This window comes from Taudactylus pleione, unplaced genomic scaffold, assembly GCF_031769625.1.
Source record: "Taudactylus pleione unplaced genomic scaffold, aTauple2 ptg000018l, whole genome shotgun sequence".
Taxonomy (NCBI): domain Eukaryota; kingdom Metazoa; phylum Chordata; class Amphibia; order Anura; family Myobatrachidae; genus Taudactylus; species Taudactylus pleione.
Genome location: NW_028284420.1, coordinates 18,998,594 through 19,142,772, shown reverse-complemented (window position 1 = coordinate 19,142,772; position 144,179 = coordinate 18,998,594). Strand labels below are relative to the sequence as shown.

General features: G+C 44.4%; 1 protein-coding gene across 4 annotated transcripts; it reads right to left on the bottom strand.

Annotated features, from left to right (window-relative positions):
- Positions 1-72,793: 72,793 nt before the first annotated feature.
- Positions 72,794-136,187, bottom strand: SLC17A9 (solute carrier family 17 member 9). Of its 4 annotated transcripts, none has more exons than XM_088442823.1 (14): positions 136,062-136,187; positions 113,244-113,641; positions 99,021-99,218; positions 98,222-98,361; positions 96,428-96,527; positions 95,193-95,323; positions 87,207-87,303; positions 81,502-81,598; positions 79,090-79,177; positions 78,577-78,611; positions 78,366-78,481; positions 75,503-75,558; positions 74,354-74,383; positions 72,794-73,388 (listed from the first exon to the last, which is right to left on the bottom strand). In XM_088442823.1, the coding sequence occupies exons 2-14, from the start codon at positions 113,384-113,386 to the stop codon at positions 73,231-73,233; spliced, it is 1,389 nt and encodes a 462-aa protein (XP_088298949.1). In that variant the 5' UTR covers positions 113,387-113,641; positions 136,062-136,187; the 3' UTR covers positions 72,794-73,230. The 4 variants fall into 4 exon arrangements, 3 of the variants coding, with proteins under 3 accessions (XP_088298949.1, XP_088298950.1, XP_088298948.1); XM_088442824.1 differs by lacking the exon at positions 136,062-136,187 and adding an exon at positions 113,816-113,837; XM_088442822.1 differs by lacking the exon at positions 136,062-136,187 and having other exon boundaries at positions 113,244-113,799.
- Positions 136,188-144,179: the final 7,992 nt, after the last annotated feature.

Below are 144,179 nucleotides of genomic sequence, written 5' to 3'. Positions count from 1 at the left end.
TGAATGTCATCTTAAAACAAACTTTGCAGATCACTGCAGCCCCCCTACCACCAAAGATGCCTTTTATCTTCTACAAATGTGGTGTTTCCTTTTAAGGAAACAGTCTATTAGTGAGCAGACACTATATACAGTATTTAGTGGGTTAAACTCAACATATTAACTGGACTGAAGCACAGTATGCTTCTCGATTGTATTACGGACATTAATTCTCTGATTAACTGCAAGTTTTTCTGCAACCTGTTCATCCAGGGCTGTAACTAGGAGTGTGTGTGTGGTGCCATTGTTTGCACAGAGGGAATGGCTCTATGAGCAGCACCATTGCTGCCCTATGGCCCTTGCTTCTGGCTAGCAGGGTGCCTGTAATTGCACCCTGCAGCCAAGATCTTTGCTGCAGTGCCGCCCAAGCATCCTTTGGACGCTCCTGACATGCACACTGCAGTCTGTACAGCCTCCCAGTGTGTCCTCAGGATGCTCTGGACAATCCTGTACTTCCCGGCACTGGCGGCCCCACCCCCTCGGTGTGACGTCATGAAGTCATCAGGTGGTGTGAACAGCAGTGGCGTAACTAAGGGAGGTCGAGCAGGGCGTGTGGGTTTTTTTACTTTTTTTTAAACTTTTTTTACGTGTGTGTTTGCACTGCTGGAGGAGGGGGGGACTACTGCTGGGGGCACTGCATCGGGGGGACCACTACTGGGGGCACTGCATCGGGAGGGACCACTACTGGGAGGGGAATACTACTGGGGGCACTGCATTTGGGGGACCACTACTGGGGGAGGACTATTACTGGGGGCACTGCATCGGGGGAACACTAGTGGGGCCAATACTGAGGGGGGCTACTACTGGGGGCACTGAATCAGGGGACCACTACTGGGGCACTGCATAGGGGAGGACTACTACTGGGGCACTATATAAAGGGCACTACATAGGGGGGCACTGCATAGGGGGGCTACTACTGGGGGGCACTATTTAAGGGGTACTGCATAGAGGGGCTACTACAGGGGGTACTATATAAGGGGCACTGCATAGGGGGGACCACTATTGGGGGCACTGCATAGGGGGGACCACTATTGGGGGCACTGCATAGGGGGGACTACTACTGGGGGCACTATATAAGGGGATTACTACTGGGGGCACTGCACAGGGGGATCACTACTAGGGGCACTGTATAAGGGGCACTGCATAGGAGGGATCACTACTGGGGCCTGCATAAGGGCGACCACTACTGGGGGCACTGTATAAGGGGCACTACTAGGAGCCTGCATAAGGGGAACCACTCTTGGGGTACTGCATAGTGTGGACAACTACTGGGGGCACTGAATAGAGAGAACCAGTACAGGGGGCACTGTATAAGGGGCACTGCATAGGGGGGGTCACTACTGGGGGCCTGCATAAGGGGGACCACTACTGGGGGCACTGTATAAAAGGCACTACTGGGGGCCTGCATAAGGAGGACCACTCCTGGCAGCTCTGCATAGGGGGATCACTATTGGGGGCCTGCATAAGGGGGGACACTACTGGGGGTACTGTATAAGGGGCACTACTGGGGGCCTGCATAAGAGGGACCACTACTGGGGGCACTGCCTAAGGGGGACTGCATTAAGGTGCATTTGGAATGGAAAGGACAGTTCCCAGAGTGAAGTGACGAGAAAGGGGTGTGTCATGTTGACATGCCCCTTTTTCAGTGACCACTCCCCTTGTGACCACGCCCATTTTTTGGTGCACACATAGGGAGGGGGGGGGGCTCCATTTTTAAATTTGTCCTGGGCTCCAAATACCCTAGTTACACCACTGGTGACCAGCACAGGGCACAGTGACGCCTAGTTACGGCACTGAGTTCATCTACAAGCAGTCAAAGGATTCTGATGGGAAGATTTAAAATTTTCCTTTCAGCAAAACTTTCATATACTATATATATAAATATATTTTACATATACGGTTGATGCTAGAACCAAGTGCTAAAGGACCCCTGATGTCACAACCATGTGACTGGCGACGGCAGGGGTAGGGGCAAGGTCGATGGGCTAGCAGTTTTACTATCCATGGGGACAACTATTGGGAATAGTAACCATGCCCAAAGCAGGGTACATATTGGGTCCCATGATCTGAACTTGAGTCGACTTTGCCGTCGCAGATCACATGCCTACTTGAATTTAGACATAACCTATAACCTATGCCTGGCATTATATGTATGGAGGTGTATGCTGGGCACTGCATGGGTATATGGGGGCGGTGTATGCTGGGCACTCTGTGGGTATGGGGAGGTGTATGCTGGGCACTGCATGTGGGTATGGAGGGTGTATAATGGGCACTGTATGGCTATGTCAGGGTGTATACTGGGCACTGTGTGTGTGTGGGTGTATGCTGAGCACTGTAAGGGTATGTAGGGGGGGTGTATGTTGGCCACCATATGGGCATGGGGGTTGTGCCTATGCTGAGCAGTTTATGAGTATGGGGGTTGTGTATATGCTGTGGACTGTGGGCCTGATTCAGAGGCGCCCTGAATCAGGGCGGGGTTTTTTTTTTTTCAGCCTCCAGGCTGCTTGCTAAGCTGTGGGTGACCACCCACGTCTTTTGCGGGCAGCCTGGCGATGGTTGTGATTATCGCGACCATCGGGCTTGTGAAGAGACCCTGTGGTAGGGTCTCTGCTCTCGCAAACCCGAGAGGACTTCCTGCTCTAATAGAGCAGGAAGTCCACTACTGACATCACGACTGATGTCAGTAGGGCCGCCCACAAACGCCAGGCGTTCCTAAGGGAACGTCTGTTTGTGCAGCCACCCCCCCTTACCCGCCTACAAAATGGGGTGAGCTGTCAATCAACATCAACAGCCACCCCGTCTTGTAGTGAGGCCTGTTGACAAGGAGCTGCCGCCGCAGTATGGGTCTCGTGCATGCGCACGCCGGAGGCGGTGCATGCACAGTCGGGGACCATCGACCCGCTTGGCCCTGTGTGGGTATGAGGATGTGCATGCAAGGGGAAGAGGCATATATGTTTACCCTCCCGTATCCTGAGGAAGACTCCTGGTTCAGTGCAGGACACACCCGAGTGGCAATAAATGCGCCCATAGGTGGAGTTAGACACTATCTTTGGGCAGAGCATGACACGCCCTCTCATGGCGGCAGTGCATCTCTGAAACTAGTTTTCAAAAGTAGGCAAGTATGATTTATCCATGAGACAGGGCTGTATCTATAATGAGTACAGGAGAGCAATGCACATATGCCCCTGAATCTTACAATGCTCACCCTGCTCCAATAGACAATACCGCTGATGCTGTAGAAATCACCAGGAAAATGGTGCCAGTGCCATTTTCCCAGAGATATGTGCTGCGCAGTAGACATTTGCTGGCACAAGAGGGGGGAAGGGGAGCAGGGAGACTGCACACATGCTCCCTCCCTCCTCTCTTACGGTGAGATCATGTGTTACTGACCAAGCAGTGATACTGTGTGAGGGAAGAGGAAAATGTGCAGGCTTTTTCTCAACATTGTCAAAATGTCACGTGGTTCTGGCACATTTTGTGGACATAGAAACAGGAGAATGCATTAAGAGTCATTGTTCCAATGCTACACTGATACACAACTTGTGGTTCTGTGGAAAAAATCTCCCACTTTTGGAATAACTTCCTTAGTTATATTAAATAATGCTACCTTTAAACTCCACCTCCACTAAGATGTATAAGCCATGTTTTTAGCGGATTTTAGCAATTGACTGCCCTCTTAACAAACTTCTATTTATCCCCTTTTTAACGGTGAATGGGCTCTATTTACTACAATCCGCATATTGAATGCGGATTGTAGTGTGATATTACCGAGTGAATTCGCATTGCGAATGCAGGCAATATCACAGGGATTTACTATAAATCCCTTGCAGGGACAGAGCTTGCGATAAATCTCTGTCCCTGCGGATCCCATCCGCACTCTAGTCGCGGTATTTTCGGAAAAAATACCGCGACTAAGAGCCCGCGCATGCGCCGACCCACCGTCGCTGCTACCCCCCACCGATGCTAAGCCCCTCCCCCCGGTGCTAAGCCCCGCCCACCGCGATCGCAGACCCCCGCGACCCCCCCTCCCTTCATTACACTTACCTGCATCCTCCTGGCCTCCGGTGATCTTCTCCGGGCTTCCCGTTCAGGTGATCTCCCATACTGCACTGGGGCCTGATCACCTGATGACCGGGCCCCAGTGTACTATGGGAGACCAACTGACTGGAGAGGAGCCATCACCGGAGGCCCGATCACCGGTCCCTGGATTCAGGTAAGTAAAAAAAAAAAATGTTGAATTTTTTTTTTTTGCAGTAATCAGCTTGCGGTCTGCTTAGACCACATAGCTGATTACTGGTACCGGCTCCCGCCTCTGCTCTCCCCGTTAGAGCAGAGTGGGAGCCCGGTAACCGGGGGAGACCCTGGATAACGCCACCTCCAGGTGGCGTTATTGTCACAGGGCTTCCCCCGGTATTTTTTTACAATTTATTTTTAGTAACTGTGGTCGGATCACATTTCCCATTACTATTATGGGAAATGCGATCTGCTTTACTAAAAATAAGTGATACTGGGGGTTGGAGTAGAATTTTACTAATTCTACTCCAATTGCCCTGTAATAACTACAGGTGAAACTAAAATAATGTGAAAAGGGTGTGAAAACACCCTTTTTCACTTTATTTTAGTAAAAATAATGTTAATAAATAGAGCCCTTAGTAATGGTAGTAAAGTAAGGTAAGCTTCCATTGTGAATAATAAGAGCCTCTCCTTCGCTTGCACTAGTGAAGCAGATGCTTCTGGACTTATTGTGCCATGGACCTGATTAAGAGATGTATGCTAATGCCAGCACTGCTGCACTTTATACACAGCCACAGTGCGGAAATATGCTAATATCGCAACTGCCACGATTTGTAGTAAGGTGCTCATCGGCGACTTTCAAATCCAAGACGCAGCATCGGTCGCAGATCAGTCAATTATCAGAGTTCTGAGTACTCCCCTAAAACGGTCACGTCACGCCTGCGTTTTTATTGCCACTCCCCTGTTACCTCCCCAAACGCTCCCTGACTGTCAGTCACACTGAGGCCAAATCTTTACTGCAGCCAAATCTTTGCTACGACCACCAACAGTAATGAAACTGGATACATGCCCAGTGGGACTCATAGGCAAGCATAGATCACTGATAATTGCATAATTTCATAAACATCGGCTTTGCGTCCATCTCGGACTCAGGCACCCTTAAACAAAGAATAGCTGCACTCGACATTGAGGCTGGTGTTAAAAGGTTTTACAAAAAATGGGGAACTTATTTGGATATTCTTAAAGTATTTGAGCACACAGAATGGTTATGGTTTGCCAGATTACTTGTTAATCTTGTGTTATCTACTGTTTGTGGTGTTCTTTGTGTTTGTCGAATACTTTCGTGGAAGCTCGATACTTTATTCTAGAAGGACTAACCCCCATCTCTATATCTTTCTTATTTTAAAGTGTACCCCTTCTAGTACCTTTACAGTTATTGTTAATGCTGATTGATATTGTGCCTTTATTTTATCGTTTATTTACTTTTATGTTCTATATTTTATACTTTGGTTGATACATTCTTCAGTATAATATTTGTACTTATAGATATGTTTTTGCATACTTAGACGTACCATATGTCTGTAATGTTTGATTGTGTACTCCCTGTTTAAGTAAAATCTTTTGCACATAATATAAATTATTTACCTTTTTGCTCTCAGATATATCATTGTATTGCTTTTGCTATCTTTTGATACAATAAAACGATGGGGTTGGCTTTAGATTTAGGATTGTGCATTGTGTCATACTTGCCGACTCTATATTTCTACACTCCAGGACAAGCCCGGAGAGAAGATGCAAATGAGCACTCTTGTACCAGTGCTAGGATCTTCACATCATTAGACCTCGCCCCCAAAATGCTGTGAATTGCGGATCCACGTGGAAGGGACAGGGCTAAAATTATGCGATTTTTCCAGAATTGTGTCATGTTGGCCCACCACCTCCCTACGAGCCGGCTATTCCCGGTAATATCCTCCCATCCTGCCTACTTCACTAGCTGGCTCGTAAGGAGGTCGCGAGGCCAATATGACACAAGTAGTAGGAGTTCCACAGTAGTAGGAGTCTACAGACCTTCCGTGAGAGTAGGTATGTATGTATTGTGTATGTGTGGTACCACGGGTGTTGTAGTTGGCACTGATAAATTAGGTGTAGATGGTACCTTACAGCTGAGATGGCAGCTCCAGTGGATCTTACTTCTCCTTTGGCAATGACTAAACAAGCTTTATTAATCTCAGGCTGTAGCAGAGAGGCTAGCCCCATACACACAGTAAAATGAAATAACGTGACAACCTTGGTAAATATAATAATCAAGTATGTTTATTAAAGAGGGGTAGGAGGATGTAGATCCACGGTAGGTAACCATATGAAAATAATCCAGTTTATATCTCAAATATCTTCAGCACTGAACAGCAACATCACAAAGTGCTCTTTAACGTAGCTTGGTATTCACAGAAAATGGCTGCCGCTGTTTACACTGACAAACTCAGGCACTCTGGGGTCTATGTACTAACCCTGGATGGAGATAAAGTACCAACCAATTAGCTCCTGTCATTTTTCAAACACAGCCTGTAAATTGACAGTTCAGAGCTGACTGGTTGGTACTTTATTTCCATCCACTTTATCTGTCTCCAAGGCTTAGTACATATACCCCTGTTTCTCTAGGAGCTCAAACAAGTTGAATATCACTCTGTTTACTCAAACACAGGGGTCTATGTACTAAACCTTTGAGAGAGATAACGTAGATGGAGATAAAGTACCAACCAATCAACTTCTGTCATTTTTCAAGCAGAGCTTGTAATGTGACAGGAGCTGGTTGGTTGGTACTTTATCTCCATCCACTTTATATCTCTCCAAGGGGTCTATTTACTAAGCCTTGGATGGATAAAGTCGACGGAGATAAGGTGCCAGCCAACCAGCTTCTGTCATTTTTTAAACACAGCCTCTGACATGGCAGTTAAGAGCTGATTGGCTGGTACCTTATCTCCATTCACTTTATCTCCATCCAATGCTTAGTAAATAGACCCCAAGGCTTAGTACATAGACCCTTCAGTCTCTTGCACAAGTCTCAGCTGGTGCTTCTACATTGATCACTCAGTGCACCATCAGAGGGTATTCAGTGGCTTCTGTCACCACTTCAGCGATAATGCTTTGCCCAGTTTTTTGTCTCTCACAGCAGACCTGCGACAGCTCATCCTGCTCTGAACTCCACTCCTCTGCATCTCCCAGTCTCAACTGTGCAACTGTGCAACCACAAACACACAGTCCTGTTGCTGGCTTGTCTCTGTTTTGGCGTGTAATGTGTCCACCTATTGGCAACTTCCTATATTGCAACGTCCATTTACTCCTGTCAGAGCCATAGGTATCACATATGTAACCCTCATTGCATTAGAGTTTAAAAGAAAACCTGTTAAAGTGAGAGGGTTAGTGCAGAACAAACTAGCTCTGTGGTGCCTTTAAGTAGGGTTGTTATAGTAACCGGTCAGTGTACTGTGGACAAGCAGTGAAAAGCTTGATAGGAAGTCATGACCGCTTCTGCTGTTTGCGATGAGACTTCAATGGAGAACCTGTGGTGCACGCGAGAACTGGTTCTGACTGTGAATGCCTTCAGTGGCCGAAAGTTTCAGTGCGGCTTGAGCTAATGATGGGACAGGGGAGGCAGAGTATAAAACAGAGCTGAGAATTTTAGAGACGCACCAGGAGCTGTGAGAAGACCCTGAGGTAGTCCCCAGAGAGTAAAGGTGCACTGTGAGCATCCTCTGGCCTGAGGGGTCTGTCAAACTGCCACAGAGGTGAGAAAGGAGGGCCTCCTAATTTGGAGGAGGACAAAAATGCAGATCTCTTGACAGGACTGCTGATGAGACTGACAGGCTGTGTGACTATAGCAGAAACTCCTGTGGACCAGTGGCGGAAATTCCGGAGACAATGGAGTCATTTGCCGCCGGGCTCCAGCCCTGAAAGGGGCACCTGGCTCCATTGTCACCCGGCCGTTCCGGGCACTGCTGAGGAGGAGCTGCATGGAGAAGGAGCGCTGCTGATCGGCACTCCTTCTCTCCACTCTCCCCCACCCCTCTCCCCCGGCGCCAGCGGCAGCCGGAGGACAGAGCTCACTCCTGAGCTCTGGCTTCCGCAGTGCACTATGGGAGTGACGTCAATCCCATAGTTCCGAGGAGCGGGTGCCGGGAACGGCTGGAAGCAGGCACTGGATCGGGGTTTAAGGTAAGTGTTGTGTTGTTGTGGTGTGTGTGTGCGCACACGGGGGGGCTTACTACAGGGGCCTTACTACTGGGGGCATCATATGGGGGCACTATAGGGGCCTTACTACTGGGGGCACTATTGGGAGCACTACAACTGGGGGCACTATAGGGACCCTTACTACTGGGGGCACTACTCATGGGGCACTGCAGGGAGCATTACTACTGGGGGCACTACAAGGGCATTACAACTGGGGGCACTACAGGGGTCCTTACTACTGGGGGCACTACTACTGGGGGCATTTCTTTTAGGGGCATTATTACCAGGGGCTTTATTACAAGGGGAATTATTAATACTGGGGGCACTGCATAGGGGGACCACTACTGGGGGCACTGTATATGGGGCACTGCATAGGGGGACCACTACTGTGGGCACTGTATAAGGGGCACTACTGGAGGAACTGCATTTGGGGACCACTACTGGAGATACTGCATAGGGGGACCACTACTGCAGGCACTGCATAGGGGGACCATTACTGGGGGGCAGTACATAGACGGGCACTGCATAGGGGGACCTATACTGAGGGTACTGCCTAGGGGGACCACTACGGGGGGCACTGTATAAAAGGAACTGCATAGGGAGGCGGCGGCAGCTGGGACTGGCACAGGTGCTGGGGGGGTACTAAATTTTAATTTGCAGAGAGGGGGAGGGCACCAACATTTATCTTGCCTCCGGGCACCTGGGATGAAGTTACACCACTGCTGTGGACCGTAAAGAAAAACTTAGCCCAAACCATACAGCAGTATAAGAGACTGCACATACAAACTGCTGGTACAATTTGCCTATACTGCAAGATATCTAACCTTCAGGCAGCCTAATGCTGCCCATCCATTATACGATGCGGGGACGACGGCACGATTACGACGCCATCGTCTCCCGTGGGGTGAACTGCATACACTGAACGTTCAGATGTTCAGTGTATGCAGATCAGTCATCCCCGTACATGGCAACCTGACGGTGGTCATCAGGTTGACCGCCATGTTCGGGCGATGTTTGATGTTAAAAATGACCAGCGGGCGCGCGCATCGCTGGTCGTTTTTAAGCTTTTACTGCCCTATTTGCGGGCGATTACCATGCGATGGAGCGATAACGACCGTCGTTATCGCTCCATCGCTAGGTTTAATCGCCTAGTGGATGGGCAGCTTAAAGTGGCCTATCCATTAGCAGATAAATTTGAACGATGAACGATTTATCGTTCAGTCTTTCAATTTATCTGCTAATGGATAGGCTCTGTACGATAAAAATGCGCACTCCCGCGGCCGACAAATTTGGTCTTTTGTCTCTCCAACATGTTGGTCAATTATCATTTATCGCTGACAGATGTTAGAAATATCTGTTGCGGTAAACGCCGAACGCCGAACAATTTTTTAATGAAAATTAATAGAAACATAAAAAAAAATCCACTCCCAGAATGATGTCATGCAATATCGTTCATCGTTCGCAAAAATCTGTCATGTACATGACAGATATCTGTCACGGCAGCCCCAGGAATTTTCAAAAGATAAATCTTTTGTCTTTCAGAAAGATCTGCTAATGGATAGGCCCCATTAACAGTGCAGATAATAAAGAGACTTCAACTTTTGCTCAGATTACACCTGAGGGACACCAGATTAAGTAGCACACTGCTAATACATATCAAATTTATTAACACTACAGTGTACATTGCCTGCCAACTCAACTCCCAGGATACAACTTTAACATCTCTGTGAGATTAGCTGACAGGGACAGTCATAGATAGGACACTGATTCACCAGCAGATTGATGATATAAAGGAGCTAATGGGGCCCAAACATTAGCAATCATAAAAAAACAATTCTGCATTTTCCCACTGATTTCACGATTCCCCAATCCACCAATATGTGCCCATGCATTACAGATTGTTTTTTAGTGATTTGCAGATCATTTTCAGAAAATAACAGATCTGCCAATTGTGAAAGGCTCGTCAGTTTACTAGTAACCATCAGCAAATTGGCTTATCGCCTCCATTCCATACTGTAACGATTCCTGGAGGGAATCGACGTCTATGACCGTAGAGCAGATTAGGTAAGGTGATAGGTTGGGGGTACCCCTTGCAGACTGGAGATGATAACAAACTGAAAGTAATGAAAAAGTCCAGCTACAGCCTTGAGGGCTGGAATACTTGGCTAGTGGCGGCAGTTTTGCCTTGAGGGCTGTTGCAGCCTTGAGTACTGGCAAGCCTGGGTGAGGAGCAGCCTATGTGGCTTTGGCCATGTAGCAGCCTTGAGGGCTGGCAAGCCTTGGCGAGAGGCAGCCTCTGGGCTGAATTGGATGAGCTTTGGCCGTGTAGCAGCCTTGAGGACTGGTAGGCCTTGGTGAGATGCAGCCTCTTGGCTGGATTGGATACGGCTTTGGGCGTGTAGCAGCCTTGAAGGCTGGTAGGCCTTGGCTGGTAGACACTGGCGTTGGTGCACTAAATTGCGCACTTAGAATGCTGAGGTGCGGCCTATTTCGCCAGGTTTACACAGGTGTTGGTGCACAGGATTGCGCACTTAGGACACTGAGGGGCGACCTATGTCACTGGGTTGACAAAGACGGTGCACAGAATTGCGCACTTAGGACGCTGAGGTGCGACCTATGTCGCCGGGTTGACACAGGTGTTGGTGCACTGGATTGCACACTTAGGACGCTGAGGTGTGGCCTATGTCGCCAGGTTGACACAGGTGTTGGTGCACCGGATTGTGCACATAAGACTGTGAGTGCACTCTGTGCTGCCGAGATGACACAAACGGCTGGGAGCAGGAATGCACACCATGCCGCCTAGATGACATAAGCAGCAAACAGCAGATGCTATGCGGACAATGCCGCCTGGATGGCACAAACGGCAGACAATAAATAAAGTAAACAGGAGAACTGGTGCTCGACTGCAACAAACAGGAGACTGGCCACAACCGGAAACACTTGAAAACGCTATCACCGGCATGGAGTGAAGGGCTGGCTGCAATTTAACAGATACAGGGTCCAATCAGCAAGCCCTGCAATCCTCCCTAATGACAGACTAGCGTGCACCTGGCCTGTGCACACAGACAAGACAATTAACTAGTGTGCAGCTGATACTGCACACAGACAGACAGTAATTACTGAACACATGAGATCAGCACACAGACAGTAATTAATGCAGTGAATTAATGCAGGGTCCCATTAGCAACTAAGACTGGGAACTGCAACCAAGATGATCTGCTAACCGCAGATCCTAACACATACACTAGCAATCTACAGCCCCGATTGGGTTGTGAAATCAGACCAATCATCAGACATGTTGGACAACCTGATTTATTGATTCCGATCACTTTTTGGTTGGAGTCGGCAATCGTTACACAATCACCTGCAATATGGGGAATTCCCCTAATTGATTGCTGATGTATGGGCCCCTTAGTGAAGTGGGGCTATAAATGTACTGCAGCTAGGATATTTTTTATGAAAAAATCTATGCATATTAGCCCGAGTCACATTTTTTCCCCTTCTCAAAGATGTATTTCTCACAACTTTAAATGCAGCTGATTATATTTACTAAAGTGGGCATTTACTATTTACAGTATAAGCTGATAGTGGTGCATTACATGACATATCTTATGATTTAGGATAAGAAATAGTATAGAATGAATTTTTCCTGATCTATGAGGCTTCCAATGTTTTATAGCTGTGATTGACAGAGTAAACAGATATATTATTGTTCCATTTTATATTGGTTGTGTTAATAAACAGGGGCAAGGGAGTAGGGCTTATCATAGCCAACATATAAATAGTAAGCAACTAAAATATTGGCAAGCTACTAATTAGAAGTGTAGAAACAGCATACTTACCTGCTTTTATTATCTGCTCCCTGGGAGATGTGTGGAGAGCAGACATAGCTGGCCACTTTGGCTGGTGGAGCGGGCCCCCACCCCTGTCTCTGCAAACTGCTGCGAATCGCAGGAGCGCGAGGTGGGGACGAAGCTAAATGATGCAGTTTAGCGTCATTTAGCCCCATCCCCTCTATACGGACCCACGATTCACGGAAAATATGCAGCGAATCCCGGGAGTTATCGCCCCATCCTGCCCACTTTACTAGGAAGTGGACGGGATGCGGGAGACCAGGACACTCTTCCGGGGGTGCGGGGGGGCTCCCCGAAAAAACGGGAGCCTCCCGCAACGTCCGGGAGAGTGGGTAAGTATGGGGAACAGGGCTGTAGGGAGCAGTGTGCAAGCAGTACCGTCACCCAGGGTGCAGGGCCATGGACACGGCACCATCGCTGCTCCACTGCCTACGCACATGAATAGCAGCGTGCCTGGAATGGCACACTGCAGCTAGTAGTGCTGATCAGAGCATCCAAGCGACACCCCGGGCATGCACACTGTAGTGTGTAGAGATGCTTGGAGAGTCTGGACAGCTGTACATACTTCTCCTGCTGGCAGCCCCACCCCCTCCAGTGATGTCATGAGTTCTGGGTGAGAACGGCACAAAGCACTGGAAAGCACTGCTCCAGCACTGTGTGGGAAGATTAATAACTTCAGTAGGTGAATTATACTTTAACATATGTTAAAAAGGGTACTGGTGACTAAATATTATAGAAACAGAAAACAATACAAGTGCCTTTGTTTTAATATAAGTGTGAGATTTTAAATATACACATATACCAAATAAGTATTTATTGGGAAAATTCATCCCATCTTCTGGGTCCTTGTGATGTTTGAAAATTGCATGCAGATAACACTATTCGTAATTAGTTCCTGGTATTAAAAAGCAAGAAATAGATTTATTATTTCCCCAAATTGTCATGTCAAATTATTGTGAAGGGAAGTAGGATTAAACTATATTGACAAGGTACTGTAACCAGGGTTTTCCTTGAAATGACCCCGGGTGAACATTTCTCACCTTCAATCAACATCTCCAAGGGTGGAGGCACCAGCAGAATACAATCTACCTACCAGTGTAATAGGTCATCTAAACTCCATTATAAGGTGAGCAATTGTTATATGTATATAACATTGATGTACGTGGGGACCTGTAAACCAGCGCATATGTGACAGTTGCATCTATATTTACTCTCTGCTATGTTGGCCTTATGTCAAATGCATTGAGAAGTATGGTACATGGGGCCTGATTCAGAGCCGCTCGCAAGCGGTTTGATGTTTGGCCACTGCATATGTGCCACGTCCGGCGTGCGCATACGCAAGCCCCGGCGAGCGACTGAACTTCAGTCGCTGCGGGGCTCGCTACAAGACGGGGCGGCCGTCGATGGTGAGTGACAGCTCACCCCGTTTTGTAGGCAGGTAGGGGGGTTGGCTGCACAAACGCAGGCGTTCCCTTAGGAACCGCTGGCATTTGTGGGAGGACCTACTGACATCACTAGTGACTCGGGCTTGCGGCAGCCGAGACCCTACCCCAGGGTCTTGTCGCAAGCCCGAAGGTCACGATAATCGCGATGGTCTCCAGCTCGCTCGGACACCCACAGCTTTGCGAGCGGCCTTGAGACAAAAAAAAAACGCCCACAGACCCTGCGAGCTGCCTGCGTCAGCGAGCGGGTCTGAATCAGGCCCATGGACCCAAATGCATGAACAAAGTTGGTGTCTTGTGTTTCTTCCTATGCAGTTTATTTATTGGTAGTCACATAACAACAATCTATTAGGGGTTACACATATGTAGATAATGCTACCAGAGTAAATTAGATCACTGCAGCATTAGCCCATTGGCCTTCACCCCACCATTTTCCAAAAACCACACCAGTAAAGAACATGGAAAATATACTATAATAATCTCCATAGGGATGTAGTTTATGTATGAAGCCACCCTGTGCCATGCTGGAGTTTTCACTGGAAGAGACTCAATCTAACAAGGCAAACCACAGCAACCAGCATGCAAAGGACTGAAACAAGGATGTCTGAAAAAGGGGAAAGAGACAAAAAATAACACCAAGGGAAGGGGGTGGGAGCCTGGGTCAGTCACTGGAGACAGTAGGAGGAAATAGAGGAATCCCCCCAAGGAGGTCTCCAGAGAAGAGGGGAGAAAAGAGTCCCATTAGCAGAGACTCCAGTCCACACACAAGGACAGATTGGAGTAGTTTGTCCAGAGATGAGATCAACCTGTCACTCGCATACTGTAGACAATAGATTTACTAATAGCCTCGTATTAAAACAGTCCAAAATCTAATGGCAAAACGATGTCAAACCCACCAAAACAATAGACCTGCTTACATTTCCGAAATTGTGCGGACATTCAAGATTCTTCAATCTATGGTGTCACATGTGTACCGGGAATACCTCATGGAAGGCATTACCACCCACCTTGGATAGCGCAGTGGCAGGGCCATAGCTAGGGTAGTGCGGCCGGTGCCATCGCACAGGGCACCACAGGTCAGGGAGCGCTGTTTGGGCCTGTCAAATTTCTATTTATTATAATTCTCACTTGTAGCTTCCTCTTATTTCATCCCCAGCATCTCCTGGCCTCCCCTATTCCCTTCCTTGCCTTTCCCATGAGGCAATTCCCCTTTTTTGGTGCATTATGTCCCTTTGAAAAATGAGGAGGCGCCAATGCTCTTTCTGGCACAGGGCACCAAAAAGTCTAGTTACGGCTCTGCGCAGTGGTGTCGGTATCCTTACCTTGTCGGGATGTCTGCGTCAGGATTTTCACTGCTGGGATCCTGCGTGCCGGCATCCCGTAGCCAACCCATTGTGTAACTGTATGATTTTTCGGATTTTTCAATTCTAGGTAAGTCCTGCAAGTTATATACTGTAGTGCAAATTTGGTTCATTTTTGGGGCGTGGGTTCCCCTGGATTGCTTTGGTTGATCTGTTTCAGGGCACCGCATTATAACACATTTTTCTTTTATAACACATTTTAACCCTTCACTGTGTGTTTAATATACATGTACTTCACTTTTTTATTTTCATTCTTTATATGCAGCTGTGGCTGATCTTAATTATTTCTTTTACACTGCACTTTTCTTACTATGGCGGTGCCCTGGGGAAGCTTAGCTGGGCCAGTTTGGGGGGTCCTGCGCTCTGGATTTGAACCCTAGTATGTTAGGGACCTACCCTAAAGAGGATACCTGGATATGGTGGGTAGGCCCGTAACCTTGGCCATGATTATGCTAAAAACCTCTATTGATTGCAAAATTGTATTGCATTTATATATTATTAATAATTTGGAGTTGTGCACCTGAGATTTGTCTGTTTCTGTGCCTGCAATTAGTCTCATCAGGTAGCAACTCCCATTATATATATTCAGGTTGTGCAGTCCAGGAATCTTTCCCATTTTCTGAAATGTTCCTGAGTTAGGGCCTGATTCAGAGTTGGGAATAGAGAGAGAGATCTCTCTCATCTGATCATCTTGGTGAATCCATGCTGCACTGCAGGTGGGGAAGATTTAAAATGTGCACAGAGATTTAGATTGGGAGGGAGGTGTCCAAACTGACATCTAAATTGTAGAGTAATAATAAAGCTGTGCAGTATTTGTGGGCTACATGTAAAAGCAGCCAGTATTTGACCTACATGCAAAAAAATATATATATATGTATTTACACCCCTTGCATTGCAAAATGGATTGTCCAGGTACACAGTTAAGTGCTATCTCTCTCTCTATTCCCAACTCTGAATCAGGCCCTTAGTTTATAAGTCTGCCATTCAGGCTCAGGGCCGCAATCAGATGGGGGGACTGGGCCCAGACAGAGAGGAGCGCCCGCCCGCAATCCTGCAGCCGGCTCCTACCACCAGCGCTGTGCTGCAAACAAAGCCTGCAATAAAAACATTTTTCTTTGCAGACATGGAGCATGACGTCATGCCGCGCAGCTGAGAAAGAAGCCGCAGCGTGTGAGGAGCAACAACAATTAGCAGGTAAGTGTCGTGCTGTCTGTCTGTCGTGTTGACTGGAGATGGACTGGAGACAAGAGTCAGACAGCAGGGCTGGGCTGGAGAGACAGAAGGGGGATAGAGGTGTCAAACATTTTCCCAACAAATTTTTGTGTAGGGGGCTTTGTGGGGGAGGGTGGGGGCATGCCTACTTTGTCAGTCTCTGAAGGTGCTTTTGTTCCACCATGTTTTTGTTTGTTTAACTAATAACTATTTGAGTTGATGGAGATCATCCGCTTAGTCCCTTTGTTGGGGATCCTTATGAACAAAGACCTTGTTAAAAATTGTCATTACTAATAATTACCCATACTTGCCTACTTTTGAAAAAGCATTTCAGGGAGATTGTGAAAGCAGCACCTATGAGTGCAGGAGTAAAAGTGGGTGTGGACGGCTAATCTGAGGGGCGTGTCATAAAATTGATTTACATGCACATGTAAATGAGCCCCAAAGCAGTTAGTAAGATCTACTTGTTGATGAAAACAAACTGATACTTCTCAGAAAATGTATGTAGCCATAGGAATCATTGTGCCTTATAACCAATGCAGGGAAATTATACTAATGATCTCATTTGAATGTATATATCTCTTTTTGTTCTTTTATATCACAGTGTCATAATGGGGGGAAGGTGAAATGAGGGAGATTGGTAGACTCTTCAGGGAGACAGGGAGATTGCTGCTATTTCAGGGAGTCTCTCTGACATGGAGGGAGAGTTGGCAAGTATGTTACCCAGGGCCGTGCTTGTTGGATGGGCCCAGTGGGGGACAACTACTAACATTGTTCCCCTTTGCAGATCTGCTGAGGGGTACAAATATCCCCTTGTGCAGCTTGTGGTATCCCGAGTGTCTGCCAATGCCACTATCGATTCCTACCTACCTATACACTCTAAAATAATTGTCGCTGTTTAGCGTTATGAGTCGCACAAGAAATAATTGCTTTCAGACTTTGATTGTAGTTCCAAAGCACAAAAAGTTATTATTCAACATAAAAACAGATAGTTACACGCTGTGATCTAATACAATTAGCGCAAATAAATCATACAGACCCAAGGTATAGTCGTTACATACGCATGCGCTCTGGACCCAGATCCCGGCATCAAAGTAGAAACCTCCGTCAACAGCAAAGCAAGAAGACTAGCATCTAGTTTCAAAGACCCTTACCCTTACAGAGGTAAGCAATACAATAGAACAGCTTGGCATGATTCCATTGGTTCTTCTTCCTGGTTCTTCTGTTACAGTATAGTTCATAGGTCAGTTCGTATGGACACAATCCAGCCTACAACAGCCCTTTGTGTCCTTTTTCCCGCTGCATAAAAAATCTAAGCTGGCTACATTACAAAGTACATTTTAATGTTTAACTCTCTATGGTCCATAGTTTGCAGACACATGTTGCGATGTACTCACCGATGATACCGGAAATCTGCAAAGACACAGTGGATCAGAACAACACCAAACACGGTCTGCTTACCATGTACTAAACCTTAGATATCAAATAACATTTAATTCACAACATTAATAATACTGAATAAACATTGAATATTCCACTTTAATGCTAAGGAACCTTTTCATGTAAGTGTGCACTGTGTAAGTATTGGGGTAGTAAGAAAAGACGCTAGTTAGCATTGTGCGACTACGTGTTTGTGGAGTACACCATGGTACGCGTTTTGCAGGGTTGATAATTTTATATGTTTTAGTGACGGCCTGTATTTATTTTAATGGGGACTTTTAACATCTTTCTATTGCGTGGGAATCGCACGACGCTAAATAATAGCATCATCGTATTATAATGGGCGAGATTCACTAAAATGGTGCTGGGATGCCAGTCGCAAAATGGCGTCTCATTGCCATTTGATAGCAAACAACATGCTATCATACTATGATTTTAAAATTAATTTAGGCTTACATTACGACATATTATTTAATGTTAATTTATGGGATGGCACAGGGTGGTTCTTAATCCAGCAATAATGTGTCTCTGGGAGGGACATAAAACTACCCTTATACGCACACCACGGATCTTGGGAGATCATGGGAAAGATGTGGGGATGCACCAATCCTATAAAGGAAGTCTTGAAGGGGAATAGGGACTTACATTATTTAAGATTTTTTTTTTAAAAATAACATTTTAATAACACATTTCATGCATGTCTAAATCTTATACATCATATGATCTCCTCTACTTCAGCCACTGAAGCATTATGGTTCTTTTGAAATTCCCATTTTAACTGCAGAATTTCATCCATCTTCCGGTCTATTACCTCCTTGGGATCGCTGGTATCGTTTGTAATGTAAGTGCAACATTTTACACCAAATTGGGTGGCCAAAGTTACGCAATACCCTCCAGTGACAGCTGTTAGATAATTTAACACTAGTCTATGTTGCACGAGTTCTTTCTTGTAAGCTTGCAACTCCTTACCTGTGTACCTGAATGTGTCATCATACATCTCGGTGATATTTTCTATTAATTTAGCAAGATCTTGAATATATCTAAAATTTTGTGTACTCCGAGCGATCCTGGTGGGATCCAATGCTACCGAAACTTGAAAGCCAGTTGTCTCACTAATTAACTGTGTGGCTTTATGTACATCACCAGGTATCATATTTCTTTTGTCTCTGTGTTCATACTGTGTGTAAAGATATGGTGATGGTGTGTTTTTATGAATACCAAGCATTTCACCATGTGTAAGAGAGAGCCACTTATATGCTTTCCTTCCACATATAAAATATACATCATCGGGGAGAACATAAGGAATAGAATGCATCATGATCATCCAACACATTTCTCTCACAAATTATCCTATCTCAGGTTCTCCCATCTGGCTAATACATGTTTCTGGTTGTATAACCCTAGCACAGTACCCTTCTAGTATTCTGCCAACCATTTCTTTGGTGTTACTTAGTGTATATTTATACCGGAAGTGTCTTCCACCCGACCTAATTGTGTGTAACAGTTCATAATTCATAGGCTCATGGTCAGCTCTTTGTGAGAAGGTCATCATCTGGTTATTCCCAGTCACCTCCCAACTTCCTGGTTCATTGGAGTTGGTTATGTTCAAACATAAAGGTGTTTTATCTACCTGGTCCTGGTGGAGTTTAAAATGGGGTGGTTTGGTGTTAAGAAATTTTCCATCCAGTGTCTTCCCTTTTTGTAATTCTAAAATCTCAGAGACATTTAATGGAAATGGCACTAATCCTACATTATGCTGTCCTTGGGGCACGTGAGAGCACACCCAACAGTCGGTTTGGTTTAAAATTTTGCCCACCACAGTATGATAATCCTCTAAAGGATACCCACCCCAATACTGGTTATACTAATTTTGGCACCGTTGGATGCAATTCTCATCAATTACGGACGCACAGAACTCACACATACAATAATCCTCAGACGATAGATCTTCACACTGTCTCCAAGTATCCAGAATAGCAGATCTCTTAACAATTACTGTACTGGGTTTGGTCAGATACTGCCCTTGTGACTGTATTGCTCCTTCTCCCGACTCCACTCCATTGATATCACCATCAGCTCACCTCTCCGTCCTCTGTCCTCCATCACAGAAACCAGAGATCCCGAAACAACCCAAGATAATGAGGACTCTGGGAGAAAACACAAAGATAACCACAGCAGACCAATCCATCGCTGAAAACAAGGATCTACAAATTTCTTTAGCTCAGGTATCTCACTGTAACCTTTAACCTTCCCAGAACAGACTTGCAATTGACAGGTCTACGTTATCTGCCTCGATTCCACCTTGTCTCTCCACTGGTTGGTTGACCTTCTTACAGTGAGTGGAATGGACCCAGGTATTTCTCTCCGCCACCTTCAATGAAGTTGTACTCCTCAGCAACACCTGATATGGACCTTCCCACCGATCTGTCAAACAACCTGAACGCAAGAAATTTCTGATCATAACAAATTCTCTAGGTTCAACATCATGACAGTTCGTTTCAGGCATATCATGTGACAACAATTTCAGTTTCTGCTGTTGCTGTTTTAACTGTTTACTCATTGTTATAAGATACCTTACAGTTACCTCGTTGTTACTTTTCAAATCTGCCTGCGGTCTTATAATCAAATGAGGTTGTCTACCAAACAGTATTTCAAAGGGGGACAGATTGAGAGGGGGTCTAGGAGTTGTCCTGATACTATGAAGGACAAGTGGTAGTGCTTTTGGCCAACCCAGTCCAGTGTCCGACATGATTTTACTTAATTTGTTTTTAATAGTCCCGTTCATCCTCTCCACCTTGGCACTGGCTTGCAGTCGGTAGGGGGTATGAAGTCGACTATTAATACCCATCAAATAACACATATTTTGGAAAACATCACCTGTGAAATGAGTATCCCTATCACTCTCAATAATTTTAGGGATACCGTATCTGCATACAAACTCCTCAACAATTTTCTTGGCAGTAAACGCAGCAGTATTAGTGGCAGCTGGGTATGCCTCAACCCAATTAGAAAACACATCAGTACACACTAATACATACTTGAGATTCCTGCAGGGTCGTAATTGGATTAAATCAATTTGTATTACCTGAAAAGGTCCGTCAGTTGGAGGAATGTGGGATGGCTCAGTAGGGATCGTTTTCCCAATGTTTTTCCTCAAGCAGGTCAGAGAGGACATTGCCCTCTTTTCCGCGTGAGAAGAAAAACCTGGTGGACACCAGTATGCTCTCACCAATTTGCACATACCTTGCTTTCCCAAGTGAGTCAGACCATGTGCTGCCTCAGCCAGGTTTGGGTAGTATGCCTTGGGAGCCACTAGCTTACCTTGTCCATCTCCCCAGAGTCCAGAGGACTCTTGCCCACATCCCTTGGACTTCCAGACTGCCTTTTCCTGAATGGAACACAAATTTTGCATCTCAATTAATTTCAGCATATCAATTGTTTGAAGTCATCATTTGTTCAGTTGGTATATTCATTTTTAACCCTGCTGCCCATTTTGCAGCTTCGTCTGCCCTGTTGTTGCCCAGTGACACCGGATCATCCTCACATGTATGGGCTTTACACTTAATTACCGCCACTGCCTTAGGCAATTGGATTGCTGTCAGTAGTCCTTTTATATGTCTGAAATGTGCAATTGGTGTGCCTGCTGCTGTCATAAATTTTCTCAGACGCCATAGAGCGCCAAAATTATGTACCACACCGAAGGCGTACCAAGAGTCAGTGTAGATATTAGCAGATTTACCTTTTCCTAACTCACACGCTCTCCTTAATGCCACCAGTTCCGCCACTTGGGCCGAGTGTGGTGGGCATAAAGGTTCAGCTTCTATAATGTCCTTGTCATTTACCACAGCATAACCTGTACATAACTCTCCAATGTCAGTCTGTCTATGACAACTCCCATCCGTGTAAAATGTCACATCTACATTTTCTAAAGGTGTATCCCGTATGTCAGGTCTTGCAGTAAAGGTTTGATTCAGATATTCCATACAATCATATGCATCAATATGCCTGCAGAACTCACCTTTCACCAGCGACTCACCTCTCTCCACCCTTTGTGCATCATGTTGCACATATGGTAAATACGTAGCTGGGTTTAACGTACTGCACCTTTTGATGGTGATGTTTGCAGGTGCTATCAGGGCCAGTTCCCATTTTGTGAATCTAGCTGAGGAGACATGTTTGGTTTGGGCAGAGTTTAGCAAAGCAGATACAGCATGGGGAGTATAGACAATCATATCATGGCCTAGTACCACATCCTCACTCTTACTGACCAATAGAGCAGTTGCTGCTACACCACTTCTTAAACACATTGGGAGTGATCTTGCCACAGTGTCCAATTGTGCACTGTAGTATGCTACGGGCCTACTGGCATCACCATGTTTTTGTGTGAGGACACCTGCTGCACAACCATCAGCTTCCATACAATACAAATCAAAAGGTTTTTCAGAATCAGATATTGCCAATACAGGTGCTCTTGTCAGACTATCCTTAAGATTAAGGAAAATCTGCTATGATTCCTCTGTGTGTATGACATGATCGGGCTTTGAGGAAGAGACTAAGTCTTGTAATGGCAAGGCCAAATAGAAAAACTTGGGATCCACATTTTGCAGTATCCACACATTCCCAAGAAGGCACGAATTTGCTGTTGATTCTGCGGCAGTGGCATGGTCTGTATGGCTTGGATTCTGTCATTTGTCAGATGTCGTAACCCTTGGGTTAGGCAATGTCCCAAGTATTTAACCCTGGACTGGCATGGCTGTAGTTTGTCCTTAGCAACCTTGTGTCCTGTTTGCGAGAGATAAAACAATAAAAGTTTAGTATCATTTAAACATGACATAAACGAATCAGAACATAACAATAAATTGTCCACATATTGTATTAAAACAGATTCATTGGCAGGTTGAAAAGATTGTAAACAGTCGTGTAAGGCCTGGGAGAAGATACTGGGGCTGTCTATGAAACCCTGGGGCAATCGTGTCCATGTGTATTGTACATCCCTGTATATAAAAGCGAATAGGTTAAAGAAATTCTGGAATAAGATGATTACATATATTAACAAATTATTTGGCTTAAAACTTACCCCAGACCCAATAGCATTCTTGTTTGCTAACTTTACCTCCTGGACCTCTGGATCGCCTATTATACATCTAATCCCATTTCTCACTATTGTAGTAACGGTGGCAAAAAAAGTGATTTTACGACATTGGACTTTTAGATCCAAACCTTCTGTCTCTGAGGTGAAACAAGCCCTGTTCCAATTAATGTATTTTGATCGGTACTCCTCTATCCCAGAAGTAGAAACTGGGATTCGCCATTTCTATCGCATTTGGGGAGTCTTTATAGATACACTAGAGCCAGAGCTAAAGACTAATGTGTTTAAAATTTTTGAAAATATACAGAATGGTTCCTTCTCTGACAATTGGACCTAAATACTCAGTCAATTTCAAACCAAGATACCCAGGAAATTTGATCGATTTGTTCTGACATTCTCTTTTTTCTTTTCCTCTATGATCAGTATTTTCCTTCTTTGTTTTTGATTTTGTTTTCCTTAACCTCCCCTTCTTTCCCTTGTCGAATGTCTCCCCTAAATAGTGTACTTATGGTATATTTGTTCATTTTCTACTTATTAGAATGTATATGTAATCTAAAAAGATGATCATTGTAATTAGTACTGACTAAAGAACAAATGCAGAAGTTTTTCTAACATGTATATTTGGTATACTTTGTATATGTTATTTCAATTTGAAAATAACCAATAAACATATGTTTAAAAAAAAAAAAAAAAAAGCGAATAGGTACTGACAGTCAGGATGAAAAGGTACAGAGAAGAAAGCAGAACAGAGGTCAATGACAGTGAAATTGGTTGCCTTTGGTGGGATCTGCATAAGAATGACAGCTGGATTCGGCACTACGGGAAATTGGCTTTCTACTACCTCATTAACCCCTCTAAGGTCTTGTACCAGCCTATAACCCCTCCCACCACTCTTCTTCACAGGAAAGATGGGACTGGCTACACTTGCTGTACGAACTAAAATTCCCTGCTGTAATAACCGCTCAATTATAGGATAAACCCCTAACTCTACCTCCTGTTTTAATGGGTATTGGGGAATTTTTGGAGCTTGCCTAACGCTTTTTTAGATTTACCGTTACGGGAGCTACATTTGCCATTAATCCAGTGTCCTGTCCATTCATGGTCCAAAGTGAATCTGGAATTTGGGATAACATTTGATCTACCTGAGATGGGTTTTTACCTGAACCGGTAGAGTGATACATTATCCTTTGGAAGTGCGCAACTTTCTCTGGGATATCTAGAAATATACCATTAGGGCTACAATATACGACACATCCCATCTTACATAACAAATCCCTTCCCAGTAGGTTAGTAGGAGCCGCTGCTGCCAGGAGAAAAGAATACCTGGTATGCAATTGCCTGACAGTAACCTCTGTGGATTTAGTTACAGGATAATGTTGCACTTTACCCGTTACACCCATTGCTGGTACTGTCTCGCTGGTCACCTGTAAATTAGCGGAAGATTTGATCACTGATCTGGTCGCCCCTGTGTCTACAAGAAAAGGATGTTTATTACCAGCTACATCGACCATTCTTCCCTAGTACTTCCCGTTAACCTGACTATTTGTAGACTACAGGTATGAGCTGACCCCTAGCGTTGACTTTCACTCTCCAACACAGCATTTAAGGTCACGATTGGGGCTGGTGACTGTTGCAAATTTCCTGTACCCTTATGAGTATATCCAGGTGCTTCCTGGTTAGGGGTCCTACCTTCTTCACCTTAAAGTTCCTACTTACATGTCCCACTTGGTTGCAGTTAAAGCACCTTTGTGAGTGGGGTGGGTGAAAGGGTTGCTGTGTGGGTTGAGTGGTAGAGTAAGATTGTGGGTGTGGATAAGGATTTTGAGGATAATATGGTGGCTGTGGATAGTATGGGTCTTGTGGCCGTGTGTGATAAGTGGGGTAGGGCTGTTTTTGTGGTGGTGCAGGATTGGTGAGGACGTGTAGCTGTGCAGGTGCATGTGTGTCTGGTGGCTGTGATGTTACAGTCATTCCTTCTAGAGCTTGAATACTAACAGCCATTAGCTTCTCGCTCTGGGTCTCTCTCTTTTTGAGGATGTTTTTATAATGTTCAATAGCGGATTCCATGAGTGTGTTTACAGTAACTCCTCTCCAGCCAGGTAGTGAGGTCTGAACTCTGGTCTTAAGATTGTCTTTTAGACCATCCATAAGTACTGTAATGATCATTCCCCTGTGATGAGTGCTATCTTTAATATCCTCTATCCCAGTGTACTGGGTGATAGCCTGTAGAGCTTGGTTACAGTAATCCTCTTCAGATTCACTCTCTTTTTGTTTTATGGTGAAAATTTTACTCCAGTTAACTACTACTGGAAAATATACACCCAACTGAGTTATTATGCGGGTAATGTTACCTTGGTTACCCTCGTCTGTTAAGGGACCATCTCCATCCAATGCGCAATCCGTGATAAACTTTTTCACGTCGGTATTGTGTGAAAGACAAGCCCTTAACACCACTCACCAATCTTTATTGGTTGGCTCGTGAGCATTACCCAAATTTTTCAAAAATCTCTGGCATTTGGCTAATTCCTTTTTAGGTCAAGGAAATCATTCATTATGGAATTTAGCTCAACTCTTGTCCAAGGACAATGCATTGCTACCTCCCTTGTGGGCACTACACCGTTCGTATCCGCATTCCCATTTGGAACAGTTATTGTCCAGATGGGATGCAGACCGGCCGCACTGCTACTTTTGACCTTGTTACCTGGCTGGGGATTTAGTCTACTACTGCTACGTATGTGGTTAACAACTTCCTCTATGGGTGCAGTCGATGTTAACACTTCCTGTACTATCACTGATGAAGATGGGGCCACCACTTGTGCTTGTTGTGATGGAGCATCTAACAAGTGTACAGCATGGGAAATAGCAGACATAACAATAGGTTCATCATCCGCATCATAAACATTTTCTTTGTGATTACTCAAGAGAGGGTACAAGTTACTTGTTACATTTTTATGGGTTTTTACATCGACACGTGAACCACTGGCAATACCTTCTGCAATGCTACCTTGCCGTGCGTGCGCGCTATTCTGAAGCGCACACACCGCAGTTTAGCGCCGCGTGTGCACTCTCCTGTATTGTGCTCATGACGCTAGTTTGCGTCGCATGCACAACTTTAAGCCACGCATCACCCTCATGCTGCCACAACTTTAAACAATCGTTATATTTTACCTTTTTCATTCGAGAGTGCACCATACAGATGCTATCTCGGACATTGTTCGATACCTCCTTATCAAAGCTGCCAATTCTGAAAAGAGTCTAACACTCTTCATCATCATTTTAAACCATACATCACAGTACCCAGTTGCATAAGCACCGTACCTAGTATGCATAATATGCCGTGCCGACCCAAGCGGCGCTTCCAACAGCAGCACATTATCTAACATCTCTACCGTTTGCTTGGCTCCCATCCTGGGAGAATCCTAAGCTTTTCAATATAGATTTAGACTGGTGGAAGAACGTCAAGGCTACTTCCACTTACCTGTGGATGATATTAACAGGATGCGCCCAGACACCTATGGAAGAATAACCAGGCTGCTTCCACGCACCTAATCCCTTTTTGACTACCTTTCAGCTGCTAGCATGTAGGCATTCCAATAACACCTACCCTTTTCAGTGATTTCGTCCACCCTCTACTCAGTTCACAATCACAATTTGCCACAACTGTGCGGTTCAATTACAATGCTCAAATAACCCTAACTGATCACTGAATACTGCAATCACACTGAGAGCCGAAACCTACAACAAAGACAACAACTACACCTGCTTATGTGTATAGACTGCGGTATCTACTACCAAGCCACTAGGCCGACACCAGGCGCTTAGCACTTAATGGTCCTACGATACCCTTAACTAGGGAACATGTTACCCCTACCAACAAATGTTCATTGTTACACACCCTTTTCCTACGCAGAAAAATACACGTTTTCCCAGCTTATGGCAACACTGATCAAGATATTTTACAACAATGCTATCTATCAATATCACAATGCAATCTCAACGGCTTTGTTTGAAACACATGGCAGCAATGCAGGAAATACGTATACGCTATTGTGCGACTAGTCGCATACACAATAATGCGACTACTACACAAAAGTATTATTACCCTTACGCTATTGTGCGACTTCCCCTTTTTAACATAAAATTCTATCAACGAAGGAAAACAAACTTTTTCCTCCTTTGTCCCTGGATTCTAATCAGCGCTCCTTGAGCCACATAATAACGGGTAGCGGACTCTCAGCAACAAAGTGGTAGCAGATTTTCGAAGGCACAATGCGTTCTCCTGCTATGGCGCCTCCACCCTTTTGCTGAGAGATCGCTGACCGAGTGTTACCGTATGACTGGTAGCATGATTTCACACTGCGAGCCCCCAACTATCGATTCCTACCTATCGATTCCTACCTACCTATACACTCTAAAATAATTGTCGCTGTTTAGCGTTATGAGTCGCACAAGAAATAATTACTTTCAGACTTTAATTGTGGTTCCAAAGCACAAAAAGTTATTATTCAACATAAAAACAGATAGTTACATGCTGTGATCTAATACAATTAGCGCAAATAAATCATACAGACCCATGGTATAGTCGTTACATACGCCTGCACTCTGGACCCAGATCCCGGCATCAAAGTAGAAACCTCCGTCAACAGCATAGCAAGAAGACTAGCATCTATGCAAAAAGAGAGCCACATATATACCCTTACAGAGAGGCAATACAATAGAACAGTTTGGCATGATTCCATTGGTTCTTCTTCCTGGTTCTTCTGTTACAGGATAGTTCATAGGTCAGTTTGTATGGACACAATCCAGCCTACAACAGCACTTTGTGTCCTTTTTCCCGCTGCATAATAAATCTAAGCTGGCTACATTACAAAGTACATTTTAATGTTTAACTCTATGTGGTCCATAGTTTGCAGACACATGTTGCGATCTTCTCACCGATGATACCGGAAATCTGCAAAGACACAGTGGATCAGAACAACACCAAACACGGTCTGCTTACCATGTACTAAACCTTAGATATCAAATAACATTTATTTCACAACATTACTAATACTAAATAAACCTTGAATATTACACTTTAATGCTAAGGAACCTTTTCATGTAAGTGTGCAGTGTGTAAGTATTTGGGTAGTGAGAAAAGACGCTAGTTAGCATAGTGCGACTACGTGTTTGTGGAGTACACCATGGTATGTGTTTTGCAGGGTTGATCATTTTATATGTTTGAATGACGGTCTGTATTTATTTAATGGGGACTTTTAACATCTTTCTATTGCGTGGGAATCGCACAACGCTAAATAATAGCATCGCCGTATGTACTTATAATGGGCGAGATTCACTAAAATGGCGCTGGGCAGCCAGTTGCAAAATGGCGTCTCATTGCGATTCGCAAAATGGCGTTGTGCAGATTTAATTTTAAACCGATTCTGTCTCAGCCAATTATCTGGCTTCGACACCGCTTCACCAGGAAAACTATTGGTTTGCATACAAGTCTGATTGTTAGAGATCTGTGCAACGCAGGATCTGCAATGCGCATTTGTAAGTCTCTATCTGCAAGTATGAAAGGATCCCTCTTGGCAACCTGGGACTCCTTCTCATAGAGAGGAGCGGTAATCAGTGCCATCTGAACATGGTGAAGGTACCCGCTGTCAAGCTGCACTTGATGAATTTTGTCCTAATACAATAGTATGGGGATGCTGGGCCAGATCGGGGCTGAAAGGTAAGCAGGAGATATCTGTGGTATCTCCTGTGTAACCTTTATAATGAATTACCCCATTTTTAAATTGAAATTAGAATTTTAACCTACTGTTGTAGAAATTAAGGGATGATGAATAGACCCCTAAATCACTCATACCTAGAATGGCTCTGACCTCTCCCTACTGTTTCTGGAGCTCTTGAATGACCTCTTTCTATTTGAGCTCTGTCTAAAAGGAATGAGGAATTATTATGGCTGCTAGGCTTGTTTATTGTTTCTCTGATCACTTTATGGTGTAAACCCAAACAGACCCATATCATCTTTATTTTCCTCATTGTGACCTGGTGCTTAATATTGTAGAACCTTTCTTGGAGCTTTGAAAGGAAGCGGTCTGACAACCTTCCAGATTGGTTGACTAGAATAGCTTGTATCGCTTTGCTTCCTGGAGTGAAGATTTATTTTCCTGTCTCAAACTTGGTTGACTTATGTTTTACTGTAGACATTTTATTTCCAGCTGTTGCATTGGATATATTATTCAATTGTGTGCAAATTAGGATTTTTCCTACCAAAAAGGCAATTGGCAAAATTGTTGATTTGTTATCCCCTGCCATTATGGACATATCAGCTAATTGCAAAGCCTTTATTACTAATCTATTATATAAAAGTGAAAATTTGTCCTTCTATCTTTCTATACAAATCCACAGTTTAAAAGCCACGATCGTGAAATTTTACATACGAGTGCATTAAAACACGGCGGAGGCAACTAAAAAATATCGAAATTAATTACTGTTAATTTTTAATTAATGAAAAAACACAATTTTTGCATAGCATTCGCCCTCTACAGGTCAGGTACAGAATTACAAAAGGATTTAGCTTATCTACTATTTTTTCTTTTCTATTTTCTCTACTATATCAAAGCGAAAATTTGTCCTTCTGTACTTCTATACAAATCCACAGTTTACAAGCGAAGATCATAACATTTTACATACAAGCGTATTAAAACACGGCGGAGGCAACTAAAAAAAATGTAAATTTAAATTAATTACTGTTCATTTTTAATTAATGTAAAAGCGCAACTTTTGCAGGACGCTTATTGTGGGGCCTCACGGCATATGGGTAGGGCCTCGGAGCAAGCCTTTTGAGTTGTCATGTTTTGTCATGATTTTAATGTTTATTATCAAAGAGAGCTTTAGCAGGCTTTGCCAGCATTCTCAGCTCTCTGACTATACCAAATTACGCAACAACATTTACTTCTTTCTTCCAACTGTGTCAAAATGATGACTTTGCAAGGACCCTGCTGTACTGTGAGCTGCCAAAATATTACACATGGAATGCTTCTCCCAAAGTTTTTCTGCACAGAATACAGGGAGTCGCTGTAGATGGTCATCCTGGTATCAGAGCAACAGAAGCTCTTGGCTGTTTTTATACTGTACATCGTACAAATTTTGAATGCTTCTATCTCCGAAGTTTGCTTTATACCGTTACAGGTCCTACTTCCTTCGAAGACCTTAGGACTGTTGATGGGGAAGTTTGTCACAATTTTCGTGAGGCCTGCCTAAGGAGAGGTTGATTGGAGGATGATGAGTAAACAAACATTCTTAAAATCCCGGGCAATGCCGGATACTCCAGATAGTTCTTTTACAAAAGCATTAGCCAGTGTCACTGTATTAAGGGACGCAATTCTTCCTTTCTAGTACAGTCATATGGCATATCCAGCTACAGCAGTTGGCATGTAAGTAGGAGGTATCCCAAAGCTTCATTTGGTCTTCTTCCAAAATATATATTCTGGCCATACTTTCATTAAAGAATAATTTCTTCTCTGGCCGTGATCATTCCTTTTGATCATTTTTTGCGGACTTCTAAGATAAATATTTTTATGCTAATTACTAACAAGTATGTGTTATACAGTGTCGGACTGGGGCATTTAGGGCCCACCAGGGAAATGCAGAGACAGGGGCCCGCTGAAGGGGTGTGACCAACCACTGGGTAGGTATGGTCAATAACGGGAGGGGCGTGACCATTCCACAAAGGAAACATCATAATATTATACATTGTCAGACAGCACTATGCCCAATTTAGGCTAATAGATGTACAGGTTGACAGAGGGGCATATTGATCATAACTAAAATGGCCCGTTAATCATGCGGGCCATTCATCATCAGGGGTCTGATAGGACCACCCGATATTCAGCAAACTCCGAAAACGTAAAGTTTTCGGGGTTTGCTTGTGAGAACAAGCTTCATCTTTAGATCGATCCCTCCGCCACCTCCTCACTGACTCCCCAGCGGCTTTGCGAATGTGTCACCTCAGGTCACACATGCAGAGAAGACGGCCGCGGGGGGAAGGTAAGTAATGCTGTTACTTCTGCATTAGTGTTACTAATTGTGGGGACAGCTGTTTTTCGGAGCAGCTGTACCTGCACCTGAGCAATGATGAATTTCTCCGGTGTTAAGTATCCCCCATGGCAAGGTTGAATACGAGGTTGAATGCGAGGTTGAATACGATTATACATAGGCCCCAGGGGCACAGATGGAAAAGTGGGGCAAAAGCACAAATGACAGTGGGGCAAAGGGGCAGCTGTAGAAGCTGCAGAGGGACAACTGGGGGAAGATGCAGAAGGACAGCTGTGTAAGGTGCAGAGGAACAGCTGAGGAAAGTGGCAGAGAGACAGGTAGGGAAAGTGTCCGAGGGACAACTGTGGAAGGTAGCAGTGGGACAGTGGAGGAAGGGACAGCCATGGAAGGTGGCAGAATGACAGCCATGGAAGGTGACAGGACAGCCAAGAAAGGGGGCAGAGGGACAGCCGGGGAAGATGGACAGAAGGACAGCTGAAAAAGGTGGCAGAAGGACAGCTGGGGAAGGGGACAAAGGGAAAGCCAGGGAGAGGGGCAAAGGGACAGCCGGGGTAGACGGGTAGAGGGAGAGCTAGTGAAGGGGCAGAAGCACTGCTGGTAAGTGGGAGGATTAGAGCTAGGGGTGGAGTCATATGGGGGGGAAGGGAAGTACAGCTGGTCTGGGGGTCACTCAGAGATGAGGTCCCACCAGGGCTGGTGCAAGGTTTCCACGAGCCCTAGGTAAAGTTACAAAGTACAACCCCTGCCCCCCCATTATCCCCACATACATACCCTTACTGCAGTTTTTTAGCGCCTGCACGTCCCCTTACTGCGTCTCCACGCCCACCCAGCCCCTGTTTCAGCTCCCTAGTCATACAAAGTCCCAAGTCTGAAAAAAAGATGTGTACTCCATCTCCATAGGATGCCTATCGTCAGTTACATTAACATAAAGTAGCTGCTGTGACAAAATTCGCAGTCGCTACTGCAACAGCTTCCACATCTGAATCACCCCCTTAATGTCATAGAGATTTGGTCTATTTTAATAGAAATCAAGAGCGTGGTAAATTTAGAACTCTAAAATACATATTAGAAAAGAAAAAAGATATTGTACCTTTAATCAGTTATATACTGTACACTCCAGTGATTTTTATTTGTTAGTTTTAATATATATAATTTACACCACGGACATCTCCTCCACCATCCTCCTTCCCTCATACCCCGGCCATATTCTCTCCTCCACCATTCTCCTTCCCTCATACCCCGGGCATATCCTCTCCTCCACCATTCTCCTTCCCTCATACCCCGGCTATATCCTCTACTCCACCATCCTCCTTCCCTCACACCACGGCCATATCCTCTCCTCCACCATCCTCCTTCCCTCATACCCCGGCCACATCCTCTCCTCCACTATCCTCCTTCCCTCATACCCCGGCCACATCCTCTCCTCCACCATCCTCCTTCCCTCATACCCCGGCCATATCCTCTACTCCACCATCCTCCTTCACTCATACCCTGGCCATATCCTCTCCTCCTTCATACTCCTTTCATAGCCAAAGCCACATCCTCTACTTCACCATCCTCCTTCCCTCATACCCCGGCCATATCCTCTACTCCACCATCCTCCTTCCCTCATACCTCGGCCATATCCTCTCCTCCACCATTCTCCTTCCCTCATACCCCGGCCATATCCTCTCCTCCTTCATACTCCTTTCATAGCCCAGCCACATCCTCTCCTCCATCATCCTCCTTCCCTCACACCACGGCCATATCCTCTCCTCCACCATCCTCCTTCTCTCATACCACGGCCACATCCTCTCCTCCATCATTCTCCTTCCCTCACAGTGGTGGATCAGTCGGTGACAGAGAGTGCGTCTGCAGTCATTCTAACTCTGTGTGTATATATATATATATATATATATATATATATATATTGATGTGGCTGATTGGTATTGTCAGAGGCGTATGTTAATAAGAAGCGTCCAGAGGCAAAATAGTGACTGGTGCTACACACGTATTCATTGATTCATTCCCAACACCCCAGCAGCACTCAGACAGACACTCCCCTCATTCACCAATTACTCATCTCCTCTGACACCCCAGCAGCCCAGACACAACCCTCCTCATTCACTACCAGCACCCCTGCAGCACCTACACTACTAATGTATCTGCTACACCCAGACAAACCCTTATTCACTAACACAATAGCAACACTCAGACATCCCCATTAATTTACTATCAACACACCAGAAGCACTCAGACATCCCTCCCACATTACCAACACCCAGACACCCACCTTACACACTACCTGCGTCCATACACCCCCTCATACACTACCAACACCAAGACACTACCCTCCAATACTAGCAACACCCAGACACCCCCTCCTGCCAGCACCTAGACACCCCTCCATTACACTACCAACACCCAGAGAACTCTCTCTTACACTGCCAGCACCCAGACACCCCCTCATACACTACCTCCTGCATCCATACACCCCCTCCTACACTGCCAGCACCCAGACACCCCCTCATACACTACCTCCTGCATCCATACACCCCTCCTACACTGCCAGCACCCAGACACCCCCTCATACACTACCTCCTGCATCCATACACCCCTCCTACACTGCCAGCACCCAGACACCCCCTCATACACTACCAACACCCAGGCACCCACCACATAGAATACCTCCTGCATCCATACACCCCCCTCATACACTACCTCCTGCATCCATACACCCCCTCCTACACTACCTCCTGCATCCATATATACCCTCCTACACTGCCAACACCCAGACACCCCAATAAAAATACAACCTGTCCCCTTCACCCCCACTCACCGCCTGTTGCTGATCTGGTCTTCCGACTGCAATGTGCTGCTCATTGCTCTCCATCCAGTGCAGAGGAAGTTAGAAGCAGGTGACAGGTCCCGCCTTGGGTGTAACAGCCAGGTGGGCAGCCGATAGCGCAGGTAGGGACATGCACTTAAGCATGTCCACAGTCCCGCGGCCCGCCTCATCGTCCCCTGCTGCAGCCACGAGTCAGCCCAGCGCTCTTTCTGCAGGAGTCAGGCCCTGCTACTGATGATGATAATTGCAGGGGAGGTGCCATTGTTGAGGACGGGGGAGACCGATGCTGCTGTTGTGAAGGACGCGGGGGGGGGGGGCCACTGATGCAGACACTGATGATGCGGGGCCCACTGCTGAGGACGTGGGAGTGGGGTTGCGCGCTACTGCTGGCATTAAGGATGCGAGGGAGCCCGCTGGTGAGGACACCGGGGGGCGTGCTACTGCCGGCGCTAAGGACGCGGGGTGGCCCACTGATGCAAACAATGAGGATGCGTGGGGCCACTGCTGCCGTCGGCGCTGATGACGGAGTCCCGATGATGCCGCTGCTTTTGATGGGAATGGCTCACTGCTGCCAGAACTCAGGAGGGGGGGGTCGCTAATGCTGGTGAGGAGGTTTGGGGCTTCCTTGTCAATTTGTGCCCCATTCAATAGGCTGACCATAACCCCTGATTGTGGCCCTTCCCATAGAACCAGTACTGTCCCTGCATGGCCCCGCCCCCTGGTTAAAGTGGGCGGAGTTACAAAGCAGGAGGGCCCACCGGGGATTTACCCAATTCCCCGGGGGCCCAGACCGAGCCTGGTGTTATACTAATAAATAGTGAAATAGTTAATCTGGAAACTGTGCTTGCTGTGTCACATCAAGCACTTGCAGTGTGTGTCCAGCCAGGGCCGTCCCCATGTCTCCTAGTTAAAGTAATTTTTGTAGCTCCCACTCCCACACAGTAACAAAAATCACACATTGGCCCCCATAGGTAATACACCTACCTAACATCCCCACCCCTGCACTACAGCAACACAACCACCTCCAAACCAGCACTACAGCAACAACACTGCTTCTAACCCTGTATGTACTACAGCAATACCCCTACTTTTAACTGTCATAAACTGTAATAAGCACAGCTTAGTAGATAGGGGTCAGGTTATTTCTGTGAGCTTCAATCAGTCTCCTGTCAACAAGCCATCTGTGCAGACTAGGGACAGAATGCATCAAGCATTGCATTTTGTATGCGATGCATCCTGCCACTTTTCGCATGTATACCGGCATTAATTACGCCGATATGCATGTAAACTCGCAAATGACAGCTCACCTGATAAGAGATATCCTTTGTGATAGAAAAACTTCCGGGGTTATGACCCAGAAGTCCCTCTGCACATGCGTCAGATGACGTGCGCATCACATGGGGTGCTTGGTGGGACATGATTGGATCCCTCTTGCAGCACACTGCCAATAGAAGCCCATATTTCTATTGGGCAACGCCAACTAAAGATCGTACATATGGGGTATGCATATGTGGTAAAACCCACGAAAATTTAATTTTCGGGAGTTTTACTACAATTTCCCCTTTAGTACATCCTATCATCTGTGTCTTCCTGCTGTGACATTACCACCCCAGCTGATTAGCCTGGTGCTGGTTTATAGGAAAATAGGGGAAAACCCATATCGGTTTTTCCCCCAAGTTTCCATGATCAGATCAGGCTGAAAGGTCCATTGCTGGTTATGGATTTAGGGGGGGCCCGATCCATTTTCTTTTTAATAATTTTTATTAACTATTTAGGTGCTTTCAAGCCTAAGAAGCATGTACAGATCTTACTAAATGAGAGATTGGCCAGTGATTGATACAGTGGATTTTTAGTCAATATCAGTCGATTAAAAATTACTCATCTACCTTTACTAAATATACCCCCTAGTCTACACAGATGATTGGTTCACATCATTGCCTAACATCTCTACTGTTTGCGTGGCTCCCATTCTGAGACAACTCCTACACTTTTCAATAAAGATTTAAACCGGTGAAAGACAATCAAGACACTTTCACTTACCTGTGGACGATTTAAGTCGGCGGCACCCACACACCTGGATAAGATTTAGTAAGGCAACTTCCACACCTGGATAAGATTTGAAAAAGGCAACTTCCACACCCGGATAAGATTTAGTAAGGCAACTTCCACACCTATGAGAGTTTATATGTCGGCTACTCTCACACACCTCTCTACAACAAAGACAACATGTACACCTGCTACTGTGTATAGAACAGTAAAGCTGCTTACCGAGCGGCTAGACTAACCCTTGCACCTAGCCCTTAAGGATCATACGATACCCTTAACTTTGTTCAACAAATATTCACTGTTACACACTTTTTTCCTGCGCAGAAAAATACACGTTAACCCAGATAACGTGCAGAGAGGGCTGGCCAATTGGAGACGTGATCGGTCAGCCCTTTCTGTTACCCTCCATCCCACCTCCAGACCTGGTCGCGGCCTAGGTTGCGTCTGAGTAATGTACTGTATGTTTGGTTGGTTGGTATGACAGTGTGAGTAGTAAGTGTAAAAGTCACAGTAATCAATTTGTATTCCCCATATCGTACTTTAATGAAGTACAAAGTGTCATATATATAAGACAGTCTGTGTCTGTACAATGTTATTAATAAATGTTCAACCAATGCTTGCACGCCCCCTTCTTCTCCTGTTTCGCCTAAGTGTAAGGAGTCATAACCTGAAATCTAGGTAGAAAAGGAAGAGTAATAATGTTCAGTGTGCATGTGCAGCCATAGAAATTCCACCAGGGTTGTACTAGGGTGGTGCGACATGTGTCACGGTACAGGGCACGGGGTACTGTTTGGGCCTGTCAAATTTTGTTAATAATCATTCTCATTTGTAGCTTCCTCTTCTTTTATCCCCGGCATCTCCTGTCCTCCACTATCTACTACCCCTCCAACTGGCCACCTCCCTAAGTACCTTCAGTCACATCCTCTTTTATTTAACAAACACATTTCAAATTACTGTCATACCCGGGACTCAAACTTATCACCTCTCACTTGGCAGTCAAACACCTTACACATGGAGCTATCTGCCCACAATTTCTGATGGCAGCCCTGAACACAGCCACCAATTCCCGACCCAGGTGTTACCAGCACACCTCGAGTACCATTGCTGGCGAGTTCAGCTGCCGATGCAGGGTGCATACATGGATCTCCCTGCCTCTGATATTTGCTGCATATACTCTACAAGTAGCAATCTTTCTATACCTTCAGTAGGTGATCTACACTGCTGGCTCCAGGCTTGTGTATGGCTGCTCTGGTGGACAAATCCTGCTGCAGGCGCAGCCACACCAGTGGTCTCCTACATCTAGAGCTGGTGAATTATACTGCATAATTATTGTGTATCATCAATGCAGCTATTGGATTCACAATATATTTGGCAGTGACACCTGGATAACAGTGGTACAACGGGATGAGTACTCCTTCATCATCATACGGGACAAATCAGATTTGTCATGGCCCTTCCCCATGAGGCCACGCCCCTTTTTCGGGCACGTGTCTTATGTCCGTATTTTAAAAAATAGGGAGGGATGGGGGCAATGCTCTTTCTGGCACAGGGCACCAAAAAGTGTACTTACGGCTCTGCATTCCATGGATAGACATGGCCATGGTCACAATGTGGATTGTCCACTCCGCTTTTTCATTGGCGTTGGCATGCAGATGAGTCTGATTTTCCCAGTGTAAATGTTGGGATTCTTTATGGGTTGGTAATAGGTCAATGGATCCCAGGTACATTTTACCAATCAGTCCTGATCCCATGAATTTAAGCCATCCTACCTGCAATAATCCAACTGTACCCACCCCACCCTCAGAGCATCACATGCAAGGGGCAAATCTGCCAGTGGGTGCAAAACATTTGTCCTGGGGTTCTCTGAAGTCTTGGAACGGCACAGCTGCCATATACAAAGATGTGCTGGGGACAGCTGAAATAAAAAGATCTATTTATAAATAAATTTCTGTGCTCACAAATATAAGGGGAAAAATATCTACATTTCTAAAAAAGAAAAAAAGAAAAAAAAGACCATACTAAAAGGAAAAAGGGGCCTACTTATTAATCGAATTCCTCCAATTTAAATAACTAGCCTATTTAACAAATCCTGAGATATCTTCTGCATTAGGCAAACTAACACTGCAGTCTGTAATCCCCATTCAATGGCGGACATCGTTCTGGTCCAATTCATCAAGCTCTGTAGAGTTGAGCTTTTTGGAGCTTGGCCCTTTAGCTAATGCTGGGCACACACTGGCCGCCATACATATCGTCACATGTAAATGTCCGCCCAGTTGTGATGTCACATCGGGCCGACGATTGGTAAGTGTGTATATAGTTATATACTGTACTTACCAATTGGCAGATAGGACGGCGGATCGGTCAGACAGCCAATCCTTGTAGTCCTAGTGTGTACCCAACTTAATGCCATCTTCAAAATTATGAATTGTTATTTATCAGAGAAAAATCTCAATAAATTATAAATAGGTCCCAAAATCTTCCAACTATAAAAGTAAAAAACAAGAAACAGACCATCTTATGAAATAGAATTTCTGTAGTTAGTAGCTATATAAATATAATTATCAAAGTTTAACAAAACAGTGACATAACATTTGTCATAACATATTAGTAACTACTTAAATGCACAAAAAACTTCATATAATGAAGATGATGAGATCAAAGAAACGGGGTTTTCATTAATATATTATTAGTTATATGCATAACAATGTGAATATTAGATGACATTATCTAACAGAAAATATTTTTTCTTTGCTTGAATAATTGTATTTCAGTCTCAAGAGAGGGAATTGTTAAATATGACTTTATTTGATGTATAAATAAAGTGTCATACTAATAGCAGCTAAAGAGTAAGGGGTCTATCTATGAATACCAGAAAAGCCCTATTGACTAAATTGCTGTTTTTGATTTTGGCTATTGCTGATGATACACCTCTCCGACTAAAGCCCGTATTCAATTTGAGGTGAAAAGTCCAGACTTTTTGCCTGCTGGACTTTTCACCTCCTTCGCCTGTTTTCCAGGTGGAAAAGTATCGCGCGCATGCCCGATATTCCCCGTATTCAATTTGAAAGGATGCGAAAACGGGAACCGGCGAAACTTGAAGCGGCAAAAAAACCTGGGAATTTTCGTCCAGACATAGGGGATCATTATGGGGACCCCCGTTTTTGCCTGCTGAAGGGAAGTCGGGTTTTTCAAATAGCAGGGGCAGGTGCATAAATGCGGCTTTGAAGAAGGTGATGCAGAAGAGCATTTAGCATTTTTGGGGGGGGAAAGTAACTATGCCCATCAAATTTGGGGTACATTGAATGGGTGCAAGCATATTTTTAAGTCCCTAAAATGATTTTTCAAAATTCTTCAAAAAATGCACCTGCCGCTACTACCTGCAATGAAGAAAAGACCTGCCGCATACTTTGGAACCCCTCTGGATTGAATTTATCTATATTACAAGTGTTTTCCCTTTTTTGTTTTTTTTTAACCCCAAAATGTTAAATATTTTTTTGTGGTGTCCCTATTTTTTTAAAAAAAATAATAATTTTTACGCACATCATTTTTAGGGGGCATTCCCAGGGGTGCAGGCTATTTTTTTTCAAGCCTGCACCCCTAAACCCCAATTCTGCACTTTTTTTCGCCAGCTAAAGGCTGGAGAGAACTTACCCCCGTTTTTTTACATTGACTTTTCGCATCGGCGAAAAGTATTTGTAATTGAATACGAGGGTAATGACAATAGGCGAAAATGGATAATTTTTCGCCCCTCAAAATAAATATGGCCCTATACTGTTGCCTATCAAGAATAACAGTGGCAATAAAAGTACAACTGTTGCATTCCAATCACTATAGCCATCTTGAGCTGATTGTACAGTGGGTGGTAAATGAAAACATTTGTTACTAAAATAAAAAAAAATTCTTTTAAATACATTTTTTTTATATTTATCTGTTTTCTAATTTTTACTTTTTTAAAAATTGAGTTGAGATTCTACTGCAATCGCATAGGGGACATGGATTGGCCTATGAAGAGGTAAGTTTTGTCTTACTTGTAGCAAGTGGTACAACCCTACAAAGTTTTTTAGTTGAATTGGCCTGAAATATATATATATATATTTTTTTTTTCAGGAAATCTTCTTTTAAGTTTATAATAATAAATGGAGGGAGGCACCCTTAAGTGATAGTAGGCAGTACAATGGAGCCATAATATATATATATATTGTGACACAGTTAGGTTAGGGGGTCCCTCTCCTGGGCAGAGGACTCCTTCCTTACACAAACACACAGCAGCAGGGAAGCAGCACACCAGTCTGGATGCAAGTACAAGCTGGTCAGCGCCAGTCTTTGTTGTACAATGACAGAAATAATAAGAAAACATAAATATAAATCCTAGCCCTGTCGGGGCACTAACTTCACAGGTAGTTCCCTCACTACCAGAACCTGGCAGGGCCTAATGCCCTCGCCAGCAACAAAGCACAGCACAGTACTCACAAATAGGTTTTTCAAGTGTCTCTGAGCAAACTCCCTGTCTGCTCTCCCAGGTGAGACAATCAGCCCTCAACACACTAGGCTTATATTGGCCACTCTCAGGTGGAAAACTAACAAGCCTGTTACCAGGCTGCGAGAACCAAAACCTGGAGTGGCCGTGGGTGGAGCCCTCCCTCTCCTCTCACCCACAACCCCCAGGTCCCAAACCGGCTTTTCAAAAAGCCGAAACTCAAGCCTGCTACACTGCAGACTTTCTCCTGGGGGTTTAAAACACAAAAGACAGGAATCTGGGACAAATGTACCTGCCACAGACCACTTTACCAGTGATCCTATCACATATCCCCCCCCTTTGTTTCGACCTGTGGGGCGGAACAACTGAAGCCCCCAAACAATGAACACGTGACAACGTGTCAGCATTGGCCAGCTGGTTTCCTGGCCTGTGTTCCACTGAAAATTTAAAAGTTTGTAACGCCAAGAACCATCTTGTAATTCTCGCATTACTGTCCTTATTTTCAGACATCCACTTCAGAGGGGCATGGTCAGTGATCAATTTGAACTTTCTTCCGACCAAGTAGTACCTGAGAGCCTCTAACGCCCACTTTATGGCCAACGCCTCCTTCTCCACTGTGGCATAGTTTCTCTCATGTACATTCAACTTTCTGCTAAGATAGAAAATAGGGTGTTCCTCACCCTCCTTGTTCTGGGACAGGACCGCTCCTATACCTACTTCTGATGCATCGGTTTGTACTATGAATTCCCTCTCAAAATTAGGAGTCATCATGACTGGTTGGGAACACAACGCTACTTTCAACTCCTGAAAAGCTTTCTGCCTCAGGACTCCATTCTACCATGACTTTTTGTTTGCCTTTGGTCAGGTCAGTCAGTGGGACTGCCATGGTGGCAAAGTTGGGTATAAACCTCCTGTAGTACCCCGTAATTCCCAAGAAGGCTCTCACCTGCTTCTTATTCAGAGGCCGTGGCCAGTTTTGTATGGCATCAACTTTATTGAGCTGAGGCTTTATCAGGCCTCTGCCAATGGTGTATCCCAGATATTTTACTTCCTCCATGCCTAGACAACACTTTTTTGGGTTGGCTGTCAAACCTGCCTTATAGGTGGAGTCCAACACTGCTTGTACCCTGGGTAAGTGAGACTGCCAATCAGGACTATGAACGACCACGTCATCCAGATAAGCAGTCGCATACCGTCTATGGGGCCTTAGAATCCTGTCCATCATTCTTTGGAAGGTAGCAGGTGCCCCATGTAGCCCGAAGGGCAACATCTTGTACTGAAACAAGCCCTCTGGCGCTGAAAAAGCTGTCTTGTTTGGCGCTCTCGGTTAACGGTACTTGCCAATACCCTTTGGTTAGGTCAAGAGTGGTTAAATACCTTGCCGTCCCTAGTCTCTCAATCAGTTCATCCACTCTTGGCATCGGGTAGGCATCGAAATTTGAAACACTGTTCAACTTTCGGAAGTCATTGCAGAAATGCACACTCCCGTCGGGCTTTGGAATCAACACAATGGGACTTGACCATTCACTATGTGATTCTTCAATAACCCCTAACTCTAGCATATTTTTAATTTCTTTCGACACAGATTCTCTTTGTGCTTCTGGTAACCTATAGGGCTTTAGATTAACTTTAACCCCTGGGTCAGTGATGATGTCATGTTTAATGACTGAGGTTTTCCCAGGTATGTCAGAGAACAGCACCCTATTTCTAATCAGAAACTCCTTGACCTCTTGTTGTTGAATTGCCAACAGGGTTTTTGCCACTGTCACTTCGGGAACTAAGGGCCCTGGACTTACTGGAGGGTCTCGGACGGCCGACAGTACCGTTCTATCTTTCCAGGGCTTTAACATATTTATATGGTATATCTGTTCCGGCTTTCTTTTCCCCGGCTGGTAAACTTTGTAATTGACCTGCCCCACTCTTTCTAAGATTTCAAAGGGCCCTTGCCATTTAGCCAAAAGTTTATTTTCCACAGTGGGAACCAATACTAACACTCTGTCCCCAGGAGCAAAGCTGCGTAACCGAGCATTGCGGTTGTATACCCTCTGCTGTGCCTATTGAGCCTGTTCCAGGTGCTCTCTCACTATCGGCACTACTGCAGCAATTCTCTCCTGCATTTGAGAAACATACTCAATCACCGTTTTGTAAGGACTAGACTGCCCCTCCCATGTCTCTTTGGCCATGTCTAGTAACCCCCTTGGGTGTCTCCCATACAACAAGTCGAAGGGTGAAAACCCGGTGGAGGACTGGGGAACTTCTCTTATGGCCAACAATAAATACGGCAATAAGTAGTCCCAATCCCTACCATCCTTGTCGACCACTTTCCTAAGCATGTGTTTTAACATCTTGTTAAACCTCTCGACCAGCCCATCAGTTTGGGGGTGATAAACCGAAGTTCTTAACTGTTCGATTTTGAACAGGCGGCATAACTCTTTCATGACTTTGGACATAAACGGTGTACCCTGGTCAGTTAGTATCTCCTTAGGTATACCCAGCCTGCTAAAGATATGAACTAGCTCTCTGGCAATGGTCTTGGTTGACGTATTGCGCAACGGGATCGCTTCCGGGTACCTGGTAGCGTAATCCATTATGACCAGAATATACTGGTGTCCCCTGGCAGACTTCATTAAGGGTCCAACCAAATCCATCGCTATTCTTTCAAACGGCACCTCTATGATAGGCAATGGAACTAGTGGACCCTTAAAATGTGGCCTGGGAGCATGATACTGACACTCAGGGCAGGATGCGCAAAAGTCAGATACCTCTTTATGAAGCCCGGGCCAGAAAAACCTCTGCATTATTCGCTCAGTGGTTTTCTCTACCCCTAGATGGCCTGCCGTTATATGACCATGGGCCAGATCCAACACTGTTCTTCTGTAGGCTTTGGGAACTATTAGTTGTTCCACAACATCTTCCCCCTTCTTAGTCACCTGATATAACAAATCCTGACACATTGCCATGTGGGGATAGGACAAAGGACTATCAGGGTCTACGGGTTTACCATCAACTACTTTTACATTCTCCCTGGCTTTTACCAAAGTAGGGTCATTCAACTGCTCCACGGCAAAGACCTCTCTTCTGACCTCTAAATCAGGCAGATGATCACCTGGCCCAACAACACTTCCCACCTCAATGGGAGGCACATCAGTTGGCGGGCCACCGTCACGTTCCGCATTCTCTAGTTCGCCAACCATAGTAGAAAAAGGGAATAACTCTGACTCAGAAGAAACTCCCTCCTCCACTACATCGACAACCTTCTCAAATGGATCGGGGTTGTTCACCTCTGGAACAAAACGGCTTTCCCACAACTTCCAGAAGTGAGCAAAGTCTCTCCCCAATATTGCATCGTACACCAGACCATGCACCAAACCCACAGAAACTATAGCAGAGCCACATGGTGTCTCGATGTTCACCTCGGCCGTAACATAATATTGAGTATCCCCATGTATGCAGGTCACACCAACAGTTTTCCCTGTATGCCTCAAGGGGTTCACCAGCTCAGCTTTTATAAGTGTCACCAAACTACCAGAGTCTAACAGTGCCTCTACTCAGTTGCAATCTACAGTGAGTACACACATGTGCTTATCAGTCTCAGCCTGCTGGTCAGCCGTACAGGCTATCTGTGCAAAGAAAGACCCCCTGCGGTAAACATGAGCAGTATCACATTGCATAGGTTCAGTTGTAAGTGCACAATTAGCGGCAATATGGCCGAAGCCACCACATCGGAAACACTGAGTCATATTAATGTCTAGTCGTTTACGGGGCAAGAACCTTCCGGGCCTGGCAGGCCTGTCTCCAGGTTCTACACCCTCAGTCTTAGGTACATTCCACCGCCCAGCACCCTTCTCCCCTGGAACAGTCTTACCAGTGTCTGTGGGAGTTCGCCGGTGCGCCATCGGGGCTCGGTGGGGCATACTCATCAGCTCCTCAGCCGCCATGTACCTCTCCACCAGCTCGACCAACTGGTCCGCATACTTAGGGTCTGCATGGCTCACCCACTTGCGCAGAGTCGCGGGTAACGATCGCAGGTAACGGTCCATCACGACCCTTTCCACGATCTGTGGCCCCGTCAGCGTCTCGGGCTGTAGCCATTTTGAGGACAGATGGACGAGGTCATGCATCTGTGAACGTGGAGGCTTGTCCATATGGAACTCCCAGCGGTGGACCCGTTGGGCACGAACAAAGGTGGTGACTCCCAAGCGAGTTAGGATCTCCTGTTTTAGTCTTTTATAGTCCTTGGCATCAGCCAGGCATAAGTCGAAATATGCTTTTTGTGGCTCCCCAGACAAAAAAGGTGCCACCAGACTTGCCCACTGCTCCTTGGGCCAACTCTCCCTTTCGGCCGTTCTTTCAAATGCGGTGAGATAGGCCTCCACATCATCGCCCGAAGTCATCTTTTGGAGGAAGTGACTGGCTCGTACGGAGTGAGTGGTGGTGGGAGGACCCGTATTAACATCTCTGGGCGGAGCAACCAGGTGCTGTACCACCTCTTTTATGGCCTGGCTGTTTTCCGCTAAGGCCTGGCGGGTTTCCTCGATGGCAACCTGTTGTTGCCTCTGGGCTGTCTCCAAGGCCAACAGTTGCACCCTGGTGGATTCCTGCAGAGCCCTGGTAGATTCCTGCTGAGCTGCTGTAGCTTGGAGCAAGGCTTTAATAATGTCCTCCATTTTGTCCTGGGGTGTAGGTTGGAAGCTGAACCTTGCCTCTCTGAGCATTGGCTGACGCCTCCTCTATGGGACTCCAAGGACACAGTGTTATTTCCACACTCACAAATTGGGTGTCTGTCCCTTTAATTTTTAAACGGAAAGTTTTCCTCTCGCTGCAACTTCAGTGTGTGTTTGCCCGCATTCTCCACCATATTGTGACACAGTTAGGTTAGGGGGTCCCTCTCCTGGGTAGAGGACTCCTTCCTTACACACACACACAGCAGCAGGGGAGCAGCACACCAGTCTGGATGCAAGTACAAGCTGGTCGGCGCCAGTCTTTGTTGTACAATGACAGAAATAATAAGAAAACATAAATATAAATCCTAGCCCTGTCGGGGCACTAACTTCACAGGTAGTTCCCTCACTACCAGAACCTGGCAGGGCCTAATGCCCTCGCCAGCAACAAAGCACAGCACAGTACTCACAAATAGGTTTTTCAAGTGTCTCTGAGCAAACTCCCTGCCTGCTCTCCCAGGTGAGACAATCAGCCCTCAACACACTAGGCTTATATTGGCCACTCTCAGGTGGAAAACTAACAAGCCTGTTACCAGGCTGCGAGAACCAAAACCTGGAGTGGCCATGGGTGGAGCCCTCCCTCTCCTCTCACCCACAACCCCCAGGTCCCAAACCGGCTTTTCAAAAAGCCGAAACTCAAGCCTGCTACACTGCAGACTTTCTCCTGGGGGTTTAAAACACAAAAGACAGGAATCTGGGACAAATGTACCTGCCACAGACCACTTTACCAGTGATCCTATCACAATATATATATATATTAGGGGTGAGCGGGTTCGGATTTCTGAAATCCGAACCCCCCCGAGCCCCCCCGATCCGAGGCCGATCCGAGTCAGGCTCGACTTTTCCCGCCTGACTCGGATCTGAAATCGAGGCAAAACGTCATCATCCCGCCTTCCAAGTCTCGCGGGTTTTGGATCCTATATAAGGTACCCGCGTCGGCGCCATTTTCTCACTCGGCTGTGGACAGTGAAGAGGGAGGGTGGGAGTTAGGGCTGGCTGGGCTGTGTAGTGTAGTGTAGTGTAGTGCAGAGTAGTGTTGTGCTGTGCTGTGCTGCGCTGTGCTGCTGTTGTCCACTACTTCAAAGTCCATAGGGGCTGGCTGTGTTGTGCTGTGCTGCTGGTGTTAATAGGGACTGTGTCCACTACTTCAAAGTCCATAGGGGCTGGCTGGACTGTGTTGTGCAGTCAGTTCTCCATAGGGGCTGTGTCCACTCCAAAGTCCTGTGCAGTGTCCCAGTCCTAAAGGGGTGCTGTAGTGTTGTCCAGGGGGTGCTCTGTCCATCAGGGGTGCTCCCCCCAAGTGCTAAAAAAATAATATTTTTTGTGTGTTTGTGAATTGTGTGCGCAGTAGCCGCACGTGCATCAACAAAGTAGTGCCAAGCGTGCGCCTGTGTCATAAGTAAAGGGTTAGCTGGCTTGACCGTTAAAGGGTGCTGTAACCCCCAAAGTACACTCCAGTCCAAACCAAAAAAAAAAATATTTTCTGTGTTTGTGAATTGTGTGCGCAGTAGCCGCACGTGCATCAACAAAGTAGTGCCAAGCGTGCGCCTGTGTCATAAGTAAAGGGCCTTGACCGTTAAAGGGTGCTGTAACCCCCAAAGTACACTCCAAACCAAAAAAAAAATATTTTCTGTGTTTGTGAATTGTGTGTGCAGTAGCCGCACGTGCATCAACAAAGTAGTGCCAAGCGTGCGCCTGTGTCATAAGTAAAGGGCCGGCTGGCTTGACCGTTAAAGGGTGCTGTAACCCCCAAAGTACACTCCAGTCCAAACCAAAAAAAAAAATATTTTCTGTGTTTGTGAATTGTGTGCGCAGTAGCCGCACGTGCATGAACAAAGTAGTGCCAAGCGTGCGCCTGTGTCATAAGTAAAGGGCCGGCTGGCTTGACCGTTAAAGGGTGCTGTAACCCCCAAAGTACACTCCAAACCAAAAAAAAAATATTTTCTGTGTTTGTGAATTGTGTGCGCAGTAGCCGCACGTGCATCAACAAAGTAGTGCCAAGCGTGCGCCTGTGTCATAAGTAAAGGGCCGGCTGGCTTGACCGTTAAAGGGTGCTGTAACCCCCAAAGTACACTCCAGTCCAAACCAAAAAAATATATATTTTCTGTGTTTGTGAATTGTGTGCGCAGTAGCCGCACGTGCATCAACAAAGTAGTGCCAAGCGTGCGCCTGTGTCATAAGTAAAGGGCCGGCTGGCTTGACCGTTAAAGGGTGCTGTAACCCCCAAAGTACACTCCAGTCCAAACCAAAAAAAAAAATATTTTCTGTGTTTGTGAATTGTGTGCGCAGTAGCCGCACGTGCATCAACAAAGTAGTGCCAAGCATGCGCCTGTGTCATAAGTAAAGGGCCGGCTGGCTTGACCGTTAAAGGGTGCTGTAACCCCCAAAGTACACTCCACTCCAAACCAAAAAAAAAAATATTTTCTGTGTTTGTGAATTGTGTGCGCAGTAGCCGCACGTGCATTAACAAAGTAGTGCCAAGCGTGCGCCTGTGTCATAAGTAAAGGGCCGGCTGGCTTGACCGTTAAAGGGTGCTGTAACCCCCAAAGTACACTCCAAACCAAAAAAAAAAATATTTTCTGTGTTTGTGACTTGTGTGCACTGTGGCTGCACGTGCATCAACAAAGGAGCAGCGCCAAGCGTGCGCCTGTGTCCCATAAGTAAAGAGCCGGCTGGCTCATTTCTTAAAGGGTGGTGTAACCCACAAAGTGCACTACTCTCCAGCAAAAATAAAAAAAATTTTCTGTGTTTGTGTGCGCTTTAGCCGCACGTATATATCAATATAACATAAATGGAGGACCAAACTTTCTCCGATAAAAATAAAATAGGGAAAGATCAAGAACCACTTCCTCCTAGTGCTATTGCTGCTGCTGGGAGTTGTTCATCATCCCAGAGAGGAAGTAGGAACATCACTACTTTTACTAAACAATTGACCCTCCAACAGTCCCTAGCGATGAGGATGAAGTATGACAGCAGTCATCCTGAAGCAAAACGTATAACTGAGGCCTTGACTGCTATGTTGGTGTTAGACGTGCGTCCGGTATCTGCCATTAGTGCAGTGGGATTTAGACAATTGATGGAGGTAGTGTGTCCCCGGTTCCAAATCCCGTCTAGATTCCACCTGCATCCTCAAAGCAGCAGCGACAAGCGTGCGTCTGTCTGTTAAAGGGTGGTGACACCCTCAAAGTGTGCTACACAAACAATTAAAATATTGTTCTTTTTTTTTCTGTCTTTGTGAAATGTGTGGGCTGTAGCCGCACCTGCATCCTTAAAGCAGCAGCGACAAGCATGCGTCTGTCTGTTAAAGGGTGGTGACACCCTCAAAGTGTGCTACACAAACAATTAAAATATTGTTCTTTTTTTCTGTCTTTGTGAATTGTGTGGGCTGTAGCCGCACTTGCATCCTCAAAGCAGCAGCGACAAGCGTGCGTCTGTCTGTTAAAGGGTGGTGTAACTCTCAAAGTGCTCCAAAAAATAAAAAACTATTTTTTTAATGTGTTTGTGACTTGTGTGCGATGTAGCCGCACTTGCATCCTCAAAGCAGCAGCGACAAGCGTGCGTCTGTCTGTTAAAGGGTGGTGACACCCTCAAAGTGTGCTACACAAACAATAAAAATATTCTTCTTTTTTCTGTCTTTGTGAATTGTGTGGGCTGTAGCCGCACCTGCATCCTTAAAGCAGCAGCGACAAGCGTGGATCTGTCTGTTAAAGGGTGGTGACACCCTCAAAGTGTGCTACACAAACAATTAAAATATTGTTCTTTTTTTTTCGGTCTTTGTGAAATGTGTGGGCTGTAGCCGCACCTGCATCCTTAAAGCAGCAGCGACAAGCGTGCGTCTGTCTGTTAAAGGGTGGTGACACCCTCAAAGTGTGCTACACAAACAATAAAAATATTCTTCTTATTTTTTCTGTCTTTGTGAATTGTGTGGGCTGTAGCCGCACTTGCATCCTCAAAGCAGCAGCGACAAGCGTGCGTCTGTCTGTTAAAGGATTACATCGGTGACAGCATCCAAGTAGGCATGTCAGACAGTCCGTACCTGTACTGGCAGGAAAAAGAAGCAATTTGGAGGTCCCTGTACAAACTGGCTCTATTTTACCTGAGTTGCCCCCCCTCCAGTGTGTACTCCGAAAGAGTGTTTAGTGCAGCCGGGAACCTTGTCAGCGAAAGGCGTAGGAGGTTGCTTCCACAAAATGTGGAGAAGATGATGTTCATAAAATGAATTATCAACTCTTCCAGGGAGACCAGCCTCCAGAACGTACAGAGGGACCTGTGGTTCCAGCGGGGACGAATTAATACTCTGTGAGGATGAGGATGTACACACTGAAGAGGGTGAGGAATCGGTGGATGAGGAGGATGAGGATGACATCTTGCCTCCGTAGAGCCAGTTTGTGCAGGGACACATTAATTGCCAGCTTGTTTTGTGGGGGCCCAAACGAACCAATCATTTCAGCCACAGTTGTGTGGCAGACCCTGGCGCTGAAATGATTGGTTTGTTAAAGTGTGCATGTCCTGTTTATACAACATAAGGGTGGGTGGGAGGGCCCAAGGACAATTCCATCTTGCACCTCTTTTTTTTCTTTGCATTATGTACAGTTTGGGGCCTAGTTTTTCAAACTGCCATCCTGTCTGCCACTGCAGTTTCACGCCTAGATGGGTCACGTGTTTGTGCCGCCCACTCGTGTCGCTTAGCATAGTCATCCAGCTACCTCGGTGCAACCTTTTGGACATAAAAACACTATTGTGAGGTGTGAGGTGTTCAGAATAGACTGGAAATGAGTGGAAATTAAGGTTATTGAGGTTAATAATAGCATTGGAGCAGAAAAACCTACAAATTCTGTGATTTTAGCTGTTTTTATGCTTTTTTTCAAAAAAATACAGATCCAAAACACAAAACCCAGAACCCAAAACACGGAAGGGTGGTTTTGGCAAAACCAATCCAGATCCAAAACACGAAGAAAGATCCAGATCCAAAACACAAAAAGTGGCCGGTGCACACCCCTAATATATATATATATATACATATATATATATATATATATATATATATATATATATATAGGGATGTGCAGGGGCTCGGATAGGTTTGAGTTTGCAGGCCGAGTTCGGATTTTTCCCTCCAAAAAACGGGACTCAGAAAGAGGCTAAACGTCATCTTGCATGGCCAAACATGATCATTCCTGGACTTTTGTCTAGTAATCTATTTGGCTGTCACTTTTATAGTGCTTGTTTTGTAATGCTTGCATTACCACCATTGTCCTACTGTAATGTGCACAATCCACATTAAGGGCACATTAACCTTCATTAATGGTTTTGTGGTGACGGTGGGATATTTCTTCCCTTATCTCTACTGAAGGTACAGCGTGTTTGGAGACCACTCTTTCCTGACTGCATAACTACATACTGCCCATCAGTTAATGATGTTAATTGACTTCAAGAGCTCAATTTGCTTTGGCAGCGGTGATGGCGGAGTGTGGCTAGAGATGCTGGGAGAGACACTATAATGTGGGCTGTCTGAAACAAAGCAGGGGGAGGCAGATGGGTACATTTACCTTTACCACAATCTGCATTTTTAATGCGAAAGTTAAATATTTTTTTACCAAATTCACAATGTGAAAATGTATATTTTCACACAAATCTACTAAACTGCTTTTGCCAGATGACAGACTCCAATAAGAGCCCAGACTGGCGAAGAGATGGAAGCAGTGTGATAGAGTAACACTTTCACACTGCTTCTTGGTTCGGGTCACTGGCAGCCAAAACGCATGCGAGCTACTAGCCCATTGGCTACTATAGGGTAATGCCATCTGGAGATGGCATTATCCTATTGGGATTGGGGCCAAGCTCCAGAATGCGGGTAAATGCGGCAACATAGCAGCCCTTATAGAAACCTTAGGGGGATGCATTGTGGATGAGAATTGAGGGACTCCGGCAAATATCAGAGATATCTGCTACGATCTCTCCAAAGTACATCTGGGGGATACTTACAAATTGTGGGTACCCACTGGAAATGGCTGTTTTCGGGGTATATCGAGCATAATTTAATGATAAATAGGCCCTATAATGTGTGGATTTGATGGAGAGGGGCGCTACAAGTGTAATAACCTAGATCATCCGCATATCTTAATCAATGCCTACCCAATTTAAGTTATTTTAGTAACTTTTCCATGACCATCTCAGAATGTTCCCTTGCCGGTTTTAAATTCCTGTGCACATATAGCTCCTTATTTATGTTTCCTGAAAGGAATACTAAGGCTTTTTCTAATAATAATGCCACCTGACTGTCTGATCATTTGCTAAGCCAGCGGTTTATCTATTTTAAATGGTCCACGAGCTCTATCTGGAGAAGGCCCACTTAGTTTGAAGACAGCAGATCTATTTTGCAGCACATAGGCACTTTTCTTCCTTTTCCAGTAGAGGTACTATATGATTGATTTTTTTTTATGTGTACCTCTCTTTTTCTGCATCCTCATGAATGCCTCTGACCGCCCCCTTTGTGTGTGTGTGTGTGCGTATATATATATATATATATATATATATATCTTTCTAATATCCCTTTTGCACCGGAGCTAAAACCCGGGTTATTGCAGGGTTAACCCGGGCAGCTCCCTGGTGTAAAAGGGGAGAGGGTTGGCTCGCCAGGTCGAGTGACCAAGCAATCCAACCCAGGTAAATAGCAGAGTTTAACACGGGCGTAGCCCTTGAAACCCTGCTGTGAGAACAGCGCACTCTGGGTCACAATGACCTGGAGTGCGCTGCTAGCTGGCCGATTGGTCCGGCTTCAGTGGCGCTTTGAGATGACGTCATCTCCAAGCGTCCACTTTCACACCGGGAAAGCCGGGTCTATGAAGACCTGACTCCGGTGCGCCGGCTAAATTCCGGGTCTGATCTGGATAGGAACTCTGTTCCAACTCCGGGTCAGACCCGGAATTTTGGTGGAAAAGGGGTATTTCTTTGTGATTCGGTCACCGTTTTAAGCTTGGTGTGTCTATCTCTTTCTCTCACTCCTACGCTATCTCTCCCTGTGTGTTTCTCTCTCCCTTCTTGTATTTGTCTGTCTGTGCATTGTTGACATCTGTCCCTTCCTTTCCCTCCTTTGTATGTATGTATGTCATTCTTCAATTGTTCACAAATCGCCTTCTCCTGATCAAAGAAGCTGTGCAGGCCCATATTAAATTTATTTAAAAAAAATAATTAAAAGCTATATATCTGTTACTATTGTCCTGAGGTGGCGATAACAGAACAGGTAGCGATGGCAATCCTGTGTCTGCCCCAGCCAGGGTAAGTTCATTTGAAACATATATTGAAGTCATTATAAATAAACCTCAGTCTGTGCGTTTAAAATGAGATTAAGGACATTGCCAAGTATATACATATACATCATTTTTGCAAAAGAGGTGTATAAGGGACCTGCATAGTATTGACCTTGACTATGGTCAATCCCCAAGGCGCATTCTCCTCTCTGTTGTTCTGACAAAAATATTTGTACAAAAAAATAATTAAGTGTTTGATTCATGGATCCAAATATAAGCTCCAAAATAATTCATATATTGCAATATTCTTTGGACAGTCCGAGAAAGTGTAAAATACATTATAAGAGGCATGACCATTTAGTGAAATGAGCATGACATTGCCAATTGGGGTATGGTTTTAGGTTTATCAGGGGTGAGGCCTAATTTTTGCCAATTTTCCAAATCAGGAATTTTGTATGGTTTGGATAATGTAAAATATGTAGAAGAGAGGGGAATTACTTTTGCTCTTTGCTGCCTGCTGTCTTTCTGCCCTTGGACTGAAAAGAATCAAAGTCACATGACTGTAGATCTGAGATTCAATATCCCCCCCTTATATCCCAGTCCCCTTGGGGGCTGCTCCAATAGAACCCTAATCACGAGTCCCCTGTGGGCACAGAACAGTCACGTCCCTTTCAAATGCTAATGTGTTTAGATCAGAATAAAAAAAAAAAAAATAGTAACCCGATTTTTGTTCCACGTTCTTTTTATCTTATCATTTCAATAATTCAAAGCCATATCTCTTTCTCCCCACTCAGGGGACATGTCACTGGGGATTCAGCAGAAATAGGGTTAATACATAAATATGGGAGAAGCAAAGATAAATGATGCAAATTATTTAATCTATTAGTATTACACAGGAAATATTCAGACACTTCAAACTATTATGTATTTTGTATCCCTTCTTCATTTAAGCCTTTTATTCACATGCTAGTAAACTGTCCAAATTGACGTATACACCGCTTTCAAGTGAGTTTAGTGTAGCAGAAATGATCTCCTAAATATTTCATTTATACTGATATTTTAACCCAGCAGATTTAGCCGAATGCATCAGTGGAAGGTGGTTATGGTCCTTTCATTTACATTATTAGTCATTCCATTATCAAGCATATTTCCACAATTGGCAGTATCAAAGTGGGTGGGGTCTTCTTATTTAGTTCTTATGGACAGACGGCCGACGTGAGCATAACACTGACAATACGGTTCACTTCATTTAAGAGCAGACCAGCAGTGCAGATGCTCATTTCAGATGTTACGGACCTATTTTGTACACATGCACAGGCCAAGTTTTCGTGACTCAACGAATGCAATATAAACATTGAAACACAAAAAGTGACATGTGATAAAGAAAGTACTGATGTCCCATCAATCATAATAATCATATAAAGGATGCTTAACTGAGCAGTATTTTAGGAAAGAAACAAACAGCTCAAACTAAAGTGTTTGTAGGTTGAACTTTGAAGTGATGTTATCACTCTTTACACCTTACCAGTATCGGATGGATCCAAAAACTCCCAAAATTAGGTACTGGCTGACTTTTAATGACTGCCCGTGTACTTTCCCATGTGCTTTGTAGGGACGTAGTTGCACTTGGAAACATAAAGGGAGCAATGTTGGTCTGCTTTTGTTGTCCTTATTTTTTTTAAATGAACCTTAGTCTTTCATGTCTAATGCTAGCAAGAATAAAAAATACTCACCAATTTTGCAAACAATTTATCTTCTCTCCATTAGCAGCAGTTTGAGATACTCCCCTTCCAACGCCATTCAATAATGGTTACATTTTTCTGCCTGAGGGGGAGTTTGGGGGACACACTGTCACTGCTGCCTCACAAGGCCTCCTTTCTGACCGGGCATAAAATCCCGACTACTCTTTTGCAAAGGTCGGAAGGTATACAGTTGTTGTGCGTAAATATGCAAATGTCACAGCCACTGGGATTTTTAATCGTGTGTTTACTCACTCATTGCAGTGTGAAGCCAATTCAGATGAAAATGACTATGCTGCCTGAAACTGTGTGTGGCTAGCCTAAGTGTCATGGGCGCACCTATCATAGATGCAAGGGGTGCCGCTGCTATGGGGCCCAGAGCTGAGGGGGCCCATCTTCCTTATCAAAGTTACATGTATTATATACAGTTTTCACCATTGAGTGGTACATTGGGGCCCTTACAAACTTTTTGCTGTGGGGCCTTAAAATACTTAAGTTACATCCCTGGGGCGGGATGTACTAAAGGTGAAAATGTGGTAAAACCCTTTTGGGGGTTTTACGTATTCTCCAAATGTACTAAGCCTGTGGGCTTCTTATGGGGACGCTCCCACTTTGGAAGGATCCAATCAGATCCCTCCCATCACCCCGGGCGGCCTTCTGTGCATGCGCAGAAGGATGCCAGAGGGACTTATGGGTGTTAAACCCGGAGGTCCCTCTGTCCGGTGCCATTGCAAAGGACAGCTCTTATTGGGAGAGCTGTCCTTTGTGATATTCTAGGTACATACCATGTGAAGTGTAATTCAGGCACAGTAAGCAATAGTAAGTATCATCTACCTTTTCCGCACATCCCTGATCAAAACTCAAATTTCCAGCACTATATACTGCTGCACCCTTGTATAATGCCCACATGAACCCTCGGGTTCATATATGTATGTATAAATCTGGCTCTGATACTAGCCAGTGCCGTCCCAGCCATTTACCTCACCGCGTGTCCCTGCAGGTGACTGTACTTAGTACAGTACTAATCCAAGGTACATATCTATCTCCAAACTTCACTCACATTTCAGCCTTTCCAAAGGCCACAGGCCAACCTTGGCTTTTAATTAAAATGCATATTCTTTAATTAAAGCCACTATAACACATGAAGGGCACTCATTGAAATACGATGTGTGACATAGTCATTACCCCGCTGTTAATTACTAATTAATGAAGCTATTTCAATTAATAGCTTTCCTGCTGTCATTTTGGGTCTGACAGGCCTCCTAGCTGTGAGTCAGAATGGAATCACAGAACATCAGGGTAGTTGGAATGCCACCAAACAGGGCTGCATTGAATATTCATGCTCCGAGTCCGCAGTTCTTTTCAATTAAACATAATAGAGTCAACCCCTTCGTCAAATGTGCAAATCAAACGAGTGTCAGGACAGGGTTCTTTGTAACGAAAGAAAAATAGAGCCAGAGGCTTTCTCCCCCAAACACGGAGACATTGGAAGAGCACAGAAGAGGTAGTATAGATTGGAAGCTCTTTGACCAAGTTAATTTAAAAGCCTGCAAATAAAGCATTATGTAAAATGCATGCAGTATAGAGAATACACATGAACATGATGAATAATGCAAGATAGACTAAGTGGTTGAGGCTTATTCTGGACCCTCGAGATTTGGACATAAGCATAAATTGCTGCTTTTTTCGGCTGCAACTTGCTGTATAAATTTTGAGAGCTGCATTCTCATAATTTCACGATGTACTTTTTTTTCAGGCATCTTCCACTTGCAACCTCCTACGACGAGGTGGTAGGGAAGAGGGGTTGGAGGGTCCTAGTTGATAAAAATTGAGACCAAAATGGACACCAAAATAATGCAAATGCACCTGAATGGAAAGAATGACCTGCGTATACTGAGAGCCTGTGTCAGAGATGGAACCAAATCCATTCGTGACTCACGAGTGCAATCCTGGGCGTATCGGTTTTCCGAAAATATGCAAATGTCTCAGCCGCTGGGATGTGTATTGAGACGTCGTAGCCAACTCAGAATGGGTCGCATTTTACGTTTGCATTCAACTCTGCATAATGACCTTTATGTTCATTAACTGAATATATCAGCCCCTGCTTTAATATATTTTTTACAATCTCCTAGTCAGTCACTCTGTACTTTTTGTAGAATATGTAGATTATTATTATTCATCTTAAAATTAAACCATAAAAAAAATAACCCATCAGATACATATATTTTGCAGAGTTTAATTGTACGTACAAACAGGTAAGATACCCAATGCAGAACCTATTGTAATCATCTACTAGCCGAAATAAATTGCAATTAAAAGGAAATCCATGTCAGCAAATCAATTTATTATATGCTCCTGTCCGTTGCTCTATTGGTGTTGTTCTTCCACCTTGCAGTTAAATACTACACTAAGTGATTATCTAGCAGAGAGACTCATTAAAATATGTATGAACCAGGAAAATTGCAGACACAGAGCCTCAATTACAACTGTAACACCATGCACCTATTTTTGGACAATTGCATCTCTTAATGCATAGATTAGCAGGAAATTATGGCGTGGACTGTAAGGCAACAAAATGTTGCTTTTCTTTGTATTTAAAAACAGTGGTAGATCCAGTTGTGCATTTCTTATTCAGGCCTCAAAATTACTTAGTACATAGACCCCTAACTACTAGCCAGTAGTTTACCTGGCTTATTGCCCCATTTGTAGTACATCAATTGGCAGTGTCAGAACGTCCGTTTAGTTTTGTCACTCAGCTTGTTTAATGCAGACCTAGCATTTTATACCTCGAGGAAGACTTTAGAGGACAGAGAGATGTTTAATCACTTGTCTAACGTGGTCACATCGTTTGAGACCACACCAGGCTGTGCCTTACATGGTCACAAACAATGCAACCAGCCCAAAACGTACACTGGGCGGCTGCAGGAAAATAATCTTCCTACAGCAGTCAATGGCAGAGGGACCTCCAGGCTCCTCTGCAGCCCTGCCCAGTGTCTGCTGTGCTGCTTATACAGCAGCATGACAGGAACCCCCACCCTGTGGCTGCGCTGAAGAGCAGCAGCCGGGGAAATGTAAATGAAGGAGCCCTCAGCCCCCCCAGTGTATACCTGGCGGCTGCTCAGAGGAGTTGTGGATAAACACTCACCGCCAGGTGAATAGATGCGCACGGCATCTGTTCACAGTGCAGGGAGAGCTTGGGGGCAGCCCAGCATCTCCATGAGTGCTAGGCATGCGCCCTAAAGTGATGGATGATTTCTAGACTATTATACCGGGCAAGTAATCTCCTTATTGTTTCTCTATTTATATAAGAGACTCCATCAGTGATATAACTATTACTGGGCAGCTGCAGCATTATTTAAGTAGTATTGCATTTTTTATTTTTTTTAAAATCATGTAATTTTTATTGAAAATTGTTAAGAGTTACACCCACGCAGGAAAACAGGTATACGAAAAAGAGACTGACATGAGAGATAGTATATAAGGACATATGAATCATAGAACAAATGACAACATAAAAAAAATCATCCAGTAAGCCATCGGATATGAGAAAATAAAAAATAGCAGGACTTATAAAACAGATACATACAAAATACCCCACAACAATCACGGATGACCTAAAAACACCTAAAGGCGCCATTCGGGTGTGCACAGAAGAGAATCAAAAAACAATGGGGCAGAATTAATATATAATAAATGAAAATATGTAAAATATAAAGATTTACACCCACCATATATCTATCCAAAATATTGTTCCCGATAGCCTCCTACCCCGCATAACCCATCCCTAACCGACAAACTAACTACAAAAATCTTAAATAAAATAAATACACCCAAAGCAAACCTTCCTATAACCCAACCTCAACCTAGACATGTTGATTCTAAATCGTAAAAGGAAGGGGAAAAATAGGGGTACCCGAACACAAGTGGATAGAGCATGGTAAATAGAGTAGGTGAGTAACAGGCAATGTAAGCTTAAACCCACTATTACAGATCAATATTGTATCCTCAGATACCGCTGTCTCATGTGGGGGTGCTCCCCTGAGAGTATAAATACTATAATCACAAGGGGGGGAAAGGGAAGAAAAGAACTCTCATCTCTTTAGGGGCACACTTAGTAGTTAATGTAAAATCAACTTTTATTAAATTATGTTTAAAAAATAAGTCAATACTAAGACAAACAACATGAAAATAGACAGATATAAAATGTATAGGCGATAATACAGCAAGTATTGATGAATTATTCAAGTCTCAATACTTAATGATTAAAGCAGCAGTCTTTCACAGTCTATATACACAGGAAATAATTGTATATTATGGACTCCATAGTAGGGATGTGCGCCGGACCATTTTTGCCAGATTTGGATTTGGTTCACTTCTAATTCGTCGTCCGGATTTGGATTTGCCAAACTGTGGTGATTGGCTTTGGATTTGGATTGGATTTTTTTACAAAAATTGACAAAAAAAAAGCTAAAATCACATAAATTGGTCTTTTTTTTCTTCCTAGAGTATTATTAACCTCAATAACATTAATTTCCAGTCAATTTAGAACACCTCACAGCTTATAATATTGTTTTAAACATTATTGGCCAAAGATTGCAGTGAGCTGACTGGAAACCAAGCGACAAAGCAGCGGCACAGACACCACAATTTAAAGCACATCTATGACACATTGCCAGACATCAGTGGCAGAAATGAAAAGTAGTGCACCCACCCAGTGGGGTACGGCCAGTAGAATCACAGTACTTGTTACATAGTGGGCTACGGCCCTAGGAGTCACAGTGCACAATCTTATTCACATTACACCACACATAGTGCCCCTGATTCACATTACACCATAAAGTAGTGCCTCTTATTTATGTTACGACACACAGTAGTGCCCCTTTTACACAATGCCCACAGTAGTATGGCCCCCCCAGTAGCAGGCCCCCAGTAGTATGGCCCCCCCAGTAGCAGGTCCCCAGTATTATGCCCCCAAGTAGCAGGCCCCCCCAGTAGTATGGCCCCCCCAGTAGTATGCCCCCGAGTAGTGCCTTCGGCCCTTACACACAAAAAAACTTACCTGAATCCCCGCTCCCACGCCGTCCGCTCTGCATCCACGCGACGAGGAGGGAGCCGGAAGACAGAGCTCCTGAGTGAGCTCCAACCGGCTCCCTCCGTGCAGCAGCCAATGAGAGTCTGTGTGACTCTCATTGGCTGCTGTAACAAACACACAGCTGCCGCTGGCGGCTGTGTGTTTGTTCTGTGTAGGGCAGACCGCTATCACAGCGGTCTGCCCTACACTCGAGGAGCCCTGATGTCGGATTCTCTAGTGAGAATCCGACATCAGGTGGCCGCCGTTCGGCCCCGAACGGGGATCAGAGACAGGCGGGGAACACCCAAACAGCGTTCGGGTGGACTCGGATCCCCTATGTTTGGAGTGGTTCGGTTTCCGCAGAATCCGAACCGCTCATCTCTACTCCATAGTATGTTTTAGAAAAATTATACATCGTAAATTAGTGAATAATTTATATATCACTAAACATACTAGTGCTTGATGCTAATGCATATTGAATCCCCTGCAGCCAGCATAGAAAAAAATAAACACATTATCTGTGTAAAGAAAACCAGTACTATGTGATTTCTATAGTCATCTGCTGATTTCCGCAGATGTTCATATACCATAAATAGACTAGAGTAATTAATTATCACACTCCAGTGTGTGCAATATGTGATATGTGGTTCAGACAGATTTGGAGGTGACAAAAGGAAATTATAGGTGTCTGTCACAGAGTATTTAAGCACATTATCTGTGCAAAGAGAGGCACATATAAACCAGTACTATGTGTTTTCATTAAGCGATATATAGTCATCTGCTGACTTCTAGAGATGTTCATATACCATAAATAGAGTAATTATCACATTCCAGTGTGTGCAATATGCAATCTGTGTTTCAGACAGATTTGGAGGTGACATGAGGAAATAAGTGTCTGTCACAGAGTATTTAAGGTGTATATAATGTGTCACACAGAGGCAGTGACAAAAAATCTTTGAGAGGATATCAAAAAGTATTGAACAATGCCACAGCGTGACGCATATGCTATAGAACGCAGTCCATCATTGCCAGCGTTCAAACACATAGTACATTCAATGTTAGTGTATTGAACATTAATTAAAATTAATGTGATTGAGGAATCAGCAGGGAAAAACATATATCTGAGAAAAAAATTATTGTGGGAGTGAGGGATAAGGTATCACAAAAATAAAGAAAAGCTACTCCCTTATCTACGAAAAGCTATAATGACTATAGATCACTTAAACATCTGTAGAAATCAGCAGATGACTATAGATCACTTAATGAAAACACATAGTACTGGTTTATCTGGTTTTCTTTACACAGATAATGTGTTTATTTGTTTCTATGCTGGATGCAGGGGATGCTGGTATAATATGCATTAGCATCAAGCACTAGTATGTTTAGTGATATATACATTATTCACTAATTTACTACGTATAATTTTTCTAAAACATACTATGGATGCCTAATATACAATTATTTCCTGTGTATACAGACTGTGAAAGACTGCTGCTTTAATCATTAAGTATTGAGACTTGAATAATTTATCATTATTTGCTGTATTATCGCCTATAAATTTTATATTTGTCTATTTTCATGTTGTTTGTCTTAGTATTGACTTATTATATTTTAATCATAATTTAATAAAAGTTAGATTTTACATTAACTACTAAGTGTGCCCCCAAAAAGAGGAGTTATTTTTTTCTCTTTTCTCAACCTAGGCATACCTGGATCCCCCCTTAATTGCAATTACTCTAGATTACCCACTCCCTAACCACACCTAACTAACAACCTTCTGACCCAACCCTAATGCAAGGATATAAAGATCACATATATGACAAAGTAGCCAAAAAAAAACCATCTCAGCCCAGCTCCCCCACTTAAAAAGAATTAGGAGTTCCACCCAATCAGACATATATGAACGCATAAAATAAAGGAAACAGGATATATAAAATTACATCAATTTAGAAAACAAATTAAATTGCATACAAAGCAACAAGACAGTGAGACAAACATATAGGCTCCGGAGGACTAATCGAGCCAGGACTCCTGCAGGGAAAAAACGAGAGAAAAACGTCCCGCCACATCCCGCCCAGAAGTACACACAAAAATACAGAAAACATTTGCAGAAAATATCCCGAAGCTTCATCATAAATGTTGGGACTGGAAAAATTATTTTAAGACTCGCTGGAACAGAATTTCGGTGGCTGGAGACAAACTGGTAATAAACCCTGGAACGTATCAGGATAACTGGAATGGAGAACTGGACTTGAACGAGAGAAGAAAGGACTTCAGAGTCGGGGATCAGAGGCTCATCCACATGACAGAGAAGAAAGAAATCCACATGCAACTCTCCAATTTTGTCCACAGTCCTCTGGGTAGAGCCACCAATAGCCTGAAGGATCTGTTGAAGAAGAGTCATGATGGTAATAGACAGCCAGAGACAAAGAACAGGATGAGAAGCTATGCGTGCGACCAGAATCCAGGATGAACTGGAGAGACACCAGGCACACATCCACACCAAGTAACAGCCAGGAGATATAAGCCGATGTCCGGAAACGGCCCTTAGTGGAAGGACAATGTAGACCGCACACTGCAGGAGCTGAATAGGTCAGGGAGCCAGGATGCACCGCACGTAACCCAGTCAAGGTAATCGCCTGCACCAGGAGAACTTATCTGTACTAAAAGGTTTCCAGCTGTGTCATCAACAGAGCAGAAGCACCACAGGAGAAATCAAGCCTGCCAAGGATGGAGTCCACAGCCCAGGAATCCAGCACAACACAGAAACTGTAACAGTAACCTTGAAGGAGCCCAGCGGCAAGATGGCGTCACCTAGCACACCGCTCATCCCAACTACCGGAGCTCACCAGCAGGAGTTGAAGAGAAAACAGGCAGCGGAGCTCACTCCCAGGACATCGGAGAATTCACATGGCAACCCAAAGAGGAACTGCGGGTAATAGCACTTCAGCATTTAGCCACGGTAGCCGGGGGAGGAGACAGGAACAGCACAGAGCTAAGAGGCAGATTACCGAGCCACACTGTCAAGCGATGAAACGGGGAGACAGCTCACAAACAGCCCAGTGCTGGACTCCAGGAAGACAGCAGTGGATGCCCCACCAAAACAGGCACACCAGGGGAGGAACTTTCCGAAGTACAGGATGGAAAACAAGATTTTTTCATGGGAGAGATGGCAGAATGCGACCTACGCCATGCTACTCCAAGCAATGCCTCCCAAGCAGTATTGCATTTTAATCTAACAATTCAGAGATATACTGTGCATTTTATTTTATGCTTTACAGTGTTTATTACATTTTTAAGTGTACACTCATTTAGTTCAATAAATTATTTAATTTGTGCAATAAGAGAAGCCATCTTTTATTAACATACCGTTGAGTAGATTGGCCTCTACATAAATTAATTGCCTCCTTAAATAGCACAACCTAGATTTTTGTTTCTTTTTGGTCGGGGGAGGTGGGCGTGCCATGAGGCCTGAGAGGGGATGTAGTAATGAGACCGGCCGCCTATCTTAATCCCGACGCCAAAATGAACGAGGCAAGCCTTAGCGTTAGCCGGAGGGGTGGGTTAGGGTTTGGGTTTGTTTTTTTTGGAAGGGGGGTAAGATACGACTAAAGGAGGGTTAGGGAGGGGAGAGGGGTATGGATAGGGAACTTACCTCCCCTGTCGGGATCTTCTCCCTTCTGGCTGCCGGCGTTGGGATATGAATCTGTGACCATACTACCCTTTCGGGAGCGTGCGCGCTTTCATGAACGTTGCCATGCCCTAATTAAAAGTTAGAGTGAACATTACTATGTATGACATTCAAACACAAAAAAAGGGATAAATCTGGTCATGCTGTCCGCATGCTCTTATGTTTAGATTTAAGGCCCATATGAGGCGAAACCAAGCTACATTTTAGGACAAAACAGAAAAGGTGAAATGAATGAAGGGATGATATTGAAGTAAAAATAGGCATGAGTGATAAAAAGGGGGTTTAATCCATGCATGCAAATTTCCATATGAACACAAAAATACACAACAATGCAACACATTGTTAAACTGTATACCTAGGTGGAATTACAGTAATTGCATAGGGGGAGATTTATCAAAGCTTGGAGAGAGCTAAAGAGAAGAGAGATAAAGTTCCAACCAATCAGTGCCAAATTGTAATATCAAACACAGCCTATAAAACAAGTTAGAAGCTGATTGGCTAGTACAGAGTATTCTAAACTCCGTCATTACGTCCAGCTTTAAAGGAAATCCATGCTTGAGTCCAGATGGTTAAACCAATTTCACTGAGGTACTAATTAAGTCACCTGGATATCCTTAAAACCTGGACTACAACTGCGGAGTTTGGGAATCTCTGGGTTAGAAGTTTCTCTCTCTTCACTTTAGCTCTCTCCATTCCAAGCTTTGATAAATTTCCCACTTAGGAGCCTATTCATGATGTTATTGGACCCCGATAATTAACATTCTAACTCGCAGCGGATTCTGGAGCAAGTCATCATTGCTCGGGTGCGGTGACAGCTGATCCGAAAATCAGCTGTTCCGCGAGCGGCTTCACTGCTCCTTTTCGGAGCAGTGACTGGAGTGCTCATGCGCGACCTACAGGCCACGCATGAGCACAAGAGCTCCCACATTCGGCAGAAGGAGACGGACAGGTGCAGAGGTGCTCATACGCGACCTACAGGCCACGCAAGCGTACAAGAGCCCCGACGTCTGGTGGTAGGAGCCGAACAGGTGCGTAGGGGCTCCTTCCCGTAGGGAAGGAGCGGGTATCGGGAGCATTTGCCATCTGAAGGTGGTGAATGCTCTTGCACTCAGGCTCCGAAAATATTATATTTTCAGAGCATGATGAATTCTGTCCCCATATAGTGTATGGGGACAGTGGACCATTCCGCCAGATGAGGGTAATCTGGAAATATCTGTGATATCTCCTACTTTACCTTTGTGATGAATGGCCCGGTAACTTAATTTTTACAATTGCAGGTGAAAATGTGCATTTGCACTTGCTTTTGAAAAAATTATTTGATGATGAATAGGCCCCTAAGTATGATCGATGTAAAAAAAAAAAAAAAAACATTAATTTTATGATAAACTTTGCATTTGTATATTCAGCACTCATGGCAAGAATTGTATCATTCTAAGGCAGCGTTTCCCAAACTCATTCCTCAGGGAGCAGTGCATGTTTTCCACGTATCCTCAAAGAACATGCAGAATTTACTAGGCATCGGATTTGATGATTTATAAACCATCATAGTATAAATATTCCTAACATAGTGCACAACCCTAATCCAGTCAGCACAATGCACACCCTAGAAACAAACCAGCCCTGTGCATAGTGTCCCCTTGCTATAATGGCACCAGTGATGACTAGTGGAACATTTGGGGGGTTATCGTCCTTTTTGTCCCCATGGTTTTTCTACAACTAGCCTAGGTTTCAAGTCCTAGGGCTGGTTATCAATTCGGTGGGGACCCCACAACAATATTCTTTTTTTTTTATTAACTGTGTATTTTTGCATTAAAAAAAATAAACGAAGACAAGACTGCACAGATCATAGGGCTCCGTGCAGCACTTATACCAATAGTTTTACAGCGTTTTTGTTGTCTGGTTTGCTGTGGAAATGCTGCAATTGCGCTGATATGGCCAAATTGACCTTTAGTAAATGTAGCAAAAAGTGAATAAGAGAGAACGGAGAATAGGGAAATAAACACAGAGAATGATAAAGAGAGAATTCACAAATGTCTATCTCACTGCCCAGTTTGCCAAATACATAGCAAGGTAAATCAAACTGAAAACTTATGATTGGGAAAAACATAATAAAGTGGCCGGATAACGTTGAAGCATTCTCAGCGGATTTGAGGTTGAAATACTGATCACTGCTGTGTTTCTATAAGCAGGTATGTACATGCAGATATAGAAGTATACATCGCACTGTGGTTTCAAGGTCAGGCAGCAGAATTGCCACTGCACAAGTAGCAAGAAAGGAGTCTTGCGCTACCTGATTGCCAGGAATGGGGCACAGGGGACAAATCTGCAGTCAGACCTGGGCAGAGTGTAAAGAATAGAGTATGTCTACATTAGAGGTTAAACACCGGCTGCTCCAGTGAAACCCACAGAAACACAAGCTCCCAAAGGCAGGCTGCAGCAACACAAACATCTGTCAGAAACAGCTGAATGTTATTTTCATAACCGTTTTCTATTTAAAAACCCTGGTTTGTAAACACCTACCATGTGTATTCACAGCTTTGGTATCAGGTTCCCTCTTCTTCCTGCTCACAGGCTGGCCAGACCTAATGCAGAGTAGGACAGAGATATGTATATATATATATATATATATATATATATATATATATATTGATTACAGGAGATGGCCATTCACTTTAGTATTGTCGCTATCCATGTGGAAGGATGAAGTTTTGTGAGTGAATGGCCCAGCACCATCTGTCCACTTGGCATGGAACAGAGGCCTCTGGGATAATGCTATTGGCTCACATTAGTCCATCCACAGTGACACTAACACTTCCATACGGCAGACAAGAGCCTGGCCATATGGACTTGGCTCTTACTGAGAACTAGAGGGAAATGATGCAGTTCTATCAATAATATCCAATCACCATGACATAGAAGAGTGCAGATCTTAAATCTGTGTCAATGCACAACTCCCTCTCCCTGTCCCCGCAGGAGACAACCTAGGCAGAATATTACCTCAGTCCAGTAATTCCAGATTTTATCCAGACAATAGGGAAACTGGCTATGCATTCTTTACAGTGGCTCATAGCAGAAGCAATACACTGACAGAGTGGTAACATCGCTCACTCTTCATAGCAATGAGGACTGCAATTCTTACTGCCTACTCTACACTGCTAACGAACATGAAGAGACCTGTGAGGTCTGTATGTATCTGTACTCACAAAGAGAGGTTTATAGATCTGTTTACACATGAGAAAGAGACCTGGGAGGCTTATATATCTCTGTACACATGAATAAAAATCCTGCAAGGTTAAGCCATCTCTGTACATATGAGGATGAGACCAGTGATGGATGGAGATATATATATATATATATATATATATATATATATATATATATATATATATATATGGGGAAAATGTGTAGGGACAGCGCACAGTAATTGTTTTATCTCCTCAAACTTCAGGTTATATATTGTGATGGTGTATTGGTGAATATGCTGTTTAAGTCACTGATCCTTAATTAAAAGGCGGCAGCAGTCTTCTTGGGGTCTGTTTGGCTTACAGATGGAGTAGTTCTGAAAAAGAAGTGTAAGAAGACATGCACCTAATAGTGTAGTATTTAAAAATGGTGATAATTCGTGCTCATAGAATTGATTGTGCGTACCAAAAAGAAAAAAACTTTTGAGCTTATCTGTAGATCCAGAAGGTGGGTGGTCTATATAAGGCAGGTTGAGTGGGATGTCATCTGCTTGATCACCTTCTAAGAAGCTAAAATGGGCTCATAGGAGAAAGAATGTATATAGTGTAGTATTTCCTTTCAATTAGTAGTAGTACAATTACATATAGAGGCTGCGTAACAGAAAATGCTAATTAGATAGCCTGTAGTTTGTCATCCACCACGTAACTTTTAGTGCCCTCTTTCCGTCCCTCTATGGAGCGTATATGTTCAATATATGAGAGCTAAATATAAATAATCCCTCGTCAGTATATTTGAACATAGGGTTATTTTATTCAGTTACAAGGTATTGGGAGACATCACATGAAACAAACAAAAAATAAAGTTGTTGTGCTTATCTTTAAAAGGGGGTACCCAGTCCTCATGGATATGTATCCAAAAAACGCCAGAGAGCCTGGGTCAAACGGCCTCAACGCGTTTCATCCCTTTGGGACTTCTTCAGGAGGACTGGGTACCCCCTTTTAAAGATAAGCACAACAACTTTATTTTTTATTTATTTATTTTTTGTTTCATGTGATGTCTCCCCATACCTTGTAACTGAATAAAATAACCCTATGTTCAAATATACTGACGAGGGATTATTTATATTTAGCTCTCATATATTGAACATATACGCTCCATAGAGGGACGGAAAGAGGGCACTAAAAGTTACGTGGTGGATGACAAACTACAGGCTATCTAATTAGCATTTTCTGGTACGCAGCCTCTATATGTAATTGTACTACTACTAATTGAAAGGAAATACTACACTATATACATTCTTTCTCCTATGAGCCCATTTTAGCTTCTTAGAAGGTGATCAAGCAGATGACATCCCACTCAACCTGCCTTATATAGACCACCCACCTTCTGGATCTACAGATAAGCTCAGAAGTTTTTCTTTTTGGTACGCACAATCACTTCAATGAGCACGAATTATCACCATTTTTAAATACTACACTATTAGGCGCATGTCTTCTTACACTTCTTTTTCATATATATATATATATATATATATATATTTATTATACACACAGTCAGGTCCATAAATATTGGGACATTGACAGAATTTTCAGATTTTGGCCTCTATTCACCACCACAATGACTTTGAAATGAAACAAACAAGATGTGATTTAACTGCAGACTTTCAGATTTAATTTGAGGGTAATTACAGCCAAATCAGGTGAACGGTGTAGAAATTACAACGGTTTCTATATGTGGCTTCCACTTTTCAAGGGGCCAAAAGTAATGGGGCAAACTAAACAATCCTAAATCTAACTTTCACTTTTTTACTTTGTTGCAAATCCTTTGCAGGCAATTACAGCCTGAGGTCTGGAACGCATAGACATCACCAGACGCTGGGTTTCATCCCTGGTGATGCTCTGCCAGGCCTCTACTGCAAATGTCTTCAGTTCCTGCTTGTTCTTGGGGCATTTTCCCTTCAGTTTTGTCTTCATCAAGTGAAATGCATGCTCAATCGGATTCAGGTCAGGGGATTGACTTGGCCATTGCATAACATTCCACTTTTTAGCCTTAAAAAACTCTTTGCTTGCTTTTGCAGTATGCTTCGGGTCATTGTCCATCTGCACTGTGAAGCGCCGACCAATGAGTTCTGAAGTATTTGACTGAATATGAGCATATAATATTGCCCGAAACACTTCAGAATTCATTCTGCTGCTTTTGTCAGCAGTCACATCATCAATAAATACAAGGGAACCACTTCCATTGGCAGCCATACATGCCCACGCCATGACACTACCACCACCATGCTTCACTGATGAGGTGGTATGTTTTGGATCATGAGCAGTTCCTTTACATCTCTTCCCATCACTCTGGTACAAGTTGATCTTTGTCTCATCTGTCCATAGGATGTTGTTCCAGAACTGTAATGGCTTTTTTAGATGTTGTTTGGCAAACTCTAATCTGGTCTTCCTGTTTTTGTGGCTCACCAATGGTTTGCATCTTGTGGTGAACCCTCTATATTCACTCTTGTGAAGTCTTCTCTTGATTGTTGACTTTGACACATATACATCTACCTCCTGGAGAGTGTTCTTGATTTGGCCAACTGTTGTGAAGGGGTTTTTCTTCACCAGGGAAATAATTATTTTGTCATCCACCACAGTTGTTTTCCGTGGTCTTCCGGGTCTTTTGGTGTTGCTGAGCTCTCCGGTGCGTTCTGTCTTTTTAAGAATGTTCCAAACAGTTGATTTGGCCACACCTAATGTTTTTGCTATCTCTCTGATGGGTTTGTTTTGATTTTTCAGCCTAATGATGGCTTGCTTCACTGATAGTGACAGCTCTTTGGATCTCATATTGAGAGTTGATAGCAACTGATTCCAAATGCAAATGTCACACCTAGAATCAACTCCAGACCTTTTACCTGCTTAATTGATAATGAAATAACGAGGGAATAGCTCACACCTGTCCATGAAATAGCTTTTGAGTTGATAGACCCATTACTTTTGGTCCCTTAAAAAGTGGGAGGCACATATTGAAACTGTTGTAATTCCTACACCGTTCACCCGATTTGGATGCAATTACCCTTAAATTAAATCTGAAAGTCTGCAGTTAAAGCACATCTTGTTTGTTTCATTTCAAAACCATTGTGGTGGTGAATAGAGGCCAAAATCTGAAAATTCAGTCAATGTCCCAATATTTATGGACCTGACTGTATGTATGTATGTGTATATATATATATATATATATATACACACACACACACACACACATTTCTGTACATACAAAGGGGCCGATTTCGGGCAGTTTAATCATTTTTGTTCCTCTACGTCGCACTGCGCATGTGTCCGGAGTCCTGCGAAGTTGCGATTGAGACACACGGAAGACATGCGATCTCAATCTCAAGACGTTTTGAAAATATATTGGGCGTTCTTTAGTGGCAATAGAAAGGTGGTTAAGCAGACACACAGAGATGCTCTGTCTTATGGGTGTTATGTGTCTCTCTTTGCAGTGGTTGCATACGTGATTCAGGCTTGGACCGATTTGCTATTGCAGCTGCTAACATGGTAGCAGCTGCGATAGCACTAATCTGGTAATGCAGCAGGAGTCGTCCTGCCTCTTGCATGCAATACTGATCCGAGCTGTGTCCGTGGGCGCAGTATCGGATCATCTGCGTGGTCCTCTGCCAGCTGAGTGACCATGGGGTCACTCAAGCTGGCGATCGCAGTTGCTCAATAGAGGCCAGGAATTCTGTTGGATGACGGAGATCCTGGCCCTTTCCCTTCCCCCCCAACAGCGGCAACACGCCTCCATTTTGGGAGACAGAGGCTGTCGCCACCCCCTCCCAACCAAGAAATGGCAGCAGACTGTCAATCACTGACAATCCACTTCGCAGACCCGTACTGCATAAGTCCAGTACGGGTCATGTGGCGGTGCAGAGCAGTTACAATCGGAGATATGCACTAGCCATTAGGTTAGCGTACATCTCTGAATCAGTCCCAAAGACGCAGAACCGCTCACATAGGAGGCCATATTCAGACAGATAATCTGCACCAACCATAGGACTATAGATGCACAAGGCATTATTACAGCACCTATAGAGCTCAAAGTGGCCGTCTTAGTCCTGTACATCAGGGAAGGACTTGTAGCGGGATTTGCATAAAGTCACATATGTGCACCGGCAAAAGATATGGATCCACTGCATGCGACTCACAGTCAGCCCCAAAGAGGAGACTGGTGACGTTTTAGATCTTTCTGTATGAGGAATATATCTGTGAGGTTTATATATCTCTCTGCACACAAAGAGAAGACCGGGTAGGTTTGTATAGATCTCTGTACACAAAGAAGAAACCTGCAGGGTTTATATGGATAACTCGGCACACATGTGGTTTTAGATCAGAGTACACAAGGATTAGACCTGTGATATTTATAGCTTTCTGTACACATGAAGAAGTGAACTGTGGAGGTATATATATATATATATATATATATATATATCTGTATTCAAGGAGAGACAAGTAGATGTATATATCTCTGTACACGTGAAGAAAAGTGTGTTTGTATGTATACATACACGATACTAGAATGCTTGTGCATGCTCCAGAACCAAGCATAAGCAAGTACAGGCAATGCAGAGACATATGCAGCTCAAGCGCGTGACTGAAGGGGGTATAACTGATGGATCTGTGAGCCATGCAGAGCTGGACGGGTGTGTAAAATGCCTGTTTCCAGGTGCATCATTTGCACAAAGTATATGCAGGTGGAAGGGTGCCTTTATTGATATTGACAAGAGAACTAAGCACACGAAGAGTGGTGAACTGCAGAGATGTGTACAATAGATAAATATATAATTTTTATTTTTTTCTGTGCAAGCAATGCAGGTGCAATTATGGACCACTAGCATGGGCGCCGAGAGGGGGGGGAGCGGGTACAGTTTACCCGGGTCCGGACTTGCTAGAGGGGCCCGGCATCGCCCCCCCTTTCCCACAGTAGCTCAGCACACAGCTTGTGCTGGGCTGCAGTGTGAGACTGCTCGCGGCTGCTGCAGCAGCCGGAGCAGTCTCCTTTGGCTGTGGGGGGGGGGGTGATCACACTGATCGCGCCCCCCCCTTATTAGCACCAGGCTGGGGGGCTTACAGCGCCCCCCTCCACGGCGCGCTGCAAAAGTGATTTTTTTCCAAGGGGGCGTGGCCACGCATCCCGCAATTAGGCAACGCCCCCTCCTTTACCCGGGCCCGGCCAGGCTCTCTACGGCCCTGACCACTAGTTAGCAGCCCAACAACTTGACTGGTCATTGTTGCGCCCATTTTGAGTGCTGAAACGGGTCGCTTTCGGTCATTTTTGCTCGCCAGTTCGGGGGGGCTGAGAGTACAAAGATCAGCATCAGCGGCTGTGCACACCCAAACAGAGCAACAATTGAATTGCTCTGTTTGGCGCCATTTAGTGGCCGCTGGTGTGAGGTGAGGAGCAGCGTCAGCTTTTTATACAGTGTATAGATTTGTGTTCAGCCGTGCATTATGCCAATAGGTTTTTTTAGCTGTATACAAAGAAAAGAAAGAAGTTGAATCTACAGTGATTTTGGATGATCATTGGAGGTGTTAAAAGGCGCAATATATAAAAGGAGTGCTTCAAAATTTACATGTATGTAAAGTAGTCACCTTTTCTTCAAATAAAAAAAAAAAATCAACTCACTCCACACTTATGTAAAAAAAAAAAAAAAATTGATTTCCTGACACAAACGTATCAAATCAGATTTCTTTATGGGTAAAGGTCTATAATAATTACACTTGTGACCTACTGTATATTATCATGGAAATAAGGCAGGCTTTCCAAACTTTACTTATAAACTATCAATTTTATTAGCCCATAAACACGTTCCCGGGTAATGGATTACATCCCATCACAGGGAAAAAATAAACAGAACTGTTTTAAGTTGGTGCCATACCATGATCTTCCTGCATCAGTCTGACATAAACCCTACATCACTATTCTGTGCTGCTGGGGATCCTGCTCCTTCCTCTGTCTTCCTGTTTACAGACAGTTCCCCTTCTCATATCATGACACTGACTGGTCACATGCAGCCCTGTCCTATTACGACCAATCACATATAGCAAATCACAGAGCTTGCAGTGTCTATAGCTCAGACTCGCTCCCAGCAAAGTTATTTTAAATTGGTGAACTTAAAAGGTTTTCTGACCTAGATGGTAATGAAACTTTAGTTTGATATGCTGTCGCTCCGTTTATTGTCAACCAGGACTCCATGATTGCTCTTTATCATGAATTAACAGCAAAGTACCATTAAAAGTATAAATTTAACGTAGATAGTACATTAAAAGTGATGTCCGCTTTGGACACTTAATGCTATAGAGATTACACATGCGGCCTATAACATCAGTGGCAAGAGCTGGGAGAGAACTGGCAGTAAAAACTAGGAGAATTATTGGATCATAAAACAGTGTGAATGGGGAATGTGTGCTGACAACATAATCATTGATCCCAATATCTTCTCTTTATTCAAAGCACTATGCATGTGGTCAGCACAGAGAACCTGCACTGTATAAATATAGTGCTTGGTTGTTTATCAGTACACATATATTACCTGGGAGATTCATTTCTATGCCATCCTGGTTGCTCATTAGACGTACACATCTCAGCAAATAGACAGAATAGGAAATGGTTTGTAAAAACGGAGTAAGATTTATTAAGACTTTCAGCGTATGATTGACATTATACATATATTATGGAATGTACTGGGGAAGAATGTTTTGTCCAATTGTATATAGGTTTTATTTACTGCTCAAGTGTTTTCTGTATATGCATAGTGTGGTGTTCTATATGGTATATCACAGAATGAAATGTGTACAATTGCCATAGGACGGTTGATATAATGGACTGAATGTAATAGAGTACGAGCCGGTGCCGCTGCGGACATGCGAGTATTCTCGTTTTTATAAAATAGCAAGCATTTTAGGCGCAAAACCATCTTGGTTTTGCCTTTAACTTGCTTGCGGTTTTAAAAAAACGGAAACACTCGCATGTATTCCCGGAGCGGTGCCGGATCACTCTCTATTACATTCAGTCCAATGTATTAGTGATGGATCACGATTCAGGAATTCCTCTGCAATATTGAATAAATTAATTTAATAAAAAAAAAAAAAAAAAAAAAGCTGCATTGCAAACTGTGTCTTCCACTGTAAATCCCTGGAAATGTATACAGCATCCTCTGTCTCCATTATCTATATTACACTGCTTTCCTGACAGAACATTAGATTTTGTTTTCATTTGTAGTTCACTCAATACAGAAATTACAGTGGTCACTACTGGATCTTCTCCCTTGTACAATATAGCAGGTGTAACTCAGACACTGTAGATGTGATATACCACTGGCGGGAAATGCCCAATAACTTCATTCTCTGTGTCCTGGAAGTGGTGTCAGAGGGCAATCAGAAAAACTTCATCTCAGTTATGGTCCAAAGCGCCTCTTCTCCCCAGCTCCGACACTTGGAAACGCCGGTTACACCGTCTTGCCCCGCTACGTGTGAATTATCTCCACGTCCATTCTTTCAGACTTCGCAAACTCCAGGAACACAAGTAAACCCAACACATTCACAGCTACCACCAGGTGGAACATGGGGGTCCAGGAGCCTGTGCTTTCAATGAGGTAACCTGACAGGTAGACCCAAACAACACCTAGAGCAGAGACACAATATTATAATATGGATACAAATTATAATTATATATATTGAAGACACCCCCCCACCACACACTCTCAGAATGGGCCACTGTAGGAAATGTATGTATTTGGAGTGATCAAGTATATATATTACTCCGATAAACCAGTCAGTAAAACAGTAATACAGTACAAAGAGGAACTGTTACATAATATACAATCACTCAAAACCATTTTAATATTGTCCAGAACAGTTCTTGGAGAAACCATTGTCATTCTATTCGAACAGCTATTTTATGCATTATCCAAGATGCAGAGACTTGTCATCCACCAGAGATTAATGCAACTGTGGTTGTAACATTATTTAAAACACACACACACACACACACACACACACACACACACACACACACACACACACACACACACACACACACACACACACACACACACACACACACACGTTTCCTGTATAACAGCTTGAGATCATCAGTCATGGAATGGAGACCTCTTGTGGGGGAATAAATGTATGACTCATGCATAGATTAATAAAACAACCCCTTACCAAAACCCTTGTCCCCTCCATGCTACAAATAGATGGGGTGGTGATAAAAGGAGGGAAGGGGGAAGAAGGAGTTTTCCAATAATTTACAGGGAATCAGTCAGCTTTCAGATAATATGCTTTTCACACATAGCCCTGTGTGCTAGAGAGCCCTCAGGAAGCAAGGGACCCTTAAGATAAAATGGCTGCTGCCCAGGAGTGAGGACAGAACTATAAATCGGCAAAACGCTCAGACACAGCATTTGCATACCGATGCACTGTCTCCTGAGCTGCCGATGCAGAGACAAATGGTCACTGTTAAAAAAATAAATGCGAATAGTAAAACAGACAAGTTATCTTTCAAGACTTATTTATTTTGCCTGTAAGAGGCTCATTTCAAAATAAGTGAAAACTAGGAGCGTTACTGACCAGTCTATTACTTACCAAGTAAAGCTCCTCCTGTGTTAGCCACACCTATAATAAGTAGAGATGAGATGTCACCACCAAGTGGAACAACATGGATTCATGTTGCCATTTGTATTGCATTTGGCTGGGCTAATTTTTGCACTCTGCATGTACTAATACTGGTGTCGTTTAGACATTGCTCTAGTCTAGTTGAACATTCTACCAAGTTCTGCCCTATAAATATTTTACTGCTGATTGCTACAATCAAGCCATGTGAAATTTGCAATGCTCCAATTGGCTATACGGCTCTAGCCCTATAAACTTTCTAAAGATTGTAGATGAAGCAGGTTTCCTTTACTAACGAGTTTTATCACCAAAACGAGTGATACATTTCACTGTGTATGATAAATGGTGCTCCAGCCAATCAGCTCCCAACTGTTAGAAAAATGACAGTTGGGAGGTGATTGGCTGGAGCACCATTTATCATACACAGTGACATTTATCACTCGTTTTGGTAATAAAACTCGTTCGTAAATGGGGCCCTTAGACCTATGTTTAGTGAATCAGAAAATTAGAATGCTAACAGGGGTACACCAACCTTTGGCCACTTAGAGAATTTAAAATGTTTTCAGAGCTAGAGAAACCTGCATCATCTACAATCTTTAGAAAGTTTATAGGGCTAGAGCCTAAAGGCCCCCATACATCAGCAACTGATTGCAGCAATTGCGCAATTTGCAATCGATTGAAAAAGGGAAAGATTTTTATACACAATCGATTGCAAATTGCTGCAATCAATTGCTGATGTATGGGGGGCCTTAAGCCCCGCGTTTCTGTAACTGATTTACTATTGGTTGATTTAGCTGCAACTATTTTAAGCCATTTTAAAATTTGCTACAGCTCTGAAAGTATTCTAATGCTTCAATTAGATACAAGCTGGTCTAGTCTTATAATCACTCTGAAGCTCTGATTGAAAACATATTGGTCTAGTCTTGTACATGTGCTAGTGCTCTTGGTTCTAGTGCTATATACTTCAAAGCTGTTTGCAAACAGAAACAGAGAATTAACTTGAATTCTACAGTTCCAAACTTTCCAGTAAAAGGTGCCCTACAATTAGAACATCCTCAGAGGTAATACCTGGGTGAGGTAGTACCAAATCCAGACCAAATGTGATAATTTATATAGCTTTACCAAAAAGGAAGCCGGCACAGGAAGGAGCGAGGTCCTGAACATTGACAGTTATACCACTGTGAAATAATGAGAAAAAGGGATTAGCAAAGTTATTTTTTAAACTATCATTATTAAATAAAACAGAGGTGCTGGTATGTCTCATAACAGATTTTTAGTTTGCGGGGAAAAAAGTTTTCAGCCACATTCCATGTTATATTGACCACAAGAGGACCAGTTCTAGTGAAGTCTATGACTGATAGCGAATGTTATCTCTGCAGAGAACTCCATGTGTAAATAAGTTCAATTATGACTTGTGCTCCACTGGAAGATTATATGTAGAATATGTGGCACATTCCCAACTCATAATCACCTACTAACCAATTAGATGTCAGCTTTACTTATTCCAAATACACTAGATTGTTGAAGATTAATATCAGAATGATTGTTAAGGGTAAGATTATAGCACTTATTTTTCCAATGTAAACAAGCCTGTCAGTGTAGTTTGCTGACAGCTGTCCAAGGTCTACCTTTAAAGAAAGGAAACAATTTTGATGGTGAATAGAACATGTAAACTGATCTGGAAATGCATTCCTGATAGCTTACACAGTACAGGAGTAGGCTGCATGAGCAATAAGTTGTGTGATTTGTGTTGACCAATTGGCAATATTATGAACAAGAGTTTACTATGAAGCCTGCAATACATGTACATTGGTATGTAAATAGAGCAAGTGCAGTGAATTCTTATTTGCAAAGCAAATAAACTTAAGGGGCCTATCCATTAGACGACTTTCTGAACAATGCGACCAAATCCAGGTGGTTTTGTTCGGAACGTTCAGAAAAGTCGTCTAATGGATAGCCAGCAAGGACCAACGATGCGCGTACACGCTGGGTTCTTGCCAACGCCGATTATCTGTGGAACATGCCAGTCAACCTGATGGCAATAGTCCGGTTCGGCATGTCCTCAGATAGGTCGGTCTCCTGCACTGAATGACGTTCAGTGAACGTCGTTCAGTGCGGGCACCGCACCTAGGCGACCTGAAGGACTGAATGCTAGACGTTTAGCCTATCAGTGGTGTTTACACCAGCCCTCAGAGTCCATTCTCATGAGCAAGGTCCATTCAATAGAGCACAAATAATTATATCATTTTGGGCAGGGCCAGATTAAGGGTGGGGGGGGGGGGCCAGAGGGAGTTAAGTGCCCCCAGGCCCCCTCTCTCAGGGCTCCCCCCTTTCAGAAGTCCCCCCCCCTCCCAGTTTTTGATCACAGCTGCAAAGCAGTAGCAGATCAATTAAATATGAAAAAATTGAGAACAGTAATGGTGGAGGTGGAGTCAGAGTAGGGAGTGGGGCTACATGGCACTTTGTGAAGTCAGGGCCAGCAGCATTGATGAGAGAGAGGAGGGGACAAGGAGTAGCAGCTGCAGCTAGTGTACCAGAGTGCAAGGCAAGTGGGAGGAAACCATTTTGTCTGTATGTATATACAGTATGTGATTAAGTGTGTGACTGAGACTGTGATGACAGTATGTTTATGTATTTGTGTGTGACTGTGTATGTGACTGTATATATATATATATATATATGTGTATGTGTGTGACAATATTTGTGTATCACTAGATATGTATGTGTATAAGGGGTCTATTTACGAAGCCTTGGATGGAGATAAAGTGAACAGAGATAAGGTACCAGCCAATCAGCTCCTAACTGCCATCTCACAGGCTGTGTTTGAAAAATTACAGTTAGGAGCCGATTGGCTGGTACCTTATCACCGTTCACTTTATCTCCATCCAAGGCTTAGTAACTAGACCCCTAAATGTGTCTATGTGTACAACAGTACGTATGTAAGTGTATATGTGTGTGTGTGACAGTATATGTATGTGTAGAAGTGTAGGTATGCGTACAACAGTACATATGTAAGTGTATACCGTATGTGTGTGACTATATATGTATGTACATATATAGTGTATACCCCCCAACCACCACGACTGAGGTGCAACAGTTCTGTTTTTTGGGTGCTGTCCCACCCGTGGGCTGGAGGAAAGGTAGGGAGGGCAGCCCAACATCTAGGCTAATTATGTGCATGCCCCCAGTGTTAAATGAAATGGGGACATGCTATCTGGCATGCCCCATTTTCATTAGCGTGCCCAAGTTTTGCACACAAGGACTTGATCCTAGTGTCCCTTCCTTCGCTCGTTGTGTCTGATCAAAGGGGGCGTGCTGTCGATGTTGATTGACAGCACACCCCCTTTGGTGGGCAAGCCGGGGGCGTGCCTCCCTGACGGGGGCGTTCCCAAGGGAACGCCTCCCGTCAGAAGCCGGCCCACTGACATCACTAGTGATGTCAGTGGGAGTGATTTTGGCTCAGATAGAGCCAAAATCACTCCGGGCCTTGCGGTTGAAAACCTCAACCGCAGGCTCCGGCTCGCAGTGTCAAGACCATCGCGGCCATCAAACTGCACGCTCGTATAGGCTGTGGGTGGTGACCCACAGCTATACGAGCGTCCTGGAGGACGCTCCATAATTATGGAGGGCGGCCCTCATTCAGAGCGTGCGCTCTGCTCAGAGCGTACGGCTCTGAATGAGGGCCAAAGTACCAACCAATCAGTTCTAGCTATCATTTTTCAAACACAGCCTGTAAAGTGACACTTAGAGATAAAGAGAGAGATGAAATAAGAACCAGTCAGCTTCTATCTAAAGCTTAGTACATTTTCCCAGTAGTCAGTACATGAGAAGTTTGACTGGCAGCCAGAGTACAAGCACTGAGGAAAGGAAGAAGTGTCCTCCCTTCTTCCACGCCCACTTCAGCTGTACACTTGCAGGACTGGTCAGCAGCTGAATGGGCCATGTGACCTTTCCAAAATCAGGCAGGTGCAGAGAGGAACCTTACCTATGGTTGAAAGTTTGCAGCCCCACTGATATGGAGGCAAAAGTAATAGCCTGGCAATAACTGGTTGCATGACCAAGGCACAGGACGAAAATGCTGGAGACTCCCATTCCAATAATCTGTAGAGATAATGCAATTAGATTGTTGGAGAAAAAGGGCTAGAGAGCCCTAGTAAGTACACAGCACACAATGCAATTACCAGATGCTCCATTACCTGCATGAGCTTCCGGACCCAGATTGCTTTATATCCTGATATAGTAAAAAAGACAAATGGGTTAAATGAACATCCTTTGAAGGAAATGTATTAGACAATGAAGCATCACAGTTAACTGTATAAAACTTTACATTGAAATTATGGTTGTATTAGAATCATCAGCTGATCTCTGTGCCCAAGCTGGTTTTCCAAGTCCATACACAGAGTTTAGTGTGGGGCTCATTTACAGTCCCTTATAAATTTGTATTTTAACCAGAACCTGCCATATTAGAATACTTCTCATAGACCACTACCATAACATCACACCTACTATATTTTGTAATTGTTAGAAGAAGAAAGTAAATAAATAAACAGAAGATACTAGTAACCTATCACACACGTTGGAGGCAGTTCCTTTGTGCACTACATAAATATTCGCGAGAATGCGATTTGATAGGCTGCAGTCTCGCTAGTATAAAATCACCCATAAACGGGCCTCCTTTGCATGCACAGGCCATAGAGCCAGTTTCTTACCTTGTGTGATGAGGTAGTCAGACAGTAGCCCGCTAATAATGGCTGCGGGAATAGCTACAAACCATGGCACGACATTAAATACCCATCCCTAGTAGACAAAAAAACTGATCAGAAACAGAAGGATCCAGGAGACTAAAAATTACAGATCTGAAAATCAGAGATATACAGGTACCAGCGTAAGAGGGAAATACAGACCAAAATCACTTACCATATACATATCAGGGAAGCACCAACACACAAAGAGAGAGAGAGAGAAAGATAGATGAGAGAAAAATAGATGTGATCAGGCAGTAGAGAATATACTAATGCGCATGAGTAGAAATCGGATAATAACCAATGCATTTTACAGCTTAGAATTTTTTTTTCTTGCAAAAGTAAAAAAACAAATACTGCATGGTCTAAAAATTGTGCATTTTAACCCCTTTGCTGCGGGGGACTGAGAACAGAATTTTTTTTTACCTCTCCCCCCACCAGTCCCAACGATGAGTGGGGACTACAGGCAACCACGGATATGAACAAAAAATAGGGGGGGGTATTTTAATCACTCTATCTCCGCAATCCCAGCATCTACAAAGACCAGGACACCCTTATTTGAAAGACGGGTGTACCTCTTTTGTTTTCATAGACAACTACAGTAACACCACACCTGCTGTTGTCATTGTTGAAAGAAGAAACTAAATAATTAGACAGAAGATACTAGTAACCCATCACACACATTGGAGGCCGTTCCTTTGTGCCCCATAGAGAATGACAGGTCCCTATAGTACCTATTATCACCAGACAATGATACCATGTGCTACAGAAAAAAAACTTATGTTTACCGTATATATGGGGAAGATGGGCGGCTTAGGACACTACATGTCTATCCCACCTGCAACTGTGGGGGCGCCAAGAAATGTGTTTCCTTATCACATGGTATTGTCGTCACCAGGCAATAATACCCTGAGCTATGGAAAACATGCATTTTCCGTATATGGCAGGAAAGCTCTACGTTCCCTATCCTGTCTATAACACCACCTGTAGAGTAAGGGGCATCCACATATCAAAGAGGTGAGTCCCAACTTGAAAACAATGTGGACCCTTCTCAGAAATTATCTGCCATTTGCTTTTGCATCACTTTCTTCAAATTTAATGGGGAAAACAAAACAAAAAACATAATTTTTGCCCATTTTGGTAAAATTGTATTTGATGTGTTAGAATCTGTGTGGGTACTGCAAACATTTAAAAAAACAAAACAAAAAAAAAAAAAAAAACAGTGCACTTGTCACATTCCAACATTAATATCAAACATCTGAGTTAAAATACACCTTCTATATACATGCTGTTCTATTTTATACTAATTACAGAACATAAAAACAATTTACTTTCACAGAATTTGCCCTCACACATTTGTACATAATGGCTTATGTAAAACAAACATGATACACTTAAAATATTTACCATAACCAACCAGATATCAAATGATCTTTAAAGACACTACACTGGTGAAAGCAGATATATGATTGTTTGCCGTGGTTTACAGCATATTTAATGACTTTGTATGAATGTGTCAGGTTACTGTGAAAGGCAACATTTTTGTATATGAATATAAACTTCAGAGAAACAGGTAACAGAAGATTAATACACCATGTAGCATTTATCCATTAGATTAAAGTCAGAACCAACATTTAGGTTGGGCACGGGGTGCAGGCGGTCAGTCAGTCAGAATCCCAATGCCCAAAGGTAAGTAGCCTAATTCAAACCCTTAACCCACTTTTCCTGCAGCCTAACCCTAACCCTCCCCCCCTAAAACCCCCCTATTCGGTGCGCCAGCATTCTGACCACCGTGATGTCAACCACATCCCCCAATATTCATGCAGCTTTTTAATTAAGAACAGTTATGTAGTCATATAGCCTCGAAGACAAGCATTCAATATTTCATCAAAATAGCAAATGAAACCACACTTAAGCTGGGTACAAATTAGCCGATGCATACACACTTACCGATGCAGCCAGCACACTTACCGTGCATACACACTTACCGATGCAGGCAGCGACAGAGCGATGGCGGGTGCCATGCTGCATTCGGCAGCATGGCCCTTGTTAACGACATCCCCCTATTTTCCCTGCATGTTGGGCTGACAGAGGATGTCGCTGAAGATGTGTTGGAGCGTGCATTCTTAGCGACATATCTGGTACACACCGGATCGGACAACATATCGTCTAGTATGTACCCAGCATTACAGTTACTGTACAGCACTTAGTTATATGGTGGCACTATATAAACTAATCGTAATGCATGCAATGTCAAACATCTTCATCAGATAAAGATGTGCAGTTTTCATATTTTGCCAGTAGGTGGCACAATGTGTTCATATGAACAAATATTTTACAGAGCACAACAATTGATATTCTGTGTAACAGGGTTCTCACCTTGGCATCTGGAAATCTTTCTTTAAAGTATGTTGGAAGCCAGGAGAAGAGGGTGAATGCAGTGCTGGCAACACTAAGCTGGGCGATAATCACTGCCCTATAATTATATGTGTAAACATATCACTGGATAAATTGTGTATCAGCGGCATGATTTAACCAGTGATTGCACAAGCTGAAAACACAAGTATAAACACTATTGCACTTATAATTGTCAAATCATATAAAAAGGTAATGGTTGCCAGTTAGAACTGTGCTTTTTTTTCCCCCTATCAGTGACACTCAGAGGTTATTTACAAAAATAAAAACACACACACACAACCACATTTTAGTACCTCACCCAGTACCACTTCACAAACTTTCATAAATAAATGCAAAATCCTTGAATCCACAGCAACCAAAACGATTATGGTTATAAGATGTGACAAGTGGCACCATACAGTTTAGTCTCTAGGCAATCTTCGAATTGTGCAAGTTAAATGTAAGTGACATTTATAAAAAATAAGAGTTATGGTAGACTTACCATTGAGAACTCTTTCTTCAAGGTCCATAGGATCCACAGGAATAGCATGGGGATAATGTGGTTGGAGTGATCCAGACACCAAACAGTTAAGCTTTCAGATCCCAGGATGCCTCAGGTCCTCCTCCACATATACCCCACCCCCGGCCACAGCAGTTCTGTAAACAAGCCCAAGGCAGAAGGAGGAAAGAAGAGAAGGAAGAACAATCGTACACCAGAAACACTCTCAGAAAATGAGGGTATTCCATGCCCGAAACAAAAATTACCCAATGCAACCAGGTGTGTCAGGGTGGGTGCCCTGTGGTCCTTATGGACCTTGAAGAAAAGTCTACCATAACTCTTATTTTCTTCTTCAGGGTCCATAGGGATCCACAGGGATACCATGGGGATATCCTTCAGCAGTTCCCCTATGGCGGGGGACGCTCCTGTGCAGAAAGGAGAACTCGTGGCTCAAAGGAAGCATCCTGAGAGGCAAAAGTATCAAAGGCGTAGAACCTAAGAAAAGTATGGACTGAAGACCACATGGCTGCCTTGCTCAATTGTTCAGCAGAGGCACCACGACTAACAGCCCACGATAGCCCCACAGAACGGGTAGAATGTGCTGTCGCACAGGGAGATCAGCCTGTGTGTACACCTGAGAGATAGTCATACGTAATCATTGAGCCAGAGTCTGTTTGTTAGCTGGCCATCCTCGTATGTGAAAACCATATAGCGCAATAAAAAAAAAGCTTCTGATTTTCTAACAGTTTGTACGCTCCACATATATACAGAGAGCATTAACCACAGCCAAGGTCTGAAGACTGAAAAGCTGGAACCACAATATCTTCATTCACATGAAAACGGAATACTTCCTTGGGAAGGTAACCCTCCCTTGTACGGAGAAAAGCTCTATCCTTGTGAATAATCAAAAATGGTGAGCGACAAGAGAGCACTGCCAAATCAGAGACTCTGGGTGCAGAAGAGATAGCGAGGAGAAAGTGTCTTCGCTATCAACCATTTCAAATCAGAGTCCAGAGGTTCAAAAGGGGGAACTTGTAGCCCTTTGAGAACCAAAGACAAATCCTACAGTGCTACCGGTGGGACAAAAGGAGGCTGAACTCTGATAACCCCCTGAAAGAAAATTTTAACATCCGGTAAAGAAGCAATCCTTCTCTGGAACCAGACTGACAGTGCAGAAACCTACACTCTCAAGGTGGAATGGGGGAGACAAAGGTCTAATCCAGCCTGGAGAAAAGCCAGTACCCGGGAAACCCTAAACACCTTAGGGTCATATTTTCTGCGGGAACACCATTGACCAAAAGAATGCCAAACTCTGTAATAGATGTGGGCAGAGTAAGGCTTTTGTGCCCTAAGCATCGATTGAATCAGAGCTGGAGACACTTTTGGCTCTTAAAATGGAAGATTCAAGAACCACGCCATCAAGGGGAGGGGGGAGAGGGAGAGCCCCCCTCTGGAGTGAAAAGGATCCTCTGGGATCTTATTAGATGATACTGTCCTTTCCACCTGGAGAGAATCAATTTTTGCAGAGGCCAGGAATGGAACTGAGCATACCCCACCACTGACCCCAGGAACTGCATCACTGATAGAATGGATACCCTTCGCTTGCGTAGCAATTTGAGTACTCACAATGATAGGGCCACAATCTTATCCTCTGGCAGAAACATCCTTTGTGTCTGAGAATCCAGAAGTGCCCCCAAATGTACCATCTAATGTGCTGGAGAAAGAGAGGATTTCTTCCAAATGATGATCCAGCCGTGCTTCTGTAGGCAGGCAATGGTCAGTTGGAGATGGTGTTGTAAAACAGCTGGAGACTGTGCCAATATCAGAAGGTCGTCCAGATATGGTAGTATTCTGATTCTGTCTGTAGCCTTCTTTCTAGGACCCGGTTCATCATCTTATATGTTTAGTATTGATTTAACTGCCCTCACCAAAGGAGGAACATCCACTGTAGAAGGATGGTCCTCCTTTCTCGAGCTAGACCCTGGAGAAGAACCTTGCGCATCATCTGATTCCTCCGATAATGCGTCTGAATCTACATGCTGAGCAGACTGATAAAAAGATAACTTCCACTTAGACGCCTTAGTGACTACCGGTCTGCTCGCAACAGCCGACTGAGCCATACTCTGACTCGAGTGGGTATAAACATCCATCCAGTAAGGATGTATAGGAGGGACAAACATAGCATGCTGTGGGTATCCCATACAAGGAGGCAGTGTGGGAGTAGCCATATGACCACACACTGCTTCATTACCTGAGACAAGGAGGACACCCAAGATGGCTCCTGTAAAGGGGTGGGTAAACTGGACTGGTGAGGTGGTTCTTTATAACAGACAGCACACACGCCATCCTGTATAAAGTCCTGAGGGGACAAAGCCACCAAACAGGATTTACATGAAACCAGCACAGGGGCCCCCACCTCCTGTTTCCCTTTACCTTTTGACATATTCAATACTAAAAAGGTAACAAATGCAATGCAATGTGACATCCTTCACAAATACTAGTAAATGTGAAGTACACAGAAAAAAAACCCCACCCACCTGTACCAGAGGGATGAGAAAAAACAGTGATCGCTATAACGGACAGTCAGAAATAAAAGGCAGTATCAATACAGCAGCTAGCAAACAGTCACATACAATACATATGTAATATAGTTGCAATAGACTCTGAATCAACTACCCAAACACGAAGCTTGGTAGGTAAGAGCAGCATAAACCTGACCGGAGGTAGAGATATACCGGGAGACTGACCCAAAACCTGCTGAGACCAAATCGCTTCAGCAGAGCACCGATAGTGGACTGAGCGTTTCATATACACGAGGAGAGTAGGGGGAGCAACCCAGACGCGCTAAAAACTTTTGATGGATCTGCATCGGAGGAGGTGCCAGGGGAGAGCCTACCTCTCCTAAGTTGCATCAACCAGCCAGGTACATGGCAGCAGAAGTGTCTGCTGCTGATCACTGGAGTCAGACGAGGAATCACCTTACCCGACATCTCCGTGCATCTGGTTGCAGTCCAGGCCCCAGCATTGCTACTAGAAAATACTGCCGTGACCCGCCAAAATCACCAGAGATGTTACTGGTGTTGCGGTCCGGCGGAGGTAGACAAAGTCGCAGTGCATGCGTCTTAATTCAGACAGACACTCAGCACTGCTGACTCAAAAACATAGAAATAAAATAAAAACATTTAAATAAAAGCTTGGGACTGCCTGAGCAGTCTCGTTACAAAGGTGCGTCTGAATCCTGCCGCACCAAACGAACAACTGAATGCTTGTGGCCAGGGGTGGGGTATATGTGGAGGAGGACCTGAGGCATCCTGGGAGCTGAAAGCTTAACTGTTTGGTGCCTGGATCCCTCTAACCACATTATCCCCATGGTATCCCTGTGGATCCCTATGGATCCTGAAGAAGAAATAAACAATTTTTATTTCAATATTTTTCAGGTGTAAAGAGAAACATTTCCCCACTATCAAACATGGTCAATGTACAGTATTTGTTACGCTCCCTAGTTTGCGGTCATTTACAAAACCTGAAGAGAAAAATACAAAAACAAAATGTTTTCTGTTTTTTGCATAAATTTCAACTAATAGAATGCAATTAACTACATTTGTGCATTTTCTGGGCTTGCAGTTATACAGGAAAAGTGCCAAGTCCTGCCTACTATCACTTATGGATCATCCTCTTAATTGTAACATTTTTTTCCACTCCTCAATACTGTTTGCAAAGGAACAATATAATGCACAAGGATCTTTAATAGATCTTTGGAATTGTGTGCGGTTCCCTCTTGTTTAAGTGTTCCACAATTGTTCCTGTACCCAAGAAATCTTCTCTCTCGGGTTTAAATGACTACAAACAAATCGCTTTGACATCTGTGGTCATGAAAATGTTTGAACGTCTAGTGCTGAACAATCTGAAAGTGATGGCATGTCCTAGTTTGGATTCCTTGCAGTTTGCCTATCGGGCAAATAGGTCATTGGAGGATGCGGTTAATGTGGGGCTACATCATGTTCTGCAACATCTTGACCTGCCTGGTACCTACGAGAGCGTCCAATTCGGCGACTTCAGTTCGGCATTCAATGCGATTTTCCCCAGGGATATTGTACTCCAAATTGTTGCATTTGGGGGTTCCGGTATCTACCTGTGAATGGATTGTAGATTACCTGACAAATAGGAAGCAGTATGTGAAAGCAGGGGAGGTCACTTCAAGTGTACGCAGGATCAGCACAGGGGCCCCCCCAAGGGTGTGTCCTTTCCCCCATGCTCTTCTCTCTGTATACCAATGACTGTAATGCTGGTGAGCAATCCGTGAAATTCCTGAAGTTTGCGGATGACACCACTGTTATTGGTTTGATCAAGGACAGGGAGAAGTCCGCATATAGAAGAGAGGTGGACCAGTTGGTATGGTGGTGCTGTAAGAACAATTTGGAGTTAAATCCGCTTAAAACAGTAGAGATGGTTGTGCACTTTAGGAGAAGTTCTGCTCCTGTGTCCCCACTTATGATAGATGGCAATGTTGTATATATAGTGGACTCCTTTAAGTTTTTGGGGTCTACAATTTTGCATGCCGTTGTCAAAAAAGCTCAGTAAAGATTATACTTGTTGCCGATTCTTTTTTACTCCATAATCGAGTCAGTGTTATGTTATGTTCTTCGGTTATAGTCTGGTTTGTCTCTGCAAGCGAGAGAGATAGGCTGAGGCTCCAAAGGGTTGTGAGAACAGCGGAAAGGATTATTGGGGGTAGGTCTCCCTCCAGTTCAGGAGTTGTACTTGTCCAGGGTGAGGAAGCGGGCAAGTAATATCGTGAGGGATTAGTCGCATCCTGGTTGCTACCTGTTGCAACTGCTTCAGGTCGGGTAGAGCACTGCCTGTAAAAACTTCCAGACATCAAAATATTTTTTATTCGCCTGTTGAACAATTGACGGAAGGGTCTGTCTAGTCTAGTAGTATTGTTTTAAGAATAGGATAATTTAATTTTTTTGTCTGCTATTATTTAGGTATTGTTTTTAGGTTTTATGACTGGATTGTGAGTTATTTCTGTGAATTCTTGGCGTGCAGTAAACCAGGGCTAAATTCCTTATATACGGCTGTATACTTGGTCAATAAAGTCGATTCTGATTCTGATTAGGACCAATGCACCTGTACAATTTTTTGTGTTCACAAATTACCCATTTGCAATCATTAGAAACATACTTACCACACAGGAGCCTTCCTAAATAACCGTTTCCAGGGCACATTGGTCTGGGCAGACAGCGAGAAACCTTTTCCCAGATCTTCAAAGGTCAGGATTCTCTCTGTCAAAGACATAAAGCATTGAAGCCGCAGAACAGTCTGACAATAAACACTAGGTCACCTATTAGGCTCTATCATTATTCTCTAAAGTATTTAAATGCACTGTAACAACAATATATATATATGCTCACTTACAGGGGCATCAGAATGTTTTTACGTTGGGGGGGCAAGATATAATTGAATTTTGGCGCTCCCCTACCTTTCCAACTTATCTGTTGCTGGGTAGAGGCAGAGTCGGTATCACAGGGGAGGAGGACGCCACAAAGGAAGAAGAGCAGGTCGGGACCACCATGGAGGAGTAGGCGGCAGGGGCTGTTCATTATAGCAATAGGCTGCACAGCCCCTGTACTGCATGGAGGAGGAGATTAAATATTTGGTGTGACCACCTTTTGCCTTCAAAACAGCGTCAATTCTTCTAGGTACACTTGCACAGTTTTTGAAGGCACTCGGCAGGGTGGTTGTTCCAAACATCTTGGAGAACTAACCACGGATCTTCTGTGGATGTAGGCTTGCTCAAATCCTTCTGACTCGATGATGTTGAGATCAGTGCTCTGTGGGGGCCATATCATCACTTCCAGGTCTGCTTATTCTTTACGCTGCAGATAGTTCTTAATGACATTGGCTGTATGTTTGGGGTCGTTGTCCTGCTGCAGAATAAATTTGGAGTCAGACGCCTCCCAGATGGTATTGCATGATGGATAAGTACCTTCCTGTATTTCTCAGCACTGAGGACACCATTAATCCTGACCAAATCCCCAACTTAATTTGCTGAAATGCAGCCCTAAACTTGCAAGGAACCTCCACCATGCTTCACCATTGCCTGCAGACACTCATTATTGTACCGCTTTCCAGCCCTTCGGTGAACAAACTGCCTTCAGTTACAGCCAAATATTTTACATTTTGTCTCATTAGTCTAGAGCACCTGCTGCCATTTTTCTGCACCCCAGTTCCTATGTTTTCGTGCATAGTTGAGTCGCTTGGCCTTGTTTCCACGTCGAAGGTATGGCTTTTTGGCTGCAAATATTCCATGAAGACCACTTCTGTCCAGACTTCTCCGAAAAGTAGATGGGTCTACCTGGGTCCCACTGGTTTCTGCCAGTTCTGAGCTAATGGCACTGCTGGACATCTTCAGATTTCAAAAAGTAGTAAGCATGATGTTTCTTTAATCTGATGCACTAAGTTTCCTTGGCTGACCACTGTGTCTATGGTCTTCAACGTTGTCAGTTTCTTTGTGCTTCTTCAAAAGAGCTTGAACAGCACATATTGAAACCCAATCTGCTTTGAAATCTTTGCCAGGGAGAGACCATGCTGATGCAGTATAACTACCTTGTGTCTTGTGGCTGTGCTCAGTCATGCCATGGTGTATGACCTGTAACAGGAAACGGTCCTCCACAACTTCACCTTTGTAGCAGAGTTTGGCTGTTCCTCACCCAGTTTTAAGGCCTCCTACACAGCTGTTTCTGTTTCAGTTAATGATTGTTTCAACCTACATATGAAAATGATGATCATTATCACCTGTTTGGTATAATTGGTTAATCATACACCAGACTATAATCCTACAAAATCCCTGACTTTGTGCAAATGCTCCTAAAAAAATTGATACAGTTTTGAAGGCAAAGGGTGGTCACACCAAATATTGATTTGATTTAGATTTCTCTTCTATTCATTCACTTTGCATTTTGTTAATAGATAAAAATAGACTATTAACACTTCTATTTTTGAAAACAGTCTTAATTGCAGCATTTTTTCCACACCTGCCTAAAACTATTTCAGTCTTGTGTGTACAATTTTACATGTATTACACACACACATAGATATATATATATATATATATATATATATATACATACATACATACATATACATACAAACATGCATGCACACACACACCCCAGCCATAACATTAAAACCACTGACAGGTGAAATTAATAACATTGATTATCTCGTTACAATGGCACCTGTCAAGGAGTGGGATATATTATGCAGCAAGTCAACTCTCACTCCTTGAAATTAATGTGTTGGCAACAGGAAAAACTGTCAATCGTTAGGATCTGACCGACTTTGTGATGGCTAGACGACAGGATGAGAGCATCTCCAAAAAGGCAGGGTTGGTGGGGTTGGGTACCGGTATGCAGTGATTAGTACCTACCAAAAGTGGTCCAAGGAAGGACAACCGATAAACCGGTGATAGACGCCCAAGGCTCATTGATGTGTGTGGGAAGCAAAGTCTAGCCTGTCCAGCTCTAATCCACAGAAGAGCTACTCGAAGCAATAAATTGCTAAAAAAAAATGGTGGCTATGATAGAAAAGTATCATTACACAGAGCATCACAGCTTGCTGCGTATGGGGCTGCGTAGCCGCAGACCTGTCAGAGTGCCCATGCTGACCTCTATCAACCGCCGAAAGAGCCTATAATGGGCACGTGAGCATCAGAACTGGATCATGGAGCAATGGTCCAGTTCTGATGCTCACGGTCTGATGAATCATGTTTTCTTTTACGTCATGTGGACAGCCGGATGCATGTGTGTCCTTTACTTGGGGAAGAGATTGTACCATGTTGCACTATGAGAAGAAGGCAAGCTGGTTAAGGCAGTGTGATGCTCTGTGAAATCTTGGGTCCTGGCATTCATGTTGATGTTACTTTGACACGTACCACCTACCTAAACATTGTTACACACCTTCATGGCAACGGTATTCCTTGATGGCAGTGTACTCTTTCAGCAGAATAACATGCCCTGACACACAGCAAAAAATGTTCAGGAATGGTTTGAGGAACATGACAGAGTTCAAAGATGTTGACTTTGCCTCCAAATTCCCCCGATCTCAAACTGATAGAGCATCTGTGGGATGTTCTGGAACCATGGTGACCCACCTCGCAACTTACAGGACAAAGGATCTGCTACTAATGTCTTGGTGCCAGATTCCACAGTACACCCCAGAGGTTTTGCAGCGTCCATGCTTTCAAGGGTCAGAGCTGTTTTGGCAGTGCGAGGTGGACCTACAAAATATTAGGCAGGTGGTTTTTATGTAATGGCTGATCGGTGTATACTCACTCCAAGGAGTAGACGGCACTCCAGGTGATTGCAATGGACAATCATATTTAGTTGCAGAATAGTTTACCCTTTTATTCGGGAGTTTAAATTTTTTGTGGCAAGAGCCCATTTGTTTCATATTATCTATCTGATATATGCAGCCAACAAGTGCTCAACACCTCTGGAAACTCCTTCAAGACTGTTGGAAAACCATTCCAGGAGACTGCCTCATGAAGCTGATTGAGAGAATGCCAAGAGTGTGCAAAGCGGTCATCCATGCAAAAGAAGGTTACTTTGAGGAATCTAAAACATATTTTGATTTGTTTAACACTTTTTTTATTTATCACATAATTCCATATGTGATCTTTCATAGCTTTGATGTCTTCAGTATTAATCTACTATGTTGAAAATAATTTAAATCAACAAAAAGCATTGAATGAGAAGGTGTGTCCAAACTTTTGACAGATATAGATAGATCTATCTAATCTATCTCTCTCTCTCCAAACAATGACCGGCACTCCAATGAAGTCGACTTAAATACCTGGGTGCCCTCCCAAGGGACGCAGTGACATTCGACAAGTAGCAGTAAAGCGGGCGGCACTCCTCGGGTTTCTTAAAACAAGTTGCCACACTATGGCAGCGAGATTCCATCGTTTCAAATGTTTAATTTACATTTTTCGCCCCTAACGAAAAATGTAAATTAAACATTTGTAATGTTGGAATCTTGATGCAATAGTGTGGCGACTTGTTTTAAGAAACCCGAGGAGTGCCGCCCGCTTTGCTTATTATATATATATATATATATATATATATATATATATATCAAAGTTCGGAACTCAAAATAACATGGTTACTTAGCTGGTTGCCCCCACTGAGTTGATGAGATATACGATTCTGCAAAGTATGGCACTCCACGCAATAAACGCACAGGAGACTGCTTGTAGAAAACGGTTAACGTTTCAATGCATCAGCATTTTCGTCAGAACAAATTCACAGTGTAAAAAAACATACCTTATATACATAAGCATAATCACCCAGTGATAATCAACATGCTTGCTAAGGCGCGACCACACGCCCAAACTCCAGCAGCTCCCTAATGACGTCATCACGTCGCTCCATGAGTGACACATTCCCATAACCATGGTAACACAGTAACAAAGTACTCAGACTAAACATACAACAAATAAACAACGCTGCACCATACATTTTGCAATGATGTTAACAACATTAAGTGCATTAGCACCCACTAAAGTGTAGAAGCGCTACATATATTTTACCTACTCACATCTATAACGGCACATATCGTGCCCAAAGACGCTGGCTATATCAATAGATATAAAGACCTATGATATAGATCTAGCCCACTCACATATACCTATTCCATCAATTCTACAGGAATGAACTTAATCCCAGTTGCTCATTAAGCCCTCTGGGTGCCATAGTACCCAGACGGTATATCCACCTAGTCTCACGCTGCATTAACAATCTACTTCTATTACCACCCCTAGATACCACCCCTAGATATCCAGGGAGCTGCTGGAGTTTGGGCGTGTGGTCGCGCCTTAGCAAGCATGTTGATTATCACTGGGTGATTATGCTTATGTATATAAGGTATGTTTTTTACACTGTGAATTTGTTCTGACGAAAATGCTGATGCATTGAAACGTTAACCGTTTTCTACAAGCCGTCTCCTGTGCGTTTATTGCGTGGAGTGCCACACTTTGCAGAATCGTATATGTATAATATATATTATATATATATACACACACACACATCCAAGTGCGGCACTCAGTGGACTATAGATTCCAACAAATTTGACATGTGTTTACATACAGCAAAATGTTTGCCGATCGGTTGTTCCGACCCTATTAACATGGCAGATTTCAAACATATGGTTCCAGAGGATGGCAAACGGGGAGATCGGCAAAAGAAATTGCTACGTCTAGAAGCCAAATGGATACATGTCCTGGGAACTAATATCTAAGGGGTTGAATGATCAGCATAATTGGAATGTTCGTCTGTAGCTTTATTGGCATACATATTATCTCTGTTTACTATTGACAGTAGGTTACTAGGTTTTAGATGAATTTGACAGTCTGCAGAATCCATGTCTATTTTACTGCGCTCATTCGAGTATACAGAGTATAGATTTAGCTCGATAATCGGGTGGTTTAGCACTGTGGGCCTTAGTTAAATATGCCAGCTTTTAACTTGTACTTTGGTAAATGTGGCTTATATTTTAACACTGTGGTCTTTTTTATTATCATGCTTTCCCTGCAGGTGCCGGGTTACCACCACGTTACGAGGCATAGGGGTAGTGCTGGGATTACCCAGAAGTCCAGCATGCAACACAGGAGGTGCCTGATGGGACCTGATGTCTGGAGAGGCGATTGCAGGTATTTAAGGTATGATATTCTGCACACAATGTTGGTTATATGTAGCCTGAAGACAGGCGAATAAAGCCCAGAAAGTTGCTGCCATACTTGGATTTGTATTTATTGTTATGTAGCGTGCACCGTGTGTATAATAATATATATATATATATATATATATAATTTTTTTTTTTAGGCCGCAAGGACATTCTAATACATAAATTACTGAGCATGATTTGCAGTTAATGAGGTGCTTCATGTTGAATTTTTTAGAATTGTTAAAGTTATAAAAAACTCTTCTGCTAGGGTGTAAATATCTGCACATGTTGCAATGACGTCACCAAGATGGCCGCGGTGTACTGTGCATGCGCTAAACGGCGTTTAGCACCGATTTCAGTCTCTAATGATTGCCTCACTAACAGAGTATATAAAGGGGTACCCCCAGACTCATACCCTTACCACTGAGGAAGTCCAAAGGACGAAATGCGTTGGGCACTGTCAGCCTCTCCTATAAGGACTCTTGCAACTACCTTGCAGATAAGCACTTTATTTTATTTATTACCCTGTGTATTCATTTGTTTGTATGTTCCCACTGCACTTTCCCTTGATATATGTAATAAAGCCCCCTTGCCTTGAAATTATACCACAACTGATGATGAGTCTTTCTTTGGTCTAATCACCGGTATATGTGGAAACCTCTGGGGTAAGAGGAAAAGGGAATCTGGATGATCAACAAAGAACATACGTACACAACTTTAAACAAGAATTTATCTGGTATGCACACTTATTAACATCAACTTATCTGTGAATTGGAAATACTAAACTATATTTTCTCTCTCCCGTCTGGCTCTGACAAGAGCCTTCTTCATCAAGGTCATCCTTGGCACCAGAACCCCGGGTCCATTATTATCTACATCCCTCTGAAAGAATTTTCAGATAAGCCTTAAAGAATTTTCATTTGGTACACACATTACCACTTGAGCACGGGCACATTTGTTTGTAATTTATCACACTATTGGGCGCTTGTCCTTTCCACCCCATTTTCTATATATATATATATATATATATATATATATATATATATATATATATATATATATATATTATATGCAGCAATGGGTGGCACTCACGATGACTTCACAAAAGACACGTACTCGTGTGAATAATATCAACGTTTCAAAAACTTTAAGTTAGTTCTTTCCTCAGGATACAATAAGAATAACAGCTGTTATTGTTCTATTGCTACTATGACTGATTCTTTGGATCGCAATTCTTGAAAAAGGACCTAGTGTGGGTCCGAAACATCTGCAAATTGGAATTGTGATGTCCACGACCATATTTTTCATCCGATTAAAGATATATGAAGTTATACTGTGTTAAGTCTGGTGAGTGCCCTCTAATGAAGTCATCATCTATGTATTCATGTGATTTATATATTTTGGAACTTTTCCATTGAGGAGCACCCTAGCATTACTCAGACGTGAGTGCGGGACTTTCTGCACATACACACACATACATATACAACCACTTGCTCTATGGAAACCCTAGTGAGGACATGACAGAGGTTTTTCGGAAAAGGCAGAAGGGGAATGCTGCTTCCCCTGCACAGTGTTTGAATGCTGGTCAGAGAACCACGAATAATGGTTCATAAGTCTTACATAGAGATTGGTGCTCCTCATAACGGTCGACATTCACAATTCCGACAATCTTATTGTCGGCACCACAATGTCAAAAGGTATGATGGCGACATTGTCGAATTGTCGACAGGTGACATATTTACATTGTTGACATCAAAAATGTCGACATTCTCAGAATATCAACATTAGGGTTAGGCTGCAGGACAGTAGGGTAAGGCATTAGGAAGAGGTCAAGGTTAGGCTGCGTATTAAGGGAAGGGTGGGTTGCTGCTAGTGACATCACAGTTCCTACTTAAAATGTAGCAAGATGTACTGTAGCACCATGTACAGTTGCTTCCTGTTGTGTAAGAAGCATGAGGAAGCATGGCAAAGAGCATCCTAAGGAATTAAATTTACAAAGAAAGAAAAGTGCATAATAACGTCATGCAAAATTGCTTTCTTGATAAAATTTCAAAATGTGTATTCGTTAAAAATGTCTTAAGACAGATTTTCATATTCCTTTAGTCTTATAGGAAAACACTATATTGTGTGTGCTGCTAGACTAACTTATCTGCATTATCAGGATTGAGAGATAAGTGACTCAGTGTGGCCTTCATGTATTTATGCTCCACTGAGCACACTACACAATGGTCAGCCCTGGGCAGTGTGTGCCCACATATCATGGAGATGTAGCACAAAAGCAATAAGCAAATCAATATACAATGGAATTGTGGCATGTAGGGAACCTATGTCAATAACTTGTATTTTAACCTACACTTAAAGCTATTGCCCTTTGCAGCTACAGAAACCTTGAGGTGGTGACCATCAGCGAAGACAATAAGTGGTTGTGCCGTAACAGAGAGTAACTTACCGCTCTCCTTCAGCAGGTAGGTGCTCAAACAGTATCCCCAGACCAGAGTAAGAGATCCAGCAAAATAGAACACAGTCTCCCACCCATACCACTCCAGTAATAGAGAACCAACCCCTCCGATCAGCAATGTCCTGGAACAGATCAATTAAAGGACAAAGACAGACACTTTAAGAAATACTCTCCTTAAAATTTGCATTTTTTATGTTGTGCAATATTAAAGTGTACCAGCCACCTTAATACAGTCACTTTTTAATAAGTTGTTCTAATAATGGAAGGGAATGCATGCCAGGAATACTCCAGGAACCAGTAATATCACTGTGCCGGACTATAGACAGACAGTAAAAAGGTAGACAATGTCTTCATAGACACCAGATGTTAGATAGTCAGTAGGTCGACATGTAAGAAGGTCGACAGTTACAAATGGTCGACAGGGTCAAAAGGTGGACAAAAAAATTAGTCGACACATGACTTATTTTTTTGGGTTGGTTAGGGTAAGGGACATACCAACGGTTATGCACTTTCCCCGACGGTTAGGGTTAGGCACTACAAGGGACGGTTAGGGGCAGGCACCTACCTCGACGATTAGGGTTAGGCACCAGGAGGGAGAGTTAGGGTTAGGCACCAAGGGGAGGAGATTAGGGCAAAAAAAAAAAAAAAAAGTCATGTGTCGACCATTTTTGCATCGACCCTTTGTCCCAGTCAACCTATTGACTGTCTAACATCTGGTGTCAATCTAGACAAATGTCTACCTTTTTACTGTCTGTTAAGCCACACCCCACTGAGCCACACCATGGAGGCAGCTATTTTTAGGGCACAGCCATTAGTCATAAGAATCCAGTCAATCAATGCATAATGAGCTAGCGACAAACATAGAGGTGTGAAGCATGTTGATGTCACTAATTCCTAAGCAGTTAGACTGCAGTCTTATGAATGCCTTTTATCTCACTGATGTCAAAAGATCATTCTCATAAAAATAACTGCTCCCATGAGTAAAAGCATCAATATATTTTAAATATGACACAGAACTTGTTTGTTTGCTTGCTTTAAAACATAGTACCTCAAAGCCACAAGTAAAGGTGTACACCGCAATGCGGCACCAATTATCTGGTGGCACCTATATTACAAAAGATAACCTGAAAGATCAATTCACCTGCAACTGAACACTCTCCACAATATAAAGGGAAAACAAAATGAACATGTAATTAAATAAATTGTAAAAGAAACATTTCTCTTACCCAAGCTGAGATCCGCATCCAACAACACTGCACGTGAATGCTCGCTCGTTCTCACGCACGCGCTGGGAAAAAAGACTGGCCAAAGCTGGAAAGTGTACACCTTATAAAGGAGATAAAGGAGGAGATCATTTATAAAGTATACAATGTGCTGTACACGTATGGCATATCACACTACTTAGAGTCATAGCAGATTTGAAGCTATAAAGCAGGAATTTCCAAGGCAGGTTTCCAACCTACTATACAAGACTAATATTAGTACAGCCATAATAATTAAATTATAGTGCTTGTGACGGAGCTAGCTAGTCTGGCGTAAATGTAGAATAGTGCAACAATACACCTTCCACACCGTAAGCAGTGTCTGAGCCTCTATGAGGGTATGTTTCTATGTTAGGTTCGCAGACTTGGGGCTCTGGCAACGTCTACAGGAGTGCATATTTTTACACCTTTGTGGGCTTTTTGCTTGGGTGACTGAATGATCCTAGCTATGCACCCCATATGCCAAACCAAGATTTGATTTTATGGGCTACGAATATTTAAATAAGACCCAAGTGGTGGAGAAGCCACAGCCATGGGGTAGTCCCTGCTTAGCGAGGAGAGAGGCATAGAACAATTTTTCTCATAGCAAAAGACCTGCATGCCTTGGCCTATATTTAATAGGGCACATTTTGTGTCTTCTAGATGGACTTTACACAGAAAATGTATTTCACCAATCCAGTAAGATCATTCGCGCACATGAAATGGACAAGTGTAACAAAGACATTCCCAATGAGAAGATATAAAGGAGGCTAAACCAGCGGTATTTTAACAGAATAACGGAAACAATTAAATGAAGGGCGCAATTCGAAAGTGGCTGCATATGGACTTTGTAATTATTCTTTTACTGTCTCCACCATACACATTTCAAGGTAGTCCAGCAAAAAGTCTCACAGACATGTTCCCATAGAAATGCACTAATACCTGTAATGAGGGTGTGCTCATTGTTATGTATGAGGTGGACACTTAAAAACATTTATACAATTATTACTGATTCTTTATATAGCTCAATCAATTTGTCATTCACATCAGTCCCTGTCCTATATTACACTCCCACATACTTTGTGATTCATAAAAGGGCCATTACTGACCAGGATTAATAAAGTACCTTTCAGTTGTAAGACTTACTACAACAGATTTAATTTACACCCTTTAGGGTTTAGACCTGCAGACACATACAAATGTAATTCATGGGTATCTGTGATCCCTATTGTAAAGTCCTCCAGATCTGCACCCATTATATGGTGGAATACATTAATCACAGGCGCTTGGAATAATTGGTTTGTACATAATCTTACTTTGCTCACTGCCAGCAATGGGTACAATTTTACAAACAATGAACAAAGAACAAAACAATATCACCTATAGCAACAGATGTCTATAAAATACAGTTTTAAAATAAGCAATGGATATATCCTAATATTTTTGTTCCATATTAATTGGGAAGAATAATTTCCATGAACTGGAATAAATAAAAACAGAAAAAAAAAACAAAAAAAAAACATACCAACGTCTATGGTATTGTCAATAATGAAAATATTTACTCTATACTGTAGCATATTATCTAACACTCATTAATACTATAACTAAAAAAGGTGATGTTAATAAACAGCAAGTCCTGATGTCACCACTACAGAGTTAATTAGAAATAAATTGTGCATTATATGGAAACATTAGCACTTTGCCTGGAACCTGGAGCATGCCGTTCATTTTCTCAGTAACAACTGTGCACCCTCAGCACCTGGGGGGGAGGGGGGTTACCTTGCAGAAGTCCCTTTAGGAAGCGCAGAAGACTGATCAGGAGGAGGGGGGCTGTGGTCATGTGGGCAGCCAGAGGGGTCACTGCAGTGATTATCCCCCATGTCAGAGCTGACAGGAGAAGAACCTTCTCTCCACCCACCCTAGAGAAAAACAAAATTAATCACACCAATAGGAAGCAAGTAGTGTGGAATAAACCCATTTCGCTTAAATTATTACCCTAATGGGCATGAATAGATTTGTAATTCACAAGTCACCTAACCCCGATACCCAAAGCAAACATTTTTAACTGGCAACTTTACTGAAATAATATGTTCACCCTATAAGAAGAATATTTGCGGTTCTTTGAGTTACTACAAGAAGTAGCTTCATTATTACAATGGTTATACATAACATTACTAGATATTGTTGCCAGCTCTAGAGATTTGTATTGTTCATATTCTGACATTTATTTAGCAGGTATAAATGCATAAAGGAAAGGATGACCTATGGGGGAGAGGAGCAGGACTGCAATGTTGAAGGACCTTCTGATAGAGCCTGCAGTAGATTAACAACAGATCATTTTATGCTGCTGCTGGGCTGCATGAGAAGTGCCTTCCAGCACTACAGAACTAGTTCCTGCCACCCTTCCTCCACCCCCTTCTCATACATAAATGTCAATGGCTTCAGGCTTTAGCTCACGTCAGTACAAAGTCATACTTTGCATGTGAAAACTTTTTTTCCTCTAAGTTTTCATAGTGATGTTCTGCGCAGCAGAGGCAACACCAGGTGTGTCAATAAGATGTCCCCTTGGCATACTCACTTGTCACTTAGATGTCCGCCCACGACCTGTGTCAAACAATACCCCCAGAAGAAGCTGCTCAGGATAATTCCGGATTCCCTCTTGTCCCAGCCAAAGTGTTCGCTCAATGACATGATGCAGATTGGCATACTGGCGCGGGCACAATACAAGAGACATGTTCCCACCAGAAGTGTCACTATCCAGACACGGGACTCCAATCTGTAACACAGAATGGGTAATTTAAATTATCTTGTGACTATGACCATCTCATTAAATGCTGTAAAAAAAAACAGGCAAAGGGACACAAGAGTGATGGGACACTGGGAGTGTCATCTTTGTTACATATAGCACTTAAGTGTTTCAGGCACTTCTTCATACTGTGCAAAGTGCAGCCAGAAAGTAGCTAAAATACAACCTCCAGGGCCAGATTAACAATTGGGCGGATGGGACTACAGCTACAGGCCCCCACATAAAAATAAGACCATTATGACAGTATGATGAAGGCCAACCGCCCACACAGTCAGCCATAAGCCACAGTACTAAAATTGTATTTCTGTTTTCCTTTTAAAATGATGCAAGTTTTCTACTTGACATATTTAGGGGGACAGCGGAGTTGGTAGTGAAGGGGGGTGTACACGCCCACATGCACCAATCACAGCTCCTTCCATTCTCACAATAGTCCCTTGATCATTTTCAACCCGAGGCCCACGTGCCCCATAATCCGGCCCTGCATATCGCTGAAGGGTGCCAGCAGAAATAAGCATTAACTGCTACAAAGTAGGGAGCTACAAATGGTCCTCTGCTCCCACCCTTCTCTGAAACAAAAAGATTACTGTTTAGGCTAGATAGTAAATCAACCCTATTGTAGAATGGGGACATGTCTCTGTTCAAACAGTTTGCATAACAATTTGGTGTACAGCGGCCAAGACAGCAATTCCTATTTCTGCTAAATAACATTTTTAGGATCACTGCCTAAATGAATTACCTTAAAGAACTCACAGGAACTTAACCCAGGCATTCCAAGTAATTTAAAGAGATTTTCTGATATTTCGTTTTTCTAATTATTTCCCTATTGTCCTTGACATATTATAGGTCACATGTTTGCTCCCCATCCCTGACTGCTGCCATCTTCTGTGATGATCCTCTGGATACAGGGATCTTGCTTAGTTTCTCTGCCAACATTCACCAGTTGTTGACCAGCCATAGAGAACATGGACTAATCCAGAATGTCCATCAGCTTGTTCCAAATCTTCAAGACGGTTTCTTGGAGAACCTTAGAACGTGCATTTGTGTCTGTTTAATCACAGGGATACTTTCTGTGCATAATCCTAGAATAGCCATTACCTCCCTGATGGATGGCCTGCTTCTACAAAATGCACATATTCTCTATGAAGGAAGACACATGCCTGCCAGTAGGAATGCCATCAGATGCTGTGTGCAGGAATGTTTCCACAACTTCTAATACTTTAATAGATTAACATGGACAGAATATATAATTAAGCCTCTTTGCAGGAAATCTAGTTATAAACACTTTGACATATTTCCCTAATCTTATGAAGAAATTGCGATTAAGGTGGAGATGTATCAAAGCTTCTAAAGAGTGGAGAAGTTCCCCAGCCATGGCAACCAATCATTTATCTAGCACAGTCTATAACATTACAGTTCGTAGCTGATTGGTTGCTGTAGGCAACTTCTCCACTTTATCTCTCTGGAATATTGAAACATATTCCCTGATGTCAAAAAACTATAATTTCCAAAGTACCTCTGCCAACCCAAAAACTCATACCGCTAGGGTTTTGTCTGCCTCCACAGGCAATAGTATATATGGTCTTATTACACACAATGGGCTCAATTCAATTGACCGCAAATTAAAGAGCGCTGCGAGGGAGCTCCCGGAGCTACTCAATTCTGCGCGCAGTTAGGTCGGGGAATGCCCGTTCTCCCACCCCTCGCGCCTTAAACAGGGTGTTTAGTCACGAGAGCGGGCATTCTCCAACTAAACTTCCCGATGCGATGCTGTTTTCCCAGCGTTAAGGGCAGAAAACAGCATCGTGCCTGTAATTGTCGGATTTCTGCTCGCACCCCTGGAGGGGTGCGATAATATGAGATATGGTAAGAACTTACCCTTGTTATCTCTATTTCTACGAAGTCCATAGGGTTCCACAGGATACCTTGGGGTATAGGTGTGACGTCAGTCGCTGGGCACCATAGAGTTAAGCTTTTCAGCCTCCCAGGATGCACTAGGGTCCCCCTCCTATACCCCGCCCCCGAGCCAAGGCACCTCAGTTAGTTATCAAGCCATAGGCCGGAGGAGGAGAAGGAAGAGAGAGAACAAAGATCTGGACACATACAAGAATCACATTCTCACCAGAGGGAGACGGAAAACCGGTGACCAGAGCAAAGCCCATCTGCAGCACAGGTGCGACAGGGCGGGAGTCCTGTGGAACCCTATGGACTTCGTAGAAATAGAGATAACAAGGGTAAGTTCTTACCATATCTCATATTTTCTACTTCAGGGTCCATAGGGTATCCACAGGATACCTTGGGGATGTCCCAAAGCAGTATCCTTTAAGGGTGGGGACGCTCCTGTGCAGAAAGGAGAATCCGCCGCCCGAAGGAAGCATCCTGAGAGGCGAAGGTGTCAAACCTGTAATACCTCACGAAGGTATGGACAGAGGACCACGTAGCAGCCTTGCAGATCTGAACTGCCGAGGCACCACGTCGAGCTGCCCACGAAGGACCCACAGACCTAGTGGAATGAGCCTTCAGAGAAGGAGGGACCGGTAGGCCTTCATGAAGATAAGCTTCAGAAATAGCCATACGGATCCAGGCTGCCAAAGTTTGCTTTGAAGCAGGCCAACTCTTTTTACGGAAGCCATAGAGGACAAACAAAGCGTCCGACTTCCTAAACGAAGAAGTGCGGTCAACATAAGTCCTTAAGGCCCGCACAACATCCAAAGAGGCCTCACCCACGGAAAGACCCGGTGAGTTAAAGGCCGGAACAACTATTTCCTCGTTAACATGAAACTGGGAAACAACTTTGGGAAGAAACTCGGGCCGAGTGCGGAGCACTGCCCTGTTCCCATGAAAAACCAAGAAAGGGGGTCTACAAGAAAGAGCCCCTAACTCAGAAACACGTCTGGCCGAAGCAATGGCCAGAAGGAAAACAGTCTTAGCTGTTAGCCATTTAAGAGCCACTGAGCCCAGTGGTTCAAACGGCGGTCCTTGGAGAGCCCTCAGGACCACAGCCAAATCACAAGGCGCCACAGGTGGAACAAAGGGCGGCTGAATGCGGAGAACACCCTGCATAAAGGTGCGCACATCCGGGATTGTAGCAATCCTACGGTGAAACCAGACAGATAGGGCCGAAACCTGTACCTTCAAAGAAGCAAGGCGAAGCCCATGATCTAGTCCCGCTTGCAGGAAGGTGAGAATCCGAGACAGACAAAACTCCCGCGGTGCATAACCTCTCGGTCGACACCACTGGAAGAACGTATGCCACACGCGATGGTATATCCTCGCGGAAGACGGTTTCCGAGCTCGTAACATGGTACGCACCACAGAGCTGGAAAACCCCCGGGACCTCAGCATGGCCGTCTCAACAGCCACGCCGTCAAAGACAGCTGAGTCAGGTCCGGGTGAAGGCAAGGACCCTGAGACAGAAGGTCCGGTCGTAGCGGCAACCGCAGAGGACTGTCCACGGACAGACCCTGAAGGTCTGAGAACCAGTGCCGTCTGGGCCACGCGGGAGCTATCAACAGGAGCGTCCCTCCTTCCTGTTTGAATTTCCGGATTACCCGTGGAAGAAGGGAGACCGGAGGGAACAGGTATGCGAACCGGAACGTCCACCGGACGGACAGAGCATCCACCAGAGACGCCCCTTCGTCTCTTGTGCGAGACCCGTACACCGGCAACTTGTTGTTGTGCCGGGACGCCATGAGGTCGATTTCTGGAAGACCCCACCTGTCCACCAGTAGTTGAAAAACGTCCGGGTGCAGGGACCATTCCCCCGGATGAACGTCCTGGCGACTTAGAAAGTCCGCCTCCCAATTTAGCACTCCCGGGATGAAGACCGCTGATATGGCCGGAAGATTGCGCTCCGCCCAAACCAGGATCCGAGAGACCTCTACGAGAGCCGCCCGACTGCGAGTTCCTCCTTGCCTGTTTATGTAGGCCACGGTGGTAGCGTTGTCCGACTGGACCTGCACCGGGCGACCCTGGAGAAACCGCTGTGCCTGCTGGAGAGCATTGAAGACCGCACGGAGTTCCAAGATATTTATTGGAAGCTCCGCTTCTGTCGGCGTCCACCTGCCCTGGAACAAGTGTGGACCCGAAACTGCTCCCCAGCCCCGAAGACTGGCGTCCGTTGTCAACAGGACCCAATTTGGAACCCAGAACGGACGTCCCTTGTTGAGGTGGGTCGTCTGTAACCACCACGCAAGGGACAGGCGAACCTCCTGGGTGAGCACAATCGTCTGGGACTTCAGAGACTGAGGCAGCCCGTTCCACTTGGACAGGATCAGGTGCTGCAGAGGTCTGGAGTGAAACTGGGCGTATTCCACCATGTCGAACACCGACACCATGGAGCCCAGTAACCTCATCGCCGAGTGTAAGGACACCCGGCGGCTGTGCAGGCAACTGCGCACCCTTGACTGTAAAGCAGAGATCTTGTCCTCCGTCACGAAGATCCTTTGCTGTCCCGAGTCCAATAAGGCTCCAAGATGCAGAATCCTCCGAGACGGGATTAGAGTGGACTTCTGCCAGTTGATTAGCCAGCCGTGCCGTTGCAGCAGTGCAATGGTCAGGTCCAAGTGGCGTAACAGGAGCTCTGGAGATCCTGCCACCAATAACAGGTCGTCCAAATACGGCAACATGCGGACTCCCTGCAGCCGCAGAGAAGCCGCCATGACCGCCATCACCTTGGTGAAAACACGTGGTGCTGTTGCCAGGCCAAAAGGTAACGCCCAAAACTGGAAGTGGTCGCTGCGGATTGCAAACCTGAGGAACTGTTGATGGCGCAAAAGAATAGGGACATGCAGGTAAGCGTCCTGTATGTCCAATGACACCATGTAGTCCCCAGGTTCCAGCGCCAGAATGATGGACCGTAGGGTCTCCATCCGAAACTTCGGGACCCGCAAAGACTTGTTGAGTGCTTTGAGGTTGAGAATCGGACGATATGACCCATTGGGTTTCTGTACCAAAAATAGATTTGAATAGAAACCCTGGCCCCTCTGGGAGAATGGAACAGGCACTATAACTCCAGCCTGGAGCATAGTGTGCAATACCTTCCGCAGCTCCGTAGCCTTGTTCCGGTCTGATGGTAGACCCGTGGTGAAGAAGCGAGCCGGGGGTCTGTGCCGGAAGGAGAGGGCGTATCCGTGGGAAACCACCTCCAGAACCCAAGTGTCTGTCGTAGTGGTCGACCAACACTGGGCGAACTGTAGCAGGCGGCCTCCCACCCTGGGATCCCCCAAAGGGAGGCCCGGACCGTCAGGCCGCAGGCTTGTCATCTGGCTTGGGGGCCGGACGTCTGGTACTCCATGCCTGCTTCCGGGGCTTGACCGATTTCTTAGGGCCAGCCTGTCGAGGAAACGACTGTGGTTTGGGCCTGCCCTGGGCCCTAGATGACCGAAAGGACGATGGTCCCGAACCAGAAGGAGCAGCGGCCGACGGGAGACAAGCAGATTTGGTTGCCGCCAGCGTGGCCACAATCTTATCCAGATCCGGACCGAAGAGAACTTCTCCGGTAAACGGCAACGCTTCCAGACCTTTCTTGGAATCTGCATCCGCCTTCCAGGATCGCAGCCACAAGGTGCGACGAGCAGCTACCGCTGCTGAAGAAATTCTAGACACCAGAGTACTAATGTCTAGAGCCGCCTCGTTGATGTAGGTGGCCGAATCACGGAAATTGCCAATCAACTCCGCCTGTTCGGCCGGACAGTCGGATTCAAAAGAAGCCTCTAATGAATCCGCCCAGCGCTCCATCGCTCTGGCAACCCAGCAAATGGCCATAGCCGGCCGTGCTGCCCCCCCTGCAAGGGAATAAGCGGACTTCAGGCAGATTTCTACCTTGCGGTCCGTAGCATCCTTAAGGGAGGACATGGATGGCATCGGCAATGTGGCACTACGGACAAGACGGGTCACGTGAGAATCCACCTGTGGAGGGGATTCCCACTTAGCAAAATAATTATCCGCGAACGGATAAGCCACCGCCAGGCGTCTCTGCGGCTGGTATCTTTTGCCAGGTTGTTTCCACGCCTCCTCTAAATGGTCCACCAACTGACCCGAAAGAGGAAAGACTGTGGCATCGCCCTTCACATCTTTGAAAAAGGCATACTTAGATTTAGCCGCTGGGGGAACTTCGTCCTCAATCACCAAGGCTGTGCGGACCGCCCGAATAAGTCCAGGAATATATACTTTGGACTTAGCATCAGCGTCCTTAGTATGGAGAGGTTCCTGATCGTAAGGATCCAGAATCTCCCCATCATCAGACGTCCCTTCGTCATCCTCATAAGGAGCGGACAGAGATGCCACCGGCCTTTTATGAGGCCGCATCACAGACTCCCCTTGCAACACATCCGACAAGTGCTGTACAGAACTCGTCAGGGAGTTAACCCACGCTGGCTCCTGAGAACCCGGGAGCGGGGAAATAGGGAGACTGTGGGGTACCACCAATTGTCGTGGGAACCCCTGCATGGGTGACGACACCACAGACTGCTGGGACAAACCCATCGGAGTAAACGCGGGCTGCGGAGCTAACTGGCCCACTAAAGCTGTTAACGCCTGAGCGAAACAAGCCCAGGGCGGCTCCTGTACCGGTGCTGTAACCGTAATAGGCCGCGCCATGGACAAACACTGCCGGCAAAGGCCCTCCGCGCTACCCTCCCCCTCCGCTAATGGTACTTTGCACGTGGTACACTGTAGCCGGAGGGGAAAATCACTTTCAGACATGATGGCACCACGTATGTGACCTCTCTCACCAATTAAGTATTAAATAGGCGAGAGACCACCCTGCAGCACCGCACCGCAAGGGCTTTAGCAGAAAGAACAGGGACAGTAATAAAGCTGACAGTTTAGAGAAGAAAAGTTACAGGCAGCGCTAGCACAGTCACATACAATGCAGAGAAATAACAATTCCTGCACTAACAGCGCTGATCACTCAACTACACAGACACAGGGCCTGGTAGGACACAGCGCTGCATACACAGACCTGAGCCACAGCGGAGGAGAGGTATGCGGGGGGACCCAGACCACGATGCTTCCGTCCAGCGCTTCCAGCAGCGTTCACCATGCGTTCTGGAGAAGATGGCCGCCGAGGAGCAGAGAGGAGGCTGGCCTGGGGGAGGAGCGCTGCCACAGGACCAGTCGGCAGCATGCAGAGAGGGCTGTGTGCAGCGGGGGAGGCGCCGGCTGTGAGACAGGGAAGGCGCGCTCCCCTGGCATGCATTTAACCCCTGGGACGCCGCAGCGCTACCGCTCTGCTGCGGTCCGCTGTCCCAGGGGGTAGTGGAAAGCGCAGGTTGGTCGCCTGGCTCCACGCTGCAGCCAGTCCCCAGGGAGCCCCCTGCCTGGGGACTTAGGACCATGTGACCAGCGGGGACCCACCGCGGGACCCTGCTGCTTACCTTTGTCCCCCTTGGATCCGGCCATGGTCCGGAACATCTGGGGTCACCGCTAGCTGTGACCCCAGATGCTCACCAGCATCCCCGGATCGGTACCGGCGTTCTGGTACCGGCGGGGGTGTAGGGAAGACAGCATGGACGTCAGGACTGACTGTCCATGCTGTACATCCAGATGTGCAGCCACAGCTGCACTGAAGAAAGCTTCAGGGGCTCTTCTAGCCCCCTACTCCGACAGGTGCACCCGACGCCGGCCGGGCACCAAACTAAACTGAGGTGCCTTGGCTCGGGGGCGGGGTATAGGAGGGGGACCCTAGTGCATCCTGGGAGGCTGAAAAGCTTAACTCTATGGTGCCCAGCGACTGACGTCACACCTATACCCCAAGGTTTCCTGTGGATACCCTATGGACCCTGAAGTAGAAAAGAAATCCTTAACAGTGCTCTGAATTGAATAGCGCTATTTAATTCGCTGTTAATTGAATCGAGTCAAATGACACCCTCTATAAATGGAATTATCCATCACTCATTAAACAAACGAGAGGACCTGAAAAGATGAGGGAAGCTCAATTTGCCTTGAACTAGATGCACTAGGAATGTCAACATGGTCACTTTAGATCACTCCACATTAACTTGTGTGGATCAGACTCTCAGCACTATGACTTGAATCATATAACTTAGCAAGAATTTATGTATTTTCATAAGTCTGAAGCTCAAATTGCCTAATTTAATCTCACCAATGCAGTCGCAGTACTTATTGGTCCAACTAGAAATGTAGTGACTGTAAACCAATAATTGAAACACCTTAATGTGGTATGCATCTCGACCACAACAATAATTCCTGTCTCTCATTGAATTTTAGAGATCTGTGTTTGTATGGTGGAGGCAGGTGGGATGCGAAGAGTTTTACTAAATTTGGGAAACTGGAACCACTCCACCAATACATTTACAGGCACCATATACTTACTAATAGAATCTTCAGATTAAAATCAGTACATTGATTCAGCAAAAGAATATTACCAAGAGACAATGCGTAATCCTTACATTGCTATCCTTTCCAAAGAAGGATAGTCTCATCCATATAGTCACACATGAACCAACATCACAGAGACCTAATACGTCAGTATGGAAAGTGGATAACTCAGCAAATGTTTTCATCTGGCCAAACACAGCAACAATATTCTAAGATTAAAGGAATACTCCTGACTGGCCCTTGGTTCTCGCACCTTTCTTACTCTTATTTCCAAGTGTCTTCGCATAAAAGAAATCGCAACTTGAAGACATCAATAATGCAGTATGTTGGAAGGGTTAATTCCTGTTCATTGGCGTGTCCCCTCCTCCACCTTCTAGTGAATGGTGTGAAAGAAAGGAACTTTTCATGTCCATGGATGACATCTTTTTTTCAAATGTGGATAAGCATACAGTGTCTATAGGGTTCAGTTGGTTGGACTTCAAGGACTCCAGCTCTTAAGCCTCACTTCTCACCCCATATTTTTGCCTTGGGTATCCTTCGTACATTCTCTACTTTTGGTCTTGTTGAGCAGGCACTGTGATTTTCTACCCAATGTGTAGGATAAGCTCCATTGTCACAGACAGTTGTGATAGTACACTTAGGTCCTCCTTCCCCGTCCCTCACATCTCTTCACTGTCTCCTACCTCCCACTGTTCTCTTTTTCTTCCTATCTTTTTTCCCCTCCATCTCTTATATCTGTCCATGAGTACAGTGATGTGCTATATTGTCTCAGTTATTGATTTTGCATTGGATGCTACTTATATTGCAGTTCTTCTAAAATCTTCAAATAAAGAATTTAAAATTATATTATATATTTTTTATTATTATCTTTTTTTTTTTTTTAAAGGAAACACATTTGTTATAAACATCCTGGTCAGAGTTTAAGGTTCATCTACATCTTCATTATATCTTCCCAAATAACACTCTGATATATTACAGTGACAGTGCCGTGCAGTCAGGAGAGGCAGAGCCTCCCTTGTCATACTCCTGAGATTTGATATAAAAATGCTTCAAATATTACAAAGAAGATATTTATAACTTATAAACATCTTCTTTATTTATTGTAATAATTGTATTTATTAGTTAGCCTTATAGCTTTGTGGAGCTCCCTGGGCCTGCAGAGAGACCAGAGATGAGGCAACAACAGCTCTGCTTCACTACTGTATAGTCAGACACTACTTGCAGAGCTGGGAGCGGGGCCACACCACGGGCAGTAAGCTGCACAGAAAGAGAGCAAATAGAGGCATGCCTCTGAGTATGGGGCGCATTCCTCGAGCACTGATTACCTTGGATGTGTCATGTGACCAGGAAGTGCACTGCAGTACTTATAGATCGGAGCTCAGCAGCAAGAGAAGACACAGTGATTCAGGTAGGAGAATCAATGAACACAGAAGCTCAGTGTAGTGAGGGGAGACATACAATGAGTAGGGGGTGAGACAGGCTCCCAGCACTCAGACCCATCTCCATGTGTGCCTCCCCAGCCATTGACCTCACCGCATGTCACTGTATAGTGGTTGTTGGGCCTCAGGTCCAACATATTGATTATCTGGTCAAATTGTTAGCCACCTCTGGAATCAAGTAGCTTCTAATGATAGCAAGCACTTTCAGAAAATCTGCATAGCAAAGAAAACCAGTACAAATGCACCCTCTTCATTCTGTTAGCTCATTTCAATAATCTCACTCTGCAGAATGAAATCTCGTTATTGCTTTGCAAAGAGCGGTTTCGCTCCACCCAACTCTTGTCATCAGCCTCTACAAATTTTAGATCCTTCAAAGGTGCGGCCATATTGTTCTGCAAACCCATGCAATATGACAGACATCTAGGAGCACATGAGCAAATGGAGAAATTATGACTCCATAATACCTCACAACATGCACCATTTTCTCTTCTCCATTCTTCTCCTCCCCTTCCCTATAATTCCCTCTGGTATCTTACATATGCTATTTGTCACATGATATAATCCACCTATCAGGGGACTGTTTAGCATATGTTGTCATTTTATAGGACTTTAGCAATTTTTTACTAATACTGCAAAGTCACGTCTACGCTTCTCTGCTCAACATGCACATGTAAAGGCGTTTCTCTTTGTCTGCACTTTTATGTGAAATTAGTCCAACTGTACATAAGTCTCTATAACTTATTAAAAATAAAAACCCAGTAAATTAAATTTACCAATAACTGCTTTGTCCTGAAATACTCCATGGCGGACATCATAAAGTTTAGCTTTCCTTATAGGGTAGGTAGCACTTCTGCTTAATTTTTGAGTAACTTTCCAAACTGTATCTGAAAAGTATTGTCATTTTCAACAACATATGTGAGAATTCTGGGCTTCCATGGAGTATACCAAGGAAAATTAATTATTGGTAAATATAATTAGCATTTTTCTCCTTCATTTCTACATGGCAGCTATTATATTAGGATGTACCCAAGCAATATAGTAGGGAGGACTACAAATATATGATAGTGAGTAGAGAAGGAGGTTTGGATAGATATCTAGTCTGCTGCCCGAAGTTTGGGCCTTTTTGCTCAAGTTGTTGCAACCTCACAGGACGAGTGGGCTCTCAGGCACCTTACGCCCATTCTTCTTGTATGATATCCTGTCTGATCCATCTAGAAATAAACTGCTTTTAAGAGTTCTATCGGGATCATGAATAGCTCTTGTTCTGCAGACCTTCTGTCCTGGATAAATACATAGTGATTGAATTTGCTCTCGCCAAACTAGCAAGTGTAGCTTACTCTCCTTTCCACAAAAAAGTTGGTAATACAACCTATTGGTGGATACAGCTTTGACAGTTGGATTGGCTCTTGGAGCCATTTTATCCTGCTAGATATTTAAAAAGGGTTCTTTGTACCACGGTGGCTATAACTCCCCAATCATTCTGGTAGAGGCAATTGTCAACAGAAACACTGCCTTCAGCATTCTCCATCTCAAGATAAACTCCAAGTGAGCTTCTAAATCTGGAACAGAAAGTCAAAACTTGGGGTTCACTGCACTTGTATCAGCACCCGCATATGTAGAGAAGACCAGAACTGGGGCCTCCACTGGCATGTCCCACAACATTAGCATAGGCTGCTCCTGCAGCAGATTGACATCAGAGGAACAGACATATCTACCCTTAATATTAACTAAACAGCAGGAATCCAATTAAAATCTACATATAACTACCTGATGGCTGTATATGTGGTTAACATAAATCAGGGTCGTGATTTGTAGGTACATTTATTTATTACCAGTTATTTATATAGCGCACACATACTCCGCATTACAGAGAATATCTTACCATTCACTTCAGTCCCTGCCCCAGTGGAGTTTACAATTAATTATGTTGGGAGCCAATTAACCTATCATTATATTTTTGGAGTATGGGAGGAAACCGGAGTACCTTTAGGAAACCCACACAAGCACAGGGAGAATATACAAACTCCACACAGGGCTGTAGTGGGAATTATAATACCCAGTATTTGTATTAACTTAAACAAGGACACAAGTTTGATGAGCAACAAAGATATCTCAGACACACCCGAGGTGTGACGTTTGGGAATGTCAAAGATAAATGGAATGTAAACAGGTCACTTTTGTCTTCAACCCTTCATAAATATATTTTTAGCATCACACTAAGAAAAAAAAAAAAAAGTTCATTGCTAGATTAATAATTTGTCCAATATATATTTCCACACACTGCGTTCAACTTGAAGATGAACAGGACGTGTGTATTTGTCAGACTAGTGCTCATCATATCTTTCACTAAGTGGGAAATTCAATTGTTTTAACATAGCTGCAGCTCCTGTCTAATACCCCTTTTACACCAGAGCAAAAACCTGGATTTTTGCTGGATCTACCCGGGTCGCAGCTCAGTGTAAAAGGGTCCCTGAAAAATAACCGAGGTCAAGTGACCCAGCAATCCAACCCAGGTAGCTACCAGGGTTGGACCCAGGATGGACCAGGGTAATGGTGCAGTGTAAACGGTGCAACCCGGGTTATCTGACCTGGGTCATGCCTAAGATGAGCTGATTGGTGGTTGTGGGACATTCACCTCCCACTTTTTATGATCTCACAGGTTTAGCAGGGCAGACCTGTGTTCAGAGTAACCCAGATCGAAGGTGCAGTGTAAATGGGTCTAACCTGGGTCTGACCAGGGTTGGAACCATGTCCAAAAACCCAGGTCGGACCTGGGTTTTTGGTGGAAAAGCGGTATAAGGCGACGGCAGCTATTCAATTGACGATTGTCGTGGGCGCCCATTATTTCTGCTAGCACCCTATAGAGGTGGTGAGCAGAAATCCGCACAAAGTCTGTCTTTTGGGCATCCAAACTCATCACGCCCAGTAGTTTGCATGGGTTAAGCCGCTTTACACAGCTAATGCCGGTGCATTTGGACACGACATGCGCAATAAGTAATAGGCGCTAGTGGCACTCATCAACAAAACAAATGAATTCCCCCCAAAGAGTACAGTTGATTTAAGAGTATAAAAGTGATGTTAAGGGGATTGCAAGCATTGGCAATACAGCAGCCTCTTACCTCACCCCCAGCACTAGCAGCTAGAAGCAATATAAAACATAAAAGCTGGAAGGTTCCCTCGATGTGGGTAGCAGCTGTGATATTCCAGTTATTGTCATTTTGATTTGTGACAGCTACTTAGAGAACACAATGTTTTTCTGCCACGACAGCCGAACAAAAAGCATATGAGACTGAAAAACTACCCTGAAAGAATTTTTTTATTAACCACCACACAAAAAAATGTCCTATGTGACGTAAATAAAATAAGAAAAAATAACCAAAAATATTAACTGCGCCTATTCCAAGAAATACTGAAGCAGAGAAAAAGGTTAGTGAGAACTGCAAAAAAGATAAAATAAACTGATGATGGCTTAAAAGGAAAATTACAGCAGAAATGCTGTATTGTCTATTTGCAGCGATAAGCAATGCATCATTGCGCTGATGCCGAGATGCTGTGCCAATAAACAGATGTCCTGGCAAACCATAAAACTACTCACTCTACTAATCTACAAACTGTTTACACTAAGGGTTCCCAAACTCGGCCCTCAAGGCACCTTAACAATACAGGTTTTAAAGGATATCCATGCTTGTGCATAGATGGTATAATTAAACCGACTGGTACTAATTAAGTTACATGTGCTTAAGTTTGGATATCCTGAAAACCTGGACTGTTAGGGTGCCTCGAGGACAGAGGTTGAGAACCACTGGTTTACTCTGTATTTTGCAGATAATTTCACAGCAATGTTATATATTTATTTATATATATTGTAGAGAACAAATAAACACATATCAATGGTCTACGTCACAATCAGTTTACAAAATTTACCCACCGTAACCATATGTGGTGTTGAAGCAAAATTTCTGTACATACTTTAAACGAACAAGCTGAGGCAACCGGTGGGGTACCAACTATAGTGGAACTACAAGACCCAGCATACCCTGCCAAAGACTGACAAGCCAAGGTATGCAGAGATTTTTAGTTGTACAAGAGATGTGTAGCCTAGTTTGCCTGCCACAGATCTAGCACAGTAGAATGATACTTGGTGTAATATGTTAATACTGATTAGTCTGCAAGCACTAGAGTTTAAGCGAAAAATAATAAAAGTTACTTCACTGACCTGGTCCAGTAAGGGTCACCAGTATTCCTCTTCATTCGATCCACATGTTGGGAGGTCTTGAGTTGGGGCTGCAGCTGATCATCTTGTTGCAGTAGTCGCACCAAGTCACTCCTATAGACATGTTTGCCCCCAACAGAGGCCATTCAGTAACTGTAGTAACAGATGGGAAGTCGCCTAAGCCAGGCTGGCACAGAGCGGCATCTTACACAATCATGCATACAGTCTGACTCCCTGCTGCTGGGGATCTTTAATCCAGGCCGGCCCCACAGTTAGACCAGTATACAGCTCAGAGAAGGGGAGGGATTAATGTTTTTCCCTTCTACACCACATAGAATCTGTTTTTCCACGTGTCAGTGTAAATCTAGTAGTTTCCTGTTCCTGGTAGTGTCCGGGCTGAGCTGTAAAACAACAACTGACACATTTACCAGAGAGAGAGAACTGTATCATTTATATTCCCGTTCTTAATGAAATGCTAAGAATTCCTGACGTACTAACTTCATGTATGAGCTGACCCTACACTTAACGACATAAAGTCCCATCTAGCTACAGTGTGACTACAAATGTAAGCTTACCTGCCAAGCAGTTACTATTTGAGCCAAGCCATGTTAATGAGCTGTAGCACAATTCCCTGGTCGCTACCATCCATAGCCAAACGCAGGGGGGGGGTTCCGTCTGCCTGGAAACCCCCCTCCCCAGCCCACAGCATGACAACAATAGAAATAGTAATATAATAGATTGTTACTAGTGTTGCATGTTCTTCTCAGTACCACAAATGAAATAATTAGCACCACATTTGGATCTTTTAACATGTGTCACCCAATAATAAATACACATGTGCACCAATTAGGAGATCTGGAAAACATGCACTGTTAGAGATGCACTGCTATAGAGCCCAATATGTACATATATGTCCAGGGCAGTGCTAGGTTCTTCTGTTGCTCCCCCAGACTCCCGGACTTGCTCCCATGCCCTGGAATGGTGCTCACATCTAATATAAATACATTCAGCTCAGGCAGGATGCCGCATCTAATGGCTTACTGTGATCACTGGTCCTGTATATGCTGGAATTATGACACATAATATACTATGTATGACGCATATTAAAGCTGGATAAGTGCTAATTCTACCCTACTTATGGACTGGCCACACTCACTCTAAAATCAGGCATTTGGAAACCCCCCTCTAGAAATCCTGCGTTTGCCACTGCCATCCACTAACATTGTGTGCATATACTGTACCCACCCTCCAACATGACCCCTTCTATCATTAGCCGCTGTAGCTTATGGGCTACACAGCGCATAATTAGCCGGTGGAAGGTTCCTCTGGCCGGCAGCTCTCCGGGGTTATCGCAGGAACGGAGCCCATGTCCCTGCATGTCTCGGATGATACATCCAGGCAATATGATCACATATTGCAATGCGATCATGGGCGGTAATGTCATGCCCAGATCACATGGCAATAGCGATCATTAATAATGGCGCCTAACAATGAAAACAAGTATGAGATCAATGCTACCAGCAACAAGGTTTGATTGCCATTGATTCTTCATACCTCCAGAATCTATAAATAAAAGCTCAAAACAAAAAAAAAAATGCAATGTATCGGGCATAAAGATCGAGCTTTTCTAAAAAGATTGGTCTTTGATGCTCATCCATACTAAAGGCCGGTATCCACTAGACGATATGCTCCATGAGAGATATCGTCTAGTGTTTGCCCTGCAGTGTCGGGCTCCATGTCATTAACGACATTGAGCACCCACACTGAACTATATCATTCACAATATCGTTCAGTGACGTCACCCTCCCTTATCCCCGTACTTGCAGAATCTGACGATATCGCCAGGTTCCCCTGCAAGTACGGGCGATGAAAGATCTCGCCAATGACCAGCGGGAGCGTGCTTCGCTGGTTGTTGACTGCATACCCACGATATCGTTATCATTCAAATCTTCCAATTTATCGTCTAGTGCAGGGATGGGGAACCTCAGGCCCGGGGGCCGTATAAGGCCCCCGGAATCGTTTGTTCTGGCCCTTGGAGCTTTTTTTCTGCTAGCCTCATCTGGCTAGCATTGTGCCTAGTATGGCACTCTGCAGCCAGAATCTATGCAGCAGTGCCGCCTGGGGCGTCCTTGGGATGCTTGATACGGTCACACCGCTGCCCTTACAGCTCCCTGGAGCATCCTCAGGATGCTTCAGGCATTGATTTAATCACCGGCGATTGTGGCCCCACCCCCGTGTGGCATCACATGGAGGGGCGTGGCCTGCATTGGCCCTGCGAATAATGTTATATATATCAAAATGGCCCTCAGAAAAAAGGTTCCACACCCTTGGTCTAGTGGATACGCGGCATTAGAGGTATTGGAGCCAGCTCTGTGTGTCCTCAAGCACTCCCAATATTTGTGCTGCCAGCAATTATGTTTGTGTAGAGCACTTTTGGAGTGGTGTGGAATGTAATGTCGACAGTCTGAATTTTGACACCAAACAACTTTAATTGTAGCCTAACCCTACTTGCATTGTAACCCTAATTTCATGTGTCGACATTTTGAATAACATACTGTCTACATCCTTTTTTGAGTCATGTGTTGCATGTAGTGTAAACACCCCCAATACAGTTGGCTGTCATGCTCAAGGAGTCTATTTATGAAGCAGAGAAAAGCCAAATATTTGGTACAAATTCTGGGGAAAGGCTCTGTCTCAATTTAGCAAGAGCTTAGTATCGTAAAAAATACAGACGGCCTTAGTCCATTTAACAAGTGATAAAAACTAACTTTTCACTGTTAACCAAAGCAATCTCAGCATGGTGTTAGCTATACACGGCAATGAGGACCAGCAAAGCTGAAGTGGCTTTGCTGGATCCCTTCTGGGTCAAACACTATGGATGCGTACCTTAGCCAGACATGTGCATATCACTTTAACTCTTTGCTGACAGCATTAGCTGAGAGACAAGAAACATTTGTTTAGAGGAGGAGCCCCAACATGACAAATTATAATGGTGCAACATTACATTGTCCTGCGATAATGATTGTTAAGACAATAGGGACTTTAGGAGTAAATTACTCCTAAAGCCCCTATGTAATAATCTGTGACTATAACATAGCTTTGAAAATCAGTTATTGCCGCAATTTATTATTAAAATATCATAGGAGAAGCTGTGACTTGGTGGATACATGCATGCACAGTGAAACTGGAAGCTGTAACTTTAGCATATATATGTGTTTTCATAACATTCTAATTTAAACAATGTGTTATTTAAATAAATAAATAATACAATTATTTTTTTTATTGCATAATTCCTGCTATCCTGAAACGGCGATGCTGTCGCTATCCTATCTAAGAAGCTTTCCCCATACTGGGGAAAGCTAGTGACTACTATACAAACATAGTATAAACTAGTGAAGGCCATTGAAAACTGTACCATCGATGGTCGTTGGATTTAAACCATCATTAGAAAACCATCTATGGTTTTGCCATCAATAACTGAGTGCTGCGGACCGCACCATTGATGGAAAAAACACTTTCCATCGGCCATAGACCATTGACGGTTGTAAACTGTCGATGGTCATCCCTAGTATAAATAAATGTTTTGCCCAGTAATAGGGCTTTTCTGTGCTTATTAAATATGAGCTATTCTTTTGCAGAGCATTGTTTTGTTTCTGCAAACTAACAGTTTATAGATTATATATTTATCATCTCCCTAATGATCAGAAAAATATAGCCTAGTTCAAATTCTATGAGCCAAACCTTCCAACTATCCTGATTTAGGCTGGTCAGTCTGATTTGCGGGACAGTCCCTTGAACCAGGACGTCTGGGACAGCTGAGAGGTACAGGGCTGCCAGGGTTTCTATTAGGCCCTTTTGTGAATACCAGGGCCCTAACTCTAAGCGTTCTTAGGGCCTATCAGAAATTTACATAAATTTGATATTTGCGTACATTTCTGTTGTTTGCAAATCTGTTTCTGCGATGTCGGTCACATGCTGCTGGCGTTTAAGGGCGGCGACAGGGAGCATTCCAAAAAACGGGGATGTGTCTGCCCCATATTCTGGCTGTATCCTTGGATGCAGCTTCACTGGGCCTGGTAATGTGATTTTGCTGGACATCCTGAGTAATCTGAGGGTTACTCAGATCTCCAGTGGTCATGCAGCGTCTTTGGACAAGGCAGCAGATAAGTGAAGCCGGCAGAAGCCATCTTTTTACTGAAGATGCCTTTTGCGGCTTTTGCATATTTTAGTACAGTTGATGTGTACAAACCGTCCATTTCTGAATCAGGCCTTTAGTGTTGTGTGCCCGGTATAAGGTGCCCAATAATGCTGCATGCACCAGCGGAATTGAAGTGGTGTTTTGAGATTAAACGGAAAGGATCAACCCAATGCTTTAAAATATCTAGGAACACCCCTGGGGGAAGCTGGAACCTACCAAAGCAAATGTGACCATGCCCCTTTCTTGTGCACACAGATTGCCCCAATTCATGGAGACTTAAAGATAGGACGGTAGGCAATCTGTTTCTTTCAAGCATCTGGGGAACTGCAAGTCCAGGCATGTCCTGCCAGATCAGGCTCTATCCCACTGGTTGATAAATGCAGTGAAAAACAGGTTTTCCACAACTGACCATGTGAAAAAAAACCCTGATAGCAGAGGTAGACAGAACATGCTGGGATTTGTAGCTCCAAAGTAGAAGCTACTCATTGCCTAATCATTGCCTACCTTTGCTGATATGTACAAATGGGTGGTTCTGAAACACATGTTCTTCTTTTTTTATAGGAACATTAACTGATGCAGCTGACAGAACATCATCTGTGAGCCTGCTCAGGCTGTTTCTCCATAGGGATCAATAATCCCTACAGGAGCCCATACTCACCAGTCAATATACAAAAAAGAACATTTGTTTTGTATTATTTCTAAGAACCTTATTGGAACTGTGGGTCTCATTCAGACCCGCTCGCGAGCGCAGGACGCTCGCAAGCGGGTCGATGTTACCCAAATGCGCATGCGCACGACGGAGGCTGCTCCGTCGTGCGCATGCACGAGACCCGGCGAGCGACGGGGAAGCCGGGTGGGCGTGCCGGGGCGTGGCTGCCCAGACGGAGGCGTTCCCATGGGAACGCCTACCGTCTGGGTCCGGCCCCACTGAAATCACTAAAGGGCTTGCGGCAGCGAGTCCCTACCGCAGGGTCTCTTCGCAAGCCCGATGGTCGCGATGGTCTTGACCATCATCATGGACGGTCGCATAAGCTGTGGGTGGTAACCCACAGCTATGCGAGCGTCCAAAAGGCCGCTCCAAATTTAACTAGGACGGCCCTGATTCAGAGCGAGCGCTCTGGTCAGAGCGTCCGGCTCTGAATCAGGCCCTGTATTCTGACATATAATTTGTTGTCATTACTTGTACCCCTGTGATTAAAAGTTGTCATGCTGCCAGGTGGTTGTTGGCGAGATTTAGTCTGTGGTGCCCCTTATAGTAATACACATATACCATGCCGCTACTGTCCAGTGTCTAGCACATCAATTACCGTATCAAAAAGAACCCTGCCCTTTTTTCAATTCTCTCCTTCACATTAGGGATGACCATTAAAGGGTTAACCATTGAGGTTCTCCATCGTTGGTGCTTAACATCAGTGTTTAACATTGACCATCGGTGGAGACCTATTGGTGACTTGAACCAACTATGATTATCTCTGTAGAAAAACAAGATGTGTGGCTGAGCAGAGTGACTGGGAGGCTTGACTAAGCGGAGGGCCAATTAGAGAAGGGGACAGTACTGATTGAGAGATAAGCCCCGTTCTCCACTGATCTGGAAGGGAAAAAAAAGGGTATAACCATTGGCGCATGTCTGTCAATGTCTGTCATCTATGGCAGAGAACTATCTCCACTATTGATGGCAAAAACACTGACCAATGTTAGCTAACCAACGATGGTCGATGGCCATCCCTACCTCACATGTAAAAGCAAGAGTGATCCAGAGTGCTGGGATGAAAGCAGATGGAATGACAAGAAAAAAATAGAATGGTATGGAAGGCAAGTGGAATGTATTGGAAGACAGGGGAAAGGCAGATATGCTGTTGCGAACAAGGAGTGGGTGGAGAGGCTTTACAGACAGGAGAAGTGCAGAATGGCTGGTGTAGACAAAGATGGGCAGAGAGACTGGCATAGACATGGGAAAAACAGCAACAGTTGAAGAGAGGCAAGCACATAAAGGAGGGAATTATAGAAAAGGGACAGGAAGATGCAGACTTACCTTTAGTTTCAGTCTTTATTCCATGTGCATGGGGGAGGAGAGTCATTGGGTGCCACAGGCTGGTCACGGTGGAGAAGGAGAGGAAGTGGGGTCAGTGCATGCAGGAAATGATGTGGGATGCAGTCAACAGTGACAGTGTTAAGATTATTAATGTCGACACCAGACGGTCAAAATGCATGATGTCGACATTGATATAATGGGAGAGATTGATTACATTGGTGCCAACATGCTGAATGTCGACATAATGACCGTGTCCACATTCTCATGTAGACATTATGTACAGTATGTCAACATGGTCAATGTCGACATAATATACCAAACCCGGACTGGCAGACCCCTGACCCCCTTCCAGAAGAAGAGTTCAGAAATATGCCAGGACACCAGTAAATCTGCACAAGTGCCTCGGTTATTTGCTTTTCTAAGACTGAACGGTTTAGCTGTAATGTATACACTTTCTGACAGGCGCATATGTGTCTTTTTGGGGGGTTTGCATAACATACATTTGGGTGAACACATCTGGAATGTACATGGCCACACCTCCCTCTTCCATAGTTGGGTACACACTTGTCCAGTCCCCAGGAGATCCAATTGAAGATCAGACTGTTTATATAATACTACTACAGACCTGGTCGCAGATTCTACAACAAGTCTACATGTACACACTTTTTCAACAGACCACCAGTTTGCATCTGCTGAAACAATCTGCTGAAAGGATTGTGTCACTGTACACCATACATGCCTACTCTCCCGGGAATCGCGGAATGCTCCCGATTTTTCAGGTAACCCCCCGCACCCCCGGAAGAGTAGGCATATCTCCCACATCCCGCCCACTTCCTAGTGAAGTGGGCAGGATGGGGAGATCTTACCTGGAATTTTCGGGTCCGTAGGGAAGGGGCGCGGTTTAAACTCCTGCTGCCCCCTTGGATTTCTGGCATCTTGTTTCTTCAGGAGATCTTTCACCTACGACGGACTGCTCGATGCTGCCTCGCACTGGCTAATATCAGCCAGCTCCAGGGGGTGGCCCATTTCACAACTGCTGCCACAAATGAGCCAATCACAGCTGCAATGCCATTTTTTAAATGGGCCGCTTCAACATTGTACAAACCCACCACTGCTGAACCCACAGCCGCTGAAGGATTCTGCAGTAATAGCTGTCAGGGACTGGATCTTCCAGGATCTAGACACGCTGCCATGCCTGCAGCCTCCACCGGGTTCCACCGCATTGGCGGAAGGTACCGGGATCTCTCTGGCTTTTGGGCCTCTGCCATGCTCAGGACCTGGTGTTAATGAGCCTGCAGGTTCTGTTGCTCTGGAGTTTGGTCGCCAGCTCCAATCACCGCAGCATACACACCTGCATATTGGTCAGCAGTCTGGTCTCCTGATTTTTAAGCATGGATGCAGATTTCCTGTCTTCACAAGCTGCCAGAAGCCGGCCAGGCTGCGTAAGCTTCAGCTGGCAGTCGCAGTCCAGGACAGGTAGTGCAGACACAGTAACAAACACACCGCCGCCGGGTAGTACATTCATGCTACCCAGCGGCGGTGTGTTTATTTTAGCAGCCAATGAGAGTCAGACTCTCATTGGCTGCTGCACCCACACCCGGAGCCGTTCTGGAGCTCACTCATGGACTCCACCTTCTGGCTCCGGCAGTGGGTGATGGGAGAGACGTCATGACGTCCCTCCCATAGTGCCGAGCGGGAGGAGCGGGATTCAGGTAAGAGTTGGTGGGGGTTTTTTTTGTAAGGGGCACTGCATAGGGGGGGACCTCTACTGGGGGCACTGTATAAGGGGAACTACTGGGGGCACTGCATAGGGGGCACCACTACTGGGGCACTGTATAAGGGGCACTACTGGGAGCACTGCATAAGGGGGACCTCTAAAGGGGGCACTGCATAAGGAGCACTACTGGGGGCACTGCATAAGGAGGACCACTACTGGGGGCACTGTATAAGGGGCACTACTGGGAGCACTTCACATGGGGAAGGAAATATATACAACAATCACGCTCCACATTAAATAGGGCAGCTTGAGAAACAAAGTGACTTTCACACGTCACAAGGTTTAGAATACAAGGAAGCAAATAATATATCTCAGACGCACCTAATGAGAAAATATTTCTCCACTAGCCGAAATGTCTAGCTATGAAAGTTAGTGTGTGGTGATTTCACACCACTAGATAAATTGTAGTACAAGATTTCTATATCAATGTCACTGTGTCCCAAAAAGGAGGAAATAATCTCCAATAGTTCACCATGATTCCAATAATACCAGGTCGTAACTCCAAATTCTGTTTAAGATCCTTTATCCACAGGTCACCACCTCATAAAAGACCTTTAAAGCAAGGCACACTTTTGTACATATAGGGATTGTTAATCTGATCCCCCTATAGAGCGTTACCTTCCCAGTGTGGGTACTTCAAATGTCATCACCTTCTACCTCTTCTGAGGTCTTTATCAAGGTATATGGTAAGGAGTGATTTAACCTGATATATATAGCCCATATGGGCGGAGCTGCCCCTTTAATTGGGTGTATACGGGGTTACTTACTCATAACAGAGCGGTGCTGTCTTAGGCTCCCTTGGTTCTGAAGTGTACGCTGCTGTAGTGCACCACATGACCGCTGTTTGGGGCCCGGAAGTGTTGCATTGCAAATGGACACACGTGATGCGGTCCAACAACATATGGGGGACCACTACGGGGGGCACTGCATAAGGAACCACTACTAAGGGCACTGTATAAGGGGCACTATTGAGGCACTGTATAAGAAGCACAACTGGTGGCAATGTATAAGGGGCACTGCATAAGGGACACTAATGGGGGCACTGTGTAAGGGTGCACTACTGGGGGCACTGTATAAGGGGCACTACTGAGGGCACTGTATAAGGGTGCACTACTTTGGGCACTGCATAAGGGTGCACTACTGGGGGCAATGCATAAGGGTGCACTACTGGGGACACCGTATAAGGGTGCACTACTGGGGGCACTGTATAAGGGGCACTACTGGGGGCACTGTATAAGAAGCACAACTGGGAGCAATGTATAAGTGGCACTACTGGGGGCACTGTATAAGGGGCACTGTATAAGGGTGCACTACTGGGGGCAATGTTTAAGGGGCACTACTGGGGGCATTACATAAGGGGCACTACTGGGGGCACTGTATATGGGGCACTGTATAAGGGTGCACTACTGGGAGCACTGTATAGGGGGTACTGCTGGGGGCACTGTATAAGGGGCACAACTGGGGGCACTGTATAAGGGTGCACTACTGGGGGCAATGTATAAGTGGCACTACTGGGGGCACTGCAAAAGGGGCACTGTATAAGGGTGCGCTACTGGGGGCATTACATAAGGGGCACTACTGGGGGCACTGCATAAGGGGCACTGTATAAGGGTGCACTACTGGGAGCACTGTATAAGGGGTACTGCTAGGGGCACTGTATAAGGGTGCACTACTGGGGGCACTGTATAAGAAGCACAACTGGGAGCAATGTATAAGTGGCACTACTGGGGGCACTGCATAAGGGGCACTGTATAAGGGTGCACTACTGGGGGCAATGTTTAAGGGGCACTACTGGGGGCACTGTATAAGGGTGCACTACTGGGAGCACTGTATAAGGGGTACTGCTGGGGGCACTGTATAAGGGGCACAACTGGGGGGCACTGTATAAGGGTGCACTACTGGGGGCAATGTATAAGGGACACTAATGGGGGCACTGTATAAGGATGCACTACTGGGGGCACTGTATAAGGGTGCACTACTGGGGGCACTGTATAAGGGGCACTACTGGGGGCACTGAATAAGGGGCACTACTGGGGGTACTGTATAAGGGAACAAAACAAGGAAAGGGGAGGGGGAATATCGTCGCACAGACTAAAAGGAGGAATATATTATCGTAGGATAATGGGACCACTATACCTATAATAGACTAGAACAAATCTAGAATGAATGTATTGGGGCAGCTGTTCTTTCTGTGAACAAGCCATTGGCGAAACGCGCATCGGCAGACAGCAAGGGTGCCCGTGGCTGCGCAACACGGGATTTTGCATCTACCAGTCGGTATTCAGTAAGACTTTTTTCATGTTTAACCATGTGTCCTATGTCTGGTAAGCTATTGCGTCCTTTGTTTTATACACCTGCATAGATCATTTTGGATACCTTGACATTCTAAACACAAGTCGGGGTATGTTTTTCAATGTTACTAATGGCACAATTCTTTTATAATTTTCTATACATTTTTTCACTTTGAGTGTATACCTTAAAAAATCCTTTATTCTGGTTTCCTTAGGAAAACCACATCAGTCATTTGATATTTTGGATACACTATTACACATAATTCCCATAGAGGATCGCGATTCTGATTATGTTTGCAATATATAACTTTTTTCAAGTTTGCACTAATGTTTGTATGTTTTAGCATCTCCTCCTATGTATTAATCCTTAGGAGATAACATCAGGGAATTCATATTGGGACATTTATTTCCCCATGAGAACATGTGATGCGACTTATATTAAGGATTCTGATTTTGTTTCATTATGTTTAGTACACTACTTAGCGGACATTTAAGGTCTGTCTACTATGGTGTTCTCTTGTAGAAACACAAGATTTATTAATGTTTAGACCTTGTGGAAACATCAAGTGTTACCGGATAACATAAGGGTATCTTAAAGATTTTTTTGGACTATATCTATACTATCAATATTTGTAGTATACATATTTTGGATTTGTTGCTTATCATGCATGGGCACAGTTTGATTCATTGATTATTACAACAATTTTATTTTTGTATACATCCTATTAAAGCCTCCATTGATTCTAAATAGCTATAAATGGCTTAGTCTACAACTTTGTATCACTCTGACTGATTAGGTACAATCTCAGACCAGTACTTCTCTCATCAGTTGTTCTATGCCCAGAGTATGACATCAGAAAGCAGAAAGGAATATCTGAGTAACGTATCACTCACTCCTGATTTTCAAAGGGTATAACTGTCCTCCCATGTCACAACTCTCATCAATGGCCTTTGGAATGAGTTGTGGTAGAACTGGGAGCATCGGTTCTGTTCCCTCACTTTTCTGATATTTCTCCTTGTCATCTGACACCATTTTGGTATAATCATTGCAGTCTTGTATGTAATGTGACACACTGCAGTTTGTAGGTGTACAATAACAACTTTTCACTATTGTATCTTTCTGATTGTATGATTACTGGCTCAGATATATGGTCCTTTCGCTGCACGTTGTATGCTTTAGTAAGACGTCCAGAAAGTTGAGACCCACTCTGAGAAATGTATCATTCACTCTTTATACTCTAGGGGACTATGGCCCTGATTCAGACCCGGACGCAAGTGGCCGTTCGCACGTTCGGCGTACGTGCCAAAAAATTTTAATTCAAGCGCTCGCTCGTAATTTCGAACGCAGCTAATCTTCCGCCCCATAGTCTCCCAACCCCTCCTCTAGCTAACGAGCGAGCCAAATTGCGACCGTACATCTCCAATTTTGCTTGCAGGGAACGCTCGCACAAGTCCAAACCGGAAGTGGGCCTGTCAGATTTCGATTACCTGCTCGTTCATTCTGCATACATCCTTTAATCGTATCATGCCAATCAAGAGCTCAATTAGCTTAATTGCTCTTCACATGTTTGAAATTCGTTTTTTTTTCATTTTCAATAAACTTTACTCTTGTCCGTGTTTGTTTTTTCACGCAGAATACGTACGGTTTAAACAATGGTTTCTTTATCCAAAATACACGTTTTTGTCATTTTTCCTATTGTTTTCCATGTTTTGTCTGACGCATATTTTACTTGTTTAATTTTTTGATTTAATTTAGCTAACGCATGTCACTGCATTAAGCCAATCATAACTCACATTAGATTTTTTAGCCTGTCGAACACATGACTCATACACTAACCAATAGAATGGTTCCTGTTAATTTTCCAAATACATTAGCCAATCAAAAATGTTATCTGGTCTTTATTAAAACTGTTTTTTCCAAAATCCAAACACTCATACTTGTATCTCTTGTTTACGGTACCCACCAAAGTAGTTTTTCTGCGTACTTCTCATTTTTAACAATTTTTAGTTTTCTGAGTCATTTTTGGGAATTTACTTGGGCCAAGAATGTTGGCTTTGAATTGTAATGTTTGTCCAAATTGTCACTTTTTGTAAAGTTGAATTTCCTTTGGCAGTTGTTTGTCAAACAAAATTACGTGTTTTTTTTTAAGCACCTCAATTTTTTAACCTACAGAGGACCAGAGGCGGCTGACGGAGGCAGCAGCGTGTGTGCAGAGGCTGAGGGGCCATGTTATAGGCATGCCGGGGATCCTGCGCCATTAATTTTTTTGTTTTGGCCAAATTTGGAAATTTTTTCAAAAAATAAAAAAACAAGTTTCATTTAAAGTCTCATTCCTTCTCTGTAAATATTATATTGTTTAACCTTACATAAGTCGACTATTGCAGCAAGTATTTTAAAGTAATGTAACTTAGATTGTAGAAAGCTGAATTATGTAAGCTGGCACATTCAACACCTAACAATACCAATAGGTGTGTAGAATATTCTTTTTTTTTTGGGGGGGGGGGTAAGGTAAATATTAAATGAAACCTGTTTAGGCCGAGATTCGAAAACATACTGATTCACCATAATACCTTGGGGTGTTTGTTTTGAGCCACTAAGCATGGTAAAATACTGCAAAATTTTAATCATTACAGGATTAGCCCTTAAGCAAGTTTAATTTGCTTAAGGGCATGTAATTTAGAAAGGAAATGTTTTTTTTAACGTAACCAAAATTTATTTAATCAAAATTAAGAAACACAAAGTGATTAAGGACAATCAATACACACAGTGAAAACACTCTTCAAAAATCAGCCTACACCCAAAATATACAAAAACAAAACAATCAAGAACTGTTTGACGAAGTGGCATGCCAACATGATTCCACAAATGAGTTGACGACAAATTTGGTCCAGAAGTTAAATCCAATGTGTCCACATGAAGTCAATTTTTACGATCAGGTAGTAGTCATGGTTTTCACGAAAAATATTATGGAATAAAACACACAAAAAAAAAAAATTGTTAAAATTGTTAATTACATTATTACATGTCTACATTGTGTCATCTAACTTCATTTGGGACAATAATTACCTAAAAAAACGGGCCACCACATCATCGCGTATGGGCCCCCCACATACTGACCTCTGACCAACCTCGGGGGGGCCATCCTCAGGCAAGGCATCCTCTGACTGCATTGGGACACCACTCCTTATGGTGATGTTGTGAAATATCCCACACAGGACCACAATTTTCGAAACCATATCCGGCAAATACATGAGCTCGCCACCAGAGCGGTGGAGGCATCTGAATCGGCCTTTTAAAAGGCAGATACAGCACTCCACCACTTGCCTGGTGGCTGTAAGTGCGGAATTATACTCACTTTGTGGCCCTGGTGTGGGAGCCAAATAAGGAGTGAGCAGCCAGGGCGTGCAAGGGTAGCCACTGTCTCCTGTGAAAAAGAAGTTACAAAATCAGGATCACTGTGTATCAAGCTTTGCATTGGTATCTAAAAAAGGTCTCCACTTACCCAGAAGCCACGCATCACCAGCTTGTAGGTTGTTTAATTTATGCCAAATCCCTGATTGCCGGATGACGAATGAGTCATGTGCACTCCCGGGTAATTTTGCATTCAGGGACAGAATCTGGAGGGAGGCATCACATACCACCATTACATTCAGGGAGTGATAGTGTTTTCGGTTCCGAAAAATGGCCTCCAGCCGTGCTGGAGGCTGAAGTGGTATGTGAGTACCATCCACAACCCCTATGATGTGTGGGAAGCCAGCTATTTGGTAAAAATTGGCCTTCGCCACACTAAGGGAACCCATATCCAAAGGCATTTTAATAAAATGATGGAGGTGCTTGAAAAGGGCCTCCATCACTGCCCTCAGGATCCTTGAAAAGGAGGATTGGGAGATTCCCGCAACTATTCCCACCGTGGTTTGAAAGGATCCTGAGGCACAGAAATGTAACACCGCCATAAATTGCGTAAGTGGTGGTATTGCTGTAGGACTGTCAATTTGCCGCTCAAGATCACTCTCTATTAATGAGAGAGTGTCTATGATGATTTGGGGCGGAAGACGGTAGCGCCTTAACACCTCATCATCGCGCATTCCAAAAAGGGTGGCACGTGTTCTATATATCTGGGGCCTTGCACGCCTACGATGCCTACGCCTGGGACGAGATTGAGGTTGGTCGGCTTCCAGCAGCATGGCCACAATAATACGACCAACATCAACCTGAAATGGTAAGAATTGTAGTTAAGGTATGTTGCCCCAAAAAAAGACAAAAAAATACTTATCTTTACGATAAAATCCAAAGATGCTTACATGCCGGGGTATTGTCATGATTTCAAAAACCTACATTTCAAAATACCAAAAAAAGTTTAGAATTTGGGGTGGCCATTTTGTAATCTTGTGTTTTTTGAAAATGGTCCAAAATAAAGGGGGTGAGCACACATTTCGAACAATAGTAAACCTACATTGAGAGGACTTCCACAATTTGCCCCAAAAAAAACAACCAAGAATTTGAATGCTAAATGGTTCGCATTTTTACAAGGGGAATAAAGCCTACAAAAGAGCGCTAAATGGTTCGCATTTTTACAAGGGGAATAAAGCCTACAAAAGTGCGCTAAATGGTTCGCATTTTTACAAGGGGAATAAAGCCTACAAAAGTGCGCTAAATGGTTTGCATTTTTACTAGGGGAATAAAGCCTACAAAAGTGCGCTAAATGGTTCGCATTTTTACAAGGGGAATAAAGCCTACAAAAGTGCGCTAAATGGTTCGCATTTTTACAAGGGGAATAAAGCCTACAAAAGTGCGCTAAATGGTTCGCATTTTTACAAGGGGAATAAAGCCAAAAGTGCAAGGGGAATAAAGCCTAATAAAGTGCAAGGGGAATAAAGCCTACAAAAGTGCGCTAAATGGTTCGCATTTTTACAAGGGGAATAAAGCCAAAAGTGCGCTAAATGGTTCGCATTTTTAACATCCCCAAAAACCCTAAAAAAAACCTTAATGAGTCCAAAATATGCGAAGAACAATACATGAACATTTTACAATCAAGTTAAAAACAAAACTTACCAATACACGATAAATAAGTCACAGAACAAAAACATCGTTGGGGCAAAAAAAACCTACAAACAAAAAAATTTTTTATTTTTGGTACAAAAAAATAAAAATTGTAGATCCATATTTTACACAAGGATGACGGCAAAAAACTTACACAAAAAATACACCACAAATAAAATAACCACACCAAAAAATGCGAACGGAAATCTGATCAAATAAAAACGCCTCGAACACACTCCAAAAAACCTCCTCCAAACACTACTCCCTCCAACAATACACTCCGAACAATGCAACCTCCAACAAGCAACACCCGCCACCTCAACTCGAGTCACCAAAAGCCATAAATAGTGTTTCGTTTCCCGCTCAAATTAAGGATGGATCATAGGAACGCACAATCAATGATGCGGTCGAAAAATAAGGACGCATGTATAAATACGTCACGGAAAAAAACTAACGGTCTGGTGTAGTTCAAGTTTTAACAAGCAAAATGGCTACAGACCAGCCAAACAATGGCCAAGAGGCGGCCGGTAAGTATTTCTCTCATTTCTCTTCAAGTATTATTTAGAACCAGAATAGAGTGAAAGATTGACATCTAAATTGCCAAACATTTAATGTAAATAGGTGTTGAGGATGACATGGAAGAGGCTGCTGGGCCCAGTATTCCGGCCAAAGCTGGCAAAAAGAAAAGGCAGCCACAATTCACAAGAAAGGAGATGGAGGTTTTGATTCAGAAGTGTGTGGACATCCTGCCACAGGCAGACAGGAATATGGGTGTAAGCCAGAAGTGGAGAATGTGGGAGGAGATAGCCAGTGATGTCAATAGGGTGGGTGATTTTGTCCGTCTAGCCCGGGATGTCAAACGCAGGTAAGTTAAACAAAATAAACTCACAAAAAGAGGATACAGGGCCAAATAATGCAGGAATAATGCCAACTTTTTCACCCACAGATGGCAAGACTTCAAATATCGCCTGAAGCAAAAACTGGCTGACAGGGCTAGGCATGCAAGGGGGACAGGTGGGGGTCCCACCCCTGTGTCATTGGAGCTGACTGATTTGGAAGAGCTGACACAGGGGTGTTTGCAGGCTGTGGAGGTGTTTGGCATGTCCAACATGCATACGGACATGCCAGACTTTGCGGCTCCTCATGTTGTCCCAGGTAAATGTTGTGATGTAACCAACTCTGAAATTTTTTTGAGACAATATGTAGATTCTAATGTGACTCTTTTCTCTTTTTTCTCACAGAGACACAGGCGGATGAGTCTGCTCCAGAGGGGAGCCTTGGCCGCAGAATTTCTGCTGGCTCTGCAGGGGAGGAACCAGCACATCCAGCTGAGGACCCTGCAGAAGCCAGTCCAGGGCAATCCCCCTCGCAGGCAGTGGCACTCCTCACAGAACTCAATTTTAAATCGGATTACCATACGGAGATTCTGCAGAGGATGGACGCCAGTCTGCTACGTGTGGCTGAGGCCCTGGAGCAAAATGCTGCGGCCAACGTGACCATTGGTCAAGCCCTGGCTGAAAATACCAGGGCCAACATCAGAATAGCCAATGCCCTGGAACAGCTCGTTCGCCAGCACATGGTGGTGCTGACCTCCTTTCCTGCCGGAACATCAGGATCCTCCACCTCTGGCATTCAGCCAACAGCCATTCCTCCAAATGTGCCTAGCCCTGTGCCTAGTCCAGAGGCCACAACATCTGCCTCTGGACAGGCCAGCCAGAGGACATCCCGAACCCGGTCTGGCGCCCACCCTACCCCAGCCAAACGGGGAAAGAAACGATGACAGCACTGGCTACTTTTCCCACACTCCTTCTGTGCTTGCCCCATATTCCTTTAGGGCCAAAACTTCCGTCTCCTTTCTTGTGAATTGTTTTTAATGTGTTTGTTTAAGTTTGCCAACACTGGTAATATGTTTGTCATAATTATTTCAGTTATTATTGCCTAACACTGCCCAAAAAGTGTATTTGCAAAATGCACCAGAAAACTTTAAAAATGTGTGTATGAAATAAAAAATTTGACAAATGTTCTCCATTGTATTGTGACATTATTTGAAAAATGGTTTAGAGTTAATCCTGGCCCACAAGCCAAAAACGACATCCCCCCCCAAAAAAAATGGGTTTTAAAAAAAAGGGTTCTTTAAGGAACACTTTAAAAATAAAAAAAGGATGCAAATTATCCTGGCAAAAGCAAAATGGTAAAATACACACAAACATGATGACATTATTGTTCCAATATCCCAAAACCCCCCAAAAATTGGAAAGAACATTCCTACAAATGTACGCTAATTGATTGTGTAATCCTGAAATTAGCAGCTGAGATTTTCACCTGCGTACGGTTTTGTGCTAACCAAAAAAACTATTTTTAAAACACATTACAAGCTGGTTTGCAATTCAAAGTTGATTGTTTTTCTGACAAGCCGTGATAAATCGATGAAACATCGAGGAGGCCCGGACCGGAGGACAAGGCCATCGCCATTGTGGTCAAGTAATCCACACCCCAAGCTGTGCGAGCAATTTGAACGGAAAGAGGATCACCCAGTGACGTATGACTTGGTACGAAAACATTTGACGTTCGCATTTGAAAATTTATGTACGCCCCAAAAACGCCTCGCCACGCCTGCGTTTTTCCATCTCCACCCACGTCAACGCCCAAAAACGGCCTGTTCTGTCAATCACATTTGACATGTCACTTCCTGTTCGCAATTTGACGAACGAGAGAAAAAAAGCTTGCAATCTGCCGTACGCACATGCGCAGTGTAACACCGGCGCATGCGTGGTTTCACAACATCGGAAAGCAACGAGCGTACTGATGCTAACGAACGGCTCTGAATGAGGGCCTATGTCTGCTACTGGCTCTTTAACGTTCTCACAGATGACCTTGGGTAAAGTGAGGGCCTTTTGAGTCATTGGCAGAATATCTCTGTCTCCTGACTATTCTGTTACTTCCCTTTGAGGTTGTGTAGGAATACTATGTGAATTTTTCATTTACTGAATACTGACTGTGTACACTATGATTGCTTTATAGATGGTATGAATATTTTTACAGCTAATATTTCGCCAGGCATCAATATAAAAAATCTTTATCCTATATTGATTTTGAACTGTTAGAATATTAGAACATACCGTTCTGCTTAAGCAGTTTTATGTTCTCAACTGTTGTCCGTTCCAGCTAACTGTTGTCTGTTTTTGTATTTGTAAGGAGTTGTCTCCCCTTTTTAATGATATGTATGTACCGGTTATATGTATATGTTTATTTGTACTAATGTAAACGGTACGAGCCACATATCTCTCTGTATTGTACTTATCTATACTACCTTCTAAAGGAATTTATCTAGGGCATTTATTTAATTTTTTTGTTATTTAATAAAAGTTATGTATTAATTTTTGTACAATACCCAAGAGTGCTCACAACACAGAGTTTTTCCCTTTCTGTTTGTTCCGGTACTGTATAAGGGGCACTACTGGGGGTACTGTATAAGAGGCACTGCTACTGGGGACATTGCATAAGAGGCACTACTACAGTGGACATTGCAAGAGGAGCACTACTACTGGGGGCATTAAGGTGCATATGGAATGGAAAGGAATGTTCCCAGAGTGATGAGAAATGGTGGTGTGTCATGTTGACACACCCCATTTTTCAATGGCCACACCCCTTGTGGCAGCGCACATGCTTAATTTTTTAACTTGCCCTGGGCTCCAAATACCCTAGTATTTGTACACTCAGTACACTCAGTGGCAAACGCAGGATTTCTAGAGGGGGCTTTCCAAATGCTTGATTTTACAGCGAGTGTGGTCAGTCCATAAGGAGGGCATAACCAGTCAGTCATACAAAGTGTATTGTGTGCCATAATTCCAGCATATACAGGACCAGCGATCACAATAAGCCATTAGATGTGGCAGTAGGACCATCCTGCCTGAGCTGAATGTTTTCATTTCAGATGTAGGCTCCATTCCTGAGCATTGGAGCAACTCCTGGAGTCTTGGCGAGCAGCAGAAGAACCTAGCACTGTCCTGACATATATGTACATATTGGTCTGATCATGCACTGGATAGTATATTATTATACAGCATTAATAATTAATCCTATAGATGGTCTATAGAAGTGCACCCCTAACTGCATTTTTTCCATATCTTCTAGTTGGTGCACAGGTACTGGCTGACATTTGTCAAAAGATCCACACGTGGTGCTAATTATTTCATTTGTGATACTGAGAAGAACATGGAGCACTAGTAAAATGCTATTATATTACTATTTTTATTATGGTTACAGTGTGGGCTGGGGAGAGGGGTTTCCAGGCAATTGGAACCACCCCCCCCCCTGCGTTTGCCTATGCCACTGTCGACTGGTCATTTGCTGTTCACACAGTCAGCCATAAATCATAAGTAGTAAAATTGTGTTTCTATTACAAAATGAAGCATTTTTTTATTTCCGTTTACATATTTAGAGAGACTTTGGGGCTGAGAGTATAGGGGTGTACACGCCCACATGGCACTGGCAACACCCACACAGCACCGGTTACACCTCCTCTGCTTCTCACAATAGGCCATTGATCATTTTCAGCTCAAGGCCCATGTGGACCTCAATCCGTCCCTGTCAACATGATTAAACATGTCGACAGGCACCATGGTGACATCTTCAGCATGTTGACCTGTGCATAATTTTGCCATGTGAAATGTTGGCGTCTCGGAATGCCAAAAGTTAGGGTTAGGCACCACTGGAAGTTTTAGGGTTAGGCTGCGGGGGTAGTTTAAGGTGAGGCTGCAGGAGATGGGGGAGGTAGGAAGGTTATTGTTAGGCACCAGGGCTTGACAATTTTTTCTAAAATCTATTAGCCAGGATGAAAGTGTAGGAGCCAGACCACCGTCCCCCCCAAAAAATTACAGGAGTGAGTGAGGACCACAGCTCTGTGTTATTCAACTGTTATACACAGTTGAATGGATACAGTAAAATGGAGGCTCCCCTCACTGCTCTGCACAGCTCCCCTGCTCCACACCCCACCCTCCAGTAATAACGGATCACATGTCACATAAAATAATGGTGCCAGAAAGTACAACAACACCCTCCTCCCCTCGTGATCACACCACTATCCCTCTGAAACCATTTCGCAATACCTGGCCTCACATAGACCCTACTACCAGCTCTATGCAGCCGGAGATAGGAGACAGTAGGCAGCTGGGACGTACAGGAGGATCAACGTAGACCGGGACAGACAGCAGGGATCAGAGCAGGCCAGGATGGAGGAGGAGTAGTCAGTGCAGGCCGGGATGGACAGAGGCACAGCAGTCATCGCAGGCGACACTCAGCACATGCACTCCCGTGCATGATATGAACACCGCAATACTATAGGCACGAACCTCCGCTGAAGCTGATGAAGATCTCTGCTTCCTCCCTCACTGCAAAATCTAGTAGCCAGGCAGCAAAATCTAGTAGCCATGGCGACCTGGCCCCCGGGATTTGTCGAGCCCTGTTAGGCACTATGGTCAAGCTTAGGTGTAGGGATTAGGGATATGGGGAAGAATGCTCACCGGAACACTGCTCCTCAGACGTCTCCATCGTAACCCATCTCCACCGAGACAAGGTAAGTCACCACTAGACCACCAGGGACGGTTTATCGACAGTCTAATGTCATCCATGTAGACATGATAAATGTCAACTTGGTCACTGTTGACACGCTAAGCATGTCAGCATTTCTACCATGTTGACATTCATCATGTCATCCTTATGAATGTTGACATGATAATTGTCGACCAAACATACCAGACCCCTTTGAAATAATAGAGATTTAAGATGTACTAAAGCTGAATATCCTTTAGAGCAGAAAGCAGACAGGCCCAATGTTTGGTGACAGGGACATATGGAATCGGTATGAAATACCGCCGGCCGCATGGTTTGATTCCCGGCAGCGGCAGCCCGACAGATGAACAGATCCCGGCAGCGGCAGCCCGACAGCGCTGGATATCCCGATCGTCCTCTGGTAAGTAATAACTAACCTAACCCTAACCTCCCCCCCAAGTGCCTAACCCTAATCCCCCCTGTAAGTACCTAACCCTAACCCCCCCTTCCCCGCTGCCTAACCCTAACCCTCCCGGGGGGGTGCCTAAAACTATGTCCCCCCCGAGTGCGCTAAACCTAACCCTCCCCCCCTTGCGGCTGTCCGCTCGCGGCGCCCGGCATCCCTTTGATCGGGATGCTGGGCGCCTGTCTCCCGGCGTCGGGAAAATTACAGGCGTCTAGTCATTTAACCCACGCCGGGATAAAGCAGTCGGGAAGCCGGATGTCGGGATCACGTTAGCGGGTCTCCCGACTGCATCCCGGGACATATATATGGTGTTTTATATGTACATTTTTGTTGTCTGCTTGCAGGAAAACATTTGCTTCATATGCAGAGCCTAATGTAATTCCAGTGTAATCCTGTATACGTGTTATTAATGCAGAGCTTAGTTAATTTGCAGATTCTCAGTACAAAGGATAATACATATTTTCCTGCAATCCCTTTCCGAGAGATTTCCAAAACTTAAGGGGGGCGGGGGGGGGGGCGGTTCCGCATGTCCGCAAAAACATGTAAGTCTACAGGAGGCCCCACGGCCACCAACTTCTACAGTGAAGTGGGAGGTCTGGGCAGCTTGATGACGTGATTTGCACTGTCTCACATAATTGTGGCCCCCATCCCCTGCTTTACAATTCTGGTAGTCTTGGCATTATATGGCAGGGCATAGATGATGTGATCGTAGCGCCATGCATCCTGCACCACCCACTTCGCTGCACACCCTCTGGAGGGGGTAGCTGAAAAGTCGGCATGTATGGGATAACATATGGGTGGGTTAGTATTGCCTAATTTATCCCATTTTACTAGTTCAGAATGTTATTTCCTAGAGCAGAAAAACTATGACCACCCACACAAGACTATAGCAGTCTACTAGACACGGGCAGTGGGCATGCAGATGAGGGCAAAAGTACAGGAGGGTAGGGGTGGAGGTTCTGCACAAGAGTAGAGGAATATCAATTATTTGTTGTATTTGTCCAACTAATCCCTTTTAAGAATATCAAAATTATCAAATAAAATCACCATTGACACTTGCAACCCCCTATGGCCAGGGCCACATTAACAGTGGGGCGGATGGAGCTACAGCTCCAGGCCTCCATATAAAAATAGACCCATCATAATGACAGCAAGATGATGACCAGCCACCCAGCTGGCCACTCGGTCAACCATAAATCATAAGTATTAAAATTATATTTCTATTTTCCTCCCAAAATGATGCAATTTTTATACTTTTACATATTTAGGGAGACATTGGGGCTGATATTGTACGGGATGAATACTCCCACTTGGCACTGGTCACACCCACACAGCACTGGCCACACCTCCTCAATTTCCCACAATATGCCCTTTAACATTTTCAGCCCCAGGCCCTTAATCTGGCCCTGCTTATGGCTTGCACAGTGTCTCTGTCAGGATCCGGCCTGGGATCGGACTTTACTCACCGCTGGACTGGTTTCTTTAGGCTCCGAGGCGTTCAGACATCTGTGGCAGTGGTGGGTTATGGCTGAGGATTCTCCCCGGGGTCCGGTAAGACTTTCATGCATGGGTCCTGACTCCTGTGCTGGCAGGCATGGGTGCAGCCATGTTGGTTCATATCACCTGACCAGTTTCCTCCAATGGCAGTCCTGCTAGTGTCCCAGCTGATCTCAGGATCCAATGACCAGCTGCTTATGGGTATTTAGGACCGACTCCAACAGGAAATAGCTGTTCAACATCACTATATGACTGCACGTAGTCATTCCTTATGATGACCGTCTCGTGTTCCAGAGGCTGTATATTTTTCCTTGGTGTTCCTGGTTTCCTGTGTTTCCTGAGACCTCCGTGTATACTATCCTGTGTGTCTCACAGCTGCACCTCAGTGCAAGCTCTCCCAGTGATTACATGTCTCACTGTGCATTCTATCCCTGTGATTACAAGTTACAAGTTCATCCTGCATGTCTCACTGTGCATTCTATCCATGTGATTACAAGCTACAAGTTCATCCTGCATGTCTTACAGCTGCACCACTGTGCAATCTGAACCTGTGTTTACAAGCTTCAAGATTATCCTGTGTGTCTCTAAATTGCACCGCTCCTTATTCAGTTCCTGTCTTCAGTTCCAGTTATAAGTTCCTCCTGTCTGTCCCCGGTGTTCCTGTGTTCCGTACAAGTTACAAGTCCATGCTGTGCGTCCCCAGTGCTCCTGTGGTCGATACCAGCCACTGATTCATCCTGCATGTCTCAGGGCACATCTCTGTGTTCAAATACACATTCCTGTGTTTAAATGACCAAGTCAGCTGTCAGTGTGGCTAGAGCCGCACCTCTGTGTACAAATACCCCTCCCTGTGTATAAATCCTGTTTCCATTCCTCCTCGCTATTCTCAGTGTTCTCTGTGTCAGTTATATTCTGTATATTATTCTAGTCTCTCTGCCGGAGGCAGCTCGCAGGAGGCAGCTCTCTGCTGGAGGCAGCTCGCAGGTCTGAAGGGCATTTTTTTTTTCAGTCCGGCCTCCTGCCGGAGGCAGCTCTCTGCCGGAGGCAGCTCGCAGGTCTGAAGGGCATTTTTTTTTTCAGTCCGGCCTCCTGGCCGCTCGCTAAGCTGTGGGTGACCACCCACAGCTTTAGCGAGCGGCCAGGTGATGGTCGCGACCATCGAGGCTTGCAACGAGACCCTTGTGGTAGGGTCTCGTCTGCCGCAAGCCCCAGTGAGCTTCCGGCTCTAATATAGCCGGAAGCTCACCACTGACATCACTCGTGATGTCAGTGGGGCCGCCTCCATTTGGCCAGCCACTCCCCCCGACCCGCCTGCCATACGACCCGCCTGCCATACGGGGCGAGCTTTCGATCAACATCAACAGCCGCCTCTTTTGGATGCGAGTGCTGGAGCGATTGATTTCTCGCAGGGTGCACGCCGCACGTGTGCACTGCCTGGCCATCGACCCGCTTGCGAGCAGGTCTAAATCAGGCCCTTAGTCCGTCACTGTCACCATTTTCCCCTATGGATATCCAAAACCCCCCGGTTTTCAACCTCATCAGAGGTAGCCCCATTGCCCAGTCGTGACAGTGTCCTTCTGAATTCTCTCTAAACATGGCCTCTATGGCTACGGCTCTGCATATAAAAACTCTGGCATGTTCATAACGTATTGACCTGTGGTCAATAAAAAAAAGTAATACATTTTAAAAAATATGTTGTCAAATGCAAAGAACTCAAGACTCGTTTGACACAAATAAAGTGTGCTGCATACCCTGTTGGGTAGAGGCAGGGATCCACATACATGTACTGTCAGAAAAAAATATATTTTACATCTTCTTCACTTAGCAATTCAGATGCTCCAAGTCACTTGTCTACATTATATTCAAATGTGCATATATCGTTTACTGCAATGTTTAGCTTTTCTCACACTCACAGCATTGATTATGTAGTGGTTAGTATAACTGCCTCACACCACTGGGGTCATGAGTTCAATTCCCAGTCATGGTCCATCTGTGAGGAGTTTGTAGGTTCTCTCCGTGGTTACATGTGTTTCCTCTGGCTGCATCGGTTTCTTCCCACACACCAAAAACATATTGGTAGGTTAATTGGCTTGCAAACTTGTATATGTGACCCACTGTGAATAAGTTGCAAAAATTAAACTTTCTTTAGACACATTTTGCTCTACCGTTATGTCCAACTCTGAATAAGTGGCTTCTTTACTTTACTCTCCCTCTGGACATTCCAGTGTCCTGCCTCCACCTCACTTCTTCTTTACCACCGACATCTCTCATCTGACATATTAATCATTCCTCCCTACTATGCTCCTCTTCTGTCATGTCTCACTGCACAACATCTTACGTCTCCTCCATCCATTCCATTGTTTTTTTCCCTATGTCTAGCCTCTGCTCTGTTACTTTGTTTGTGTGCTTCCCTCAACCTTTCACACTCCTATCCTTAACTCATGATCTGTTCCTTCGCTTTGAGGTTCCATCTCACATACACCTTACCTCACATGTGACTTCTTCTACCTTCTCGTATCAATTTCTAGACCATCCTAGTCCTCCACATTCTCTCCCACCCTGCACCTCTTGACCTTCTTCCCCTTAGCACTCCCTCCACATTCTCTCTCCCCATCCTTCTATCACCCTCTTCTGTTACTTCCTCCCTCTTTCCTCCACTCAGATACCCCATGTCTCACATCATCTCACCCACCCTATTTCACTATGCATGTTATGACTTTAAGCCCTTCACCCACATGTCTTCCACTCACAACTTTCCCCTCATCTTGCAGATTATCCTGATTTTGCTGGGGATATGTCTCCAAATCCTGGCCACATTGTTTACTCAACTGTTCACACTACTCTATCCAAATCCATCCACTCCCTGCATACTAGCAATTCTGTTGACAACATCTCTCCTCTTCCCTCTCTCTCTTTCAGATGTGAAATCTTATGCAATTAACTGTCTTAAATTCATGGGCTAAAAATATTCATCTTTTTAACCTCCTTGCCCTCTCCAAAACCTGACTTTCATCTAATGACACCATACTTCTGTTGCATTCTCTTACTGAGACCTCTCCTTCTCTCAGACACCCAAAACAGGAGGCTGAAAGATAGGTGTGGGCACAAGCATCTCTCTCTGTCCCTCTAACAACTCCTGGTTCAACTTTCCTTTAATCTCTGTTCCTCCTGTAACTTGTGATTCAAGTCCACCTTTGTGTACTTCTGCTATTCTGGTGACTTTTCCCAATGTCTTCATAATTTTGACAACTAGCTACCCCTTTTGATATCTTCTGACCTTCCGTCCTTCACCTAGGATGACTTAAATATGCTGTTGACATTTCAAAAAACTCTGAGGCATACTCCCTCTTAATTTGGACTCTAAAGCTGGCCACACACTAGAACAACTTACATCCAACCAGCCAACTTGTTGATTAGTTGGAATGAAAATCTGGTAAGGAATGGGAGTAAATGATGATCAGCAATTTAATCCTAAATGCCAGAAAACAGATGAAAATAGTCGGTCAGACAAGTATGTTAAATGTTTGATCTAAACTATTTGTTCATACAACAGTTTTGGTCCATTTTTCAGCAAGTTGCTGATTGTATTCCTTACCAGATTTTCATTCCAACCAATCTACTAGTTGGCTGGTTGGACAGATAATCTTTAGATGTGTGGCCAGCTTAACAGTGGAATTCCTCTCCCTCCCACTGTAATGGTCTCTCCTTTAATGTTGTCTTCCCCCAGGTCTGTGCCATCTCTGACTTTTTCAACTCACCCTTCCAGTTCTTTGAGCATTACCACCATGTCTCCTGCATGCTACCATGACCAAATTTCATGCTCACCAAATGCAACCTTGGCACACTTGATCTTGCCATATATTCCTCCTCACTTGATACAATCCTCTCCCCTATTAGTGTGAATAGTTTGCCCCAATAAGGCTAGCTCACTGTTTAGCAGCACTCCCACCTCTGCCCTTGACTCTCTTAGCCTTCTGTGATCCAAACCCCAATCGTGGCACTCTGAACAGACCTGTTACTTGCAAAAATGCTCTTGCATCACTGAGTGCCATGGAGTAAATCTCTTACTCATGCTAACTTGCACTTCAAATGAATTATTTCATATAGTTTTTCCCATTCTGGGCCTGAAGCCTGATTCAGAGATGGATGGTATTGCACAGCCACACAGAAGCAGCTGTGCAATACCATCCAACAAACTGTGAATGCAGCAGGTGTCTGGAGGAAATAGACACCTCATTTCTGCATCTGAGAGGTCCGAGTGCAGCGTCCATCGGTCGCAATGGTTGCCCCTTTGGCCAGGCTGCGTAAGCTGAAGCTTACCACAACCTGGCTGGTACCTAGCACAAGGCCAAGAAATCTGCATCCACCAACACAAACCCTGGCCTTGACCCTCCCAGAAAATGGGAGTGACACGCCCCCGTTTTTGGGAATGGGGGCCAGGAACACCCCTGCTCCGCCCCAAACGACACTGGCTGGGAGACACTGCAAGCAGACTCGCAGATCGAGGGGTGCACATGCGCAGTCCTCCAACAATCGGAGATGGCACTAACTATTGAGTTAGCGTACATTTCTGAATCAGGCCCCTGATTCAGAGATGGATGGTATTGCACAGCCGCCCAGAAGCAATACCGTCCAACAAAATGTAAATGCAGCAGGAAGTGTCTGTATGAAATAAACACCTCCTAGCTGCATTTGCGATCTGATGGTCACGATGGTTGCTCCATTAACCAGGCTGTTTACGATGAAGCTTACCTCAGCCTGGCCAGTGCCTGGTCACTATCGAGGCCAGAAAATTGGCATCCACTGACGCAGACCCTGATATCGTCCATCCCAGAAAACGGGGCAACATGCCCCCATTTCTAGGAATGGTTAATGATGCAGCATATCAATCATGCTGCTGCTAGAGGGGACTATGTGTGACATCACAGGACCCATTCTGCACATGCGCAGGAGGGGTGCTGTGCGTGTGCAGTCCCCTAAACATCAGAAATGTACGGTAACCATTGGGTTGGGTTAGTGTACATCTCTGAATCAGGCTATCTTTATCTAACTAATCCTACTGTAAGTTTCTTATTTCTTGACAGTCTTCCAAAACTGCTGCCTCATTGCCACTTTCAACTTCCTTCTCTGTCCTCCCTCTCCTCCTCTCCCCTAATGCCTCCTCCCATAAGATTTTGCCACACATTTGACCTCCAAAATTTACATCACACATCACAAAATCTCCTCCTGTAGTCAACTCAGTAGGTGTTCTATCAATCTCTTCTCTAGAGGCAAGGTCCAAACTCTTATTTCATCTTCTCATCCCTCTAACTGACCCCTCGATTATATAACATCCAACCTTTCTAGTTCAGACCCTGATTCAGAGCCGCTTGCTGCTGGAGGCAGCTCGCAGGTCTGAAGGGCGTTTTATTTGTCCGGCCTTCTGGCCGCTCGCTAAGCTGTGGGTGACCACCCACAGCTTTTGCGAGCGGCCAGGTGATGGTCGCAATGGTCGCAACCATCGTGACCATCAGGCTTGCGACGAAACCCTTGTGGTAGGGTCTCGTCTGCCACAAGCCCCAGTGAGCTTCCTGCTGTAATAGAGCAGGAAGCTCACTAGTGACATCACGAGTGATGTCAGTAGGGCCGCCCCAAACGGCAGGCGTTCCTTCGGGAACAGCTCCGTATAGCAAGCCACCCCCTCCCCCCGACACCCCTACAAAACAGGGCGAGCTGTCGATCAACATCGACAGCCGCCCCGTTTGTAGCGAGCCCTGAAGTGAGTGAATTTCTCACTCGCTCTGGGGCTCGCGCGTGCGCACTGCCCGGCCAACGACCCGCTTGCTAGCGGGTCTGAATCAGGCCCTAAGTGAGGCTATGTGGGTGGGTGGGTGGGAAGATGATCAGCTCAGTCTTAGACATGTTAAGTTTAAGAAATTGCTGGGACATCCAGGAAGAGATAGCAGAGAGACAGTTGGAGATAAGAGTCATAAAAGAGGGAGAGAGATTGGGTAAGGAAAGGTAGATGTGGGTGTCATCAGCATAGAGATGATAATGGTGGTCAAAAGAGCTGATGAGTTCACCTAGAGAGGACTTTTATTATTATTATCCTTTATTTATATGGCGCCACAAGTGTTCCGCAGCGCCTTAAATAGTACATAAAACTAATAAGTGAACAAGAAACAAGTAACTTACAGTACATTACAGTGCAGGACAAGGACACGAGTTATATACATTGCTGCAATAGCGATTAAAGCACTCACAAAAAGCAGCAGGGACTTGGCAGTCAAGTGTTAGGTGCCCTTTTGGGGAGTAAGGAGTAGAAGAAAACGTAAAGAGAAGCATATAAGGGAAGAGGTCATTCTAAAGGGGAGGACATTCTAAAGGGGAGGGGCAGGCAGACAGGCATGACACAGAAGGGGAAGATAGGGAGGAAAGAGCATGAAGTTGGTTAGGATGAGAGCTGGAAGGCCTTGATAAAGTAGTGGGCCTTGAGAGCCCATTTGAAGATTTGTAGAGAGGTGGAGAGTCTGATAGGGAGAGGGAGACAGTACCAAAGTTAGTGAGCAGCACGGGAAAAAGCTTGGATGCGGGAGTGGGAGGAAGTAATCAGTTGGCAAGAAAGGCGGCATGCATTTGTTGAGCAAAGTGGGCAGGCAGGAGTGTGAAGGGAGAGAAGGTCAGAAATGTATGTGGGAGAGGATTTGGTGAGGACTTTGTAATCGAGTGTAAGAACCTTGAATTGGCATTTGAAGGGGAAGGGGAGCCAGTGTAGGGCTTGAAGTAGAGGGGTAGCAGATGTAGAATGTCTGGAGAGGAAGATGTGCTGAACAGCAGCATTGAGGACCTCTTGTAGTGGAGAGAGGTGAGAGACAGGGAGGCCAGCTAGGAGAAGGTTACAGTAGTCCAATCTGGAGATGACCAGCGAGTGAATGAGGGTTTTAGTGGCATCCTGGGTGAGGAAAGGTCTAATCCTGGAGATATTTTTAGGTGGAAATGGCAGGACTGTGAGAGTTGCTGAATGTGTGGTTTAAAGGAGAGAGAGGAGTCTATGATAACTCCAAGACAGCACACTTTGGGGCTAGAGGAGATAGTTGTGCTATCAATAGATAATTAAATTGTGGGAAGTGTGGTAGTGGAAGAGGAACAGCTCAGTCTAAGACATGTTAAGTTTAAGAAAGCGCTGGGACATCCATGAAGAGACAGCAGAGAGACAGTTGGAGATATGGGTAAGAAGCGAGGGGGAGAGCTCATGGGTGGAAAGGTAAATTTGAGTATCATCAGCATAGAGATGATATTAGAGGTCAAAAGAGTTTATGAGTTCACCTAAAGAGCATGTATATAGGGAGAAAAGGAGAGGTCCAAGAACAGGACCTTGGGGAACACCTACTGTAAGAGGCTATGGAGGGGGATGAGGAGTCATGAGAGGAAACAGAGAAGGATCAGTCAAAGAGGAAGGAGGAAAGCCAGGAGAGGGCAGTATCACGTAGACCAAGGGAGTGAAGGATTTGCAGCAGGAGAGGGTGGTCCACAGTGTCAAAAGCAGCTAAAAGGTCAAGTAAAATTAGCAGAGAGTAGTGGCCCTTGGATTTGGCAGCAAGGAGGAGTGGAGAGAATGGAAGTCAGACTGAAAGGGTCAGGGAGGGAGTGAGAGGAAAGAAAATAGGTAAAGTGGTTGTAAACAATATGCTCAAGGAGTTTGCAGACAAAAGGAGGAGAGAGATGGGTCGGTGGTTAGAGAGAAAGTTAGGATCAAGGGTAGGTTTTTTAAGAATGGGGGAGACAAGGGCATGCTTGAATGAAAAAGGGACAGTGCCTGATGAGAGGGAGAGATTGAGGAGGTGGGCAAGACGGGAGTAGGCTGAAGGAGAGAGGTAGTGGAGGAGACGGGAGGGGATGGGATCAAGGGTGAGGTGGAAGGGGGGAAGGACCAGATGAGGGCCATGACTTCCTCTCCAGATACAGGGGAAAAGGGAGTCGGCAAAATGGATGGGGAGGGGTGATCCGGGAAAGGAGGAGGTGGAGAGCTGGAGGACTGGTTGAATATAATGTCCTGGTGCATGGAGAGGCAGAGAGCAAGGAGGGGAGACAAGGAGGGGGTGGACAGA

Coding starts and splice junctions, on each gene's coding strand:
- SLC17A9 (XM_088442823.1), bottom strand. CDS start 113,386: ATGGCCTCTGTTGGGGGCAAACATGTCTATAGGAGTGACTTGGTGCGA. Junction 99,219..113,243: donor GGTGACCCTTACTGGACCAG/GTCAGTGAAGTA, acceptor TCTGTGTTACAG/ATTGGAGTCCCGTGTCTGGA. Junction 73,389..74,353: donor CACAGGAGGAGCTTTACTTG/GTAAGTAATAGA, acceptor TCTCTGCTCTAG/GTGTTGTTTGGGTCTACCTG.